Source organism: Medicago sativa, chromosome 4 (assembly GCF_051527215.1).
Source record: "Medicago sativa cultivar Bolivia chromosome 4, Bolivia_mono, whole genome shotgun sequence".
Classification (NCBI taxonomy): domain Eukaryota; kingdom Viridiplantae; phylum Streptophyta; class Magnoliopsida; order Fabales; family Fabaceae; genus Medicago; species Medicago sativa.
This window is the reverse complement of record NC_140752.1, coordinates 19,478,958-19,590,737: the sequence shown is the minus strand read 5'-3', so window position 1 is coordinate 19,590,737 and position 111,780 is coordinate 19,478,958. Positions and strand designations below refer to the sequence as shown.

Here is a 111,780-nt window from a genome sequence, read left to right as displayed (position 1 = left end):
ATACATGCTACACAAATATAAAGTTGAACAAATCGAAAGAGTTGAATTGAGTCATACGATTACGCACAGATCAATATAATGATTTAAACGGAGCATCCACGAGTAACACGAACCATCATAGGAAGAATAATAAAACAAATAGTCATCAAAGGAATTAAGAACGAACACTACAAAAGAACACAAATTTATCGTGAAAATAAACAAAGGCCCTTCACTACTTATAAGTTACAATCCTCATGATGAATAAAGACTCCCCCCTTACATTAATTCAGTAGTTTTCTATCATCTAATCATCAATTCTCACTCAAACCCTAATTTCTCATAATCTCAAAACTCATCCTAAAACATGTTAGATGCAATCTAATGATCTACAGACTTAATATTAGTGAAAGATAATCCCACCCTTACCTTAGATTGTTTTTCTGAAATCAAAAGCAGCGTTCTTCGTTCCTAGGGTTCTCTCTCTCTGAGTTCTCCTCTTTCTCCTCTTTTTCCAAAAAGCGGTTTAACGTCCAAAACTCTTTCTAACCTAAGCTTTCTTATTTATAATATTAATCACTCTTCCTAAATCTATTTAGGCCCAATAACTTATTTTTCTTTCTATTCTAACTTCCAATTCTACTTACACTAATAATTCTTATATTCTAATAAATAATAAAATAATGCCACATAATAAAATACTAACACCTCATATAAATAATTAAATCATATAAATAAATTCTAACTTAATAAAAATAATTAAATAAAAGGAGGGCGTTACAAGAATAAATTAGATAATTCGGTAACAATCATATGAGTCGATTCAATAGTTGAGACTAAGTTATTAGCTTTTCATGGTCATCTAGCGAAATTCATCCCTAGCATCTTTTCTCCCATTAATCTTGAATCATTTTACTTTGCTTAATTTTCAATATTGCATAAAACAAACCAACTTCGTAACCTTTTGTTCAATTGAGTTCTAAATACAATTCAACCGTATAACGCGATCCTCGAGTTCGACACTCGGTCTTACCGATTTAAATTTACTACTTGAACGATTTCGTACACTTGCGAAATACGCCATCAATAGCTTATAAAGAGGAGGCACTCCTCACCTTACAAACCGATTTTCTGATGATGAGTTAGGCCCCAACTTTTAACATGGTATCAGAGCTTGTCGAATTCAATCAATCAAGGGACACCTACCTATTCACGCACCAAGCCCAAAGAGTACTGGGCGTGGGCGTGAGGGGGGTGTATTGGGAAACCCAAGTCCCACATCGGATAGATGAGACTCTTGATGATAGCTTATAAAGAGGATTCACTCCTCACCTTACATGATGATAGCTTATAAAGAGGATTCACTCCTCACCTTACAAGCCGGTTTTGTGATGATGAGTTAGGCCCCATCTTTAAACAAATTTTATAGAAGACTTGTGTCAAACCAATAAGGCAGTCGTATGCGTGTCAAACCAATAAGGCAGTCGTACCTCCTATAACAAAGTCTTTTTAGTATTTCCCTTTTCAACAAAACCTTCTAAACAAAAGAGGATTCACTCCTCACCTTACAAGCCGGTTTTGTGATGATGAGTTAGGCCCCATGTCAAACCAATAAGGCAGTCGTATGCGTGTCAAACCAATAAGGCAGTCGTACCTCCTCTTCTATAACAAAGTCTTTTTAGTATTTCCCTTTTCAACAAAACCTTCTAAACAAAAGAGGATTCACTCCTCACCTTACAAGCCGGTTTTGTGATGATGAGTTAGGCCCCATCTTTCAACAAATTTTATAGAAGACTTGTGTCAAACCAATAAGGCAGTCATATGCGTGTCAAACCAATAAGGCAGTCGTACCTCCTCTTCTATATTACAAAGTCTTTTTAGTATTTCCCTTTGCAACAAAACCTTCTAAACATCTTTTTTGATCTGTTTCTATAAACATGAATACATTGCAAAATCAAACTTGCAGAAACTTTACTCAATCACAATAAATCTCTTGTACATGCAAATTCAAATTCTTTTGCAAAATTCTTCATCAAAAATGAAAAATAACCAAGTTGCATGTGGAAAATAACCTTAAAGTTGAATTGAGCTAAACAATATTTTCATGTGGAAAGTCCAGGGAGGAACATATGGCCCCTTTCCATGCCAACCATCATCACCAAGTTTCAAAAAACTATGCTACAAAGTTCATAAACAAATATGTTGAGTAAAATACCTATCAAAAGAGATTAACAATGGAAATGAATCGAAATGCATAAAGCTCGAAATAACACAAATCAGTATCATCCTCCAACAAGCATGGATTTTGCAACTTAATGTCAATCTCACGAAAAAACTAAGATTATACTATCTCAACATTTCACAATTCTCAGAAAAATCAATCCAACGAAAAAAACTAAGATTATACGATCTCAACATTTCTGCGTTTAAATATCAACACAAAAATCAAAGATAGAATTGGATTTAGCGAAAACAGATCCAGTAAAGGGGACAAGACTCAACTAGAAGTTTTTTCAAAAAAAAAAATCAATCTAGCACGTAACTTGTCTTAAATCAATTCAACGAGAAAACAGAATCGAGGAATCTCCATTCCTGTTTAGCATAATCAATTGTTCACCAAAAATCAGACCTCACTAAAGATTCTAGTAATAGTCCATGATAAGAAACACTAATTGAGTGAATTGTGAATTTTCTACCTCTGCAGTTTGCTTTTTTAAATCCTCCTCACACAACACAAATACATCATAATGCCAAAAATATCATGATGAATACAAAATACATGATATGTATGTATGCTTAGATAAATTGCTTGTAGACATGGTAAAACACGTTTGATGAGAGCTTGCTTGAAGAAACAGAGTATAAAGAGTACATTCTCTCATTGCACACTTATGTGGACAATAGACATAAATATTACCGATCAATCCCACCAATTGTGGTCTGCATCATAGATTCTCTTGCACCGTTTAACCTATATGTTATTTCGGCATCATAGTCTTATTCATCAGCTACTTTTTCTGTTTTATTGCCAATTGACTCCTAAGTCGTTGACCCTTTTGTGAGATTCATCTGCTTTACTTAAAATTTTTATTTTATTTTATTTACTGTGAAACCTTAATATAACTCGCTGAATTAAGGTTTAGATATAATTCAGCGAGTTATATTAAGGTTTCAGAAATCTTTATGCCGGTTAATACCATATTTAAATACGATTCGTGAGGCTTGGAGGTCGGATTGTTCTTCTTAACTCGGTGTTGAGTTCTTTCCCCATTTTTTATCTTTCTTTTTTGAAAATGCCGACGAAGGTGGTGTGAAGATCATCACCCGTATGGCTGTATCCAAAGTGGGTTTCTCTTTGGGGAGGGGTGGGTGGTGGTGGGAAGATTTTTTAAGTTAACTGGAGAAAAGTGTGTCAACATAAAAATAAGGGAGGTTTGGATGTTAAGGATGTGAGAATGGATAACGTTAGCCTTCTAGCTAAATGGAGATTGCGCCTTCTCAACGAGGATCAGTCACTTTGGTGAAGAGTGGTAGAAGTCAAGTAGGTAGGTTGGTGAAAAGAGAGTGGAGTTTGTTTTTAGTTGTATGTGCCGCTACAGGTTTGGAATAAGGAGTTAAGCCACTTGGTGGCTGTTTGTTATTACCATTACGTGCCTAATGTGCATCTTGCGCAGGAAGGTAGTTGATAATATATGGATTTTTGGTTTTAATCAAATATTAATTTGAAACTTTCTATTTAAACAATGGAATGCTGAAATCCAAGGTTCGATTCATGACTGGAGCGTATAGAAAAACATATTAGGAGGGGTCAGCTCCTTGACTGATTATGGTCTCTTCTAGCTTAATTGGATATTTGGGTTCAAATCCAATTATGGAGATGCATCAACGTTATAACTATTGAGAGAGACCTTTTATGTTCAATGTGATCTTATTATGTTTGAGTGATTAGTCGTTGCAATTGTACGTAAAGGGTATCGTGTTTACACCACAAAATTCTACTACATGTTTTAAATATGTTTCTTTTTGTTTCTCATAGGTTCCATCCACTAGAGGCAATCTTATTATGAAACATATTTTTTGTCTGAGGCACTGTTTTGCATATAGGAGATCTTTTCGAAATTTAGAGTCAAAACATAGATTAATGCAATATTTGTTATTTGGCTTTCGTGCTTCAGTTGCATTCTCTCCAAAATATATTTGCATCATAGTATAATTTGGGGGTACAGAAACTCAGTTTTTGTATATACAACCGGAATTGATATGACCGATCATAACCAAAACAGTGTTTCCTCGGTAATCCCTAGGAAAACAGTGTTTTCCTACGAAATAGGCTTGTTTTCCGAGGAATTTTTCCCTAGGAAATCAAGTGTTTTCTTGTAGTGAAAACCGTATTGATGACCAAAATGATATGCTACTAATTTGTTTATGGAAATGTTCATGAATCTGATCCCGAAGTTAATGAGAAGGAACACATCTAACAACTCTGACCGAACCATATAACGTGGATTTAAGCCAAGAAAGTAGCTACTGATCTTGCATAATGCAGGGACAATATGCAGATTTTTAATCCCTGTAGTTTTATCAATCGATATATATTGAACTGGAACATCAAGAAAATGAAGGATTAAAGATTGTGAGAATTGATCATAGGCTCGACTTGTTGATGTCAGACAAGAAAATTCTTCTCATGCAATTTCTCTAAGATTTTTAGTTGAAATGTCACTTTTGGTAGATCTGTTGCATAAGAAAACAACATTGAATTCAAGGGATCCACACTCACTAGTGAAGGTAGTGTGTAGGAGGAGCAGTTCTGAATGTCATGGATTTTCAGGCTCTACGATACCATGTTAAAGGAGAGAAAAATGAGAGAAAATGTATTTCATAGATTTGTTACAAAATTAATTGTTACAATACAGATTCATCTGAATCTGAGTAATTGTAGTTTGTCTAATCCCGCAGACTAACATCTAAACCTACGTCAGTCATAACTAACTCAAAGTTAATTATGCATATAGAAAATGGACGAGCAGTGCTATTTAAAGGGAAATAAATTGTTCCGAACTTGTCAAGAATAAAGTATTGACCAATTAATATACTTGCTTTTGCACAATACACGGAGGAGAGAGAAATGCCAACATGATAGATAAATTGAAAATGCACGTTCGGGACAAATTCGCGATCCTGCTTCTCGCGAGATCCAGCATTACGCAATATGGACACTTAATACAATAGAACGGCAGCAAGAAGGTACTATCCTTTCAACATATACACATTTCTCACCTTTGAATAAACTACAATAGCTTATTTCCATTGCACCTTGAATAACAGCATGTGGAACCTTCCTATATTTTTCCAAATCAATTTCATATTCCTTATCCTCTTCAAATTGGAACCTATTTACACATAAATTCAATGGTATATTCTTTGCATAAATCTTTGATCAACTAGACATATATCAAAGGCATTCTAACAAAAAGTTCAAGTGCGCCATCACGGTCATTTATAACATTATGATTATAGAACAGCTGCATCCCCTTTTATTTTTTTATTTTTTTTTAAGATCAAAGGAGCATCCCCTTTTGTTAATAGCATCCGGCTACCAGAAGCAAACCAATCACGTTCTCCAGCCAACAAGTTATATTTTTCTACGTTAATATCATCCGAAACCATAAGAACTCTTATGCTGCCAAGTCCAGGTCTTCCACAATTTTCTCTATGAGCTCACATATACCTGCACTGATGCTAGATAATAATACTACTCTACCTATTTATATATGTTTGTTTCATCGTGGTTTTCATAAAAGTTAAAAAAGAAAAGAAATACATCATTAAAAGCTTGCACTGATGGTAGATAATAATTAAGAGAATTTGGACAATAACAAAGACCTAACGATAACAAATAAAGAAAATCTGCCAAAATTTTCCAATCCTTATCAACATATATATCTATAATCTCAAATATGAAATATAAAAATACACAAGCATGTCACTAGTGATAGATAGTCATTGGGTTTTCCAACTAAACAAATTGACTATGATGTGCATCATCCCATTAGCCCTTCCTTCTTTGGACTACTGTAATAGCCACAAACCAGTTGTATGTGTGCTGAAACAAGAGAAGCATGCTGCTATCTAGGACTCACGAACCTGTTGAATGATTCTCATTAGCTATGAAACATTGGTGCTTCTATAATTTAATAATATGATGACAAAGACAACAAAAAACTAAAATTGGAAGCTATTCGAATACATCCCATTTCACCATTTACAAACAACGGATAAATAATTTATCATACAAAAGATAATATGAAAAGAAAGAACTACCATGCTGAATTTCACATTTAATCAAACAAAGGATAATCAAGTTTATAATTGTTGCATTGTCTTCATTGAAATTTGTTTTTAATAATCCATTCTCTTAAAAAAAATTAAAAAATCATGTTTAGATTTGCATATGTATTATACACATAATGAGCACAATCAGATAATGAACCTTTTAAACTCCGTTTCTTCAAGAAATCTCTCATCAAACAATTGTTTTGTCTTGTTTTCATTGTGCAAGTCACAATTTCTATAAAAAAATATGTACGCGAAGCTATGCTATAAGCTTTTATTCTAGCTCTAAAAGAATGCCTTCTGTAGTAGTGTTTCTTACTGATATACACTCTGCAAACTTAGGTAAAAAAGGACATGTAGATGTGTTACACTTGAACAAAACAAAAAAAATCTATATATCTTGTTTTTGTTAGATTTATTAACTTTACTCATAGAATGAAATGTTAAGACCTCAAGTTGTGTTATATTTAAACATGCAGAATTTTTCCAAAAGATTAAAGTGTTAAGACATTAAGTTATAATTTCATGTATAGCTCATCAATTTGAAATTAGTTTTGTCCTGGTTTGAAACAGAGAAACGGCTAGGGAAAAAGTTGAAATTAGAGAGCAAAACCTTTCTCCTTCAACATCCATCAACTAATTAGATTATTTTACCATACAAAACAATTTCAAGCAGTAACAACCATAGCAAATCACACAAAGTTGTCAATATTTCCGAAAAGCATATTACAAATAGTTTCCAAATAAACATTTCATGACATATCAGTTAAGCTAATGTAGCATTCTAGCACTTGTAATGATGTAACAAATGCAGTCGAAAACATATTACCCTACAAATGTAGCAGCCGAAGAGTTCATAACAAAATACACCCTCCGGTCAATATCATAAAAGCAAAAACTAAATTTTTGAGTTCATCAAATAACAGATGTATCCGGTCAATATTATAGATTAGATAAAAATGGTTATTCAATGCAATTAAAAATGGTTTTTTACTTATAAAAGTGACCGTAACGTGTATTATATTAGGTATCAAGAAAATGGTGAATGATGATATTTCAGTACCTCATTCTTCTTGTTTTTGTCATCTTTTTAAACTTACTCATTGTCCCCAGGGAGTGAAAGCAGAGACTCCGTATACATGACAACTTTGGATGGACTGTTACAGAATGATTGATGCTCTAACAGCTGCCCTTTACTATTGTACTTCACCAATATAGTACCATCAGTTGTTACAATAATAATTTCACCATTTTTTGTGGAGTACATAGGGGAAACGTATAAGTTAACTGGAATGAAATCAACAGAAAGAACAAGAGTTTTATTCCAAGAAGAATGCACTTTGTATTCTTTCAACACCCATATTTCAATTCTTTCACCATCAGAAGTTAATATCCATATGCTTAGAGATTCGCCAAATACCCACAAACCGGAATCAGCATCTAAAGTAAGTCCGCCAAAATCATTTTGAAGAGGTATTTCAATCAGTTTCCTTTTAATTAAATCAAAGACAATAATAACATCCATTCCTGAATCACGACGACAAGCCAACCAATGAATAGCTCCATTAAAGAGCAACCCATTTATGTGATCACAAAAATAAGGGGATTTTTTTTGTTTTTTTGAAAGATAAGGGAATAGAATACCATCAATTTCTTTCCACATATTATCTCTAAATGAGAAAACCTCCAAATGTGATGAAACATGGGAAAATACAACCACCACGTAATCATCTCTTGACTGGTCATAACCAAAACCATACAGATTATCATATAGTTTGTTGGAATCAAAAGAAGACACGGGTATTTGTTTCTTAAATCCAGTAGATGGATTCCATAAGCAGATGTCTGGAAGACGGTATAAAAATAAAAACCCTCGACACGACCCTTTGATTTCAAAAGGAAAATATGAATTAGGAAGCAAGAAATTAAGGTTCGGTGAAGGAAGATCATCGTTAAGCCATGCATCAACATCTATAGATCGAATTTCATGAGATAAAGCTGATAAGCCTATAATTCTACGAGTATGTGTTGCGGCGGTGAATTGAAATTGTGAATTTGCAAAGGTGGGATCAGAGATAATAGAAAACCATGATTTACAAACACACTTGAAACGTATAAGATACTTCACTGGCAACCTCAACAAGATTGGGATTATCAAATCATGAGGAAGATACACCAATGTCTTCTTCTTTTCCATGCCCTCTTCTTCACTCTGCTAGCCTGCTTAGAGTAACCCTAATTTTACAACTCAACTCCAGCGGCTGTGTTTCTCACTTGATACGATGCAAGTTAGATATAGATTTTTAGGGTTGTGACAGCGTGCTTGGGCTTATATATAAATAAGAAACCTATTTTCCCTATGTGATGTTGTTTTAAGTTTATTAAATTTATGCATATTTTATATAAAAAGAATATATATTTATTAAACTTTTTTTTTAAAAGAATTTATTAAACTTTTCTTAGAAAGGGTATTTATTAAACTTGTAACAAACATAGGGCCTGTTTGGATTAGCTTAATTTAGAGCTTATATAAAACAGTTTATGCAAATAAATAAGTTTTTATGAATTATTTATAAGTTTTTAAAGTAGTTTATGAAAAAACAATTTATAAAGATACAATTTTCGTTAGTACTTAAAATAAAAGTTGTTTTATTTACATAAGCTATTTTTCATAAGCTTAAAATAAGCTCAAACCAAACGGGGCCATAGTAATATATATATATATATTTTTTTTTTGAATAAAGAGACAATTTTATTAATTCAATAAATTGAGAAAATACACCCTATGAATGGATACTGGCACCTCTTCCATCCAGACCACATTTGGTTCTGAATGGGCTAGTTGGGCCAAAGAGTGGGCTACTCTATTCCCATCTCTAAAGATAAAACTGAATTGACATTTGTGAAAATAAAATTGGAGCCTATGGATTTCCTGAACTACGAGACCAAGATAAGTTCTGTCCTTTGTTATTCCTTCCTCGATTCTCTTAATTAAAACTTCACTATCTCCTTCAAAGATGACTTTACGAAACCCACATTCATGAGCAAACTTCATTGATTCCATCATGGCGTATGCCTCTGCTACATTAGCGTTATCAAAACCAGCCTTTTCCCAAGTAGCTGAAGCCATTACCAGACCATCATCATTCCTTATAATCGAGCCCAGTCCCCATTTTCCACTTCTCTGCAGATTGGCGTCGCTGTTGATTTTCACAAAATCAGCTTCAGGTTTTCGCCATTTGACCGACGTTTGGGCAGGAGGGTTGAGATGTATGTGAGCATCTGAGGAATACAAAGAGAAGCTAGGATGAGGACTGCTGTTGGATCGAGTCTTCATCTGGAGCTTGGAGTTTAGAGGGTTGGCCAAAAGATAGTCTTGGATGTTGCGCTGAGCTCGATCCAATATCTCTACTTCAGGTATAAATTTATTTTCATAAACGCATAAGTTTCTGGCATGCCAAATGTTATAAATTATAGTAGCTATAGAAATAATGACATGTTCTTCATGTTGAAGGATCATGTTACTGAGCCAATCAGTAAAGTTTAGGTTAGGAATGTCCAGAATCCAGATTACTAAACACGACCCAAACCATGTTCTTGTTGTGAATGGGCATGTCATAAAAACATGGGTCACTATTTCCATTTTGGACAAGCATCTAGGACATAAAATGGAACATGAAATCCCTCTTTTATTGAGTTCACTATTTACCGGTATGGAGTGATTTAAAATCCTCCAAAGAATAGTTTTGTGCCTAGGCACAGTGTGAAGAGCCCAAATTTTCTTCCAAACTTTACTATGAGTGCTACTTGAGGATGGAAGCTGACTTTCCTCGTGCTGCCACTCCTTAATTGCATTATATTCGCTCTTAACAGTATATACCCCATTAGGTGTCTTCATCCACATCAATTCATCCTTATTATTCTTATTAATAAGGGGAATTTGTTCTATGCACTCTGTATCAATAGGTAGAAGCAATGAATTTAGAGCTGTAGTATCCCAGCAATTTGTGTTCCTATTAATCAGTTCTTTGACATGGGTGATATTGCTGTTGGAGATTTCAGGGGATATAACCTTATAGTTATTATGCTGAGGGATCCATCTATCACTCCAAATCTTGACTGAATTTCCATTACCAATGGTCCAACAGCTTCCTCTTTGAATAACCCAGGTAGAATTCTGAATACTTCTCCAGGCATAGCTGGGGTTGCTGCCAATAGGGGCTTCTAGAATATCACAGTGAGGATAGTACTTAGATTTAAAACACCTAGAGATTAGAGAATCAGGTGCAGTGTGAAAGTGCCAAGCTTGCTTGGCTAACATAGCCAAGTTAAAGTCTCTATGAGTCTTGAAGCCAATACCACCATCATGTTTGACCTAAAAAGGTTTGTTGGAACAAAATGTGTTTAACAATGAACCTTAAAGAGTTTTGATGATAACAAGGTATTAAAAATTGTAAATTGGACTAGCTAATATTTGTTCAAGTGTACAGGACCATAATTAAAAAATTACATCATTTATTGGTTCTGAATGAGCAAATAAAGAGCAAAGGAAACAACAAAATTGAAGCTTGGACGCTCCTGAAGGCAACGTGCTACTGAAGAGAAAAAGCGCTTCTGAAGTAAGAATAGTGCTCCTAAAGAATAGTGCTCCTGAAGACAAGAGTTCCAGAAGCCACATCATCAGAAGCTGGGTCATCAGAAGATGTATCATCAGAAGCTGCATTATCAGAAGCTGTCTCATCAGAAGTCATTTCACCAGAAGCTGAAGATCAACTGTATTTGCAAAGATTCAAGGATTGAAGAATCATCACTGCAAAAGTTGTCTATTGGATTCGAAAACACAACAAAAGATTAGTGGAATTTTGCAACGGTCATTTCAAAGGTGTTTGAAGGCATGTGCTTGCAATTTTGGATGAAAGCGTTGACATTGTACTTTGTACGAACTGTACAACCACCTTCTCCACTACTCTGTTTTGTGTCCACGCTACAAGACAAGAAAACAGCTCCAGAATACGGTTTTGCCTGCATATATGTTCCTTTGGATAAGGAATGGATTTCAAATTGGTTCTTCATAGGACAACAACCAAATCAGGCAAAAGATCAAAGGTGAAAGATCAAGCTTCAACAACGACTCTTTGATGTGCTGGCAATTTCACAACGTCTCTTTCACACCTCTATATAAAGGAGTGAAGACCTAGAGATTTGGTAATGCAAGAACGCTAATGCTGAACAACAGACTCTCAACATTTTTACAAGTGCCAAACCTCTGCTGAAATTGTTCTGCATTCACTTAGAATTTCTGTGTCTCAAAGTCATATCCTAGAAATTCTTAAGTCATTGAGTTTGTATCTGATTTGTATTGTGAGCACCTCTGATTGTATATCAAGTGTTCAACCTTAAACAATTTTCTGTGTAATTTTGTTTAGTTAGAAGTCTCTTGCAGTTGTGCTTGAGCAGGAAGTCTCTTGATTGTGTTCTTGAGCATAAGAAGTCTCTTGCTTGTGTGCTTGAGCAAAGGAAGTCTCTTGCTTGTGTGCTTGAGCAATTGTAATCAGATATTACTCTTAGTGAAATCTCCTTGGAAGTGCAAGGGGGACTGGACTACTTCCGGATTGTGGAAGGAAGCAGTATAATTGCTTTGTGTCGTTCTTCTTCTCTCTCTGTTTTATTCCGCTGCATTTAGATTCTGATTATCACTTCAGAAGCTGTCTCACTTAGCTTCTGACCAGTGTGCTCAGTTTTTAGGAGAAACGAAGAATCTTCCAAAACACAATTCAACCCCCTTTCTTGTGTTTTTCTCACCTTCAATTGGTATCAGAGCCTTGGTCTGTTGTGTAACACATAACCGTGCAACAGTCAAAGATCTGAGAAAAACATGTCTGGTCTTATTCCTACACCTCCTCCTGGTCAAACCAGCTATAATCATACCTCACATGATTATAGTGATAGTAAAAGATCCAGTGTTGGAAAAGTTCCAAAGTTCAATGGAGATGCTGAAGAATTTTCTTGGTGGAAAACCTACTTCTATAGTGATATCATGAGCTTAGACGAAGAACTATGGGATATACTAGAAGATGGTGTTGGTGACTTAGTCCTTGATGAAGAAGGAGCTGCTGTGGATAGAAAGAAACATACTCCTGAGCTGAAGAAACTTTACAGGAAGCATCATATTATCAGAGGAGCTCTTGTCACTGCCATTCCTAAAGCAGAGTACATGAAGATGAGTGACAAATTCACTGCTAAAGCTATGTTTGCTTCTCTCTGTTCAAATTATGAAGGCAACAAGAAGGTCAAAGAAGCAAAAGCTCTCATGCTTGTACATCAGTATGAGTTATTCAAGATGAAGGATGATGAAACCATTGAGGAGATGTACTCAAGGTTTCAAACCTTAGTCTCTGGGCTACAAATCCTGAAGAAGAGTTATGTTGCTTCTGACCATGTGAGCAAGATACTCAGAAGCTTGCCTGCCAGATGGAGACCAAAGGTGACTGCCATTGAGGAAGCTAAAGATTTAAACACTTTAAGTGTCGAAGATCTTGTTAGTTCTCTCAAAGTTCATGAGTTAAGTCTTAATGAACATGAGTCTACTAAGAAGAGTAAATCAATAGCTCTTCCATCCAAAGGCAAGTCATCAAAAGCTCTCAAAGTGGTTGAATCTGAAGAAGAAGAACAATCAAGTTCAGATTCTGAACCAGATCCTGCTGAGATGGCTATGCTCTCAAGCAGACTTCAGTATCTGGCCAAGAAGAACAGAAAGTTTCAAGCCAGAAGGAGTAACTCCAGAAGCTCAAGAAAAGAAGATCAGAAGGGATGCTTCAACTGTAAGAAGCCTGGACACTTCATTGCTGAATGTCCTGATCTTCAGAAGGAGAAATCTAAGGACAAGTCAAAGAAATCAACTTTCAAACCAAGCAAATACAAGAAGCAGATTAAGCAGAGTTTAATGGCAACCTGGGATGATTTGGAAAGTGAATCTGGATCTGATAAAGAGGAAGCTGATGAAGATGCAAAGGTAGCTGTTGGGTTGGTAGCAACAGCAACTTCAGAAGCTGGATCAGATTTAGACTCAGAAGATGAAAACGAGGTATATTCCAAAATTCCCAGAGATGAACTTGTTGAGTCACTTAAAGAACTTCTTACACATTTTGAAGTAAGAACCAATGAGTTGAAGGATTTAAAAGAAAAATATGCTGATTTGATACAACAGCAAAAATCAACTCTATTGGATCTGAAAGCTTCTGAACAAGGACTTAGGGGCTTTGACTTCATGTGTAAAACGTATGAAGATCAGCTCAGGTTCTTATGTCAGAAGCTACAAGAAAAGTGTAATGAAAAACCTTTAAGTAACCATGAAATTGCTCTTGAAGATTTTATTATATCTGGCATTGACAGAAGCAGAGTGGCTTCTATGATTTATAGCATTTACAAGAACAATGGCAGAGGAATTGGTTTTCCAGAAGTGAAACTTGAGAAAACCAATCTAAAATCTTGTTGTAAATGCATCAAGGAAGGTCTGAAAACCTTCTTTGTACCAGAAGGTGCTGAGATGGAAACTGTTGTTCAATCAGAACCTGAAGCTTCTAGTTCTAAGGCTAAGATTACTTCAAATCCAAAGAACTCTATGTCAAAGGCTATGATTAAATCTGATTCCAAGACTTCAAAGGTTAGGATCCTGAAAAGATTAGAACCTATTCCTCAGAGTCTGGTGAAACCAAAATCTGAGGTTCTGAAGTCTAAGTTTCAGAAGAAGACAGTTACTGCTTCTGAAGTACCAAAACCTAAGGTGATGGTTAATTAGAAGCAACCCAACTCACATCACAAGGTACAAGAAGTGAAGAGTAAAGCCTTAAGCACTAACCTTCCAGGACCCATAGGATAATGGATACCTAAATCTAAAAATGTCAATCATGCAAGTATGTCTAAGAGCAGTGCCAAAGCAAAGATCATGGTACCTAGACAGCGGTTGCTCAAGACACATGATAGGAGAGAAGTCCAGTTTCCTCAGCCTAACAATGAAAGAGGGAGGAAGTGTGAAGTTTGGAGGCAACCAGTCAGGCAAGATCATAGGTACAGGAACTATTGGTAATTCCTCTACCTCAATTAATAATGTATGGTTGGTAGATGGTCTTGAACATAACCTTTTGAGCATTAGTCAATTTTGTGATAATGGTTATGATGTGCTTTTTGAGAAAACCAACTGTACAGTAATCAACAAGGAAGACAAATCCATTGTGTTCAAGGGAAAGAGAGTTGACAATGTCTACAAAATCAATTTTTCTGAACTGGCTGATCAGAAGGTGATTTGCCTTCTATCAGTGAATGATAAGAAGTGGATGTGGCACAGAAGGGTGGGACATGCTAACTGGAGATTAATTTCTAAGCTTAGTAAGTTACAACTTGTCAAAGGCCTACCAGACATTGACTATCATTCAGATACACTCTGTGGTGCATGTCAGAGAGGGAAAATTGTGAAATCATCTTTTAAAACCAAAGACATTGTTTCAACCTCCAGACCCTTAGAACTACTCCATATTGATTTGTTTGGAGCAGTTAGTACTGCATCCTTATATGGAAGTAAATATGGATTAGTCATCGTTCATGATTACAGCAGATGGACTTGGGTGAAATTCATAAAGAGTAAAGATGTTGCTTGTGATGTATTCAGTAGTTTCTGCACTCAAATTCAATCTGAAAAAGAATCAAAAATTTTGAAAGTCAGAAGTGATCATGGTGGAGAATTTGAAAATGAGCCATTTGAAGCTTTTTGTGAAAAACATGGAATTGTCCATGAATTCTCTTCTCCTAGAACTCCACAACAAAATGGGGTTGTAGAGAGAAAGAATAGAACTTTACAAGAAATGGCCAGAACCATGATTCATGAAAACAATTTACCAAAACATTTTTGGGCAGAAGCAGTGAATACAGCATGTTACGTTCAAAACAGGATCTATATTAGACCTATTTTGGAGAAAACAGCATATGAACTCTTTAAAGGAAGAAAACCCAATATCTCTTACTTTCATCAATTTGGATGTACATGTTACATTTTGAATAACAAGCTCTACCTAAAGAAATTTGATGCCAAGGCCCAAAGAGGAATCTTTGTAGGTTACTCTGAAAGGTCAAAGGCATACAGAGTGTACAATTCAGAAACACTCTGTGTTGAAGAATCTATGCACGTTAAATTTGATGACAAAGAGCTTGAAGATAAAACTTCAAAGCAAGGTGAAAGTTTTGCAGAGATACAGGTTCCTGAAGAAACTCCAGAACCTGATCAGATAGTTGAATCTGAAGAAAGTCCAGAAGCTGAACCCACATCAGAAGCGCAAGATGAAGTTGCTTCTGATGAAGCACAAGATGGCTCACATCAAGCAGATCCTCCTAGAAACACATTCAAGCACAAGTCTTCACATCCTGAGGAGCTAATCATTGGAAACAAAGATAGTCCAAGAAGAACAAGATCATACTTCAGACAAGAAGAATCAATGATTGGACTGATCTCAATGATTGAACCTACAACAGTCGATGAAGCACTTTCAGATGATGGATGGATCTTAGCTATGCAAGAAGAGTTGAATCAATTTCAAAGAAATGATGTGTGGGATCTGGTACCCAAACCTCAACACAAGAACATTATTGGAACAAAATGGGTATTCAGAAACAAGTTGAATGAGCAAGGAGAAGTAACGAGAAACAAAGCCAGACTTGTTGCACAAGGGTATAGTCAACAAGAAGGCATTGATTACACTGAAACATTTGCTCCAGTTTCAAGACTGGAAGCAATCAGGTTACTTCTGTCTTATGCAGTTAATCATGGCATAATATTATATCAGATGGATGTCAAGAGTGCTTTTCTTAATGGTGTCATTGAAGAAGAAGTGTATGTTAAGCAACCTCCTGGATTTGAGGATATTAAATATCCTGACCATGTTTTTAAACTGAAGAAATCACTATATGGCTTGAAACAAGCTCCCAGAGCTTGGTATGATAGACTAAGTAATTTCTTAATCAAAAATGATTTTTAAAGAGGACAGGTTGATACAACACTCTTCAGAAGGATCCTTGGGAAAGATATTCTTGTTGTGCAAATATATGTTGATGATATAATATTTGGTTCTACTAATGCATCTCTTTGTAAGGAATTCTCTAAGTTGATGCAGGATGAATTTGAAATGAGCATGATGGGAGAGCTGAAGTTCTTCCTTGACATTCAAATCAACCAATGCAAAGATGGAGTCTATGTTCATCAATCAAAGTATACAAAGGAGCTTCTGAAGAAGTTCAAGCTTGAAGATTGTAAAGTGATGAACACTCCAATGCACCCTACGTGCACCTTAAGCAAAGAAGATGAAGGAGCTAAAGTAGACCAGAAGCTGTACAGATGTATGATTGGTTCTTTGTTATACCTCACTGCATCTAGGCCAGATATTTTATTCAGTGTATGCTTGTGTGCAAGATTCCAATCAGATCCTAGAGAATCTCATCTGACTGCTGTCAAGAGAATCTTCAGGTGTTTGAAGGGAACAACTAATCTTGGACTCCTCTATAGGAAGTCCTTAGATTATAAGCTAATTGGATTCTGTGATGCTGATTATGCTGGTGATAGGATTGAAAGAAAGTCAACCAGTGGCAATTGTCAATTTCTGGGTGATAATCTTATATCATGGGCTAGCAAAAGACAAACAACTATTGCTATGTCTACAGCAGAAGCAGAATACATTTCAGCTGCAAGTTATTGTACACAACTACTTTGGATGAAACATCAGTTGGAAGACTATCAGATAATTGCTAACAGTATTCCCATTTATTGTGATAATACTACTGCTATTTGTTTGTCTAAAAATCCAATTTTGCATTCAAGAGCTAAGCACATTGAAATCAAACACCATTTTATCAGAGACTATGTTCAAAAAGGAATTTTAGATATACAATTCATTGATACTGAAAATCAATGGGCTGATATATTTACTAAGCCTTTAACTGTTGAAAGGTTTGATTTTATAAAGAAAAATTTGAACATGCACTACGTGTCTGATTAAATGTTTGCTCCTGAATAGGATTTTAGGTTCTGAAGTCAGTTCAGAAGCAGTAGTCCATCAGAAGCTCTTTATTGAGGTTCTGAGGAAAACTCGCTTATGATGATGACGTCAGCATCTGAAGTCCAGAAGCTGGATTTTATGCTTCTGAATAGTGGAGTTAGTGGAAACGGTGGGAGTTACTTTTTATGGTAACTTCTGGCCCACTAACTTGGTAGTTACTCTGAGAGTTTCTGACGTGGCCTGTCTGTATTGGTGTATAACTTAAAAGGGCAATGATGATTCACTAGCTTTGAAAGTACTTTCACGCGCCCCCAATTAGTCATTAATGTTATGTTTGTTTGTCTCTTTTGAATTGCAATCGTTTTACTCTTAACACTTTGTCAATTCACACACTACTCACTCACAACAAACACATTTGCTCTCAAACCTGTTATTGCAAAGTAAGCGCATTCTCTCAACCCTAGAACCCTAAAATCTTCATCTTCTTCAAATCTTCGTCAATCATCATCTATGGCATCATCAAGCTCGCAACGAGAAGTTTCAGAATCTACTACACGTATGGTCCCTGAATATGACTACAGAGGAAGAAGCATGAAATTGGAAGAATGGGATTTACAGGTTCAGATAGAGAATCCAGTCGATTTTGAATCACTGGCTTTTCATAAGTGTTGGATCAGAAGCTACTATGAAGAGCAAGGACTTCTGAATTACTTCAAGATGTTGAATGGTCCAACATACGAAGCATTGGTTAGGCACTTCTGGGTAAGAGCAAAAGTTTATAACAAAGCAGCATCCCTAGCCGAAGAAAATCAAATGGTCTTGATTTATCCAGAACTGAAGGGGAAGTCAAGAGAAGAAATGGGACTTGAGCCATTTACTGAAGATGAAATCAGGTCTAGCATCTGTGGTATTCCAGTGAGAATTACACAATGGCACATAGAAGCTGTACTTGGTCTAAAAGCTTCTGGATATTACTCTGGAATTGATCTTTCAAATGCTGCTGAAGAACGCATTTGGAAAGAAATAGCTAATTTGGTTATATACAATTCCAAGAAGGAAGGGAAATATGCTGAATTGGGCATGGTAACTAAGATGCTTCTGAAGATTCAGAATGAGAACTTACTACCATGTGGTGGATGTGAAAAACCCAACTTGGCACAGAAAGTCTTTCTCCAGCACTTCATCAAGAAGGAAAAGGTGAACGTGCCAAAATATATGTTCAAATACTTGATAGAGTGTCTGAAACAGAGTCAGCTGCAGGATAAACCAAGGCCCTGGGTTCCTTATGGAAGACTCTTATCAGAGATATTCTATCAAGGTGGTATCTTGGACAGCCTAAGCAGTGTTCAAGCCTTCACTGATAAGATGATTAACACTAAGACTGGGAAATTCATCAATGCTCATACACTCTTGAATATGAAGCTGATCAATGAGATCACCAAGCTTCAAACTGACTTGAGCGAATCTCATGTCTTGTCTGATCTTATGAGAGATTTCCCACCTATCTGCAAGCAGGATCCTCTTGATGTGCAGATGTACTACATCAAGGATTACTATGAGGCAACCAACAAGGTCATCAGATTGGATGAGGTTCCTGAGGAAATGTATGGTGGTGCTGTGCCTCTAGCAAAAGGCAGAAAATCAAAAAGGAAGATGACTAGAGAAGGGTATCGGGAGGTCGAAGAATCTGCTAAGAAGGCAAAACCTGCTTCTGACAAGCTTAAAATTGGTGGTTCTGGAGTGCCATCAATTAAAGAAGCAGCTGCAAACTTCAATCCAAGTGAGATCCTGAGTTTTGGTATTGCTCCTGAACAGCCTGCTATACCAAATGGGAAAAGGAAACCAGCCTTGAGGAGGACCAAGGACTTTCCTCATATTACTATGAAAGCTGAAGCTGCTTCTGATTTGGCTTTAAAGGATTTACAAGGGAAGAAGGCAGAAGCTGAAAAAGTCTTGGAAATTGCATCTGAGCTACAAGAGTCTGTAGTTTCAGAAGCTAAGCAACTGATGCTGGTGGCAAGTGAGTCTGCTAAGAGGAATTCTGGTTCTGAACCAGAAGAGGTAGTCAATATATCGTCAGATTCCGCATCCCCATCATCTTCTGATTCTGATGATGATGTACCTATCGCACAACTTCTTCGAAAGCCAGTAAAAAAGCCATTCAACATCAACTAAATCCAACAAAAAGCCCTCACAACCAAGCTCGTATGAACCAGTTGGTCATATAATCAATCAGAAGTTGGCTGAAATGGCTGAGCAGAGAGACATAGTCCTTGATACTATCTTCCGCCATAACCCTCAACCTCTTAACATTCAACCGCTCAACATGATTCCTCCAGAGAAAGTTGAGTCCACCTCAGAAAAAGCCTCTAAGACAACTCCAGAAGCAGCTGCTTTTGATAAAGTTGTTTCAGAAAGCCCCCATCATCAAACACCTGAACCACACAAACCCACATCACCCCCACAATCACCAGTAGCTACCATTGACCCCCAACTCAACACTCAAACATCAACTTCACCACAACAACCACCAACTGAAACTGAAACTGACTTTCAACTTAACCAACAACCAGAACATTCACCAAAACCAACTCCCATGGATATTGACAATTCTCAAGTCAATGTCCAAGCCTCAACCTCTATCGCACACATTGCTTCTGACCAGCCATCATCCTCAACTCCATCTCATCACATCATCATCCCAGTTTCTAGCCCTGTTCAAGAACCTGTACTTAGTGATTCTGACCTAGAGGCTCTTGACCAACCACCCCCTAACACCCTGGAATCTGGATATATTAACGCTGAGCTACTCACAATCCTCTCTAATATGCATAATCTGGTGGATCAAAGAAGGACAATTGATCTCACCAATGCATATGAAGAAGCCTGGGCATCACTTCAAGAGAGAGCTAATGAGGTGATAACAGCTGTGAAGGATAAGTGCATCAGAATCAAGCAAGCTTCAGTTAGAAGGCTTATGGAAAATCTGAAGCAAAGTCTCAGAGTTAGAAGTCCTACACTGCTTCTGGCAAACAAGCCATTCTTCCTAGAAATGGACTACTTGACCAGAGACGCAAGGATGTTTAAACTTCTGAGGCAACAGATGGCACAACAGCAGCAAGAAGCTAGAGCAAGGGAACATGCTCTTCTCCAGAAGCAACAATATCTTGAAGAACTGTTGCAGAAGAAAACAGAAGAAATGGAGAAGATGAAGAAACAACAACAAACCAACCCTTAGTTGCACACCTTAGTGTTATCTTTTGTTTGTTGTTTGTTTTAGCTCTTTAGTTCTTGCTTTTGAAACTGTCTTGTTTTATTTCTTAATGCTTCTGATTGCTTAATGGTTCTGACTGCTTAGCTGGTTCTGATTCATATATGCCTGGATATTCTTGTTCATATACATATACATTGCCTTGATTTACTTAATTATTCATGCTCTATATTATTGATAAGTCTATATGCTCTGAGTTTACTTATTATACTCTCTTCATGGTTGAGTTTTTCTCAAATCTTTTTGTCTTTTATGTTTATTTTTTTTGATAATGACAAAAGGGGGAGTATATGTGAAAGTATTTAAAGGCTCTGAGCCCCATTAATGATATTTGAAAATTATTTTGAAAAACTTCTATCATTTTTTTACCTTAAGGGTATAAGCTATGAACGAAAGAAGGAGTATCAAATTTCAAATAAAATTAATTGAACCATTCTTCTTATCTATAAGTTAATTCTTTCAATTTTGCTCTGATATTTTTGTTATGCGCTAAAATGAATTTAATTAACCTGGATAGAACTTAGGGGGAGCTTACAAACCTCACCTTAAAGACTATCAGACTCAGGGGGAGTTTGAGCTTACAAACCTCAGATTCTGAGCTTACAAACCTCAGAACCCCAAGGTCAACTTGTTAATTAGATTAACAACAATTGATCAATTTTAAATACTATTGTTTGTCATCATCAAAAAGGGGGAGATTGTTGGAACAAAATGTATTTAACAATGAACCTTAAAGAGTTTTGATGATAACAAGGTATTAAAAATTGTAAATTGGACTAGCTAATATTTGTTCAAGTGTACAGGACCATAATTAAAAAATTACATCATTTATTGGTTCTGAATGAGCAAATAAAGAGCAAAGGAAACAACAAAATTGAAGCTTGGACGCTCCTGAAGGCAACGTGCTACTGAAGAGAAAAAGCGCTTCTGAAGTAAGAATAGTGCTCCTAAAGAATAGCGCTCCTGAAGACAAGAGTTCCAGAAGCCACATCATCAGAAGCTGGGTCATCAGAAGATGTATCATCAGAAGCTGCATTATCAGAAGCTGTCTCATCAGAAGTCATTTCACCAGAAGCTGAAGATATATTGTATTTGCAAAGATTCAAGGATTGAAGAATCATCACTGCAAAAGCTGTCTATTGGATTCGAAAACACAACAAAAGATTAGTGGAATTTTGCAACGGTCATTTCAAAGGTGTTTGAAGGCATGTGCTTGCAATTTTGGATGAAAGCGTTGACATTGTACTTTGTACGAACTGTACAACCACCTTCTCCACTACTCTGTTTTGTGTCCACGCTACAAGACAAGAAAACAGCTCCAGAATACGGTTTCGCCTGCATATATGTTCCTTTGGATAAGGAATGGATTTCAAATTGGTTCTTCATAGGACAACAACCAAATCAGGCAAAAGATCAAAGGTGAAAGATCAAGCTTCAACAACGACTCTTTGATGTGCTGGCAATTTCACAACGTCTCTTTCACACCTCTATATAAAGGAGTGAAGACCTAGAGATTTGGTAATGCAAGAACGCTAATGCTAAACAACAGACTCTTAACATTTTTACAAGTGCCAAACCTCTGCTGAAATTGTTCTGCATTCACTTAGAATTTCTATGTCTCAAAGTCATATCCTAGAAATTCTTAAGTCATTTAGTCTGTATCTGATTTGTAATGTGAGCACCTCTGATTGTATATCAAGTGTTCAACCTTAAACAATTTTCTGTGTAATTTTGTTTAGTTAGAAGTCTCTTGCAGTTGTGCTTGAGCAGGAAGTCTCTTGATTGTGTTCTTGAGCATAGGAAGTCTCTTGCTTGTGTGCTTGAGCAAAGGAAGTCTCTTGCTTGTGTGCTTGAGCAATTGTAATCAGATATTACTCTTAGTGAAAGCTCCTTGGAAGTGCAAGGGGGACTGGACTACTTCCGGATTGTGGAAGAAACCAGTATAATTGCTTTGTGTCGTTCTTCTTCTCTCTCTCTGTTTTATTCCGCTGCATTTAGATTCTGATTATCACTTCAGAAGCTGTCTCACTTAGCTTCTGACCAGTGTGTTCAGTTTTTAGGAGAAACGAAGAATTTTCCAGAACACAATTCAACCCCCCCTTCTTGTGTTTTTCTCACCTTCAAGGTTGTCTTTTTTGGTCCAATGAATCTTATTTTTGGAACCATTTGAACCCCACCAGAAAGCACAGACAACTCTTTCAATTTTTAAACAAAGACCTTTTGGGAGTAAGAAACAACTCATATAATAAGTAGGAATGGCCTGAGCTACTGCTCTAATGAGAACTCCTCTTCCCTCAAAACATAGACATTTTTCCTTCCAGCCTTTCAACTTCTTCCAGATTCTATCCATAATGAAATTTAAATCCTGCTCTTTGGACCTACCAAAATGTGTAGGCATGCCTAGGTATTTACGAATATTGTCACTTTTCCTGACTGGTAGATTCTCCTAGAATTGATTTTTAAGATCTTGAGAGATGTTAGGGCTGAAGATCATCTCTGATTTGTCTAGATTAATCCTTTGACCTGAAGCTTCTTGGTATTGAGCTAGGATATTCATGATGATTTTTGCCTCTGTTGGTCTGGCTCTACATAACAGAATACTATCATCAGCATATAATAAATGTGATATTGCAGGGGCATTAGTTGTTATAGACACACCCTGAATTTGGTTTTCCTTCCACTACACCATTTATTGTCTCTGGCAACACTTTTTTAGGGGTCGTGTAAAAATTGTCCCCTAAAAGTCTCTAAGGCAACGATTTATGACTACAGTCAAAAATATATTTGCAACCCCTGATAAACGTTCCCTAAAATACTTTTGGGGATGATTTTGGAACGTTACACTATTATTACTATGGTGTCAACCATTAATTCTCCCCTTAGATACTTTTGGGAACAATTTTAGATTGTCGCTTAAAAATTTCACCAACATCAAATGTTTGGTGGCAATCTTCCCTCCAAGCTTGTTTACCAAAAAAAAAAAAAATTTCCCTCCAATCTGGCCTGTCAACACAGCTTTGACTCTGTTTCTAATTTTTATTCAAAAAAAATTGAAAATTGGCACAGCTGGGACGTCCCCTAAAATACTTTTTGGGACGATTTTGGAACGTTACACTATTATTACTATGGTGTCAACCATTAATTGTCCCCTTAGATACTTTTGGGGACAATTTTAGATTGTCGCTTAAAAATTTCACCAACATCAAATTTTTGGTCGCAATCTTCCTTCCAAGCTTGTTTACCAAAAAAACAAATTTTCCCTCCAATCTGGCCTGGTCAACACAGCTTTGACTATGTTTCTAATTTTTATTCAAAAAAATTTGAAAATTGGCACAGCTGGGAACCGTGTTTCTAATTTTTATTCAAAAAAATTTGAAAATTGGCAAAATTTGAAAAACACAGCTTTGACTGTGTTTCTAATTTTATTCAAAAAAATTTGAAAATTGGCATAGCTGGGACTGTGTTTCTAATTTTTATTCAAAAAAATTTGAAAATTGGCAAACTTTTGAAAATTGGCACAGCTGGGAATTGAACACACGACCTATAGGATAGACAGGGCTTTAACCCACACACCACATGCCCTTTTGTGATATAATTTGCTTTTTCGCTTTTATATATAATTACTTTTTCTTTTTTATATATAGGCAACTTTCCCAATTTCATTCACTTAACGTAAACCTAATCCATTCCAAATTCATTCACTCCACTCAAGTTCATTCACTCAAACCCTTATCCATTCCAAGTTCATCCATGTGACCCTCGTACCAAAAAATCATTCACGCAAATCATCCACACAAATCATTCACTTAAGTTCTGAATCGAAAAATCATGTAACCCTTGAACCTCATATCGCTCTCGATCCGAATCCGATCCAACCTGCTCGTTGTTCTTCTTCTTTTCTTCTGCTCGTTTCCAGAACTTCAACCAAGAAGATCTTCTTGCTGCTCGTTGTAATTCTTCTTCTCTTCTTCATCCATATTTTAATTTTTTTTCTTCAGCTTTTTGGTTGATTATAGTTAATTTTTTGTTCAGCTTTTTGTTAATTTTAGTTTAATTTTTCTTCTTCATCCCTTTTGTGGGTGTTTTGTGGGTGCTGAAATTTGATTACCAACCCCAACTTATTAATTGATACCATGAATCTAATTTTGCTTCCGCCAGCACCATGAAAGAATCTAAAGAATGTAATGTATCAAGATTTCATTATGTTTTGCCTATTGAAACAAGCATCGTTTAGTTCATTAAAAGCAAACCTTGAAAAATGTTTAGCGTAAAGAAAAAAGTTAATTTATTTTGGTTATAGCTAGTAACTTCTCATATAAATATAGTCTATTAACAAATATAGAAACACAAATTATGTATGATAAAATCAATAAATTTGATTTTATTGATTGGGCTAGTTTATGAAGTAATGGATTATTTCGTGGGTTTTAGATGTAATGATTTTGGTTTCAATTAGCTTTTTGGTATAAATTAATGATTTTGGTTTTTTTTTTGGATTTGAATGACCATGTCATTGGATGTTAGTTGGTTGATACATTGTATCGAAACTCAGTCAACGAAGCACGTTTGGATTACGTGTCCGACACCGACACGTCACCGACATATATAATTACACATAATTATATGATTTTCTTAAATTATTAGCGGTGTCGGCGTGTCAGTGTCTGTGTCCATATCCGTATACTATCGATTAGCAGCACCTTTTTCACTAATAATATAGCTCAAATTTATTAGCAGCACCTGTTTGTGTGAAAGAGTTCAATTGTTCAGGATCCTTTGGACTAATGCTTGTGGTCTTCATTATCTTTGTATTAACACGTAGCAGCACCTTCTCAAATAATATAGCAAGTTTATTAATAATCATGACATAACATATAGTTGCAGCACTGTTTTTGACACATTCTGCGTTTGTGACATTTTCGCGGTTGTTGCGTTCTTGCTTCTCTGTGTTGCTGTGCTCCTGATTCTCTGCGTTGGTGTTTTCAAGTATTATTTTTCAAGTTTTTTAACTTCTTTGCTGCTATATATGTTTCATTTCATACATACTTAAGATATTGTTTTACTAAAAATGAAAATGTTTGCTTCGGTTTGATTTTTCCTCAACTTATATTTTAGTTAAAAATTGAAAGGGTATTATTCCTACTATATAGTAGTTTTATTTTTTAATAGTTTGGTTTCAATTGAATTTATCCTTTTAATTGTCAATTTAAAAAACTCTAAAATGTATATAATATATAATCTTATGTTTAGTTAAAATACTTTTATGATGCATTTATTAGGTTATAATGCCTTATTGTAGTTATTCCCTTATAGGCTTACGGTAATAATAGGCTTATAGTAAGCTTTTATTTCATTTTAGTAAACCAAACATGATAAAGAAGGATTGGGTGGCGTTGCCTCCACAAGGATGGTGTTAATTACTTTTTGGATATTGCATTCACCAAAGGAATGGTTGAAGAAGAAGAGATTTTGTGCCCCTGTGCTGTATGTTGCAATGATAGTTGGGAAACCAGAGATGTAGTGTACGATCATTTATGTAGCAAAAGATTTGTAAAGGGATACATGGAATGGATTTATCACGGTGAAGATGAAAGTCTTATGTATCTTGATGGTGATAGTCATGACGAAACATCATCTCATGATGATATTAATGGCTTACTTTTTGAGACGTTTAAAGATGTTGCTGAAGGAGGTAGAGTACATGAAGGGCTAAATGAAGATGCAAAGAAATTTTATAAACTAGTTGATGATGCAAATCAAGAGTTGTATCCTGGATGTGAAAGTTTTTCCTCGTTATCATTCACTATTTGAATCTACTTGTTGAAATGCTTCCATGGATGGAGCAATGCGTCGTTCACTGCTCTCTTAGAATTGTATGTTGTTCTGGAAAGAGCACGAGAAAGTTGACTCATGTCATATTTGTGGAGCATCAAGGTGCATAGAATATCCTAAAGTTGATAATGAGCCTGACGAATCTAAAAAAGCTCACAAGGTTCCCGTCAAAGTTCTAAGACATTTTACTTTGATTCCAAGATTGAAAAGACTTTATGTGTTCAAAGACAGCCGACACATTAAGGTGGCACTCAAATAAGAGTTCAAGGGATGGGAAGTTAAGGCATCCGGCCGATGCCAAAGCATGGAAAGACTTTGATGCAAAACATTCAGATTTTGCTCGTGAAACCCGTAACATCAGGCTTGGGTTGGCAAGTAATGGGTTTAATCCATTTAGGACTATGAGTCTTTCACATAGTACTTGGCCTGTTGTATTAACAATATATAATTATCCGCCAAATTTGTGCTTAAAGGCTAAAAATTGTTTAATGTCGTTAATTATTCTTGGACCGAAGTCATCCGAAAATGCAATTGATATGTATTTACAACCACTTATTGAGGAGCTGAAGATATTGTGGAATGTCGGTGTAGAAACGTATGATATTTCCAAAAATGAAACATTTCAAATGCATGCAACTCTTATGTGGACTGTGAATGACTACCCTGCATATGTTATGCTATCTGGTTGAAGTACTAAAGGGAAGTTGGCTTGCCCCGCTTGTAATCATAAAACTTCTTCAAGATACTTAAAACATAGTTGAGAGATGTGTTATATGGGTCATCGAGTCTTTTTGGATTCAAATCATGTTTGGAGATCAAATTCAACATCTTTTGATGGAAAGCCAGAATATAGGTCTGCACCTTCTTTGTTAGATTCAAAAAAGATTTTAAAAGACTTAAAAAAGATCCCTGACATGTTGGGGAAGAAAAAAAAAGAAAAAAAGGCTTGGTCCATTAGGGAAGAAAAAAAAAACAAAAGGCTTGGTCCATGGAAGAAAAAGTCTATCTTTTGGCAATTACCATATTGGAAGGACAATTCTTTGTGCCATAATTTAGATGTTATGCATATAGAAAATAACATTTGTGATAATATAATCGGGACTCTCTTGGAGATTGAAGGGAAGAAAAAGGACCATGTAAAAGCTCGTTTGGACTTGCAACACATGGGGATTAGAAAAAAGCTCCACCTTAAAGCAACGAGTGATGGTAAGAAAACTCAAATCCCTAAAGCATGTTTCTCCCTAACAAAGCATGAGAAATTTGTCTTTTGTGGTGTTTTAAAGACAGTAAAACTTCCTGATGGCCTTGCTTCTAATATTTCACGATGTGTTGAAGTTAATGAAGGAAAAGTTTCTGGGTACAAGAGTCATGATGCTCATATTATATTGCATTACTTGTTGCAAGTAGCAATAAGAGGGATAGGCCCTAATCAAGTTGTTATTCCTTTGCTTCAGCTTTGTTCATTTTTTCGTTGTTTATGCCAAAAGGTTATAGATGTGAAAACTTTGGATCGCTTGGAAGTAGAAATTGCCGAAACACTTTGTCAATTCGAGCGTATTTTCCCTCCAAGTTTCTTTGACATAATGGTTCACTTACCAATTAACCTTGCAAATGAGGTCAGATTGGGTGGGCCTGTTCAGTTTCGATGGATGCATTACATGGAGATATATTTGGGTGATTCAAAATCTTTTGTTCGGAATAGGAGGTATCCGGAGGGTTCTATCGCTGAAGCATACGTGGCTAAAGAAGGTCTAACATTTTGTTCAAGATATTTGTCTAGTTCTGTAGACACAGGGATGAATAGAATGACAAGAAATAGCGATGATACTCCAAGCATAGGTCATCCAATTGGGGGAAAGAAACTTGTTTTTTTTTATCATAAGGATCTAAACCAGGCCCATGGCTACATTTTATTCAATTGTGATGAAGTGCAGGAATATATTAGGTACAATCATCTACTTCCTACATCATTTCATTGTCGCAATAAGTTTTCTTTTTCTGTTGTATTGAAAATTAGTTATTTATTTTGTAGAGAGCATGAGGTTAATGTTCATAATCCTACAAAAAAAAAAAAAGTCCAGCAAAGCTATCAATCAAAGAGAAGATTTTATTCAATGGTTTGAAACACATGTCATGGATGAGGAAGTAACCGAATGGTTGAAGGTGTTGTCTAGGGGGCCAAATGAGGTTGTTAAAAGGTATTCTGGTTATGTTATTAATGGATACAGATTTCATACAACACAACGTGAAGCGAGGCTTAAAACACAAAATAGTGGTGTGACATTAGAAGCGGTGACTCAAGTTCTTAGAAATGCAAAGGATGAAAATCCCAAAAATATTTTTGTGACTTACTATGGACCAATAAAAGATATCATAGAGTTAGATTATTATGATCATGAAAAATATGTGTTGTTCAAATGTGATTGGTTTGTGGCTGAAAAGGATAAATATGGATCCCCATGTGTTTACTTTAACAAAAAATGCTACAAAAATGACCCATTTGTGTTGGCATCTCAAGTTCAGCAGTGCTTCTATATTGAAGATCCTTTTAACAAGAACAAACACTATGTTTTTACCGCACTTCCAAGGGAATCATTTGACATGGGAGAATGTTTGAGTTCAGATGGCCAAGAATATGATATTCCAACAAATTTTGATATTCTAAAGGATGATTGTGAAATGGATTTGGTTAGGAAAGATGTATCAGATGATATCTTTGAAATGCCTTTGTCAGAACTCCACAAGCAAAAAGCAATTGAAAGTGATCACAGTGACACAAGTCTTGAAAGTGACAATGAAACCACTGATGATTCTAGTACTGATTAGGCAGTGTTTACAGTGTCTTCTAAGTGGTAGCTGGACTGATTTTTGGGAGCTTTTTTTTGGACATTTAAACTGGGTTGTTGTGGTCTTGGTGTTGTTTGGTTTAGTTGGCCTAACATCATTGTTCCTCTTGTGTTTAATTTGTTTCCTAGTGGCTTCTGCTTATATGTAGCCCAAGCCATTGTAATTTTGTTTTGTTTCAAGCAGCGCAACTGTTACGTCTTGTGCGGATTGTTTTGCCTAATAAATTTGACAACTAAAAAAAAAACAAAAAGATTCCTCTTTGAACATTGATTGTATTTTATAATTATGTAATTTTTTCCCCTTTGTAGTTTGTCATACCCCAAATTTTGACCACCTTTCTTGTTTTTACCCTTTTTTTTGTGTACTTTTAACGACAAGTAATTTCATCGCTTCAGTCGAAATTTCGGCAGAGGTATTTTAAAATACCTCATTTACCGAAAGGGACAAATTTTAGTTTTATTACTATTTTTATTATTATTACATTGTCCTTTTATTTTTAATATTATTATTATTTTGTTTTATTTAATTTTCTTTCTTTCCTTTTTTAAAAAAGAAGTCACGTGAGTGACTCAATTTTTTTTACATACCTTTTTATTTTATTATTTTCATTTTCATTTAGTTTTTATTTTGTTAGTCCATTAGGGTCCATTTATCAGTCCAGCTGTCAGTCTTTAATTGGTCACAATAGAAACTTGGTCCCCAATCTTCTTTGTTGTGCTGGCACTTTTCACCAGACCCCAATTTGAGGGTATTTCTGACATTTGGCTCTCATCAGCCCCAACCCTAATTTCTGTAAGTATAAATAGTGCATTTATGACACTGGCTAAAGGGGGACCAATCTCTGTAGCGGCAGAGTCTATAGTCAGGGTTTTTTTATTCCCATTTATTACAAACACAAACAATTCTCTCTCTCTTTTGAAAACGGATTAAATACCAAAAAAAATATGAACGGGATGAACATTCATCAAAGTTCATCATTCGCCTTCATCCTTGATTTCCAACAAACCTAAGTTTAACCTTCAATTTTGCTTGTTCAAAACTGCATGAAATCGCTTTCAACAGATTCAGAAAGCAATTCAAACCCTAATTTCTAAACAAATCCGATTCAGCAAAACAGTGACTCATCAGATCGTGATCTTCACCGATCTTACTAAACAACCACATCAACATGTTAGATTGCAGTTTCGTCCAATTCAAACACTAAAACAACAGAAAGCGATAAAATACGAAGAGGAGGGATCGTCGTTTCTTATCTTTTAAGTCCGGATCAAACCAAAGGATCTTCAGCAAGCTCATATCAATGCCATACTCAAAGTTTTCCCTTCTGTTGTCTCCGATCTAAACCCAAGGTATCACCTCTTCCTCTTGTTCGTCTCGATCTGTGCATAATCTTCTTTTGATTTGTTGATTTGCATTGTGTGTTAAACTCTTCGCTTGAAATCGATCTTTCAAATCCAGATCGATTTTGTCTTCATGCTTGAGTTCGTATTTCTCTGTTTTTACGAATTGTTGGATGAAGCTTTGCGTTGTTGAATCGATCTATGTCTGGTGTCTGTTTTAAACATGCTTAAGTTCCATTCCATCAGCGCTGCTGTGTATCCCTATATGTGTTTGTTCTTCTTCATTTTTTTCTTGCAAATCGAGTTTGACTGGGGTTGTTATGTATGTGTTCATGTTGTGTGTCTGATTGTTTTGAGTTAAAAGAATACGATTGAAAGAGGAAGAGAAGAGAGAGCCTGAGCGGCTGGTTAGAAGATTAGGGTTATGTTTGAGTTTGTGTGTGTTGTTAGCTTATATACCACTGCCTGATCTTGTGTGCGCACGTCTAGCAGCTGGTGCGCCTCCCTTGCCAGCCGTTAGATCCTTGATCTAACGGCCACTGTGAATCCCTCCTTTGGCTTGTATGTTCGCCTGTCTTTATTTGTTTTGGTGTGTCTTTGCTTTTAACCGTCAGATCTACGATCTGACGGTCCCTGAGTGATCTGCTGTTCTGTATAGAGTTTCTTCCTTTTTTTTTTTACACTCTTTGATTAATCTTGTGGCTGTGATGAACCCTTTAGTGATTAAATTTGGACCCCTTGATGCATCAAGTGGTCCAGATTTAATCCTGCTGAGCCAATTTTAGTTTTATTAATTTCTTCTCCATTTTTACTATTTTCTACACCACTTTTGGCATTTTAATGCCTCTTTTTATTCCTAAAAATATATCTCCATCCTTTTAAACTTTCCATCCTTAAAATTTGTTTTAAATGCTTATTTTCATGCTTGTTTATTTTTAATTGTGGTACTCATTTTAATTTGTGCTTACTTATGCTTTAATTGTGTTTAGAATTTTTGCATGCATATTTTATATTTGTCATTCATTTTATTTTTGGCTTTTGGTTGGTTTCGTTATTGTTATTGATTTTAGTATGTATAACTAGGAAATGGATGTATATTTTTTACCATTGGTTTGTAGCTTGGCAAAGAGGTCATATAATGTATTTAGGAATTTTTTGTAATAATGTAGGTAACACAAGCACCGACACTTGCACCGACACCATATCACTTTACTTATCGCTTTTACCTCGCTTTACTTTTCGCATCGTTACGTTAGTTCACCGTTAGAAAAACCTTTTTATCTCCAAAATCAAAAAAGAAAAAGTTAAATATTTTCTTAATAAACCTTGGATCCAAATCCAAGTTGTTTTTCCTTTTTATTTTCTTAACCAAACTCCTAATGAATCTTAATTGAACTTAGACCACATTTCTTAAATAAAATGAAACAACCTCACTCTTATTTTATTCTTCTATACCTTGAGGTCTCGCAACCCTTCTTAAAACTTTTTTTTCAAAACAAATTAAAATCAACCTAACCCACCAAAAATATTTTTGAGAGTGAACTACGGTGGTTTTAATCCCTTTAAAGGGTACGTAGGCAGAGGTTTATTCCTTCCAAATCGATCAAATAAAAAAATAACAAAAACTCACTCTTCTTCTCCCTCTATTCTTTCACTTAGACTTTAAGCAATAAATTTTCAAATAAAAATAACCTAGCACAAGATAAAGTTAGAAAGAGTTCCCACGGAGTACCGTGGACGATGCGGGTGCCTAACACCTTCCCTAATCGTAACCAACCCCCGGATCCAAAAAGGGTTTTAAATTCATCTTTTCCCTTCCCACGAATAAAGATCGAAAAGTCCAAACGATTGAAGGTTCAAAACCAATTAATGGATTGACACCCGAAAATCTTGGTCTACATAGTTCATCAATTTTTTTTTAATGATTGTAGATCATCATTGTTGGATATAATGGACAATGTAAGAAGTGTGAAAGCTGGTGGTTCGCGTAGGCCTACTAGCCAAAGTCCTGCTGAAGGATTTGATTTACCTTTTCAAGCTAGATCAAGCGTTGAGTTGAAAAAGATGTTTCAACATCAAATTAAGCAAGAAAAAATTGAAAAGTTGCATGAGAGGCTGCAGGGAAACAATAGAGAAATGCCTCAAGGGATTGTAGAAGTTGTAGACGGTAAATCTTTTCTTGTCTCATGATTATGATTTTATAAAATTACATATGTAACATCTATGTTTTGGATTTCTTACATATATATTTGTTCCTAATATTTTTTTTATGAATTTTCACAAAATTTAGAAACACCAAAAAAAGGAACTCAGCAAGAACAAGTTCAAAAGGTTGACGGTAATTTGGACAAAGATGCAATGACAAAGAAATTATTATAATAATTCCGTAAAACTTAAATGTAGGCATTGACTGAAAGTAACGCTAAAAATAGAGCTCAACTGAAGTGGCTGCATCGAATGGGTCCCCAAAAATTCTCTCTGACTTGTGAAAAGTTGGTAAATTTCGCGCTCAATTAAAGTATTCCTTGGATGTTTGGTTTCTTTGAGCATTTTTTTTAATTCATGTCTAGTTTCTATGAGAGGCATTTTAATTCATGGGATGTTTTATTTTAATTTGTGCAGCGTGAAAAGGAAAAAAGAGAGCCCACTCAATCAGAAATGTTTTTTGAAACTCGAAAAGGAAGTAGAGGAAAGCAATTGGATGAAGAAACTGTAAAAGTATTTGTATGTAAAAATTCACAGTTACGTTAAATTGTGTTTACTTAATATTGTCGGCAAACATTGTTTATAATATTAATTAATGTTTTCTTGAATATATTTTTTTGCTAGTCCCAACTTCAAGAAATGGTTGAAAAGAAAGGAAGTGATATTGAAGCTTTTAAAGTTGTTATGGAAAAGGAGCGTCCCGGCAGGTTACGTTGTTATGGGAGAACAGTAACTAAAACTTCCTTAAAGCGAAAGGTTGAGATTAATGCTTTGAAACAAGCACATAGTCAAGAGGTATCTACTTTAAGGCATGAAGTTCAAGATCAGATTGATAGATTGCAAAATGCGTTTAAGACCGTCATACAACAATGCAATCCTCAATTAAATATGGAGTCAATAGAACATTTGCTAGGATTATCTCATGGAGATGCTAACAGTTCCCCAAAAGATAGTAGAGCACAAATTCATTCCTCTACTTCAATTCATACTCCATGTCCTGAAAAGGTAACCATATATATAAATATTATTGATTATGTTACTGTAATTGAGTTAAACTAGTTATATTTTGCTTGTTAATATATGCAAAAAGTTGTTAGTAGTGACATCACTTGGAATGTAGGCAAGTGCATGAAACTGTTAAGTTGCGTGTGTTGTAACACCCCGTTTTCCGAACGTAAAAAATTTCATAATTAAAAATCAGAGTATTTCACTTTAAACGGAATGCTACACTTCTTAAAAATTCATAAACTGAATGAATAACAATTTATCCTTCTAAATCATTTAACATAAGTAATTCAAAACTTCGCAGCGGAAATTAGTTCAACAATAAAAATAATCTTTGGCATGCAGGCCTTAACATAAAAATCTCATAAGTCTTGTTCAACATTTATTCATAAAAATCCATAAGTAATACGTAAGGAATAAAAATAGAAGACATAATCCCATCCCGTTACGTATCAGAGCACCTAAGACACACTTGTGAGGAGTCCACTCACGACCGCAACTAATCCTGGTTACCTGCAAGTTACCCATACGAAGAGCAACATTTCCAAGCAGAGGGGTGAGATTTCTCAAACAATAATATTAAGCATATAAATCATATAAAGTACATTCAACAACTTAAACATCTTATAATTCATTAATCATATCTAACAACTTAAACTTCCTTAACTAGTGTCATTATCTTCTTATAGTGGTCGTAAAACTATCTTAATACTAATCATAAACATCTTCATATATTATCAATTACTAATCTTAACATCATCATATAACATCAAATAATAGTCTCCAACAATCATCACATAGCATCAATTTAATCACAAACATCACCACATTTCATCAGACATTATTTATAAGCATCAACACCTAATATCAAATATAATCATAAGCATCATCATGTAATTTCACATAAGTATTATTATCAAAACATAGCATTACCGAAAACAACTTCATAATCAAATTCGTAATCAACCTCATATATCAACATAATTATAACTCACGTAACATCTTATCATAAATCATTCGTCTTCATTCATCATAGCACTTCATTAATAACTTATCAACTTGACATCTTAACAACTTGACAACTTGACATCTCAACATCTTAACAACTTCGACTCGACTATGCAACTTCTACTTCTCAAATCATCTTAAATCATCTTAGACATCTTCATTATGCATGTGGTACCACCAGGACATTAAGCCCTCTTCTCTAAGGTCATAAAGGACATGTCGGACATTAAGCCCCCATCTCTAAGGTCATAAAGGACCTGTCGGGCATTGAGCCCCCATCTCTAAGGTCATAAAGGACATGTCGGGCATTAAGCCCCCATCTCTGACTATGCAACGACACAACTCTAATGCAACGACATAACTTTCGTACAACTTAGACAACTTCATGAACATCTATGACATCCTAACATCTTGACATCTTGACAACATAACATCTTAACAACTTGATGACTTCATAACGAATCGACGACTTAACAACTCTTATCATCTTAACGTCTTAACATCTTAACATCTTAGCATCTTGACAACATATGGATCACATAAATAATTCATGTCATATCATAATATAACAATATCAAATGATAATAAACAACATCTTAAAACATCATATTCATCAATCATAAACAACTTCATATAACATCGTATTTAAACATCGACAATAATTCACTAAGTATCTTTGTAAAAACATAAATAATTATTCACAACATATTTTCATGTCAAACCAAAGCTACTGGAAAGATATCACAAATATCAACAACTTTCATGTTTACAACAAAGATCAATTCAAAATAGAAACATATGAACAAAACGCAAAAACATGAAACAGAGAATGTTGTCACCGTACAATTTCGCAAAGACTCCCTGTAGTATTTTCATCATAACTCAAAGACCAAACATCATTTTCACGTCAAACCAAAGCCACTAGAAAGCTAACAAAATTATCTAAAACTTTCATGTTTACACCTAAGACCAATTCTGTACCGATCAATACCAGTTTTCATTTTAAATTCGGAAAAGCTGTGCTGAAAGTCCATAAAAATTCACTGTGAGCTACGTGCAGTAATTTGACCATAACTCAAGTTCTATAAATCATTTTGATGTGAGACCAACGGCACTAAAAAGCTAACATCGATACCTACAACTTTCGTGTTTACACCTAAGTCCAATTCCGCACCGATCAATACCAGTTTTAATATCAATATTCGAGCAGAATGCAGATTTTCTTCAAATTTCGCCTAATCTCATGGTGCTAACCTCAAAACTACTTCCAATAATTATCCTATGGATTATCTAAGGTCTGTACATAATTTCTACATCAATTCAACAAGTTTTCATCATCTAATCATCAAATCTCTCTCAAAACCCTAATTCTCAAATTCTCACAAACTCTCCCCAACTTGTTAGATGTAATCTAATGATTTAACAACTTAATATTAATGCAAGATAGTCTCACCCTCACCTTAGATTAATTCCTGAATCAGCAGCAGCGTTCTTCTTTCCTAAGGTATTCTCCTCTTCTCTTGACTTTTCTCTTCTCTTCTCCTCTTTCTTGTTCTCCTCTTTTCCAAAAAGCGGTTTAAGGTAAACTCTTTCCAACCTAAACTTCTCTATTTATAATACTAAAATATTCTTCCCAAATCTATTTAGGCCCAACAACTTATTCTTCTTTCTATTCTAACCCCCAAATCCACTCACACTAATAATCCTCATATTCTAATAAATAATATTTCTCTACTAAATATATAATAATACACTAAATAACAAATATATATCTATAACAATTAACAAATATATTATGCTAGTATGTAACATCCCAGACTGCTTACAGGATTGCCGACTAACCCCACAAACCAACACGAGTCTTTTCAGCATGCTTTGTCCTCACTCACATGCTTACCGGGAAACTTCCCGGTAGGTCACCCATCCTAGTACTACTCCAAGCCAAGCATGCTTAACTGTGGAGTTCCTATGGATTGAGCTCCCGAAAAGAAGATGCATCTTGTTGATATGGGTAGTACCTAACAATTCTTATAAGCATTCCTTCAACCATGTAGTCCCATACCTACACGACCTCCGGATCCCTCTCATTCCGATGTGATTTGGTTCCTCCTATCAACGTGGGGTCATCCTGTAACAGCCCGGTGGTCCGACTCATCCCGCTTAAGTCCGGGGCTGGCCTGGCTCTGCCACTGTTACTGTGCCACGTTGTGGGTGTTACATGCCCACCAGCTTCCGCCTGGTTCGTCCCCGAACCACACCGTACTGGGAGAGGTCTGCTCTGATACCAAGTGTAACATCCCAGACTGCTTACAGGATTGCCGACTAACCCCACAAACCAACACGAGTCTTTTCAGCATGCTTTGTCCTCACTCACATGCTTACCGGGAAACTTCCCTGTAGGTCACCCATCCTAGTACTACTCCAAGCCAAGCACGCTTAACTGTGGAGTTCCTATGGATTGAGCTCCCGAAAAGAAGATGCATCTTGTTGATATGGGTAGTACCTAACAATTCTTATAAGCCTTCCTTCAACCATGTAGTCCCATACCTACACAGCCTCCGGATCCCTCTCATTCCGTTGTGATTCGGTTCCTCCTATCAACGTGGGGTCATCCTGTAACAGCCTGGTGGTCCGACTCATCCCGCTTAAGTCCGGGGCCGGCCTGGCTCCGCCACTGTTACTGTGCCACGTTGTGGGTGTTACATAGTAAATACCAACATATAACGTAACAAAATATCACTCAACAAAATATATTAACTAAATTATAAAAAGACATTTAATCTCAACAAATCATATATCCCTCATATACATATAAATATATAAATATATTCTAAAACTAATTAAAATAATTAAATAAAAAGGAGGGCTTTACATGTGTAGGGTCTGAATTAGAGCTGTGCGAAATTATGATTATGTGTGTGCACCTTGTGTGCGAATTTATTTTGCATCACTTGGAATGTAGGCAAGTGTCTGAAATTGACTTGCGTATGTTGGGTCTAAATTAGAGTTGTGCGAACTTATGATTATGTTGTTTGGCTGAATTGTTTAAGATGCGTGTCCAAAGTCGGATTTTGATTGTGTTCCAAAATTTTATGCATAAATTTTGTTTATGCAATTTGTGGTATTTGTGCAAACTTGTGATTTATTTTTCTGCATTTTGTGTTTGTTTCTCTGTTGCATAGCATGACATAAGTTGCAGAAACTTAAAAATGAGCTTGTAATGATATAATAAGGAAGGGAAATGTGCAAAACAAGTTTCCTATTTGCAGCTATGTTGACTGTGTTTTACTTGTTGTTTTGTTTTCTATTTGTGCGAGGTACAACACTTGTTGATGTCTTTGATTGTCCTTTGAACCAACAATATCTATGGTTGATGTATTTTGTTGTTCTTATGCAGGAAGTTATCAATGAAGATGTTGTACATGATGACATAGATGAGGAATTTCAAGAGGAAGACGTAGATGATGAATTTCTTGAGGACGAATTTCTTGAGGACAACTTAAGTGATGAATTTGAGGAGGATGATATAGATGATGAATTTCAAGAGGATGACCTAGATGATGAATTTCAAGAGGATGACCTAGAGGATGACATCGGTGATGAATTTGAAGTGGACGATTTGGGTGATGAATTACAAGATAAACTTGAATGATCGAGTTGGATGGTGTTTTATTTTGGATTGTAGTTAAACCACATTTTGGATTGTAGTTAAACCACTAAACTTGTCCGAACTATAGTTTTGTTATTTTGCTAGGCTTATACTTCGAAGCATTAAACTTATGAAGTGATGTTTGACATTTTGATTGCTAGGATTATTATATTACATCTTTTGTGGTTGTATTGCTAAATTCGATCTTGTTTGAGTTATAATTGACAATTTTAATATTGCCTTTAAGCTATAGTTACATTTCTAAAATAATTGGAAAATTCTAAAATTTTACGAGGACACTCTAAAAACGTTGCCTGTAAGCTATGGGGACGTTTTTAGGTTTTCTTAAAGATTCACATTTAAGGCAACGTTTATTAATTGAAGTAACCTATGGGAACATTTAAAAACGTCCCCTCAGAATCCCCAAAAAATCGTCCCCTATTCCTAGGGCTTAGGCGACGTTTTGAAAAAGTGTGCCCAAAGATCATGAAAAAACGTCCCCATAGACTATAGGCGACGCTCGTATAGGAGACCCCTGAAAAACATCCCCTATACCTTTAGGCAACGCTTTTCATAATTCTGGCAACATTTTTCAATTGTTGTTATAAAGGATAAATGGTGTAGTGTTCTGCACATATGATCCCCTTGCCTCAGGCCTCTATGGGGCATAAAAGAGTCAGAAGGCTGACCATTAATCAATATGGAAAAGGAGACAGTTCTAATACATTGCATGATAGTATGAATGATTTTGTTAGGAAAACCCATACTTCTAAGTGTGTTTTCAATAAAATCCCATTCAAGGCTATCATAAGCCTTAGCAATATCTAATTTAATTCCCACAAAACCATTATTTCTCCTTCTAGGTTTTTTGATGTAGTGTAAAGTTTCAAAAACAATTAGAGAGTTATCAGTGATAAGTCTACCTAGAAGGAAAGCACTTTGATATTCATTTATAATATTAGGAAGAATCTGCTTTATTCTATTGGCAAGTGTCTTAGTGACTGTTTTTAAAATAACATTGCACAAGCTAATAGGCCTAAAGTTAGAAGGTAAGTTGGGGGAATTAATTTTAGGAATAAGGCTTATGTAAGTGTGATTTATCTGAGAAATATCTCCTACATTGTTAAGAATATTTAGGGTAAAATCCATAATATCAGGGCCAAGAATGTCCCAATATTGATGATAAAAATGGGCAGTGAGGCCATCTAGTCCAGGGGCAGAATTTCCTTTAAGAGATTTGATGGCCTCAGCCACCTCTTGAGCTGTAAAATCATTATTTAAAAAATCAAAGTCAAGAGGTGCAATCCTGTCCTTTACCACCTGATAGACATCAGATCTGATATTATGAGCTTTACTAGTAAATATGTCCTTGAAATAGTCTGAGAAAGTAGAGTGAATATAGTTACTATCCTTCCAAACATTCCCCAAAGTGTCATGGATGCTATGAATGTAGTTTTTCCTCCTCCTTTGGCTTGCCCTGTAGTGGAAATACTTAGTATTGTTGTCACCCTGTTGCAGCCAATGCACTTTGGCTCTCTGGGCCCACCAAATCTCTTCTTTCTTTAGGAGATCCTCAAGAGACTGCTCTGTAGCTTTGATTTTCAGGATATCAAGCTTACTTGGAACAATACTCTTTAGGCTCTCTAGATCATCTTGTAAATTCTTAATGTTAGAGGAGAGTTCACCATATTTGGTCTTCCCCCAACTAGCTAGCTGATGAAAAATTGTTTGAAGTTTCAGCTGACTAGATCCTCTGCAGCTATCCCACAACTTTTTCACTAAAGGAAAACTCTCCTGGTCCTGAATCCATATGTGTTTTATTCTCTGAATTCTGGGTCTAATCAAATGATTTCTAGTAAAATTTTCCTCTTGAAACTCCAAGAGAATAGGATTGTGGTCAGATGTGAATCTGAGGAGGTGTTTGTTAACATATCTGGGGAAAAAATTAAGCCAGTTAGAAGAAGCAAAAAATCTGTCTAATCTTTCTTTGATGTGAGTATTATCCAGCTGGTTATTTGCCCAAGTATATTTATTGCCAACATAGCCTAGGTCATGAAGGTCACATGCATTGATGGTATCATTGAAAAGCTTAGTAAGATTGTAATCAAGCATGTTACCACCCAATTTCTATGAGTTATTGAGTATGAGGTTAAAATCCCCAAAAAGGAGCCATTTTTCAGAAATTCTAGTTTGATACAGCTTGCTAATAGCTTCACAAGTTAAATGTTTTTTAGGAGTATATGTATATCCATACATCCCTGTAGCAAACCAAGACATATTCAAATTACTAGAGGTAATGTACATGTCAATAAAAAATTTATTAGTATCAAGAAAATCAATTTTTACAGAGTCATTCCAAAGTATGGCAAGACCTCCTGACCTATGACCTTTGACTATGTTACAATCAATTATTAACAAATTTGAAAGAGGGCCACACACTAAATTACACTTATCTTTTTTATCAAGTTTTTGAAGCCTAGTTTCCATCAGGAAAACAACATCTGGACACTGATTTTTTAGGAGCTTCCTAAGAGCCCTGACTGCAGATGGGTTCCCAAGCCCTCTGCAGTTCCAGGATAAAATCTTCATGGTTGTTGGCTGGCCTTGTGAACAAGGCCTGCCATATATTTTGCCTGATTACCAACTGGGGAATCCTTGATTTCTGAAAACTCCTGCTTTCTTTTCATAGTTGTTGGAAGCTGATCTTGAACCATCTGTTGAGAGTTGTATGCATAGTCAGAATCTGATCCTTTGTGAGCCACCACTTGAGTTGTTTGTTGAGTAGAACCATAGACCCTTGTTGAGGGTTTCTGAGGGCTATGTTTACAGCTGCTCTGTCCTAAACTGTTAGCTCCTTGCTTGTGAATTTTCATTGCTGCCAATAGGGCTAAATTGCCCTCCACTCATTGACCTGATAGGATTGCTGCAAAATGTTTTTTCAGGTCTTTCAATAATCCTTCTTCCATAGTTTTTCGATCTAAGCCAGGCCCCTCTTGGGTTAGTTCCTCCTTCAAAAGGTAGATGATGATTCTTACAATTATCTATATTGTGGCCCACTAAACCACACCCAAAACAAAACATAGGCAGATTTTCAAAACGAAAATCAACCCATGTAATACCATCATTATCATTTCCAATAAACATTCCAGCCCTGATAGGATCATTAATGTTGAACTAAATTTTGACCTTGACAATTTTTGCTTTCTCTGGAAAATCATATAAGCTCACATGTAAGACTTCACCCAGCTACATCCCCATTTCTTTTCCCATGCCAATAGACTTGCAGTGAAGAGGGAGTCCCCAAAATTGGATCCATAAGGGAACATGTGTAAAATCCAAAGACTGAATCTCTACATTAAGATCCCATTTGTGCACAATCAACCAACAATTTCTAATAGTCCAAGGGTTACCTTTAAGGATTCTTTGCATGTCATCTTCCTTTTCAAGTTGAATCTGATATAATTTCCCTTCCAATTCATTGATCTTGAGGCCCAAAGGGTTACACCATATGCCATTGAGGGTATTGTAGAGGATTTGTGTAGAGATAGGTTTCTCAGACAAAATTTTACCAATTAGACTATTGTTACATTGCTGAATGCTATCTTGAACATGAGAATCTTGATAGTAAAAGAAAGGATCATTAGAAGTATCATCCATACCATTTTCTGATTGATGGAAGTCTTGATTTTGCGCAGGTTCTTGATTACCTTGAGGAGATTGGTGTGTGTTGTGGCTGGAACCAGGTTCATCAAATTGATGAAACTCTGGGTGAAATTTTGAGGAAGCAGACCCAATTTGCAGTTTTTGGATCTTGAAAGGACGCACAATGGAAGGGGTGGGGGAGGCTTGAGAATCCATGTGATTGGTGTTGGAGATAACACTATTGTCTCTGGGTTGTCTCTTGGAGATAGAAAGAAAATGGAATGGAAAGCAAAGAAGCAGAAAGGTTGCAGGAAAAGGTATAAGAAAAAAGAGGGTGGATGAAACCAAAAGGAAAACAAGGAAAGAAAAAGATTCAACCACAAAAGGTGGAAGAAAACACAAACAAGAAGGTGATAACAAGGATACAACTACCTTCTATCTGATATAAGATTGAAGGAGGAAAACAAATTGGAAGAGAGGAAGGGACAAAAGAGAAGAACCAAAACCCTAGTGATGAGTCATGCACATTCTTGAATTGTATTCTTGGAGCGATTTACGATTTCCATAGTAAAATATATATATATATACTTTGAAAGGAAATTTATTAAACTTGTAACAAACATAGTAATACATATTTCCTAAAAAAAAAACATAGTAATATTTTTTTTATCTCCCTCAACCACCCCCCCCCCCCCCCCCCCCCCCCCCCCCGCCCCCGCCCCCCCAAAAAAAAAAATTAATAATATTTTTATCAATTTATTTACAAGAATGTACAAAAAAAATTTGAAAAGAAGAAGAAAAGAATGTACACACCCTTCTTTTTTTTTAGTAGAATGACAAAAGAAAAGAAAATAAAACCCTAAAAATATGGCTCAGTCATGGGCATCAAGCCTCAACACTAACTTCAATTCCGATGGAGGAGCCTTCCAAAAGGTCACACCTAATCTTGAAGAGCGCCCAAGCATGGCCAAGAAATCGGTGCAACGGTTGCCCTCTCGAAGCACATGTTGGAAAGAAATGTTAGGAATATGCTCCTTTAACCCAAAAATCTTCACCAACAAAGAAGCGTATACATGCATATAAGAGTAATCCGAGTCTTGAAGAAGACAAATGACGTCTAAAGAGTCTGTTTCGCAAATATATCGTTGAACAGATTTGTTGATTACCAACATCAACTCATGGGGCAGGTACAACGATGTCTTCTTCTTCTCCATACTATCTACCCTTCTTCACTCTGCTAGTCTAGAGGTTGTGCTTCTCACTTGATACGATGCAAGTTAGATATAGATTTCTAGGTTTGTAAAAGCGTGCTTGGGCTTATATAGATAAGAAATCTTTTTTCCTTATGGATGTTGTTTTAAGTTTACTAAATTTATTCATAATTTATATACAAGGAATATATATTTATTAATTTTTTTAAGGAAAATATTTAGGGTTTTTTTATTCACACCCCATGTATTTTTAGTTACACCCAAATTTACTTAAAATTTTATAATGATACCAAAACTGCCTTTTATATAAATTTTCTTAAAACCTTGATTTCATTCATTCTCACTCTAAAATTTTCATCCACAAACAATCATGAATGTTCAATCAATTACTATAAAATATTAAAGAGTGAATCGAAACATCTTTCATCCATACTCTATTCCATATAAGTATTTGATTTTCTTTTTCTTTTTCAATGATGCTAGAGTTTCTATTTTTTTTCTTGTTGTTCAATGTTTATATGTTATGCACTTTAAACATTGTTATTTAATGGTGCAGCATGAACAACGATAATTAACATTGTTGAAGTTAACTTAAATTCAGTTTAAGTAGGTACATGTAAACTTAGTTTACACAACCTACTTAACTTGAGTTTACATATACATACTTAAAATAAGATTACGTAGAATCATTAAATAAGGTTGAAGAGGTTAAAACAAAATTTATCTTTTAATATGTATACTTAAACTGGGTTTAAGTGTGCACACTTAAACTCAATTTACATTACATACTTAAACTAAGTTTACATGACCTACTTAAACACAGTTTAAGATTAAATTAAATTTTATTTAAGGATAATTTTGTTATTTTGGGGTGTAATTAGGAATACATATGGTGTAATTAGAAAAATAAAATATTTATTAAACTTGTAACAAACATAATTTGAAGCAAACACACCCTTCATTTTGAAAAGCCTCCTCATCCTCCTTTTTTTTTATATGTTTAATGTTTTACCCCATTTTGGACGAACAAAAATTTTGGTTGTGTAACATATGTTTTTAATCCCGATTAAATATAGATTTTTAAATTTAGTCATTATTTAATTTTAATAATCTTTTTAGTCCTACAAAGTTTCTCTGCATGCATTACGTTCTTTATGTTAATTTAATTAACATGTTTTTTTTTTAGAATGCTAAGTATAGCGAACCAAAATTTCACGAACAACTCATGAATTGATTCTTTTCACCCACCTCTTCATTTTTTTCTTAAACTTTTTGGTAGAAAACATGACTCCTTTCATTCACCTCTTCAAACACGATTTATCTCTTTCTCTCCCCTCTTTATTCATATCTTCTTCATTCTATGGGTTGGAGAGCATGTTTTGGGTGGGGGAATGAATCTTTGGATTCGGTGGGCAGAAAATATCCCAAGGGCACAAATTAACATTTCCCTAAAATAAATGGAGAGCAACAGATGTGAAATGAAAAGGCAAAACCATTACACACAAAAAAAAAGGTAAAACCATCAAGAAAACACGTGTTAACACACTGTTCGCTGTATATTCACGATACTTTGGTTCGCGATATATAGCATAGCTCTTTTTTTATTTTGGGGACAGTCTTAGACTGTTATAAACAATTCATTCGTAAAATATAAGCTAAATTTGATTTTACGCCCAAATTTTGTTACTTTGATATTAAATTTTATTGGCTGACTATTTGTTTGCAGGTGTAACTGGATTGAATTCTAAATGTATGTTGTTGCCACTGTTTGAAATTTTTTCATATAGACTCTCATTCTATTAACTTTGGCCCTTTCCATTTCTCTGTTTCAAACCAGGAAAAAAAAACTAATTTAAAATTGGAGGAGATTATTTGAGAAAGTTGGGAGGAAAAAAAAAACTAATTTAAAATTAAAACAGATTAATTTTCATTCCAGCTATGTTTAGGCATACACTCTCTTTGGTCTCCATGTATAAGTAAAGCTTGACGACGAGAGCTTCAGTCTTTTTGGAGAAGAGAACTTTAAATTGCCAAAGATTTTACTAACTTCCATAGATGGATCTAATGTTTGCATCAGAGTTCTAGCTAAATTGACATTTGGCCTCTAATATAGAGAGAGTTTACTAATAAATTACACGAAATGTTGCCTGAATCATAGAGGGCCTGTTTGTTTTGGATTTTTTTTGAAAAAAATCTATTTTTTTGAGTAAAAAATCACTTTTTTAGTTTTTGTTGTGTTTGTTTGAGATTTTTAAAAAATCCATTTTGCTAAAAAAATCATTTTTAGCCTCAAAATGAAAATCTATTTCAAGTAGCTTTTCCAAAATCTATTTTTTTCTTAATGCAAGGAACTCAAGTGTAAGTGTTTCAAATCTCAAAAAAAAATGATTTTTATGATAGTAGACAAACAGAAATAGCTTTAGATTTTTTTAAAAATCTCTAAAAAAAATCTCTAGATTCTTTTAACTCAAAATCTATTTTTTTTAAAGCTGAAACAAACGCACCCAGATTCTCTAGCATTCTTTAATTTTTCTGCTATTTTTGAGTTAGCTTGTATCATAATCATTTTCATAATATTCTTCATCGGCCACATTTTCTCTTATTTCTTTTTTTTCTTTGTTCAGTCTTATTGTCATTCCTTGATTATTGTATTGATTCATGTGTCTTTAACCCTTTGCAGTCGAAACTAAAGGTTTAAAAATAATTCAGCGGGCAGTATTCAGGTTTTAGAAGTCTCTGATGTGGTTAAGGCCTTATTATTCAAATGTGATTCGATACAATGTATCAAGAAGGCCATAATGGCTGATTCATGGTATACATTCTTCTGCCTTCGACTTCATGGCAGTATTGTTTAAATTGTTGACATAATGGCCATGTTGGTTGTTGGTTTTCATGACTGATTCTTTCTTTTTTGTTTGTATCTTCGGTATCATTGGTTTGAAAGGGATCAGGTCTAATTGTGAAGCTCTTTGGTCTTCACTTAGTGTTTGTAGACTTTATTGCACTAGCTTCATGTTAAGTTTAAGGGTAAATTACACTAACTTCCCTTGAGAAATGTCAAAATGTCACTCACACCCCCTTAAGTTTTCTAAGAGCACTCTCCTCCCCTCATTTTAACAATTCACATTACAAGGTAGAATGTTGAGATGCAGAAGAGATTTGTCTCCACACAGCCATCAATTATTATTATTATTATTTATTTTTTTTGCTTGTTTTCATGATTTTCGATTCAGCTGGTATGTTCAAGTTGTGTTTTTTTTAAGAGGTATAGTCAAAATATATTATATGAATAGTGTATATATTCAAATTAGAGCATTTGTTTTGGGACGAAGAGAGCATGTGTAAAGTTTGATTAGTCCGTTTAACTTTCAAGAAAAAAATCAGTTATCTTGCCCTGTCAAAAGGCAACTTGAAAAATTGATTGAAAAAGAAAATTAGTACAAACAGAAAATCTATATCCGGATGTCCCTCTGATAAAATTGGAATGAAACTGAGAAGATTAGCATGACCCTTTGCGTAAGGTTGGCAAGCATAAATCGAGAAATGGTTCAAATTTTTATATTGCGAGTGAAATTAAAAAATAAAAATCTACATCCATTATTTGGTGGAGGAGATCAATAATTCATTCTGACATAATTGTGTTCCTTTCAAGGTTGTGGTGTTTGTATGGTAAGTCCTACAAGTCGTATGTATACAACCAAAAAAAAAATTGAATGATTTGGCATGCTAGTTAGGAGTAACCAATCATTGTTGAAAAGATAAAGTTACTTTCTCAAAATTGGTTGCCATCAAACTCTGCAGGTTTAAATCATTCAATTCCACCGTTGAAATTGTAGCCTATCATGCTCACATTCAACTTCTACTAATTATGCATACTGGTTAAGCTGACTTTAAATTGGTCTTTCTGGGTTGTTTTGGTGGTACGCTGTTATTATTATATGTAAAACTATTATGCGGCGCAAGGCGACGCTGCTGTTATCCTCGTGTTTATGCAGAGCAAGGCAGCACAGCCATTATTCATTGTGTCTAAAAGTTACGTGTTATATCATCCATTCAGCATTTCTAAAGAAGAATTTCTCAAAATGCAACACACACACACACAACAAATCCACGTAGATCCACAGTATAATTTTTCACAATTTGATTATGCTATTTACAAGGAGAAATTTGTTACGTAAAGTGGATTTCCCAATATTAGAAAATGTTGGCATGTCAGCCCTTCCATACCATACCGTTATAAAGCCCTTCCATAATGATGTTAAGTGATTATCATTATGTTGCTTGTACAATTTAATGATATGATGACAAGGGAACAAAAACCCAAAATTGGAAGTTATCCATATCTTTGTCTATTCTATTTCACCATTTACAAACAATGGATTAATAATTTATCATCCAAAAGATAGTAATATGAACAGAAGAAATTAAATTACGCCTACAACAAATGATTCATATAAATTCAGGTGTAGCTCATTAATTTGAAATTAATTTTCTTTCTGGGTGTGAAACAGAAATGGCAAGGGCCGAAGTTGAAATTAGAGAACAAAACCTTGTTTTTCCTTCAACTTGCATAAACTTATCAGATTAACTTACCATTAAAATCAATTTCAAGCAATGAAAACAACATACATTTAAAACTGTAAATAACAGTGAATCACACAAACAAAGCAGTCAATATTTCCAATAAGCATATGAAAAATTGTTAACCAAAAAATACTTCATGACATATGGGTTCAGCTCATTTGCATACTAGCTCATGTTACAAATGCAGCCACCCAATAGTACATAAAACAATATAAATACAAATATCAAGAAAACAGTGAAGGAGAATATTCTTAAGCATGCCCATTGTTTTTGTTTGTGTCATCTTCTTAAGCATGCTCATTGTCACCAAGCAGTGAAAGCAGAGACTCTGTATACATGACAACTTCAGATTGACTGTTACAAATGGAGCGCTGCCCTAATAACTGTCCCTTATCATTATACTTCACTAATCTAGTACCATGATTTCTTCCAATAATATCACCATTTTTTGTAGAATATATAGGTTGAAAGTAGTGATCAGGAATGCCACGAAGAGGAAGCACAAGAGTTTTAGTCCAAGACGAATGCATTTTGTATTCTTTCATCACCCATATTACAATTGTATCATTATAATTATTCTTATACCATAGACTGAGAAATTCTCCAAATACCCAAAAATTACAAAGAAATCTATTGTTAAAATCACTTGGAACAGGCATCTCAAACATTTTCATTTCCATTAAATCAAACGCAACTATGACATCCAAATCTAAATCACGGCGATAAGCCAGCCAATGAATAACCCCATTAAATAGAAACCCTTTTCCCTGAGAAGGAACGACCACATAAGGGAAGTGAATACCATCAATTTCTTTCCACATATTATCTCTAACCGAGAAAACCTCCCAATGTGATGAAACATGGGAAAATACAACCACCAAGTAATCATCTCTTGACTGTGAAGGTGAGAAAAAAACACAAGAAGGGGGGTTGAATTGTGTTTTAGAAAAATTCTTCGTTTCTCCTAAAAACTGAACACACTGATCAGAAGCTAAGCGAGACAGCTTCTGAAGTGATAATCAGAATCTAAATGCAGCGGAATAAAACAGAGAGAGAGAAGAAGAACGACACAAAGCAATTATACTGGTTCCTTCCACAATCCGGAAGTAGTCCAGTCCCCCTTGCACTTCCAAGGAGATTTCACTATGAGTAATATCTGATTACAAATGCTCAAGCACACAAGCAAGAGACTTCCAATGCTCAAGCACACAAGCAAGAGACTTCCTTTGCTCAAGAACACAATCAAGAGACTTCCTGCTCAAGCACAACTGCAAGAGACTTCCTAACTAAACAAAATTACACAGAAAATTGTTTAAGGTTGAACACTTGATATACAATCAGAGGTGCTCACAATACAAATCAGATACAGACTCAATGGACTTAAGAATTTCTAAGATATGACTTTGAGACACAGAAATTCTAAGTGAATGCAGAACAATTTCAGCAGAGGTTTGGTACTTGTGAAAATCTTGTGAGTCTTTCGTTCAGCGTTCTTGCATTACCAATTCTCTAGGTCTTCACTCCTTTATATAGAGGTGTGAGAGAGACGTTGTGAAATTGCCAGCACACCAAAGAGTCGTTGTTGAAGCTTGATCTTTCACCAATAATCTTTTGCCTGATTTGGTTGTTGTCCTATGAAGAACAAATTTGAAATCCATTCCTTATCCAAAGGAACATCTATGCAGGCGAAACCGTATTCTGGAGCTGTTTTCTTGTCCTGTAGCGCGGACACAAAACAGAGTAGTGGAGAACGTGGTTGTACAATTCGTACAAAGTACAATGTCAACGCTTTCGTCCAAATTGCAAACACATGCCTTCAAACACCTTTGAAATGACCGTTGCAAACTCCACTAATCCTTTGTTTGTGTTTTCGAATCCAATAGACAGCTTTTGCATTGATAATTCTTCAATTCTTGATTCTTTGCAAATCCAGTTGAGATTCAGCTTCTGGTGAAATAGCTTCTGATGAGGCAGCTTCTGATGATATGACTTCTGCAGCTTCTGATGATGCAGCTTCTGATGATACAGCTTCTGATGATGCAGCTTCTGGACTTCTTGTCTTCAGGAGCACTATTCTTACTTCAGAAGCGTCTTAACGTCAGGAGCACTATTCTTACTTCAGAAGCGACTTAACTTCAGGAGCGCTTTTTCTTCTTCAGTAACAAGTTGCCTTCAGGAGCGTCCAAGCTTCAAATTTTTGTTGATTCCATTGCTCTTTATTTGCTCATTCAGAACCAATGATGATGTAACTTTGTAATTATGGTCCTGTACACTTGAACAAATATTAGCTAGTCCAATTTACAATTTTTAATACCTTGTTATCATCAAAACTCTTTAAGGTTCATTGTTAAACACATTTTGTTCCAACAATCTCCCCCTTTTTGATGATGACAAACAAAAGTATTTAAAATTGATCAATTGTTGTTAATCTAATTAACAAGTTGACTTTGGGGTTCTGAGGTTTGTAAGCTCAGAATCTGAGGTTTGTAAGCTCAAACTCCCCCTGAGTCTGATAGTCTTTAAGGTGAGGTTTGTAAGCTCCCCCTAAGTTCTATCCAGGTTAATTAAATTCATTTTTCGCGCAATAAAATTATCAGAGCTTAAAAACAAAATTGAATCATTGAAAGAATTAACTTATAGATAAGAAGAATGGTTCAATTAATTTTACTTGAATTTTGATACTCCTTCGTTCGTTCATAGCTTATACCAATAAGGTAAAAAAAATGATAGAAAGTTTTCAAAAATTTCAAATGCCATTAATGGGGCTCAGAGCCTTTAAATACTTGTCACATATACTCCCCCTTTTGTCATTATCAAAAAAAAATTTAAGCATAAAAGACAAAAAGATATGAGAAAAACTCAAACAGGAGAGAGTATAAAAAAAAGTGAACTAAATAAGTCAGAGCAAAATATATGAACATGTATATCAATTGTCAGAAGCAGCTAAACAGTCAGAATCAGTAAGCATTCAGAAGCAAGAGAAATAAGACAAGATGGTTTCAGAAGCAAGGACTAAGAAATTTTAAAACAGACAACAAACAAAGAAAAACACAAGGGTGTGCAACTAAGGGTTGGTTTGTTGTTGTTTCTTCATCTCTTCCATTTCTTCAATCTTCTTCTTCAACAGTTCTTCAAGTTGTTGTTGCCTCTGAAGAAGAGCTTGTTCCCTTTCTCTAGCTTCTTGCTGCTGCTGTGCCATCTGTTTCTTCAGAAGTTTACACAACCTGGCTTCTCTGGTCAAGTAATCCGTTTCAAAGAAGAAAGGCTGGTTTGCCAGGAGCAGTGTAGAACTTCTTACTCTAAGACTCTGATTCAGATTTTCCATTAGCCTTCTGACTGAAGCTTGCTTGACTCTGATGCATTTAGCCTTGATTTCTTCAATAACCGCAGCTGCCCGGTTTTGAAGAGATGCCCAGGAGTCTTCATATGCACCTGTGAGATCAATTGTCCTTCTTTGATCCACCAGATTATGCATCTGACTCAAGATTGTGAGAAGCTCAGAATTAATATATCCAGATTCCAGGATATTTGTGGGTGGATGATCAAGGGTTTCAAGATCAGAATCACTGATTTCTAAATCTTGAATGGGGTTAGGAATTGGAAAGGTAAGGTGTGTTTGTGTGTTTGAAGATGAAGGCTGGTCAGAATCAATGTGTGTGGTGGAGGTTGAGGCTTGAACATTGACTAGAGAGATGTCAACATCCATGGGAGTTGGTTCTGGAGAGTGTTCAGGTAAAGGTTGAAATTCAGTTTCAGTTGGTGGTTGTTGTAGTGAAGTTGTTGTTTGATTGTTGAGTTGGGGGTCAATGATGGCTATTGGTGATTGTGGGGGTGTTGTGGGTTTTTGTGGTTCAGGTGTTTGTTGATGGGGGTTTTCTGAAACAACATTTTCAGAAGCAGTTGCTTCTGGAGTTGTTTCAGAGGCCTTTTCTGAAGTAGATTCAACATTTTCTGGAGGGATCATGTTGAGAGGTTGAATGTTAAGGGGTTGAGGGTTAAGGCGAAAGATAGTCTCAATGACTTTTTCTCTCTGCACAGCCATTTCAGCCAACTTCTCATTAATTATGTGACCAACTGGCTCATAAGTAGTTGACTGAGAGGGCTTTTTGTTGGTTTTGGTTGATGTTGGCTTGCTTTTTACTGGTTTTTGAAAGAGTTGGGTTAAGGGTATATCATCATCAGAATCATCAGAATCTGATAATGGTGTGGATGCGGAATCTGATGATATATTAATTACCTTCTCTGATTCAGGATCAGAATTCTCTTTAACAGACTCACTGGTCATCAGCAACAGTTGCTTGGCTTCTGAAACTACAGACTCTTGTAGCTCAGCAGCAATCTCCATAGCTTTTCCAATAGCTTCTGACACAATAGTAGCAGCTTCAGTCTTCTTAGGAACATGAGGGAAGTTCTTGGTCCTCCTTACTGCTTGCTTCCTTTTCTTCTTTGGTATTGCAGGTTGATCAAGAGTAATGCCAACATCCATGATCATCCTGGAATCCATGTCTTCAATGGCTTCTTCAATAGAAGGTACTGATGAACTACCAATTTTGAGCTTGTCAGTAGCAACTTTTGCCTTTTTAACAGATTGTTCAACCTCTAGATATTGCTCTGCAGTCATCTTCCTTTTTGACTTTCTGCCTCTGGCTCGTGGCAGAGCACCACCATACATTTCCTCTGGAATATCTTCCAATCTGATTCTCTCATTGGTTGCCTCAAAATGTTCTTTGATATAGTACATCTGCACTTCAATGGGATCCTTCTTGCAGATGGGTGGAAAGTCCTTCATAAGATCAGACTTAACAAGTGATTCACTCAAATCTGTATGAAGCTTGGTGACAGCAGGGATCAACTTCATATTCTTGAGGGTTTGTGCATTAATGAACTTTCCAGTTTTAGTATCAAGCAGCTCATCTGTGAAGGCTTCAGCACTGCTTAGCTTGTCCAAGACTCCTCCTTGATAGAATATTTCTGACAAGAGTCTTCCATAAGGTACCCAGGTTCTATTCTGCAGCTGACTCTGTTTCAAACATTCTATCAAGTATTTGAACATATATTTTGGCACGTTCACTTTCTCCTTCTTAATGAAGTGTTGAAGAAAGACTTTTTGTGCCAAATTGGGTTTCTCACTACCACCACATGGAAGTAAGTCCTCATTCTGAATCTTCAGAAGCAGCTTCTTATCCATGCTTAGATCAGCATACTTTCCTGCTTGCGTTGAGTTGTACAGTGCCAAGTTTACTTTTTCCTTCCAGAAGCGTTCTTCAGTTGTATTTGAGAGATCAATTCCAGAGTATTTTCCAGAGGCCTCTCTACAGAGTACAGCTTCTATCTGCCATTCCGCAATTCTCACTGGAATACCACAAATACTTGACCTGATTTCAATACCTGTAAATGGCTCAAGTCCCATTTCTTCTCTGGTCTTCCCTTCCAGTTCGGGATAAATCAACACCATTTGACTTTCTTCAGTTATGGACGCAGCTTTGTCATAAACCTTAGCCCTTACCCAGAAGTGTCTTACCAATGCTTCGTATGTTGGTCCATTCAACATCTTGAAGTAATGAATAAGTTCCTGCTCTTCATAGTAGCTTCTGATCCAACACTCATGGAAAGCGAGTGATTCAAAATCCACCGGATTTTCTATTTGAACCTGTAGTTCCCATTCTTCCAATTTCATGCTTCTTCCTTTGTAGTCAAATTCAGGGACCATCCGTGAAGTAGATTCTGAAACTTTTGAGCTTGATGATGCCATTTGATGATTGACGAAGATTTGAAGAAGATGAAGATTTTAGGGTTCTAAGGTTGAGAGAATGCGCTTACTTCGCAAGAGGTTTGAGAGCAAATGTGTTTGTTGTGAGTGAGTAGTGTGTGAATTGACAAAGTGTTAGAAGTAAAACGATTGCAATTCAAAAGAGACAAACAAACATAACATTAATGACAAAATTGGGGGCGCGTGAAAAGTACTTTCAAAGCTATTAAATCATCATTGCCCTTTTAGTTATACACCAACACATACAGGCCACGTAAGAAGTTCACAGAGTAACTACCAAGTTAGTGGGCCAGAAGTTACTTTTTAAAAGGTAACTTCCAACGTTTCCACTAATTCAACTATTCAGAAGCAACAAATCCAGCTTCTGGACTTCAGATGCTGACGTCATCATCAGAAGCGAGTTTTCCTCAGAACCTCAATAAAGAGCTTCTGATGGACTACCGCTTCTGAACTAACTTCAGAACCTAAAATCCTATTCAGGAGCAAGCAAGCATTTAATCAGATACAAAGTGCATGTTCAAATTTTTCTTTATAAAATCAAATCTTTCAACAGTTAAAGGCTTAGTAAATATATCAGCCCATTGATTTTCAGTATCAATGAATTGTATATCTAAAATTCCTTTTTGAACATAATCTCTGATAAAATGGTGTTTGATTTCAATGTGCTTCGCTCTTGAATGCAAAATTGGATTTTTAGACAAACAAATAGCAGCAGTATTATCACAATAAATGGGAATACTGTTAGCAGTTATCTGATAATCTTCCAACTGATGTTTCATCCAAAGTAGTTGTGTACAACAACTTGCAGCTGAAATGTATTCTGCTTCTGCTGTAGACATAGCAATAGTTGTTTGTCTTTTGCTAGCCCAGGATATAAGATTATCACCCAGAAATTGACAATTGCCACTGGTTGACTTTCTTTCAATCCTATCACCAGCATAATCAGCATCACAGAATCCAATTAGCTTATAATCTAAGGATTTCCTATAAAGGAGTCCAAGATTGGTCGTTCCTTTCAAATACCTGAAGATTCTCTTGACAGCAGTCATATGAGATTCTCTAGGATCTGATTGGAATCTTGCACACAAGCATACACTGAATAAAATATCTGGCCTAGATGCAGTGAGGTATAACAAAGAACCAATCATACCTCTATACAGCTTCTGATCTACTTTAGCTCCTTCATCTTCTTTGCTTAAGGTGCACGTAGGGTGCATTGGAGTGTTCATCACTTTACAATCTTCAAGTTTGAACTTCTTCAGAAGCTCCTTTGTGTACTTTGATTGATGAACATAGACTCCATCTTTGCATTGATTGATTTGAATGCCCAGGAAGAACTTCAGCTCTCCCATCATGCTCATTTCAAATTCATCCTGCATTAACTCAGAAAATTCCTTGCAAAGAGATGCATTAGTAGAACCAAATATTATATCATCAACATATATTTGCACAACAAGAATATCTTTCCCAAGGGTCCTTCTGAAGAGTGTAGTGTCAACCTGTCCTCTCTTAAAATTATTTTTGATTAAGAAATTACTTAGTCTATCATACCAAGCTCTGGGAGCTTGTTTCAAGCCATATAGTGATTTCTTCAATTTAAAAACATGGTCAGGATATTTAATATCCTCAAATCCAGGAGGTTGCTTAACATACACTTCTTCTTCTATGACACCATTGAGAAATGCACTCTTGACATCCATCTGATATAATATTATGCCATGATTAACTGCATAGGAAAGAAGTAACCTGATTGCTTCCAATCTTGCAACTGGAGCAAACGTTTCAGTGTAATCAATGCCTTCTTGTTGACTATACCCTTGTGCAACAAGTCTGGCTTTGTTTCTTGTTACTTCACCTTGCTCATTCAGCTTGTTTCTGAATACCCATTTTGTTCCAATAATGTTCTTGTGCTGAGGTTTGGGTACCAGATCCCACACATCATTTCTTTGAAATTGATTCAACTCTTCTTGCATAGCTAGGATCCATCCATCATCTGAAAGTGCTTCATCAACTGTTGTAGGTTCAATCATTGAGATTAGTCCAATCATTGACTCTTCTTGTCTGAAATGTGATCTTGTTCTTCTTGGACTATCTTTGTTTCCAATGATTAGCTCTTCAGGATGTGAAGACTTGTGTTTGAATGTGTTTCTGGGAGGATCTTCTTGATGTGAGTCATCTTGTGCTTCATCAGAAGCAGCTTCATCTTGCGCTTCTGATGTGGGTTCAGCTTCTGGACTATCTTCAGACTCAGCTATCTGATCAGGTTCTGGAGTAGCTTCAGGAACCTGTATCTCTGCAGAACTTTCACCTTGCTTTGAAGTTTTATCTTCAAGCTCCTTGTCATCAAATTTAACGTGCATAGATTCTTCAACACAGAGTGTTTCTGAATTATACACTCTGTATGCCTTTGACCTTTCAGAGTAACCCAAAAAGATTCCTCTTTTGGCCTTGGCATCAAATTTCTTTAGGTAGAGCTTGTTGTTCAGAATGTAACATGTACATCCAAATTGATGAAAGTAAGAGATATTGGGTTTTCTTCCTTTAAAGAGTTCATATGCTGTTTTCTCCAAAATAGGTCTAATATAGATCCTGTTTTGAACATAGCATGCTGTATTCACTGCTTCTGCCCAAAAATGTTTTGGTAAATTGTTTTCATGAATCATGGTTCTGGCCATTTCTTGTAAAGTTCTATTCTTTCTCTCTACAACCCCATTTTGTTGTGGTGTTCTAGGAGAAGAGAATTCATGGAAAATTCCATGTTTTTCACAAAAAGCTTCAAATGGCTCATTTTCAAATTCTCCACCATGATCACTTCTGATTTTCAAAATTTTTGATTCTTTTTCAGATTGAATTTGAGTGCAGAAGCTACTGAATACATCACACGCAACATCTTTACTCTTTATGAATTTCACCCAAGTCCATCTGTTGTAATCATCAACAATGACTAATCCATATCTACTTCCATATAAGGATGCAGTACTCACTGGTCCAAATAAATCAATATGGAGTAATTCTAAAGGTCTTGAGGTTGAAACAATGTCTTTGGTTTTAAAAGATGATTTCACAATTTTCCCTCTCTGACATGCACCACAGAGTGCATCTGAATGATAGTCAATGTCTGGTAGCCCTTTCACAAGTTGTAACTTACTAAGCTTAGAGATTAACCTCCAGTTAGCATGTCCCAACCTTCTGTGCCACATCCATTTCTTATCATTCACTGATAGTAGGCAAATCACCTTCTGATCAGCCAGTTCAGAAAAATTGATTTTATAGACATTGTCAACTCTCTTTCCCTTGAACACAATGGATTTGTCTTCCTTGTTGATTACTGTACAGTTGGGTTTTTCAAAAAGCACATCATAACCATTATCACAAAATTGACTAATGCTCAAAAGGTTATGTTCAAGACCATCTACCAACCATACATTATTAATTGAGGTAGAGGAATTACCAATAGTTCCTGTACCTATGATCTTGCCTGACTGGTTGCCTCCAAATTTCACATTTCCTCCCTCTTTCATTGTTAGGCTGAGGAACATGGACTTGTCTCCTGTCATGTGTCTTGAGCAACCGCTGTCTAGGTACCATGATCTTTGCTTTGGCACTGCTCTTAGACATACCTGCATCATTGACATTTTTAGATTTAGGTACCCATTGTTCTATGGGTCCTGGAAGGTTAGTACTTAAGGCTTTACTCTTCACTTCTTGTACCTTGTGCTGTGAGTTGGGTTGCTTCTGATTAACCATCACCTTAGGTTTTGGTACTTCAGAAGCAGTAACTGTCTTCTTCTGAAACTTAGACTTCAGAACCCCAGATTTTGGTTTCACCAGACTCTGAGGAATAGGTTCTGATCTTTTCAGGATCCTAACCTTTGAAGTTTTGGAATCAGATTTGATCATAGCCTTTGACTTAGAGTTCTTTGGCTTTGAAGTAATCTTAGCCTTAGAACTAGAAGCTTCAGGTTCTGATTGAACAACAGTTTCCAATTCAGCCCCTTCTGGTACAAAGAATGTTTTCAGACCTTCCTTGATGCATTCACAACAAGACTTTAGATTGGTTTTATCAAGTTTCACTTCTGGAAAACCAATTCCTCTGCCATTGTTCTTGTAAATGCTATAAATCATAGAAGCTACTCTGCTTCTGTCAATGCCAGATATAATGAAATCTTCAAGAGCAATTTCATGATTACTTAAAGGTTTTTCATTACACTTTTCTTGTAGCTTCTGACATAAGAACCTGAGCTGATCTTCATATGTTTTACACATGAAATCAAAGCCCCTAAGTCCTTGTTCAGAAGCTTTCAGATCCAATAGAGTTGATTTTTGCTGTTGTACCAAATCAGCATATTTTTCTTTTAAATCCTTCAACTCATTGGTTCTTACTTCAAAATGTGTAAGAAGTTCTTTAAGTGACTCAACAAGTTCATCTCTGGGAATTTTGGAATATACCTCGTTTTCATCTTCTGAGTCTGAATCTGATCCAGCTTCTGAAGTTGCTGTTGCTACCAACCCAACAGCTACCTTTGCATCTTCATCAGCTTCCTCTTTATCAGATCCAGATTCACTACCCAAATCATCCCAGGTTGCCATTAAACTCTGCTTAATCTGCTTCTTGAGTTTGCTTGGTTTGAATGTAGACCTCTTTGACTTGTCCTTTGACTTTTCTCTTTGAAGATCAGGGCATTCAGCAATGAAGTGTCCAGGCTTCTTACAGTTGAAGCATCCCTTCTGATCTTCTTTCTTTGAGCTTCTGGAGTTACCCCTTCTGGAGAGAAACTTTCTGTTCTTCTTGGCCAGATATTGAAGTCTGTTTGAGAGCATGGCCATTTCAGCAGCATCTGGTTCAGAATCTGAACTTGACTGTTCTTCCTCTTCAGATTCAACCACTTTGAGAGCTTTTGATGACTTGCCTTTGGATGGAAGAGCTATTGATTTACTCTTCTTAGTAGACTCATGTTCATTAAGACTTAACTCATGAACTTTGAGAGAACTAACAAGATCTTCGACACTTAAAGTGTTTAAATCTTTAGCTTCCTCAATGGCAGTCACCTTTGGTCTCCATCTAGCAGGTAAGCTTCTGAGTATCTTGCTTACATGATCAGAAGCAACATAGCTCTTCTTTAGAATCTGTAGCCCAGAAACTAAAGTTTGAAACCTTGAGTACATCTCCTCAATAGTTTCATCATCCTTCATCTTGAATAACTCATACTGATGTACAAGCAGGAGAGCCTTTGCTTCTTTAACCTTCTTGCTCCCTTCATAATTTGAACAGAGAGAAGCAAACATAGCTTTAGCAGTGGATTTGTCACTCATCTTCATGTATTCTGCTTTGGGTATGGCCGTGACAAGAGCTCCTCTGATAATATGATGCTTCTTGTAGAGTTTCCTCAGTTCTGGAGTATGTTTCTTTCTATCCACAGCAGCTCCTTCTTCATCAAGGACTAAACCACCAACGCCGTCTTCCAGAATATCCCACAATTCTTCATCTAGGCTCATGATGTAACTGTAAAAATTGGTCTTCCACCAAGAGAACTCTTCAGCATCTCCATTGAACTTTGGAACTTTTCCAACACTGGTTTTCTTACTATCACTATAATCATGTGAGACATTTTTATAGCTAGTATCACCATCAGGAGGAGGAGTAGTCATGTTTTTCTCAGATCTTTGACTGTTGCACGGTTAAGTGATACACAACAGACCAAGGCTCTAGATACCAATTGAAGGTGAGAAAAAAACACAAGAAGGGGGGTTGAATTGTGTTTTAGAAAAATTCTTCGTTTCTCCTAAAAACTGAACACACTGATCAGAAGCTAAGCGAGACAGCTTCTGAAGTGATAATCAGAATCTAAATGCAGCGGAATAAAACAGAGAGAGAGAAGAAGAACGACACAAAGCAATTATACTGGTTCCTTCCACAATCCGGAAGTAGTCCAGTCCCCCTTGCACTTCCAAGGAGATTTCACTATGAGTAATATCTGATTACAAATGCTCAAGCACACAAGCAAGAGACTTCCAATGCTCAAGCACACAAGCAAGAGACTTCCTTTGCTCAAGAACACAATCAAGAGACTTCCTGCTCAAGCACAACTGCAAGAGACTTCCTAACTAAACAAAATTACACAGAAAATTGTTTAAGGTTGAACACTTGATATACAATCAGAGGTGCTCACAATACAAATCAGATACAGACTCAATGGACTTAAGAATTTCTAAGATATGACTTTGAGACACAGAAATTCTAAGTGAATGCAGAACAATTTCAGCAGAGGTTTGGTACTTGTGAAAATCTTGTGAGTCTTTCGTTCAGCGTTCTTGCATTACCAATTCTCTAGGTCTTCACTCCTTTATATAGAGGTGTGAGAGAGACGTTGTGAAATTGCCAGCACACCAAAGAGTCGTTGTTGAAGCTTGATCTTTCACCAATAATCTTTTGCCTGATTTGGTTGTTGTCCTATGAAGAACAAATTTGAAATCCATTCCTTATCCAAAGGAACATCTATGCAGGCGAAACCGTATTCTGGAGCTGTTTTCTTGTCCTGTAGCGCGGACACAAAACAGAGTAGTGGAGAACGTGGTTGTACAATTCGTACAAAGTACAATGTCAACGCTTTCGTCCAAATTGCAAACACACGCCTTCAAACACCTTTGAAATGACCGTTGCAAACTCCACTAATCCTTTGTTTGTGTTTTCGAATCCAATAGACAGCTTTTGCATTGATAATTCTTCAATTCTTGATTCTTTGCAAATCCAGTTGAGATTCAGCTTCTGGTGAAATAGCTTCTGATGAGGCAGCTTCTGATGATATGACTTCTGCAGCTTCTGATGATGCAGCTTCTGATGATACAGCTTCTGATGATGCAGCTTCTGGACTTCTTGTCTTCAGGAGCACTATTCTTACTTCAGAAGCGTCTTAACGTCAGGAGCACTATTCTTACTTCAGAAGCGACTTAACTTCAGGAGCGCTTTTTCTTCTTCAGTAACAAGTTGCCTTCAGGAGCGTCCAAGCTTCAAATTTTTGTTGATTCCATTGCTCTTTATTTGCTCATTCAGAACCAATGATGATGTAACTTTGTAATTATGGTCCTGTACACTTGAACAAATATTAGCTAGTCCAATTTACAATTTTTAATACCTTGTTATCATCAAAACTCTTTAAGGTTCATTGTTAAACACATTTTGTTCCAACAGACTGGTCATACCCAAAACCATGTATATGAATGGGCCAACGTGCTGATAATTTGGAACGAAAAGGAGAGACAGGTATTTGTGTTTTAAATCCAGTGCATGGATTCCATATGTAGATGTTTGGATGACGGTACAAAAGTACGAACCCTCTACACGAACCTCTAATTTCAACCGGAAAATAAGATTCCGGAAGCGAAAAATTAAGGTTCACTGAAGCAGGATCATCATTAAGAAATGCTTTAAAATCTATAGATCGAACTTCATGAGGTAGAGGTGATATGCACATAATTCTATGGGTGTGAGTTGGCGCAGTAAGTTGAAAATGTGAATTTGCAAAATAGGGATCAGAGATAAAAGAAAACCATGACTTACAAACGCATTTGAAACGTATAAGAGACTTCACTGGCAACCTCATCAGAATTTGATTGATCAGTTCATGAGGCAGATACAACACTGTCTTATTCTCCATGCTCCCTCTGCTTCGTTCAAACCCTAATTTTACAACTTTCTTATTTGAGCAAACCCTACTTTAAAAAGCTTTGTTCAAACCCTAATTTTACAACTTTCTTATTTGAGCAAACCCTAATTTAAAAAACCGGTGATAATGTCATTAAACCAGAAAAGGCAGGATGGATCAAACCGGAAAAACCCATCGAACCAACTGAAAAAATTTGAGCAGAAAGAAGATTAAGAACAGAGAAGGTGAGAACGTTAAGAAGGGTAAAGAAGAATATCTACACAGCGTTGTGTTTCTCAGGGGATATTAGTAGGCTTTGGCTCTTATTGTTACAAAGGGTTAACAAAACATTTAGAAAATTGCTCTTTTCACTTTTGAAATTGCTTATTTTTCTAACCGTCATTGAGTTAGTGGTAGTTGAAGAAAAGAGCTATTTTAAAACAGAAAAGAGCAATTTTAAAACATTTATGAGTATTTTATTTCATAGTTGTAATAGTTACTTTAAAAAATATGGAGATTACCAAGATGGATTCTTGTGTTTGGTACAAATTAGAAAATTAATTCTTAGGTGTATAACATTTTAAGGAATAAGGGTTTCTCTAACATGTCAACATTGCAGATATAAAATTATTAATAGTGTTAACTTTTTCTTGGAAAACAACAATTATTTATTCAAAAGTTTTATATTTAATATTAAATGTACAAGTTCCCATATTAAAATTTCTATTTTAAACTTCTTAACATGTACAAATTTGCACATGATAGAAATACTCAAGGAAAAAAATAACTTTCATTTTCCTATACTTTATATTCCCAAAAAAAAATAGTGGGAATAAATCATTCTCATAAAGGTGGGAAGGAAATTTAAGTAATCACGTAAGATCATCTTTCGTGGTTTTCTTATTAAGATGTAGTTAAAGTAGTCTCATGTGTACACATCACTTATTCAATCAATTTTTAAAGACAGTGTATAATAAACATTCATTCACTAATATGTGGATCTCACTAATAATTAAGTGGGTGTCATTAATAATTTTACATTAGTACATTTAAAAAACTGTTAGGAATGTGATAAATATGAACCAAACACATTTTTAAAAATTACCCAGGATTAAGATCTCATTCTTATTTCCTAAGAAAGTTAATCCTGAGAATAACTTTGTCATCCATGAAACAAACCCCCCCTTAGCCCTTAGAATTTTTTTTATATGATTCACTGTTCTAACTTCTAAATATATGTTGTTGTCACTACTTGAAATTGTTTAAAATGGTAAATTAATCGGATGAGTTTATGCATGTAGAAGGAAAAATAATGTTTTTTTCTCTAAAAGCAGTTGACTATGTGCTTGTTTGGGATGGAGTTTGCAAGCAAAAAAGCAAGTTTGGGGGATTTCCAAAGCAAATTTGCCGTGATTTTTAAAAGCCAGCAATTGGAGCTTTTGAGTTAAAGTGGGTTCTGCCGTGCTTTTACAGAAAACGTGGGTAGAAAAACTCTGTACCAAACAGGCTATATGTTAACTTTGGCCCTTTCTATTTCTCTGTTTCAAACTTTGGCACATATATTCACTTTCAGAGATTTTATTTTACTGTATGGAAAGCAGAAGGGAAGTATTCAAGGCTAATGTTTTGCAATGATGCAGAGAGCTTTGACACAGTAATGTCACGAAAAAAAACTCACATAACTTTTTTCTTCTTATAATATTTTGGATACATGTTTGTTCATATATTTACATAAAAGTTTAAGTATAGTGCCTATTGAGAGACAAGGATAAGTTCCAACGTGAAAAATCATGAAATCAGTACAAGTGTAATAATTTCTAAAAAAACTAAAGATGTAAACATTTGCATTTGTTATTTCATACTCTAATCTGGTTATGATTTTCAAGTTCACAACATGTTTCTTTGTACCATCGTTATTCATTCCCTCAAGTGAGATACCTATGAACAGTTGTTTTCAAAGTCCCCTCTTGTATAGATTATTTTATAGATAGATATGAGATAGATATGAGGTCAAAGGAAGTTCTTCATTCAATTTTGAATTATGGCTATGATTGGTATGCATGTAGTACGTCGGCTGCAGAGCATGTACTGCTAAATCAATGTGATGAATAAAGGACTGTGATTGGTTAAGATAATACCAAATAAATGCATGAAAAATAAATTCATCTTATATATCTATGTGTGTCTGAATCTTGTGTCGGAATCTTACTTTCATTTTACATATAAGATGCAGTTATGTGCGTGTTCACAAATTATGATGCCCTAAAAGTTATGTGATGTCTAAAAGTTACGTGTTACATGCATCACAGCCATTATCCGTGGTGTCTAAAAGTTATCTGTCGTGGGATTGACATATCCACGCAAATTGAAAGTATAATTTTTAGTATTTAATTATCCCAATACAAGAGGACTATGAGATAACTTGAAGTCAACAATTTTTCCAGAATCCAAAAGGGCTTTGATGGGTCCTGTTGAAAATGTTGCATTCCTAACAATTAGAATTATGATATTCTTCATCTTCTTAAACTGGGGTATGATCAATCACAATCCCATTACAAAATATATACATCCAGGAAATATGTTTCAACTATACAAAGATCATCCCGCTCTTTGGAATCAGATGTTAAGGTTGTATGTGAGTATGATCCTTCAAGGAGGTTCAAAGGTAAGTATATTAACAATAAGAAACTCACGTTTAGGCTTATGTGTGACGGTAACATCAAGTTGGACATACCACATTGTCACTAACAGAACTACTTGATGGATGCAGTATTTTAACCGAGGTTACACAATTTGGGGAAACAATTTAATAATTCGTAAATTTTGGCATTCCAAATTGTCAGAGCAAATCAAAGACTCAAAATAGTGGTTTACTCTATTTTTTTATCATATAAAAAATTAATTATTACATCATTTAAGAAATTATTTAGGGCTAAAACAGCATTAGCATCTAGAGATGGTTTCTTTGTAATCCCACATTCTTCCTTTTCAAGCTCAAAACTTCGTTTCATACAAAATTCAAAAGCTTTTTAACAATTCTATTCAGACAAACTCCAAACTTTACCATCATCTTCATCAATGGTGAATCATGTCAATAATTACACAGACAACGTTTTTCTGAGTTTGAGAGGTGGAACATGCTAGTCCTTCGCCGGTCATCTCCACCATTCACTTCTCCGTCTGGGAAATCGGAGTTTTAGAAAATTCAAATGTTTCAATTGAATTTGCTTCTATTCTAATTTTGTTTAATTATATAGAGTACTGAACTTTGTTGGACTCTTTTTTTTTAAAAAAAATCTTATAAGTTTTGGGATGACAATATAAATAAAAAGAGATCTAAAATGAACATTTTAAAATATTTGGAAAAAATTTAAATTTTTTAAATAGGGACCATCTTGCACATTTTTAAAATTTCACGCACCAATTTTCAATTGTTTTGAATAATTTTTGGTACCAATTTTAAATTTTTAAAGAATTGAAGGATCAATTTGCAAAATTTGAAAAACAAAAGGGATTAATTTGTTATCTTTTTTAAACAAGCCAAAAAAACATAATAAATAACAATTATTCAAAGCACAATGTGTGTGTGGTATCCTTACAATTATTCAAAGCACAATGTGTGTGTGGTATCCTTAGAGGATAATCAGTTGTTTAAAAACACATAATAAATAACAATTATCCACGGAGAAATAAATTATCCTTAGAGGATAATCAGTTGTTTAATAAAAACAAATAAAGAAACAGGATTTAAAATAGAAGCTTGGAACGAAGGTAAAACCGCGCAATTAACTAACGCTTTTGTTTATGAACCTCAAAGGAGGGAACCTTTAAGAAACTTATTGGCTAAGAATTGAGAGTCTTTGAGTGACATTCAAAGGGCTAGAAAGATGTGAATCCTGGAGAACTAAAAGAGAGGACACTTGGGATCGTGTTAATGCTTTTTGGGGAGAGATTCATGGAATGAGAAACACATGGGAAACACTTGAGTGTGAGATATTTGTAAGCAACTTGAGTGAATCTTAAGTGGTCAAAAGAGGATATCCTTAGAAAATCAAAGACTAAGTTGATTCCTTTTTGGATGGACTGTAGAGTTGAGAAAACACCTTAGGTAGTGAAATTATTAAGTCTCTCGATCACGAGAAGAGATTTTGAAAAAAGGTAGAAAGTATAGGTTTGTTCTTTGAGAGTATGTATTGTTAAAGCTAATTTCTTGTAGCTTTTTGTATCTCTTTATATGAAACTTTTTTTATTGTGGATTTTGAGATGCTCTCTCCCTTATATCGTGTTTTTGTTCTTCTACTCTTTACTCTTTATCTTGTTGTTCTTTGGTTTAATTGTGGTTTTGCTTTACACTTTTGTTGAGCGAAATGTTTTTGTTATTGATTGTCATGGATACCTTACACCATACATCTAAGTTTGTTGGTATGATTTTGATCGACAAATTCACAACAATTCCTTTAATGTGAAATAAACAGCAAATAGTATAATTACTTTAAAGTGTTGGAAATACGGAAGATTATGAAGATCTAAGTTCACTATTCATTTACTCATGTTCCTAATTTTAAATAAAGTCTCTTTGTTTATTCCAGTAGAAAAGTTGTGCGCAATAATTACTGATATTAAATCCATCTTATACAAGAGAGTGCACATAACATAACATTTATATTAAATAAGTGAGGCATCAAAATTTGTGCTTCATCTTATCTGCTAAGCTGTACTAGTACGTTTAACTTTCAATTTTGCTGCTATACGTACTCACCTGATAGGTTTGGAATATGATAACTCACCTGCAACAAGAAATCAAGAAAAAAACAGTTTTCTTGCCCTGTCAAAAGACACAACTTGGAAAAAAAATGATTGAAATAGAAAATTAGTACAAACAGAAAATCTATTTTCATTATTCTTCGATGTTTAAAGCATAGTCACATAATTCGTGTAATCAAGGGAGAATTGCGAATTGGTACGTGAGTACCGAATTCGGGTACTTCGGCGTATTGGTACTCACAAACCAGCGAACCAAGAGTACCAAAGCATGGTTACCGCTGATTGGTTGAAAAAAAGGTTTAGACTACAAAATAAATATAAAATGAATCACCATGAGTTGAGGACTGAGTGAGAAGAACAGGAACAAAGAGTGGAGAGTGAGAAACTTGGTAGAAGAAATTAGGTCTGGAACAGTGGTGGCGGCTGTTGTTTGAGGAGCAGATGAGGAAGATGATAAAATTTGGGTTATTTTGGAAATTGGGCTTTTCTCTTGTTGGACCATTTTTTTATATTGGACTTTGCTGCATTTGGCCCAAAGAATTTTGAATTGCTAACTCTGCAGAAAATAATAATATAAGTGTATGACCTAATGATTTATTTAAGAAGTAAACTCTTTTCTTTTTTAACTAAACTACTTTTTTTTAGAAAATCTATAAATATATTTTTTGTAATTAAAAGTTTTAGTAAAAAAAATACTTTTTTTTTATAGCTCACTATATTTATTTAGGTATTATTAGTACTATGAACCGGAGCGTACCGAAGCTGTATACCCCTATACGTACCGAATTCTTCTCCTGTCGCGTACCGCGAACCCGTACCCGTACCACGTACCGGAACGAACCGCGAATTATGTGACTATGGTTTAAAGTAACAGTAATATTTTAAGATATGATGACCTTATCTGTGTCTATTCCATTTCATCACTTGCAAACAATGGATGAATAATTTATCATCCAAAAAATAATATGAACAGAAGAAATTAAATTAGGCCTACAACAACTGATTCATATAAATTAAGGTGTAGCTCATTCATTTGAAATTAGTTTTCTTTCTTGGTGTGAAACAGAAATGGCAAGGGCAAAAGTTGAAATTAGAACACAAAACCTTGTTTTTCCTTCAACTTCCATAAACTTATCAGATTAACTTACCATATAAATAAATTTCAATCAATGAAAACAGCATACATTTAGAACTCAATCCAGTTACACAAGCATCAATAACTGAGTCACACAGACAAAGCGGTCAATTATTCCAATAAGAATATGACAAATAGTTAACCAATAAATACTTCACGACAAATTCATGTTACAAATGCAGCCACCAAGAGTTCATAAAATAATATAACTAAAAATATATATAAAGAAAACATTGAAGAAGAATATTTCACAACCTCATTGTTCTTGTTTGCGTCATCTTTTTAATCATGCTCATTGTCACCAAGGAGTGAAAGCAGAGACTCTGTATATATGACAACTGTATACATGCCAATTTCATATGGACTCTTACAGAAGGAGCGCTGCCATAATAGTTGTCCTTTATCATTATACTTCACCAATCTAGTACCATGATTTCTTCCAATAATATCACCATTTTTTGTAGAATATATAGGTTGAAAGAAGTGATTAGGAATGGCATCAACAGAAAGGACAAGAGTTTTAGTCCATGACGAATGCATTTTGTATTCTTTCATCACCCATATTACAGTTGTATCATTAACATTATCCATAGCCCATAGACTTAGAAATTCTCCAAATACCCACAAACCATCATATACAAATGGTTTCTTGTCAAAATCATTTGGAACTGGCATCTCAAATAATTTCCTTTCCACTAAATCAAAGGCAACAATGACATCTAAATGTAAATCATGGCGTAAAGCCAACCAATGAACAGCCCCCCAAAGGGAACCCCTTCTCCATCTTTGTATTCGTCAATATAAGAGACGTGAGTGCCCTCTATTTCTTTCCACATATTATCTCTAAACGAGAAAAACTCCAAAAGTGATGGAACAACACCAACTAATCGATTAGATTTATGAGACAACACAATCACCACGTAATCATCTCTTGACCGGTCATAACCAAAACCAAACAGATTAATATATCCTAATGAATTAAAAGGAGACAAGCATATTTGTTTTTTAAATCCAGTTGATGGATTCAAAATACAAATGATCGGATCATGGTATACCCCTATCAATCCTCTGCACGACCCTTTAATTTCAAATGGAACAAAAGATGGAGGAAGCAAACAATTAATATTGTTGGGTAAGGCAGGATCATTGTTACGAAATGCATCGAAATCGATGGATCGAATTCTATAAGATGACGTGCAAAAAATTCTACGAGTTTGAGCTGCTGAAGTAAGTTGAAAATGTGAATTTGCAAAGTGAGGATTAGAGATAAGAGAAAACCATAACTTACAAACACATTTGAAATGTACAAGAGACTTCACTGGCAACCTCATCAAAATTAGGATAATCAATTCGTAAGGTAGATACAACAGTGTCTTTTTTTCCATACTGACTCTTCTTTGATCAAACCCTAATTTTACAATCTTCTTCGAACAAAACCTAATTTAAAAAACGGTGATACAGTCATTAAATCAGAAAAACCGAATGGATCAAACCGGCAAACCCATCGAACCAGCTGAAAAAAAATGGAGCAGAAAGAAGATTGAGAGAGTGAAAACTATGAAAAGGGTAAAGAAGAATAAGCTACAGCGTTATTATTATTTATTTTTTTTTTAGGGAAATAAGCTACAGCGTTATTTTTCTCAAAGTTATATATATTTCATAATTTTACTATTTTTTTTTTTGTAATGAAGTTTCAATAAATACCTAAAATAAGAAATTGTTTTGAGTAATTTCTTATATAAATAATTTTTTAGAGTTACCTTGTCAAAAGTCTAAAAAATCTTGAAAAAGTTATAGTGGGAAAAATTACCTAAGAACTTTCGAAAATGTTTGGGAATGGTGCATATTAGAGCTGTCAAAATGGTATGATTCATATAGGCTAGTCCGCCAACTCAGATAAAATTTAGGGTTTGGGTGTTTCGGTGCAAAAAATTTCAAGGCCTTTTAGCCCACTGCCTATTTGGGCTAGCCCATATGGACCACGGGTAGTCTGTTTGGTTCGCATACCTACGTGTCTGCTTGACAAGACACATAAATTAGTTTATAAAATCGTAATATATTCTAGTTAGTTTGTTTACTCATTTGGCGGTACGCGTCGGCGCCGTAATTTTATGCAGCTCGTTTGGCTTTGCTATGTGTGGGTTCTATGGCACGAAAGAAATAGTAGAATCTTCAAGAATTGCGACATTCACCATTTGTTAGAAAAAATAAAAATCTATTCTTTTAGGTGGATGAAGATCGATAATATTAATGTTATCTTGAATTTTCATACGTGGTGGTCGAACTTGTTTGTTTGTCTGGGAGTCGGCTAATCACTTTGTGTTTCGGCTCCCTTGTGACTAGATACCTTGTACACTTTTGACGTTCTTATTGGCACACCTTGTGTTGATGTATTCCATTTTGGATTGTTCAAAATATAATAATAATAATAATAATAATAATAATAATAATAATAATAATAATAATAATAATAATAATAATAATAATAATAATAATAATAGTTTATAAGCTTGTGTGACAAAAGAATATGTTCGGTGATTGTCGTTTCAACATAAGCTTTTTTTTTTTTTTTGAAAGAGCATAAGCTTATTTTTTCTTCCAAGTTTATAAGCTCGTATGACAAAAAAAATATGTTCGGCGATTGTCTTTTCAACATAAGCTTTTTTTTTTTTTTTTTGAAAGACCATAAGCTTATTTTTTTCTTCCACTTTTACCTTATTATTTTATTCAAAATTCATTTTTACCGTTTATAATTTAAAATAAAAAAATATATCTATTAAAATACAAAGTATACGAAAGATCACAGTATCTATTTCGTGCTATAGAAATTTTATCTTCAACTTCAGGCGTAATATATATTTGGTGATGCATGTGGTTATCGAGTTAATTTGAAGATATTATTGCATGGTGAAGAGATTAGTGATAATAAAGCTTAGTCATAGAGATAACTTGCTCTCCAAGTTATCTAGTTACACTTACATAACTGTATTAGTGTGAATGTTAGAATACAGTTAGTATATGATAGTTGTAGTAGTCTTTCAGCTCTCCTATGCTTCATTCATATTCAAGGAGAATAATTCATTCATTTCTTTCCTTCATAATAGATATTGATCCCCTTGTGAGGCGCTGGTTGTTTATTCATGTTCGGCCACCTAAATTTGGTCGTTTTCCTTTGCATTGTGTTGTTTTTTTTTGAGGGATTTGCATTGTGTTGTTGTTTTGTTCTTTGTCTACAGACTACAATAGTTTCACAGGTAGAGGATTATCATGAATTGCATTCAGGCAACATGACTGCATTCTCATTCTCATTCTCACGTGTTGCATAGAAAACCACAGCTGCACAAAGCTAAAAAACACAAACAGTGTAGTTCCTCCAGGGTCTCTCCAAACATCTCCCCAAGTGTAGCTGTCTCACCAACATTTTTTAAACCTTCACGCATCATTTTTCGTTTGTGCTTCTTTTTGATAAAAATAAATATCCTTAAATTAATTTAGAATTTAAGATTTCTATTACATATTTTCTTCTCATTTTCAACAACCATATATACAACAGCTGTTTTGTCTATGTAACCAAGCGAAGCATTCAAGCTACGGGAAATGTTGCTGGCTATATGTAGGGGACGGTTCGGTTTGGATTGGTTTTCAGTCAAAAAAATGTCCGAACCGATGAAACCTTCATCGGTTTGGATTGGTTCGGTTTTCATTGTTTTTTAAAAAAGAAACCGAACCAAACAAATCGGTTTGGTTCAGTTTGGATTGGTTCGGTTGATCGGTTTATTTAAAAATACAATTAAAAAAATTTATATTCTCAGAAAATATTTCATAGAACTTTGTATAATTGTATTTCATATTTTGTTTTTTCATGTTCTCTATTTTCTAAATAACTTTTTATAACTAACCTTACTCAATATTTCATACATATGATCCAAGATTCATTCATCCATCATTCTTCAAAAACAACTTTATCAAACTCAAATATTTCAATCTTTCATGATCCATACATGCATCATTCATCAACAATGAAATATAACGTAACGTGTATAAATCAATGGCATAGAAAATGAACATGGAAAACAATGAAATATAATGAGTATAAATCAATGGCATAAATATAATAAAACTAATCAAGAGATGAATGATCTCTGCGGTGACCGGTGACGATGAACAATGGGTTTGGTGTGGTTGACGGCTTAGGTTTCTTTTTTAGTAGAAATGAAAGAGTCTGACTGATGAGATGAGATGAAGATGAGAGAAAGTGAATGGATTAAAAAGTATTTTATGTTTAATTTTGGGTCTAACCATAAGTTTGTGTGAGGTAGGATAATATTAGTAAAATAAGGAGTGTGGTTATCATCGGTTTGGTTCATCGGTTTCACGGATCTCGAAATGAAAAACCATGAACCAAACCAAACTAGATCGGTTTCGATTGGTTCGGATCGGTTTCGAACCGAACCAAACAAGGTCGGATATTTTTTCGGTTTGGTTCGGTTTGGACTGTCGGTTTTGTTGGTTTTGTCCGAACCACTTACACCCCTAGCTATATGGCAATCAGGGTTTATTTTCTTTTCTTCTACCACTTTCTCCTGTAAGGTGATTTGCATATGATGGAATGCTTTCAATTTCCTCTGTTTATTTTTTTTCCTAATTTTATTGTAACATTAAAATGAGCAAAAGTTATTCTAGGATTATATTACATCCTACTTATTAAAAGATAATGATTGGAGTGCAAAGGATTTAGCATTTTTTTCTTTGTAGTAGTTTAATTTCATATGGCCCATTTGATGTTTAGAGGAGTAAACATACCATTATGCAAACATACCACTTTCAATAACCATATATACAACATAATCTTTTTCTATACTTTCCAATTAAAATTCGACTTTTATCGATTGCAAATTCTCCATAAATATGGTTAAAAGAGTCTACTTGCTGGTACACATTTAAGGATTCTACAACAGTCAAATTGTTTTTTTTTTTTTTAAGGAAACAGTCAAATTGTTATACAATGAACTAAAGATACCTATTTCGCCTTTAAACAAAAATGAACTAGGTAGTTTCTGCTTTCTCCTCTTGCTTTTCAATCATGTCGTCCAATGGCTTCAGGAATTTGAAGTTATCGGAAACATTCCATGTTGACCAGAATCAAGTACCTCTTTTCACTTCTTGTACATCAACCAAAGGACTTTTGTCCCAAGATTCTGGATTATTAAATTCTTGGAGCTTGAGGATTCTCCTTCCCTGTTTCACACAAAGCAGTGAAGTAGGAGGAAACATATCAAAATAATATTAGCAACAGAATCATTATTCTTACAAGGGTTCATTATAGAAAGTATACAATACTACCAACACACTTTATATTATTGGATGAAATTCACGTGGATCGAACTAAATCAAAATCATATCGATATTGTTGCCTATTTAGTGGGACACGTTACCACATAAATTTTACCCGATAATAATAAGTGTTATGATAGCACTTGAACTCGGCAGAATATGATAAAATCATGATTTCCAAGGAGAAATATATTATTCACAATCTAAATTCAAAGTTATTGTTTAGACTAGAGTGAACTAACACATATATAAAAATGTCTAGGACAAATTAAATGGATGGTGACCTTTTAATAGTGATAGCTTCATGGGAAAGCTTAAATGGATGACAAACAAGAAGTAATGTTTTTTAATGTCTTCAAATACTTTTTACTTATGACGGACTTTTAAAAATGTTTTACAAAAGAAATAAAGACATGATTGTACCTTAGAATAGGCTGCATTTTCTTTGTTTGTTAGAATGGCTGCGAGACAACCAAACCATAATACCACCAAACAAAACAAGAAAGGCCGTGAAAACAAGACAGCTCGAACAAGGGAAAGAAGAGTGAAGAAGAGTCTACCAAATATCTAAACCCATAAACATAATGAAAGGAGTGATAAGTGAACTGTATAAAGTAACATCATAAAATTACAAGATCAAAAAGATTCCAAGTATTAATATATCTTTATAAAGTAAATCAATAATTGATTAGGATTGATAAGAAAAACATTTGTGAAGTTTTTGTTTCCTCATGAGCAATCATTCATGTTTGACATTACCGATTCACATTCCAATTCATATATCTTGTATTTATCATAACAACAACATGAAAAGAAAGGAAAGAAAATATCAACATAGGGAGTGTATAAATTTAGACTACTATTACTTACATTTTCATCACCTCTAGAAACAATGCCATTCTCATCTAGCTCATGGCAGTGATTCCTCTTTTCCTCAATCGGTTTATCATAGACAAGATAAATTGTTGTTTTCTTCACAACGAATTCATTTGTAAAAACAACAACCACCTTAATTTCGTCTCCAGCTTCTATATTAGATATTACTCTCTGCCACTCCTCCTCGTCAAAAGGTGCTAATAATGCGCCTTTCTTGTAGACTTGAATGGTGTTCTTTGTGCAATTTATGACCAACACAACTTTAAAGCCTTCTGTTGTTGTATCTTCTGTTGTATTGTCTGTGGAATTAGAATAGGCAATGCACATGATTGTCTTCAAAGAATGCCCGTCCACTTGAGGTACTTCGAAAAATACAGAAGAACTGTTGCTATTGAAGGTTAGCCAATCGGGATAGTTGTCACCAGGGAGCAAATCGGACCCAATGGGAGGCATTTTCTGTTCAATTTACATATGTGAACAAACAATTATTTGACAATTATGTAATCTATAAACAAGGTCAAGAGTCAAGAGTCAAGACTCTTAATAAAAAAATCTTTAAAGGGAATGGGAGATTTTGGGCTAATTTTTTTTCATTATTCCAATTATACCCTTGAACAAATTTGTCTATAGAATGCTCTATTGTTCCTCAAAAAATAAAAAATAAAAAGCTATATACTTGGTGTCATTAAAAAAGATAAAAATTTATGTTATATTTGCTATATTGTTGGTGTTGGTGAAACCGATAACTGATAAGAATGGTTTACTACAATTTGAAAGTCACAAACAACTATACTTATAATTTTAATCAAAATCAAAATAACAATTTCATAAAAAACAATGTTTATAATTTACACAAGCGTGAATCTATGGTCTTAACTATCCCTTTTTCAGGAAGAGAGGTTAAGAGAACCTGAAGTTCGACTAGGAGGTATATATATACTATTGAGGTGCATACCTACAATTCATTTAAATTTTGTTGTGAGGTAAATATATGGTAACTTTGACATGTGCATCGAACTTTGAGTGTGTTTGTGAAGGTGTTTGTGATCTATAAAACATATAGAGATAGGGTTGTGTTTGTGTGTGGGTAAGTGACTGTGTGTGAGTATAAAAATTATTGTGACTCTTTGGTGTCAACCGTCTGTTTTCCAGGGCAAACAAGCTCTCGTGATTCGGAGTCTGTCCGGAGGAAATATATACTATTAAGGTACATACCAACAAAATATTTAAGTTTTATATACATGATTCAATATATGCTAATTTTGACAAGTTCATCGAACTTTGACTTTGTTTGTGTTGTATAAAACAGATATAGAGAGGGTTGTGTAACTTGTGTTTGTGTGTGGGTAACTAAAGAAGGAGAAAGAGAGAGCGAACCTGCGAAATATTTTGTCTAAGGATGTTGGTGACATCGCAGCTCACTCCCATTTCAATAAAAAAGGAAGTTAATAAATTTTTTGAGCTTGAAATACAAGCTTGATTGCGACAATCAGTTGATGTGGAAGTCTCGATGTTTGAGAATCCCTCACAATTTTGACTGTTAAAGCTATACAAAATACTTGCTACAGTTTGATTTAGTTGAGCTTCTGAATCGCATTTCAACCAAAGACGTTGAATATTTTGAAGATCTTCTAAAATGGATGATAGACAATAGAAACTATTATTTTGTTCATCTGTGAAATCAAGACATGGAGTTCCTGCAAATGATTGAACTCGGGATAGAATATTATTTGTAGGAGACAACCAAGACTGAATAATGGAAGGAAACACTCTACGTGCGAATCCTTCATAGCCACAAAGAGAAATATATGCAATGCTTTTTGATCTTACTACTGCAAAGGGAACTCTTGTGATAGCAGTGTTATCCGCAACCAAGGTTGTTAAAGATCTCATTTGTTCTATATCCTCTTCCAACTTGTCAATTTTTGTACATCCAGACAGAATGAGTGTTTTAAGCGAGTCTAACTTATATATGCTCCTTGGAAGTTCTCGAAGGCCTGTACAATCTTTCAAATTTATTAAAAGAATCTTTTTGAGATGTCCTATATTAGAAGAAACCGAGGACAAACTGGGACAATCCTTAAGTATTAACTTTTCAAGATTTGGCAATTTTGAAAAGTCAGGGGTATGTCTCAAGTTGTGAGAATGACTCAGATTAAGAATTTTCAGCTTCACCAGAAACTGCAACAAATGAAAATTTGAAGACATATATTAGAGACAAAATATACTAGAAAATAAATACAAGCAACTATAAATATTGAGAAGAATTATTAAAACACAACTATTAGTCATCCTCCCTAAACAATTTAAAATATTTAGAGGATTGCTTTAGCATATTGAAGTCCACATCATTTCTTTAATTTTATTGATGTAGCATTCTTTGATGATTCTCGAATTTTCACCTTAAAGGGTGAAGTACTCCACCCATCTACAATTTTGCCTACTGCTTAACTCAGTCCTCCAACCTCTAGCCCTCAAGATGATAGTGCTTGTCCTTTGAACACCTATCATCACTGTCCATTGGGATCTGCCCATTGGTTTCATTGCCCGTTTCAGCATCTCAACCTTCTCTGAAGCCATCTTCATCTACTTCAGTTCTCTGCACTTGTAATCCTCACCCAATATATAGTTTTGGAAGTTATCGTCATCAATCTTCTACTAAATAAGCTGTTAGTCTTTCGTTGTAGTATGTTTCTATTACTATAAATTTTTAGGAAGCTCTTTCCCATATAAGATGGCAGTAGGAAATGATTAAGGAAGTGCGAATTTTGGAATCAACCACACTTGATCTCAAGTTCCTTTATCACCAAATAAAAATGTTGTGGGATGTCATTGGGTATTTGCTGTCAAAGTAGGACTTAAGGGTTCAGTGGATTTTGGTCTTACTACTAAAGGTTTCATTCAAATTTTTGTCCTGGATCATGGAGGTGTTTTATCTCTTGTTACAAAACACTGTCTTCACCCCAAGCTCTTCCATGTTCTACAAATGGATGCCATAAAAAATATTTTCTTGCATGGAGACTTAATAGATGAGATATATATGGAGCAAACTCTTGGATTTGTTGCCTAGGAGGTGTTAGGATTGATTTGTACACTTAAAAATCATTGTAGAGTTGATTTAAGCGATTCAACTTTATCAAAAAGAAATTTGGAACGATTTGTAATGATGAGGATACGTAGTAAAGTATTCATCTAGTTTGTGTCTGTGATAAGGTTTATGTAGATTATATTGTCATAACATCAAGTCATCATATTGAAATTCAGAAATATAAAAACACATAATACACCATTTTGAAACAAAATACTTGGGTCAATTAAGATATTTTCTTAGAATTGAATGGAATGCTGAATAAAAAATATTTTAGTAGATGATTCTTGAAGAAAGAGAGGCATGCTTTTATAAATAAATTCAAGTGTGTCAGTAGATGATTCTTGAATAAAAAAATATATCTACTAAAAAAAATATTTTAGTAGATATATTCTTGAAGAAAATGGAAGGCTGAATTATAACCAGTAGATGATTCCATTCAGAGACTATTCTGAAAGATGAATTATCTGACTGTAAACTTCTCAAATATTTATTTTGCTATTGTTGAGAGTTAGTACTGAAATGGTAGAGTGTAACCAGATCGGATGTTATTATGTTTACTACATTGTTCTTGGTCATGGATTTCCTCAATAATAACCATTTTAGTCTATTATTATGCAGTGCTATAATTCCTCTGGTAAAGATGACTTAAATACTAATAAAAAACACAAAATAAGCACTGTGAGATGTTAAATTAACTAGGTCACAAGAGCAAAACAAATTGAATTTATACCTGAGACTTTCTCCACACTCGTTCCAGATTGGAATATTTCAAGACAACAGCAACTAGAGTATCTTGATGAAAGTCTGCAGGTATATATCTTAGAGGGAATCCATGCCAACTAAGCCACCTAAGATGTCTTGAAAGATATTTGTAATCTCCATTAAGTTGTACGCCAGCAAGTTGAAGCAATCTCAGCTTGTCCATCTTCTCAAATGCTTTGGTTTCCAAATAAATTGTTGAGTCCATTCTTGATATCTTTAAACTCAGTCCCTTAACAGCTAAAGTAATCTGTGAAGCAAAATAAAATGTAAAATAAAACACATAGCTTAGGTAAGTATAAGTGGTAGTTAAAAATCTTTTAGTATATAGCTATATATAATAGTAAGGTTTGAAGCCAATGGTCGGTTACAAGGAAAGAAGTAGCATTAAATGATTCACAACGAATCAAATTTTAATAACGAGAAAAATAAGCCAGCAAATGAATGGTAACAGCTAATAACAGATTTATCGATATTCACTTTTCATCCATCCATATTAGAGATCATATATTTTTGTTAGAGATATAATATAAAATCATTCATATAATTTTTGCTTGAAAGCTTAAGGTACAGAGACATTTCTGTCTTTGCGGTGTCTGATACAGTGCACAGAGGCAAAACACAACACAAGCAATTGAAAAAATAAAAGCATACATGAAGATCTTACAGTATCTTTTGACAACTCATGCACGTCCTCATAACGCCATAATCTACTAGGCTCCTTGCCCGCATCTTTTGATATCTTGCGCACGATCTCTCTGCCCATGTCTCGTAACAAATCATGCATTCCAATCTTGTTTTTTCTATCAACAGTTACAAGACTTTGTTGTACAAGGATACTTATCCCAATTACTGAAAAATGCCCACAGTCTTGTAGTATCTTAGTTACGTCCTCTCGGTCCATACCAATAAAGAAAAAAGCAATATCAAGGAATATATCTTTCACATCATCATCACTTAAACCATCAAAACTTATTCTTAGTTTCTCTGTCACTTTATCATTGGGAATCAGTTTGAGTTTTTCAATGACTTGAAGAGCTAGGGGCAGTCCTCCAGAGTACTTAACCACATCCATAGAAAGGTTAGTAAAACCATCAATAGAACTTGGTTGCTTGAATGCATGCCAATTAAAAAGCTTCAGAGATTCGCCATCATCCATTTCCTTCATTCTATATACATCGTCAACTTCAAGCCTACTAAGTAAATCCTCATCTCTTGTTGTGATGATTATTCTACTTCCCTCACCAAACCATTTTCGATCTCCACACAAGGCATTCAATTGATCCAATTGATTCACATCATCAATCACAAGAAATATCTTTTTTTGATAAAGTCTTTCCTCTAATATTTTTTTTCCTGATTCAACTGTTTTTATTTCTATCTTTGTAGTTTTGTAAATGTCAGAAAGAAGTCGTTGCTGTAAAGAAACTTTGTCCTCATCTAGTTTCCAAACTTCCCTGACATTGAACAGGAAGCTCTTTGCATCAAAATCATGACGAAGTTCATTATAAACGGCTTTAGCGATGGTTGTTTTTCCGATCCCTCCCATGCCCCATATCCCTAGTAGTACAGGATCTTTTGATTTTTGTATGTTCAGTAGTTGAATAACATCTTGTACACGTGATTCTACTCCTACTGGATAGTCAGCAACAAACAACTCTGTCTTGTCTAGCAAATGAGTAACAAGATCAACTATTTTCTTGATATCCTCGCTTTCATCGCTATAAAATATGATCACAAGAGTAAGCGAATAAAAAAACAGTTTTACAAGCATTGCACAACATGTACATTTTCCTTTTGTCTTGTGTGATCACTTTCAGTCAAATTATAATTTTTCAATCTCAGTCAAGATAATAGCATATGGAATCCATTGAAAGCTAAATTTTTATCACAAATGCTTTTGAAATATATCAATATAAGACTGAATGAAACTATGTAATTGGCTTTTATCAGGTACAGGTGTGTTACTTTTTTGAGCAGTTGAGTATGAAACAATCTAAAGTGAGAGAGTGCGTTTTAGAGAATACAGTGTAACAACAACTGATGATTGATTAAAAAATGAATGGTTGAAATTTAAGAAAGCAATGACCAATAATGGAACTTTAAAACATTGTTTGTTTGAGGTGAAAGTGAAAGGACAGAAACTTGAAGACAGGAAAGCATGAGTCTCAATACAACTGCCAAGTATAATACTACATATCGAATAATGGAGTCGATTAAAATTATATTTTTAACATATCACATAGTTTAAAAAAAATATTATTTGGAATAACTTAATCTTAATGTAGAATTATACTACCATTTCAAAAAAATATGTAGAATTAGACAATCAGATAAATCAAATAGATGGGGAACACCTATTCGGTAAAGAACTTATATTCAAGGACTACAAGTACAGAAATAATTAAAAGGATTCTCCAAACTTACATGTTCGATAATATAACAAATTAAGTAATAATTAAATTACCTGGATTTTAAGATGACAACCCCTGCTATGCCACCAACTTCATGGAGTGCTGTTTTCCAATTTCTCTTTGTGTATTCATCCACTGATTTTGTTGATAGAAGATATTCAAAAGCTTTTCCAAACTCTCCTGTTTGATTACGTACTTCCGAGGGATCTACCTCATAGAACACTGGTACAACCACCATACACTTGGTTCTACTGATTTCCACAATTCTCTCCAACTCTACCATACACCATTTTGAGTTAGCAAAGTTTCTAGACAGAACAACAACAGAAATTTTAGACTGTCCGACTGCTTCCATTAGTGCGACTGAGATCTTATCTCCTCGTTGAATCCCATCATCGTCTTTGAAAACATAAAGCCCGGAATTTTGAAGAGAGGAATAGAGATGTGAAATGAATTTTGCGCGACAGTCTTCTCCTCTGAAACTCAAGAACACGTCGTACATCTTTGTCTGAAACAAAAAACTAAATTACCAAATCTTAAATATACGGTAGCTATAAACTTTGGATGCGATTCAAATAAAATATGAGTTGAGACCTGAACTTTGATACCACTTTTTGACTCACAAGTCACAACCTAACAAACTTCAAAAGTTCTTTTCATAAATTATGAAACTAAATGTTAAAAACTAATTCATGGTCACTTGGCTTCAATCCTTAAGCATTATTTTAATTTAGAAACAATATGAAAATTAATGATAAATCAAGTAGAATAGAGCATATATCTACTCACTGCAGCCATATCCATTAACTTCATTCTGTATACATGGTCGACTTCAAGCCTACTGAGTAAATCAGCATCCCTTGTTGTGATGAGTATTCTACTTCCCTTACCAAACCATTTTCGATCTCCACACAAAGCATTCAATTGATCCAATTTATTCACATCATCGATTACAAGAAATATCTTTTTCGAACAAAGTCTTTCCTGTAATATCTTTTTTCCTGATTCAACTGAGTCTATCTTTATCTGTGTAGTTTTAAAGATGTCAAAAAGAAGTCGTTGCTGTAAAGAAACTTTGTCATCGTCTACTTTCCAAACATCTCTGACATTGAACAGGAAGCTCTTTGCATCAAAATCATGACGGATTTTATTGTAAACGGCTTTAGCAAGGGTTGTTTTCCCAATCCCTCCCATGCCCCATATCCCTAGTAGTAGAGGATCTTTGGATTTTCGTCTGCTCAGTAGTTGAATAACATCTTGTACTCCTGATTCTAGTCCCACTAGATGGTCAGCAACAAATAATTCTGTCTTGTCTAGCAAATGAGTAACAAGATCAACTATTTTCTTGATATCCTCGCTTTCGTCGCTGTAAAATATGATCCCAATAGTAAGCTAATAAAAAAACAGTTATACAAGCATTGCAGAACATATACATTTTCCTGTTGTCTTGTGTGATCACTTTCAGTCGTATAATAGCATATGCAATCCATTGAAAGCTAAATTTTTATCACAGATGGTTTGAAATATATCATCAATTTAAAAGTGAATAAAACAATGTAATTGGCTTTTATCAGGTACAGGTGCGTTGCATTTTTGAGCAGTTGAAACAGTGAGAGTGCATTTTAGAGAATCCAGTGTAATAACAACTGATGATTGATTAAAAAATTAATGGTTGAAATTGTGGACCAAGTATAATTAAATTGAGGCACTACGTTTTCAGTTGACTTCAAATTTTCAAATGAAGGTTTACTAAAATCTGAGAAAGCAATGCATAATAATGGGACCATAAAACATTGTTTGTTTGAGGTGAAAGTGAAAGGGAAAAAAATTGTATTTTTACCATATTACACAGTTTAAAAAAATATTGTTTTGAATAACTTAATGTAGTATTAAACTTTTGGAAAAATCAAATGGATTAGGAACACCTATTTGGTAAAGAACTTATATTCAAGGACTACAAGTACAGAAACAATTAAAAGGATTCTCCAAACTTACCTGTTTGATAAAATAATAAATTAATTAGTTAATAATTAAATTACCTGGATTTTAAGATGACAAACCCTGCTATGCCACCAACTTCATGGAGTGCTGTTTTCCAATTTCTCTTTGTGTATTCATCCACTGATTTTGTTGATAGAAGATATTCAAAAGCTTTTCCAAACTCTCCTGTCTGATGACGTACTTCCGAGGGATCTACCTCATAGAACACTGGCACAACCACCATACCCTTGGTTCTAGTGATTTCCACAATTCTCTCCAACTCTATCATACACCATTTTGAATTAGCAAAGTTTCTAGACAGAACAACAATAGAAATTTTAGATTGTCCGACTGCTTCCATTAGTGCGACTGAGATCTTATCTCCTCGTTGAATTCCATCATCGTCTTTGAAAACATAAAGCCCAGAATTTTGAAGAGAGGAATAGAGATGTGCAATGAATTTTGCGCGACAGTCTTCTCCTCTGAAACTCAAGAACACGTCATACATCTTTGTCTGAAACAAAAAACCAAATTACCAAAGCTTAAATATACGGTAACTATAAACTTTGGATGCAATTCAAATTAACTATTAGTTGAGACCTGAACTTTGATACTACTTCTTGCCTCACAAGTCACAACCTAACAAACTTCTAAGTTCTTTCAATAAATTATGAAACTAAATGTTAAAAGCAAATTCATGGTCATTCGGCTTCATTCCTTTAGCATTACTTTAATTTAGGATCAAAGTATGAAAATTAACGATAAATCAAGTGGAGCAGAGCATATATCTACTTACTGCAGCCATCCCCATACCCTCTTTCCTTATGATTTCTCTTCCCATTGCTCGCACCAAAGTATGCATTCCAATCCTGTTGTTGCTATCTATAGTTACAAGGCTTTTGTCTTTAAGGACTGATATTGCAATTTCCGAGAAATTCCCAGAGTAATTTAATGTCTGAATGACATCATCCTTTTGCATCCCAATAAATAAAGTAGCTATTTTAAGGAATACATCTATGTGTTGATGGTCTAAGTCATCAAGATTTGTACTCAATTTATTTAATATGCCATCGTGGGGAATGGTTTTGAGTTTCTCCAGTACATTCTTCCACATTTCTACAGATTTTAGAAACAAATAAGACCCAATGACTTTAAGAGCTAGCGGCAATCCCCCACAGTACTCAACAACATCTCTACAAAGGTCAGTGTAACTTTCTATAGGACTTGGATTCTTGAATGCATGCCAACTAAAAAGCTCAAGAGATTCAGTATTGTCCATATAATTCATTCTATACACATGATCAACTTGAAGGCAATGCAAAAGATTCTCTGACCTCCGTGATCGTTGACGAAAACAACATATCCAGCTTGTGTGAGAGCGGAATAGAGATCCAATGCAAAAGATTTACCAATGTCTTTGTCATGGTAACTCAAAAACACATCGTACGTCGAACCTTGATAAAGAGATTTAGAAGAGGAGCTTGAGGAAGAAGACATGGTTGAATGAGTGAAGTGAGTAATATGAAAGAGTATGTCAAAGACGAGGATGAGAAGACTAACGGACTCTTTTTGTTTATTTATCATAGTAAGTCAAAGTCGTCTCCAATTATTTTTCCAAATACCTTTGCTTTTCTTTCGTGGCCTCACCTCTTCCACAACATCTCTTTTTGCGTATTAACAATGTGTATTTTTTTATTTATTTTTTTAGGTAAAATAGAAAATATATTAAATAAAAAAGAAAGAGATATAAAGATCCGGGGACATCAGACCTGACTCAAAAAAAAAAAAAAAAACTATTTTTGAAAGGTGTATCAACCCTAATTTATTCTAACAAAAATAATAAGAGGTGAACATTTGCAGAGAAAAATCTATTGATAATATTTTTCATTTTTGAAAAATATAAAAAACACATTCTCTAACATGTTTATTACTTCTACATCTATCATAAGAAAAATAATATCGACCATTTTGTCTAAAATATCAACGTTATACTCTTAATCTCCTTAATTTAGTGGGTTTCATCGTCATTTTTCATTTAAATAATAAGAAGAAAAACAAATATTATAACATAGGCAAAATTACACTAATAGTCCCTTAACTTAATTTTATGTAATGTTTTGGTCCTTTATCTTTCTTTTTTTTTCCATTTCAATCCTTTATCTTTTTAAATGTTTACACTATTATCCTTTTTTTTTTTTTTTAAAGTCAGCAAATTCATAACAAAAATAGGTTATTCATCAATAAACTCATATCTTCATCAACAAAAACCCAGATATTGATAAAAAAAAAATCCAAAAAAAAGGGACCTCGCCATTGACTACTGCCTCACCTCAGAGAGAAATTTGATGAGAGAGAGATGGAGATCCCAGTTTGTATAGAAATAAAGGGAGTTTTTTTTTTATTGCTTCTGTTGATTAATTGATCCGAAACCAAATTTTGTAAAATTATGAGAGGCGTCTGAAAAATTGTAAAACTCATATCGCCAAGACATCGACATGGATCATGTTCCATTGTTTCAGGGCGTTTAAATTTTGTTCCTGACTTTTAGCGGTGAATGTCGTCTCTCTCATGGCTTCACCATTGTGTTTTTTTAGGGTGTGTTTGGTAGGAGAGAGTTGGAGACGAGAGTTAGGGAGGAGAGAGTTATAAGAGAGATTGTTAACTCATCATGTTTGGTTAGGAGAGAAAGAGGGAAGAGACACCCAAAATGTATGGACCCCACCCACTTTTTGTTTCTTCCCTAAACTGCCGAGAAAGAGAGAAATGGCTTAGTTTATCTTTTTTCCAGCAATACCCTTGTGTACCTTGTGAACTTCTGTTTTTCTTTTTTTATAAGTTGTGGATTTTAATTTATTTTTTACACATTGTGGTTGGTTGTTATTCCAGCATTGCGAATGAACCTGTCATAGTTTGCAAGATTTTTTTTTTAATTTCCCATCTCATAAGATATATATTTGGATAAAAAAAAGATATATTACATTATAGTATTTCACTTTAGTTGTTGTTGTTGTTATTATTATTATTATTATTATTATTATTATTATTATTACTACTACTACTACTACTACTTTGCAATTGTTAATTGACGTAAAATTATTTTCTTTTTTATTGTGGAATGTGAATTTTTATTTTTTGTTGATCAGTGGAAAGTTAATTTATTTGGCCTTAGTTTAACTAAAATAAATAAAATGACACATATATTTGTATATATAGTATAAGGATATTTTTGTCATTTCAAAAATCAGACACACTTCTTTCTCTTCTTTTTCTCTCTTCTTTCTCTTGTACCAAACAATACATCAAATCTACTCTATTTCTCACATATTTCTCTCTTCCCACACTCTCTCTCACCTATTTCTCTCTTCTTACTTTCTTCTCACTACCAAACACACTCTTACACTTTGTTTGGTTGAGTATAAATAGGAAAGAGAGAATTAGGTGAGAGAGAAATTGAAGAGAGAGTGATAACTTCTCTTGTTTGGTTATGAAAGAAGTTGAGAAGAGAGACTAAAAAATAGTGGATCCCACAGCTTTTATACTTCTCCCTACTTGTGCCGAGAAAGTGAGAAGAAATGGAGAATTGACTATATTGGCCATTAGTTTCTAAAGTTTATTTATATTTTTTTTTCTCAACAGTTTTTTAGATTTCATTTTTTTGTTCTACTTCAAATTTCATTTTACTGGATACGGGAGCCGTTATACTCTAATAAAGAAAAATATAGAATATACTGTTTTTATACGGTTGTTTGTTCAAAATTGAAATTAAAAAAAATAAATCATTTCCTCAAAAATAAAATTAAATCATATCAAACTAATAATTAATTTAATTAATAAATTATATGTTGTTTTCATATTTAATTGTGTTTGAAAAAACTATTTTAATTTCTTAATGAAGTAAAATTAAAATTAAAATGCATTAACTTCATTCCAAAATTAAACTCAATTATGATAAAGTTGTATAATAACTTTCTTAGTGTAAGGATATTTTGGTCTTTTCAAAAATTAAACACACTTATCTCTTCTCTATTTCTCTCCTTCCTCTCTTGTAACAAACAACCTATTAAATCTACTCTATTTCTCACCTTTTTCTCTCTTCTCATACTCTCTCTTACCTATTTCTCTCTTCACAACTTCTCTTCTATACCAAACATAGTGTTAATGAAAAAATGAATGAAAAATAGTATCTCACATTAAATGATGAAAACTATAGACACGAGAATAAATTAAAAATATATATAAATAGGTCCTTATATTTTATTTTTTTGTTAAGTAGCCTAGTGACTATAAGACCCTTTGTATATATGGCAATCTTATTCCTTTAATTGGTATGAATGCTATTAAGACTACAAAGATCTTTCTTCAGAGCATGTACTGCTAAATCAATGTGATGAATAAGGACCGAGAAAGGTTAAGATAATACCAAATCAATGCATGAAAAATTCAATGCATGAAAAATCAAAATAATTCAGGAATCATTATAATGATAATTGAATAATAATAATTTGGAATAATTTGCCATGTTAGTTAGAGTGAAAACGATATTTTACAATGAGGGTAAAAATCATTTCAAATTTTGTGGGAGTAATCCATTTAGTGAGGGTTATTAGAGAATGATAAGGATGAGAATAAGAATGATAGCCCAATAACTTGCGCTGCAAGTAATATCAGTTAGCTTAATGAATAATTGTGATTAGCTTGTAATTAGGAGCAATGTATCTCTATATATACTCCTTGTATCAACTGATTCATTCAAGAGAAATGAAATTACACTTTTCACAATTTCCATAACATGGTATCTAGAGCCTTTCTTTCTCTCTCCAAAGTTTGTTACAAAGTTAGTTACAACAAATTTTCTTCATCATCTTCTTCGATCCGCCATGGATTCTCTGTGAAACTCCATTGATTTCTTCGAGTTTCTTCTTGATTTCTTGTTGATTCATCTTTGAATCATCTCGTTTTCTTCATCTTTTTCTCGTCTCGTCTCGTTGCTCTGTTTTTCGCCATGCCTCGCAACAACAATACTCAACCTGATACTGAATCCGTTTTCTACGTACATCCAAGCGAAGGTCCTAACTCCGTTATTGTTACACCGCTCTTGGATGGATCCAATTACCTCGCATGGAGTCGCTCCATGATTCGAGCTTTTGGCGCGAAAAACAAATTGAAATTTGTTGACGGTTCAATGGAAATTCCTGATGAGGATGATTTGAATCGTAGTGCTTGGGAACGATGTAATCATCTCGTTCAATCATGGATTATCAACTTTGTTTCACCGCAAATTGCACAAACACTGGTTTTCCATGAATCCGCCATTGATGCTTGGCTTGACCTTAAGGAACGTTTTGCTAAAGCTGATAGAATTCGCATAGCTACTTTGCGTTCCACAATTAACAACTTGAAACAAGGTTCTAAAACTGTTCTAGAGTACTTCACTGAGATGCGTACTCTATGGGAGGAATTGAACTCTCATAGACCTATGCCACATTGCACTTGTCCAAATCCTTGTCGTTGTGCTGCTATGAGAGAAGCACGCAATTTTAGACTTGAAGATCAAGTCATTCAGTTTCTTACAGGACTGAATGATCAATTTGTTGTGGTGAAAACTCAGGTTCTAATGATGGATCCTCTTCCATCAATCAACAAGGTTTACTCTTTGGTAATTCAGGAAGAAAGCAACAATTCATCTATAGCTTCTTCATTACCTGAATCAGTTTCTTTAGTTAATGCTTTTGATTCACGAAACAAGTCTCAAGGGAGGGGTAAAGGCATTTCTCCTGGTTCAAAACCTCCCAGACATTGCAGTTTTTGTGGCAGATCTAATCATACAGTTGATTATTGCTATGCCAAGCATGGTTATCCTCCCAACTTTCAGAAGCAAGCACCTTCTGTTAATGCTTCAAGTAGCAATGAAAATATTGAAGCACCACCAGGCAATAGCAATGATGCAGCCTCTTCCAATGCTAGTATTTCACAAGAACAATATGATCAGCTTCTAAACTTGCTTCAACAAGTGAACTTGCTTCCTTCATCATCAGTTTCTTCTTCTGGTGCCAGTGCCAATAATGTCATTTCTAACCCTTTGTCAGGTATATCTTCCATATTCTCTTGTTCCATAGCTTCAAAATCTGACATATGGCTCTTAGATTCAGGAGCCAATGAACACATTGTCTCTTCCACACACTGGTTCACTTCTTATCATAAAATTTTGCCTAAACCTGTTAATTTTCCAAATGGTACTTCTGTCTTAGTTGAACATGCTGGTACCATTCATTTTTCACCTAAATTCTATCTTGACAATGTCCTATTTTCTCCTCATTTTAATTTCAATCTGATATCTATATCTAAAGTTTGTGAGTCTCTGAATTGTCATGCCAATTTTCATAACAAGAAATGTTTCTTACAGGATCTTCACTCCCAGAAGATGATTGGTTTGGGTAATCAAATTGAAGGTCTCTATAGATTAGATTTAGGTTTCTTTCAATCTTCTTTGCCTAATAAAACCTTTGTCAATAATGCTACTACAAATTTTACTCTTCCTGCTTCTGCTTTATGGCATTTCAGACTAGGGCATGTTTCTAATAAGAGACTCTCTCACATGTCTCAGTTGTATCCTAGTCTTAATTTTGATTCTCATGCTACTTGTGATATATGTCATTTTGCTAAACAAAGAAAATTGCCTTTTCCCACTAGTTTGTCTGTTGCTACTAGCAAATTTCAGCTTTTGCACTTTGATATTTGGGGCCCTTTGTCCACCACATCTGTTCATAATCATAGGTATTTTCTTACCATTCTAGATGATTATAGCAGGTTTGTTTGGATTGTCCTGTTAAAATCCAAATCTGAAGTCTCTCAACATGTCAAAAACTTCATTTGTCTCATTGAAAACCAATTTCACATCACTCCTAAAACCATAAGAACAGATAATGGACCTGAATTCTTGCTTAACTCCTTTTATGCATCCAAAGGCATTTTGCATCATAGGTCATGTGTTGAAACACCTCAACAAAATGGTAGAGTAGAAAGAAAACACCAACATATTCTCAATGTAGGAAGAGCTCTCTTATATCAATCCAAACTTCCATCTTGTTATTGGACATATGCTCTTCTTCATGCTACTTTCATTATCAATAGGGTCACTGCTCCTAATCTTCACAATAAATCTCCCTATCAATTACTTCACAATAAATTGCCTGACCTTGAATCCTTTAAAGTTTTTGGTTCATTGTGTTTCTCCTCAACTCTTCAATCTCACAGAACCAAGTTATCTCCAAGAGCAAGAAAATCAGTTTTCTTGGGTTACTCTGTAGGATTCAAAGGTTCTGTCCTTTTAGATTTACATTCTAGAGAGATTTACATTTCTAGAAATGTTATATACCATGAACATATATTGCCATATCATTCAAATCCATCCTCAATTACAACTTCATGGGACTATTTTTCATTTGTACCTTGTAATGCAAGCAACTCACCTATTACCACTTCACCTTCCATTCATACACCTATTATTGATCCTGACCCTCCTAATAATGAACCATCATCACCTACACCACCTCCACCACCTGTTATTAGGCAATCATCTAGAATATCACATCCTCCATCTCATTTGCAAGACTATGTCTGCAGTCATGTTTCATCTGATTTGTCTGTCAAGTACCCAATTTCTGACTCTGTGTCATATAGTGCTTTGTCTCCTTCCCATTGTGTGTTCACTCTGTCTATTGACTCTCAATCTGAACCAAACACATATGATGAAGCAAGCAAACACACTTGTTGGCAGCAAGCTATGCAAGCTGAGCTTAATGCTCTTGCAAATACTGGCACTTGGAAACTGGTGGATTTGCCACCTGACATCAAACCTATAGGATGCAGGTGGATTTACAAAATCAAACATCATGCAGATGGTACCATAGAGAGATATAAGGCAAGATTGGTTGCTAAGGGTTACAATCAGATTGAAGGACTTGACTACTTTGACACCTATTCACCTGTTGCCAAGCTTACCACAGTGAGAACAGTTATTGCTCTTGCCTCCATCAATAATTGGCACATTCACCAATTAGATGTAAACAATGCTTTTTTGCATGGTGACTTACAAGAAGATGTTTACATGATTGTGCCACCAGGTGTTGTTACTGATAAGCCAAATCAAGTCTGCAAGCTCATGAAATCTCTTTATGGTCTTAAACAAGCAAGTAGAAAGTGGTATGAGAAACTCACTTCTCTCCTTATTCATCATCACTATACACAGTCCAACTCTGATCACTCATTGTTTATTAAGCAAACTGCTACTTCTTTCACTATTTTGTTGGTTTATGTTGATGATGTTATAATTGCTGGTACTTCTCTGCATGAATTTCAATGCATCAAAGACATTTTGCATTCAGCCTTCAAGATAAAAGATTTGGGTCAACTGAAATACTTCCTTGGTTTAGAAGTGGCTCATTCTTCTCTTGGTATTTCATTATGCCAGAGAAAATATTGTCTGGATCTTCTCTCAGATTCAGGTCATTTGGGTTCTAAACCAGTTTCAACTCCCTCTGACCCATCATGCAAACTGCATCAAGATCCCAGTTCTCCATATCATGACATTCCTGCATATAGAAGATTAATTGGTAGGTTGATATATCTAACCAACACTAGACCAGACATAACTTTTGCCACTCAGCAGCTCAGCCAGTTTCTCTCTTCTCCCACTGAGAAACACTTTCAAGCTGCCACAAGGGTTTTGAGATACTTGAAGAAATGTCCAGGCCAGGGTCTTTTCTTCCCAAGAGATTCTTCTCTGATGCTTTCAGGTTTCTCAGATGCTGATTGGGCAGGGTGCCTTGATTCTAGGAGGTCCATATCTGGTCAATGCTTCTATCTTGGCAAATCTTTGATTTCATGGAGAACTAAGAAACAATTAACAGTTTCTAGATCCTCTTCTGAAGCAGAGTATAGAGCATTGGGAGCTGCCACTTGTGAGCTTCAATGGATCCTATATTTACTGAAGGATTTGCATGTGTCTCTCTTAAAGCCTCCTGTTCTTTATTGTGATAATCAGAGTGCCATTCACATAGCTGCAAACCCTGTGTTTCATGAAAGGACGAAGCATTTAGAAATTGATTGCCACCTGGTCAGAGAAAAGGTGCAAGCAGGGATCATGAAACTTCTGCCAGTCTCTTCCAAGGAACAGCTAGCAGATTTCTTCACCAAGCCTCTCCTTCCCCAACCATTTCACATACTTTTGTCCAAGCTGGGAATGCTAGACATATACCATGTCCCAGCTTGTGGGGGACTATTAGAGAATGATAAGGATGAGAATAAGAATGATAGCCCAATAACTTGCGCTGCAAGTAATATCAGTTAGCTTAATGAATAATTGTGATTAGCTTGTAATTAGGAGCAATGTATCTCTATATATACTCCTTGTATCAACTGATTCATTCAAGAGAAATGAAATTACACTTTTCACAATTTCCATAACAAGGGTTGTGGACAAACAGTTTTTAACTATTCTGAAAGCAAGAAATTAAAGAGTTCTACCAGCAAAATCCATTGTGGAACATATAAAATTAATGTTTTTGGAGTTGTCCTTATTACGAGTTAAAAGTTTGGAAGCTTTGGTAGTGGGATTGACATGCATCGCAGCCATTATCCGTGGTGTCTAAAAGTTACTTGTTACATGCATTTCTATAGAAGAATCTATCTCTTTCTCTATATATCTATAAAGATGAACATATACACACAAATTGAAAGTATAATTTTCAGAACCTATCTTTTTTAAGTGGAGTGTATTTCCCAATATAAGAGGACTATGAAGTCAACAATTTTCTCAGGATCAGAAAGGACTTTGATGGGTCCTGTTGAAAATGTTGCATTCCTAACAATTTTGAGATTCTTCATCTGCACAAGGTTTTAGCATCCTTTCAAACAGGAGCAATTGAACAAACATCCAGAAAATATGCCTAACAGATTCCTATGATTATGCTAAACTGGGTTTTCCAACTATGCAAATTGATTCTATACACTAATAATCTTCGGGAACATGATATGATGTGCATCATCTCATAGCAGCAAATCAGTTATATGTGTGCTGACATTGAACATAAATAAATAATGAGAATGCTGACATTGAACAAAGCCTAAAACATAATGAACATAAATAAATAAGAATAATGACGAAAATATGATTTTTTATATACAGGCTAGAGCAATATAAAGCATAAAAAATCATTCCTGTCAATTCCATATAACCACAATATATTATGGAGACTATAGGTCATAGGGTTACCCTGTTGAGTGATTCTCATTAGATATAAAACATCGATTGCTTGTCTATTCCATTTCACCATTTACAAACAATGAATGAATATCTTTCACCATTTACAAGCAATGATTGAATAATTTATCATCCAACAGATAGTCTATTCCATTTCACCATTTACAAACAATGAATGAATATCATTTCACCATTTACAAGCAATGATTGAATAATTTATCATCCAACAGATAATATGACAAGAAGAAATGAAATCAGGACTCCATCCAATTCATAACCAGTTTTCTCAAATTTTATCTGCCTTATAAAATTTCTCATTTAATAAAGAAAAGAAAAGCTTTTAGAGGAATGCTTGCATATATACTCTACATGTAAGGTGCACAATGAGATAATGAACCTTTTTATACTACTTTTCGTCAAGCTACTTCTTTATTCTAGCTTTAAAAGAATGTTTCCTCTAGTCCTCTAGTAGTATTTCCTACTGATATATGACTTTGCAAACTTAAGAAGAGAAAAGGACATCTAGATGTATGTGTTACATTTTAACAAAAAAATCTATCTTATTTTTGTTAAATTTAAACATGCATTGCAGATGTGTAAAAAAATCTGCTCAGTAAATATTTGCATTATACATTAAATGAAGCGTTAAGACATTAACTTGTAATTGCAACACTATTTATGATCATGGGGTGATTTAAATGTTTCTTATAATCTAAATGTCTTATGAATTCATGTGCAGTAGCTCATTAATTTGAAATTAGTTTTCTTAATCTTTCCTAGTTGAAAACAGAGAAATGGAAGGAGCTAAAGTTGAAAATTAAAGAGCGAAACCTTCTTTATCCTTCAACATGCAAAAACTCATCCAAACATTTACAATGCAATCCAGTTATACATACATAAATAACATTGAAGCATAAAAAGAAAGAAAGTTGTTAATATTTCCGACAAGAATATGACAAATAGTAAACTAATAAACATTTCATGACATAGCGGCTCAGCATATGTTACAAATGCAGCCACTCGAGTTCATAATACAATATAAATAAAACAATGAAGGAGAATATTTCAGAACCTCATTGTTCTTGTTTGTGTCATCTTCTTAAACAAGCTCATTGTCACCAGAGAGTGAAAGTAGCGACTCTGTATACACGACAACTTCGGATGGACTGTTGCTGAAGGAGTGATGCCCTAAAAACTGTCCTTTGTCATTATACTTCACCAATCTAATACCACCATATTTTCCAATAATATCACCATTTTCTGTAGAATACATAGGGTGAAAGTAGTCCGCAAATCTGGAATAGTACAGAGGGTTAAAGTAGTGACCAGGAATGACTTGCTGAGGAAGAACAAGAGTCTTAGTCCAAGACGAATGCACTTTGTATTCTTTCATCACCCATATTTCAATTGTATCATTATCAATATCCTTAACCCATATACTCAGAAATTCTCCAGATACCCACAAACCAGAATGTACTAATGCTCTATGATCAACATCATTTGGAAGAGGCATCTCAAACAATTTCCTTTCTATTAAATCAAAGCCAACGATGACATCCAAAACTAAATCACGACGCGAAGACAACCAATGAATAGCCCCATTAAAAACCACCCCTTCTCCTTCTCTATAATCGTCGCCATAAGGTAAGTGATTACCCTCGATTTCTTTCCAAGTATTGTCTCTAAACGAGAAAAACTCCAAATGTGATTGAGGAACACCAACTAAGAATGGATTAACTTTATTGGACAATAAAACCACCACATAATCATCTCTAGACTGATCATAACCAAAACCATATAGATTAATATACGCTTTCGAATTAAAATGAGACATAAGTATTTGTCTTTTCGATCCGGTGGATGGATTCCAAATGTATATGTTCCGATGACAGTACAAGAATATAAACCCTCTACATGACCCTTTAATTTCAAGGGGAAAATAAGAGTCTGGAAGGAAACAGTTAAAGTTGGGTGAAGCAGGAGCATCGTTAAGAAATGCATCGAAATCGATAGATCGAATTTCAGGAGATAGAGCTGATATGCATAAAAATCTACGAGTGTGTTTTGCAAAGTTAAGTTGGAAATGTGAATTTGCAAAGTGAGGATCAGAGATAATAGAAAACCATAACTTACAAATGCATTTGAAAAATATAAGAGACTTCACCGGTAACCTCAACAGAAATTGAATGATCAGTTCCTGAGGGAGATCCATGCTCTTCAACGTTACTCTTCACACTCTGCTTTGATCAAGCCTTAATTTTTCAAACGGTGCTGAAGACAAAATGAAAGCAAAAGACACGCAGTGGTAAAGAAAATATATCTACACGTAATGGTAGGAGAGAGAGAGAGAGAGAGAGTAGTGGGCTTGGGATCACATCGTTACAAAGGGTTAACTTACAAAACATTTAGAAATTTGCTATTTAAACGCCATTAATTGCTCACAGGCAACTCAAAATGTTAAATACGACAATCAAATCATTATCCTCGACCGCTCCCATTCACAAGTTACAACCCGTTATGCTCGTTTACAGGCTTCGTTTCCTGTGGGCGAAATGCTAATTGTAAACCTCCAACACTAAATTGTTTTCTTTTATGCTAAACTAGTAGAGCATTTACCGACGTTATTCGGGTTAGACATATAATTAAGGATGACCAAAATTCTGTATGCAAGATATCCTTACCACGAACCGATACAAGATGAATATCTTAATAGATACACATGAATAAAAAAAAACTTATTTCGTTACACATGAATAAACATTTCAAAACATAGCACCTCAGCACATGTTACAAATGCAGCCAATCAAGAGTTCATAATACAACATAAATAAAACAATGAAGGAGAATATTTCACAACCTCATTGTTCTTGTTTGTGCCATCTTCCTAAACATGCTCATTGTCACCAGAGAGTGAAAGTAGAGACTCGGTATACACGACAACTTCGGATGGACTGTTGCAGAAGGAGTGATGCCCTAAAAACCGTCCTTTGTCATTATACTTCACCAATTTAGTACCACCATATTTTCCAATAATATCACCATTTTCTGTAGAATACATGGGGTGAAAGTAGTCCGCAAATCTGGAATAGTACAGAGGGTTAAAGTAGTGACCAGGAATGACATGATGAGGAAGAACAAGAGTCTTAGTCCAAGACAAATGCATTTTGTATACTTTCATCACTCATATTTCAATTGTATCATTAGCAGTATCCTTAACCCATATACTGAGAAATTCTCCAGATACCCACAAACCAGAATGTACTAATTCGCTGTGATCAACATCATTTGGAAGAGGCATCTCAAACAATTTCCTTTCCGTTAAATCAAAGCCAACAATGACATACAAAGTTATATCATGACGCGAAGACAACCAATGAATAGCTCCATTAAAAAGCACCCCTTCTCCTTCTCTATAATCGTCGCCATAAGGTAAGTGAGTACCCTCGATTTCTTTCCATGTATTGTCTCTAAACGAGAAAAACTCCAAATGTGATTGAGGAACACCAACTAAGAGTGGATTAACTTTATTGGACAATAAAACCACCACATAATCATCTCTAGACTGATCATAACCAAAACCATATAGATTAATATACGCTTTGGTATTAAAAGCAGACATAAGTATTTGTCTTTTCGATCCGGTAGATGGATTTCAAATGTATATGTTCGGATGACGGTACAAGAATATAAACCCTCTACGAGTGTGTTTTGCAAGGTTAAGTTGGAAATGTGAATTTGCAAAGTGAGGATCAGGGATAATAGAAAACCATAACTTACAAATGCATTTGAAAAATATAAGTGACGTCACCGGTAACCTCGACAGAAATTGAATGATCAGTTCTTGAGGAAGATCCATGCTTTGAGCAACATTACTCTTCACTGTGCTTTGATTAAACCCTAAATTTTCAAACGGTGAAGAAGACAAAATGAAAATGAAAGACACGCAATGGTAAAGAAAGTATCTACGCGAAATTGTAAGAGAGAGTAGTGGGTTTGGGCTCATATCATTATAAAGAGTTAACAAAACATTTAGAAAATTGCTATTTAAACGCCTTTAATTGCTCAAAATGTTAAAAATAACTCTATCGAATTATTTATCCTCGACCGCTCCCATTCACGAGTTACAACCTGACATGCTCGTTTACATACATGAACATAAACAATTTTTTTTGTCAAAAAAAAAATAATGTTTTTTTTTGGTCAAATAGTCTAGTGACTGTAACTCCCATATTTTTAATAAATTAAATCCCATAGTAATTTTTTTAAAAAAAAAAAAAAACTTAAGTATTTTTTTGTGTTACTCTTTCGGTTCTCAGGAAAAGAGCCCTAAGAGAATTTTGGTTGTGTTGTAAGTAAATTCTTACCAAGAATTGTTTTACCTAAAAATCGAACTCGAGATCTTCAGAACAATTTATTCATTACCAAAGCTCATTAATCACTTAAACTCAATAAATTTATTCAAAAATAAGAGTTTCTAACTGGTATGAAACTTGGACAACATGATGTGACTTAACTTGACACATCAATACATAACAGAGCTACTTGACGGAGAGATAAAAAAAAAATTGCCAAATAGCTTAATAGACAATTTCATCTCTTACGATAAATAAAATATAAGATTTGAACTTCAACCCGTACACATTGCAATGTTTCTATCAATTAGACTATGCAAAGAGGTACTATGGAGAGAGTATTTTAACTTACCTTACAAAATTTAGGGAGCATCATTTACATTTTCAAAACAAAAAAACAAAATGCAGTTTACGGGGTGTATTGGATTAGCATTTTAAAAGACAATTTTTGCATGAAAAAGTCAGTGGATTTTAAAAGACTATGCAAGCCTTCAATGACTTTTAAGATTTTAAAAAATTCTCAAGATTTTAAATTTGGATTTCTATGGATTTATATACTAAGATTTTAAGAGACTACCAAAATTTCAAAGGATTTATGAAGATATTAATTGTGTTTTTCCTGAATGCTTATATGATGTTTACCTTTTCTCCAGCATCGGGTATTACTTTTAACAGACTTTGAAGCCAAGTATTACATATATTAAAAATGGTTCTATAGTACGTAGAGTCGTCTTAAAAGAAATAGTTTGGAGTAGAAGTAATAAATTGAACAGGGAGTTAAAATCTTCCGACAAGAAATTATAGAAGCCTCTACACTCATAACAAAGTAACAAAGGACCTTCCTGACTCTGTGCACATGAAAACTAATGAAAAAATGGAATTTTGTTGGACAACACGGAAAAGAAAATTGTGAGTCTCACAAAGTCTCACAAATTTTTGTGAGATTGTTGACTGAGTATTGTGTTCATATTTCTAACTAAAAAAATCTCATAAAACCCATTCTATAAAAGAGTGCATCAAAATCTTAGATTTTTGAATACCAACGGATATTTTATAAGTTGTGAGAAATCCTAATTGAATATCAACAGATTTTGTTGCATTGAAAAAAAAAAAGTCATGATTATCTTGATTGAATACCACACGATTTATTTATATTTTATAAAAGTCTTGATTGAATATCACAAAACTTTTTTATAATTAAAAAGTCTTTTAAATATCTCAATCTAATACTACACCCTCCTACTATTACTCTAGTTTTTTATCATATAAAAAATTAATGATCACAACATTTAAGAAATGAGTGAATAGTCACTTTAGTCCCTGACTCTGCAACTCATTGTCACATGAGTCCCTGACTCAAGATTAAATACAAAGAAGCCCCAGACTCTGCACTTCCATTATCACTTTAGTCCCTGACGTGAAATAATTCTGTTAATTGTGTCACAGGGACTAAAGTAAAAGTAGAAAATGGTCACTTTAGTCCCTGAACCAAAAAACAATATCCCCAACTTAAATTGAAAATCTCAAATCCCTAATTTATTATCTTATTTGACAATATTAATATAACATTTTTGTTTTGTTTTTGTTCAAAATATAGCATTCTTTTATTTAAAATTAAAAAATAGATAAAAAATTAAAAAATAGAGATTAATAATATCAGCATAATTTTTTTTTACACAATTGGTTTTTTTATTTTTTGTGGTGGCTGGGGTTTGAACCCCGGACCTTGCATATTTTTATGCATTGTCCATACCAACTGAGTTAAGCTCACGAGAACAATTGGTTGTTTAATAATTTCGACAAAGTTTTACCGTTAAGCATAAAAAAAATACATAAAATTTTCAATACAATTTATAGAGCATACAATATTCAGTATATCTGAAGAAGAAAAAAAGTCTACAACGTTTAAAAAGAGTCACATTTTTTTAACAAGAGAAAAAAGTCACATATTAGTGTATATTTTGTTTAGAGATTTAGGGATAACATTTAGGGATTTGAGATTTAAGTTGATGATATTGATTATTTTTCTAAAGTAGGATAGTACACCAATAATGGAGTGGTAAAAGCTAAGAAGCTCAGACTTCGACACGGACACCTGACACAACACATCGACACGCTAATGTAAAAACCACAGGATACCGACACCGCTACATATATATTAATTTATTTATACAATATCTAAATTGAGAATCAAAATACATACATATGCATCTAACTTGAGGAATTTATAACAAGATACACTAGTATTTTGTTGTTATTTATCCATATACTATCGAAAATTTAAAAACCTTGTAATCAACTTTAATGTCTATAACCCCTTATTGTTCAACATTTATCGCACATCTTTAACTCTTGAATCTACTGTGTGTGGAAGCCCAGATATTTGTCTTAGTTGTCCGACATGCCTCATATAAGTGTTGTATAGGTGTTAGACACCAGTTCAAGGAATGTCAAAGTAAAGATAAAAACAACTTATTTAGGACACTTGTGCGACATGTGTCGTACGAGTGTCATAGGAGTGTCAGACACCACTATACAACCAATCCTAGAGGTGTCCGTGCTTCATAGGGTTAAAGTATTTGAGCTTATGGTGTTCAGTGGCAGATTTTACTTCAGTGGCAGAAAAGACTATATATGAGGCATATCAAGATTCAAAATTAAATAATAATGACACTGAGTTAATGAATGGCGAAATTAATAAAGTTGTGGTGTTTGTATGGTAGGTCTTACAAGATCGTATACCTTTAAATGATAACTTTTTAAGTTGAGGAATCGTTGATAGTAAAAGTCATTTAATTTTACACACAGCACAAAATTTGGTATGATTTGCCATGTTGATAGAGTGAAAACAATATTTTACAATGAGGGTGAAAATCATTTCAAATTTTGTGGCGCTAATTAATCCATTGAGTAAGGGTTGTGGACAAACCGTTTTTAACTATTCTGAAAGCAATAAATTAAAGAGTTTTACAAGTAAATCCATAGTGGAACAGATAAAATTACTTTTTTTTCCCCTTCAAGAAATGGCATTTAGCCTATCCTGCTCACATTTCAACTATATTGAGTTGAAGTTCAAAGTTTGGAAGCTATGGTGGTGGGATTGACAGGGCAAAGGCATCGCAGCCGATATCCGTGGTTTGATTATGCTAGAACATATGAACGCAAATTGAAAGTATAAATTTCAGTATTTGATTATGCTCGTTACAAGGACAAATTTTTTAAGTGGAGTCGATTTCCCAATATAAGAGGATCTTCAAATGTTTTAGACATACCAACATCCTTTATTTTCTCAACATATTTCTGAATCATTGGCCTAATAACATGCTCCGGCTTTTTACCTTGATCAACCTTGTCAATAACATTCTTGGAGTGCAACCAACGACATTTACATACACTGTGGCTAATGATGTTACAATGCGAAACGAAAAATAGTAACCATTTGTAGACCACCTCCAAGTTGAAGGTAAAACCATATCTTTCTACCATAACTTCATTAAAAATGTGTCATAATAAACCAATATCCACTAAAATATGGGAATAGTGGCTGAAAACCTATTTTGCGTGGCAGCGTCTAATGTGAGAGGCGTAGCGATTGCACTTGCAATTTTAAATAAGGTGTATCCTGCCTATTCTCTTCTCTCAAGAAGGCTCCATGAACCGTATCCATAATTGAGCAGAGTTTGACGTTGTGTATAGGTGTTGAAGTCTTTCGTCCATTGAGAGAGACGAAGGACTCCCAACTTGAGGTTAATGGTGCTCATCGTCCAAGCTGAGTGCAAATCTTCATGTGAAGCAAAGGTGAATTCAATAAAATTAAAAAAAAACCTCTTAGCTTGTGTGCTTTGTTGATTTCTTTTTGTGGTATATTTAGGGATGACAATAAACCGAACCAACTCGAAAATAGTTCGAGACTCGATTCGGTAATTAATTCGTTGAACTTGGTTCATCAACCAAATGAGCCGAACTTGAGTTGAAAATAAAGTTCGTTAAATAAATAGTTGAACCTGAACTATGTATAACTCGGCTCGTTTGGTTCATGAACCAATATATATATATATATATATATATATATATATATATATATATATATATATATATATATATATATATATATATAAGAGTTCACAGAAAAGAGTTCCTAATGATATATCCCGTGAAGCCCCGATACTTCAAAATGGATGACGTATCGTATCCCCTGCGTATCCTGCACCGATACCTGCCCGATACTTCCCGATACGTATCAGGAGAGTATCCGAAGATTAAATTTTATTTTTTTAAAAAATAATTATCCAATACTTCCCGATATGTATCAGGAGATATCCAATAATTATCTTGCACCAATGATGTGTTCTTTTTTGGATATAGTGCTTCTTTTTTGGATCGATATAGTATGACACTAACAATGTTTCATTTGGATATAGTATAACACTGATGGTGCTCTTTTTGGGATATATACATTGTGTATGTAATTGACTAATTATTACTCTCTTAATCGTCATTATTATTTATATATATGTTGATGTGCTACGAGCCTATGACTGATTTTTTTTGTTTCTTAATATATTTATGTTGACTATGCCTAATTTTGTTACCACTTAGGGTCTATAATTATATTGTACATTTAATTATATAATTTTTTTTATTAACGTATCCCAGTTGTATCGTATCTTGATTTTTGAAATTTTTCCGTATCGGCGTATCGGTGCAGTATCGTATCCGTATCGTATTTCGTATCTGGGCTTCATAGGATATATCCTATTTATCCATACCACATTTGCACGAGTGAATTCACAAAAATAAAAAGAAAAAACTGCATGAGTGAGCGTAGGCTGCGTAGCTAACGAAGAAAAAAAAATCTAGCATGAACATACTTAACACATTAGTCCCACATCGGCCATTTTGTTGAACAACAAAGAGCAAGATGGCTATAAAAGAGCAGCTAGAAACATGTTTAACAAGTGGAAATTGATCAATAGTGTATTGATTAGTTCATAATGCTGCAATTCTTTTTTTGGTTACATTCATAGTGCTGCAATTCCTTTCCATGACAAAATTTCCTTTTATTCCTTTCCATGACAAAATTTCCTTTTATAATTTCTGGTTAACATTTCCCTTTAAATTTAAATGGTCTTAAAAACCCGTTTGAATTTTTTTTTTTTGTTTCATTTGAGTTTTTTTTTTCTCTTTTCTTTTATTTGATTCGAGTCAAACCGAGCTTTTTTCGAGTTTGAATCAAGTCGAGTTCAAGCTAGAAAAAAAATTCATGACAAACTCGAGTTGAATTTCGAGCCAATTTAATTTTAATCGAGTCAAGTTCAAATATGTTTGACTCGGTTCGACTCATTTTCAGCCTTAGCTATATTACTGTATTCAACTTTTGAGTTCGATTTTTTGTGTTGGGTAGAACCTTTTTTATGGTTAATACATTTCATTTTAACTTGTTAAAATAGGCATTAAACATATAATAATAGATAGTGAAAGTAGATGTATATTAGTACTATGTAAACATTATAAATGACGTTTAAACATCACTTGAGGCTCGTTTGGAATGACTTATTTTTGAACTAATGGAAAATAGCTTATGCAAACAAATAAGTTTTTATGTTAAATGATAAGTTTCCACCAAGGAAAATTGTATCTTCATAATACATAAAGTATTTTGAGAAACTTATGAATGATACATAAAAAATTATTTATTTGCATAAGCTATTTTATATAAACTAAAAAATAAGTCATACCAAACAGGCACTTAATGTGTCCTTGTAAAAACAAAAAGGTTAAATATGTTTTTTGTCCTTATAAGATTTTCAAATTTCAAGTTGTAAAAACAAAAAGTTTAAATATGTTTTTTGTCCTTATAAAATTTTCAAATTTCAAGTTTTAGTCTATAAAATTTTCCATCAATTTTCGGTCCCTATAAAAACTTCTACCGCCACTTATGGTTCTTGTTTTGATATCAAATTATGTGTATACTTCACAATTTTTAATGAATTTTTATCGCCATGTTTATAATAAAATATTATAACAATATCTTCTACTTAAAAAGTAATTTGTTTTAACAAGATATGAATTAAATCTGAATTTTTAGGCATCAAAAAATTAAAAATTCATATTTAATTCCTCACTTGTTAAAAAAAATAAAACTTTCGCAAAAAAATATTTCTATAACATACTAAACACGGCCAAATAAAACAAAATTTCAAAGAATACACATGATTTTTCTTAAATGCAGTGATCAAAAGTTGGGATGGAAAATTTGTGATGGACTATAAATTGATGAAAAATTTTATATGGATTAAAACTTGATATTTGAAAATTTTAAAGGGAACAAAAACATTGTAAAACAATATAAAAAAAAACACAATGTGTCCTTTTTTCTCCTTGGCTTTTTAATTCTGCACAAATCTTATCTTTCAACCGGCTCGATCCGGTTTTTTCCTGGTTTAATGACATCATCGTTGGTGTTTAAAACTCGGCTTATTAAAACACTGATAGAGTAAAATTAGGGTTTTTCATATCACGGTGAAGAAGAAGGCGATAGTAGAGAGCATGGAGAAGAAAAAGAACACGCTGTATCTTCCTCACGAATTGATCATTCAAATCTTGATGTGGTTGCCGGTGAAGTCTCTTATACGTTTCAAATGCGTTTGTAAGTCTTGGTTTTCTCTTATATCTGACCCTCACTTTGCAAATTCACATTTTCAACTTACCGCCGCAACTCACACTCCTAGAGTTATGTGCATATCATATCTATCTCATGAAATTCAATCTATAGATTTTGAAGCATTTCTTAATGATCATCCTGCTTCCCAGAACCTTAATTTTTCGCTTCCAGAATCTTATTTTCCGGTTGAAATTAGAGGTTCGTGTAGAGGGTTTATACTTTTGTATCGACTACCAAACATCTACTTATGGAATCCATCCACGGGATTTAAAAAACAAATGCCCGTGTCTCCTTTTGACTCCAAATTAGCAGCACATTGTCATCGTATTGGTTATGACCAGTCTTATCGCCTTCATATACTTGGTTTTGGTTATGACCAGTCAAGAGATGATTATTTGGTGGTTTCATTGTCCTATGATCCAATGGTAGAAGATGCTGTTTCAACACATGTGGGGTTTTTCTCATTTAGAGATAATAAATGGAAAGAAATTGAGGGTACTCACTTCCGTTACGATGTCAATCATAGTCGCAGAAAAGGGTCCCTATTTAATGGGGCTATTCATTGGATGGCTTTGAGTCATGATTTAGGTTGGAGTGTCATTGTTGCCTTTGATTTAACGGAACGAAAATTGTTTGAGATGCCTCTTCCAAGTGAGTTTGACTATGTAGTTAATTCTAGTTTGTGGGTATATGGAGAATTTCTCAGTCGATGGGCTATGGATTATGCTAATGATACAGTTGAAATATGGGTGATGAAAGAATACAAAGTGCATTCGTCTTGGACTAAAACTCTTGTTCTTCCTCTTCATGCAATTCCTGATCGATACTTTCACCCAATGTACTCTACAAAAAATGGTGATATTATCGGAGGAAATCTTGGTACTAGATTGGTGAAGTATAATGATGAAGGACAGCTATTAAGGCATCGCTCCTTCTGCACTAGTCCATCCGAACTTGTCATGTATTTAGTTGTCATGTATACGGAGTCTCTGCTTTCGCTCCCTGGTGGCATCGAGCAAGTGTAAGGAAGATCGCACAAACAAGATGACCGAGGTCGTGGAATAGTCTTAACCATTTTCTTCATAATTATAATTATATTGTATTATGAGCTGCATTTGTAGGGTAATATGTGTTTGATTGTATTGGTAACTGCATTTGTAATTGTAACATGAGCTAGTATGTAAATGAGCTCAACTGATATATCGTAGAATGTTAATTGGTTAACTATTTGTTATGCTTATTGGAAATATTGAAAAACTTTGTTTGTGATGTGTGACTTGCTGCTATTTATGCAGGTGTAACTGGATTGAATTCTAAATGTATGTTATTGATACCGCTTGAAAATGTTTTATATGGTAAATTAATCTGATAGGTTTATGTACGTTGAAGGAAAAAGTAATGTTTTGTTCTCTAATATCAATTGACTCTATCATTCTACTAACTTCGGCCCTGGCAATTTCTCTGTTTAAAACTAGGAAAAAAACTATTTAAAATTGGGAGGAGAGATTATTTGAGAAAGTTGGGAGGGCTGACTTAAAATTAAAACAAATCAAACTTGATGATGAGAGCTTCAGTCTTCTTGGAGAAGAGAGCTTTAAATTGCCAAAGATTTCACTATCTTCCACATATGGATCCCTAAACGAGATGTGGATGGAGATGGGAACAATATTATAATGACATAGAGAGACATTGTTGATTTGGTTTTAACTTAAATTTTGATATGTTTGTTGCTGGCTAAATTTTGATTTAGTTTGTTGTAGTCATGGATGATTTCAAGTTACAATTGTATTGTGTTGTCTAATACTGTCTTTCACGGTATGTTGTTCTATTTAGGTTGTTGATTATTTGCAAGGAAACACTCCTCAAATTGTTCTGACGACTCTGAGTACAAAGGAAGATTGTTTTTTGCAACGGATGACTTTTGGCTTGACCATTTGAAATTCATGCGATGTCGGGGTTTCTTAATGTATTTCCTCATGACCTGAAAAGCTTTCCCTTCTTATCCTTGTTTTGAATTTGTGTTTCTGAATTTATCTCTTTCCCTTCACTCTTTTGCATTGTTACAACACAATAATATTGTTTGAATCTAAGTTCTAGCTAAATTGACATGTGGCCTGAATCATAGATTTTCTTGCAGGTTTTAATTTTTCTGCTATTTTTGTGTTAGCTTGTATCATATTCATTATCATAATATTCTTCATCAGCCACAATTTCTCTTAATTCTTTTTGCTTTGTTCAGTCTTATTGTTATTCCTTGATTATTGATTCATGTGTGTTTGACCCTTTTCAACTGTAATAAAAGTGATTCAGATTCCAAGCCTTTTGTGGTTGAGTTCTGTTTTGCATTGAGGAGCTTGCAGTCGAAACGAAAGGTTTAAAGCCTTATTATTCAAATGTGATTCTATAGAATACATGGTGAAGTATTAAAAATAACAAAGTGCATGGATGCTCTTGAAACTCTTTGCAAATTACAGTCTGTGAACTTATTTAAGTACCATTGGTGATGCCTTTTAATTTTATATAACAAAAAAAGTGCTTTTATAAAAACATAGCACAATGCATCTTGGTAAATGTCTGATTGGTTTTAGGTGTTAACAAGTCTCTGTCAAAAAAAGCCACAGTGGACAAAATTTGAGTGAAAGTGGGGGATTAATAGATTATTAACAGTGTTAAGTTGTAAGGAAAGTGTGTCAATTTAAAAGAAAAATAAGCGAGATTAGTTTTGACCTAAAAACTAGAGGGGGTGTTTGCGATTTTGATTCAAGAATATTAACATCTGAATGCATAAGCAGTATTTCCAATAGACACTTTAATTGCTTTTCAATCAGCCAAATGATTCTTCATCCAAGATTTAGTCATCATGAAAACCATACTTTAAATAACCTAGTGTACATTTAGACAATAACCTTATAACTACCATGTTTATTTTTCTTCTTTTATTCTACTGTTGCTTCGGATAACTAATTCATACAGAAGGAGGGACAGACCATATTAGAAGGCAGATCAGGGTAAAAAATAGTATAATCACCAGTAACACCAACACCACCCGGTCCAAATAATTTTTGTAAAGCGTTTGTCGGTGACAAAATCCATAGTGTCATAAGCCAATCAAAAACATGTAGAAAAAAAAGAAAACTTGGTGGTATCAACTCTGCTGGTGAGAAACATCACTGAACCTTCTCCCTAATGTGATCAAATGGGATAAAATCGACATATCGCATGAAAGAAGTTAGCTTTGCTTCTTCTCATGCTACAGATATTGGAATGAACATCGTATGTATTTTTCATTTCATTTGGGTTTGAAAGTGTCTAAAAGGGTTCTTTCTTGGACCATTTCTGACCATATTTGGTTACACTGTATGCATCTATGCTACCATGAACATCCTTCATCTTCAAATTATATAGATGAAGCCCTTTTGCTCCGAAGATGCTAATTATATAGATTACTAAACTTTGTTGGACTCTTTTTTATAAATCTTATAAGATTTGGGATGACAATATAAATAAAATGTGATCTAAAATGAAAATTTTAAAAGATATGGAACAAATTAAAAAAATTTAAAAAGGGACCATTTTGCACATTTTTAAAATTTCGCGCACCAACTTGCAATTGTTTTGAATAATTTTATTTACCAATTTTTTAAAGAATTGGAGGATCAATTTGAAAAATTTTAAAAACAAAAGGGATTAATTTGTTAACTTTTTTTAAACAAGCCAAAAAAACATAATAAATAACAATTATTCAAAGCACAAGGTGTGTGTGGTTTCCTTAGAGGATAATCAGTTTTTTTTTTTGTTTAAAAACACATAATAAATAACAATTATCCACGACGAAATAAATTATCCTTAGAGGATAATCAGTTGTTTAAAAAAAAAAAAAGAAACCCTCACTGAAATTATAGGATTTAAAATAGAAGCTTGCAACGAAGGTAAAACCGTGCAATTAACTATCACCTCATGAAACAACTCGTAAACTTGCTTAATTGAACAGTCACCTCCATGATGCTTGTTTCAAGACCACTAATCATCAACATTAACCTCCAAAGAAATGTTAGACAACAAAGACCTACACTCCTCCACAAACTCTTCCTGCTTTGAAAAATGACCCCTCCGCCGCCTCAATCCCCCACATGTCAACACCCTCCCTATCCAAGCTATTTAACATAATAGCAACAACACATATTTGTTAGTAGATAAACTAAACAACCTACTAAACCTCTTATTCAACACCCCTCTCGTCAATCATGGATCACTTCAAAACAATGTTTCAAGTGTGGCACACACTCGTACCTGCTTGAGGCGCATGATACCGGGTCTTGACCTCTATTTAAGTTTTTTATCACTCTTTTGTTGATGAACCTCAAAGGAGGGAACCTTTAAGAAACTTATAGGCTAAGAATTGAGAGTGTGAATCTTGGAGAACTAAAAGAGAGGACACATGGAATCGTGTTAATGCCTTTTGGGGAGAGAGTCATGGAAAGAGAAACACATGGGAAACACTTGAGTGTGAGATGTTTGTAAGCAACTTGGGTAAATCTTAAGTGGTCAAAAGAGGACATCCTTAGAAAATCAAAGACTAAGTTAATTCCTTTTGGATGGATTGTAATGTTGGGAAAACACCTTAGGTGAAGAAATTATTGAGTATCTTGATCGCAAGAAGAGATTTTGAAAAATGGTAGAAATTAGGGTTGTTCTTCGAGAGTTTGTGTTGTTGAAGCTAATTTCTTGTAGCTTTTCGTATCTCTTTATATGAAACTTTTTATTGTGGTTTTAGAGAAGCTCTTTCCATCATATCGTGACGTTCTTCTACTCTTTACTCTTTATCTTGTTGTTCTTTGATAAAATTGTGGTTTTGCTTTACACTTTTGTTGAGTGAAATGTTTTTGTTATTGATTGTCATTGATACCTTACTCCATACATCTAAGTTTGTTGGTATTATTTTGATCGACAAATTCACAGCAATTCCATTAATGTTAAATAAACAGCAAATAGTATAATTACTTGAGCAAATTGGATTCACTTGAAAGTGTTGGAAGCACGGAAGATTATGAAGATCTAAGTTCACTATTCATTTACTCGTGTTCCTAATTTTAAATAAAGAGTCTCTTTATTTTTTCCACTGGTAAAGTTGTGCGCAATAATTACTGATATTAAATCAATCTTATAAAGAGAGTGCACATAACAATCCATTTATATTAAATAAGTGAGGTATCATAATTTGTGCTTTCAATTGTGCTGCTATACTCTTTAAGTATATAGGTTTTGGAATATGATAACTCACCTGATGCAACAAGAAATCAAGAAAAAAAAACAGTTTTCTTGCCCTGTCAAAAGACACAACTTGAAAAAATTGATTGAAATAGAAAATTAGTACAAACAGAAAATCTATATTCATTATTCTTCGATGTTTAAAGAAAATAATAACTTGGTGGAGGAGGTCAATAATTCATTCTGGAATAAATTTGTTCCTTTCAAGGTTTTGGAGTTTGTACGGTAGGTCTTACAAGTTCCTTTCACCAAGGTATTTCACAAGCAAAATCTATTGTAGTACCAATTATTGTGGAATAGATAAAAGTTACTTTTTTAAAATTGGTTGCGATCAAAGTTTGCAGGTTTCAACCATTCAATTCCTTCATTGAAATTGTAGCCTATCATGCTCACATTTAACTTCTACTGATTAAGCTGACTATAAATTGGTCTTTATGGGTTGTTTTGGTGGTACACTATTATAGGTAAAACTGTTATGCAGTGCAAGGCGGCGCGGCCATTATTCATCGTGTCTAAAAGTTACGTGTTATATGCATTTCTAAAGACAAATTATGCATACTGATTAAGGTGACTTTAAAATGGTATTTTTGACATGCATTCTGTAATGACTCAAAGAGTTGAAAGGGCAATATGGGAATTAGGAAGATGGACCCTTATAAATAAGAGAAAAGCCAAGGAAATAAGCAGGAAATATGTGTGATGAAATTCTTTTTCACTCCCTAATTCTCTAGTTCCTCTCTTATTCCTTTTGTTACCTTTTATCTTCTCTACAATTTCTGTTCTTGTGGCAGCAGAAGTTGATCTATTCAAAGCTTATCAATAAAACAATATTATTCTCCTTTATAACTTCTAGTATCATTACACATTCCATCTTAATTATGCAGAGCAAGGCGGAGCCGCCATTATTCATTGTGTTTAAAGTTACGTGTTATACGCATTTATAAACACGAGTTTCTCAACATGCAACACACACACAGAGAACAATTCACAGCATAATTTTTCACAATTTGATCATGCTATTTACAAGGAGAAATTTGTTACGTAAAGTGGATTTCCCAATATTAGAGGACTATGAGAAAATGTTGGATTCCTACCAATGAGAATTTTGGGAAAAAGAGTCTATAAAATGCTTCTCCAATAACTAAAACATAATGATGATAACCAAATAAGAATAATGAAGAAGATGAGTTTTATATGCATGTCAGCCCTTCCATACCATTATATATGGAACCCTTCCATATCATTAGGTTGCTTGTACAATTTAATGATATGTTGACATGACAACAAAAAGCTAAAATTGGAAGCTATCCTTATCTGTGTTTATTCCATTTCACCATTTACACACAATGGATGGATAATTAATCATCCAAACGATAATATGAACAGAAGAAATAAAATTAGGCCTGGCTCAGGGACAAAAGGAAAAGTAGAGAAAATAGAGAAACTCTCTAATATTCTCAAAGAAAGGTTTATAATGTTGAAATGTTTCTATGCTTGATGATCTGAATGTATGCCTAAACACTTGGTGGTGAGCCTTATTTATACTACTCTAGGAGGACTCTCCATTACAAACTAGAAATATCTAGAAATAAAGAAAAGTCTAGAGATATGGATGTTCTAGTTCATATGACTAGAAGGATCTAGAAACATCAATATTTTCCTAGTGCTTAATTCTATTTTATTTAGTAGAGTATCTAGTAGCTTCCTTATTATTCTTTAGTATTCTAGAGACTTCCCTATTATTCTTTGGTATTCTAGAGACTTTTACATTATTCTTTATTATTTTAGAGACTTCCATATTATTCTTCATCATTCTCTATCATTCTCCCCGGGTTGGAAGAGACTCATCCTCGAGTCAAGATTTCCTTCTTCGTCCTCGAGTCAAGATTTCTTTCTTCGTTTACCATATATGATGAAATGAACCATTTTCTAAAAATTTGTCTTCGACCGTTGCCGAGTCCAAAGTATTCCAAGGAGAAAATCAGCACCAACATTTTCCCTAGGTGACTTAGGAACTGGACGAAGCAGACATAACTTTGTTTTATCCTTGAACAGTTCCTTTGAGAGTGAAAGTCCAAGTGGTTTGAACTCATCTTTTCCATCATTGATCTCATTGAGTGGTAGAGGTGCAACCTTCATTTCAATCACATCTTCATTATCTTTGTTGAGACATTGTAGATTGCACGGATGAGCGTGCTCCTTTGTCGACAACTTTAATTTTCCTACCATATAGTTTGATACAACATTTTCACAACTTCTACTATCAATAATTATATCATAAACCTTACCTTGTGAGGTGTTGGAAGTGTGGAAGACATTGTGTTTCAAACATGATTCTTCTTTAGTTGTTGTTGTTTCCAAGCTTCTTTTAACCTCCAAAGATTCACCATATTCAGCGTGAAGATATTCTTCATCATATATTGGTTCATCCTTATCCTCCTTCTCAAAGCATCATGAATGTCATCGGAACCATATCCATTATCATATATTGGATCTATGTTTCCCTCTTCTTCAAACACTTCAAAAAAGTCAACACCATCATATTCTTCATCAAATATTGGTTCTCCCATTATCTCTTCTTCAACTGATTCAGGAATGTCTTCCTTTTCTTCTTCAAAAATTTCATCTATCTCAATTTCATGCAAAGATCTTTCATTTTGTTTCGTAGGTGACATTTTGATAATGGTGGTTAATGATCTTTTTTGCTGAAGATCGTGGTGGTGAGTGGTGGTTTTGGTCGTTAACCAAGGGTTTTCTTCACTTCCCAAACAAAATGACGGTGTAAGTTTCGCGAACAAAATGGCCGCAAAGTGAAGTTTCACAAAGGCAACTCCTTGCTCACTTGAAAACTCACTTTCCGTTGATTTTTTTGGCTCAAACTAAACTCTGAGGTAGATTTGCGAACAAATGGCCGCAAAGTGAAGTTTTAAGAAAGCAAATCCTTGCTCACTTGAAAACTCACTTTCCGTTGATTTCTTCGCTCAAACTCAACTCCGAGGTATCGTAACCAGCTCTGATACCAAATTTGGCTCAGAGACAAAAGGAAAGGTAGTGAAAATAGAGAAACTCTCTAATATTCTCAAAGAAAGGTTTATAATGTTGAAATGTTTCTATGCTTGATGATCTGAATGCATGCCTAAACACTTGGTGGTGAGCCTTATTTATACTACTCTAGGAAGACTCTCCATTACAAACTAGAAATATGTAGAAATAAAGAAAAGTCTAGAGATATGGATGTTCTAGTTCATATGACTAGAAGGATCTAGAAACATCAATATTTTCCTAGTGCTTAATTCTATTTTATTTAGTAGAGTATCTAGTAGCTTCCTTATTATTCTTTAGTATTCTAGAGACTTCCCTATTATTCTTTGGTATTCTAGAGACTTCTACATTATTCTTTATTATTTTAGAGACTTCCATATTATTCTTCATCATTCTCTATCAAGGCCTGCAACAAATGATTCATATAAATTCAGGTGTAGCTAAGTAATTTGAAAGTAGGCTTTCTTTGAACAGAAATG

At 34.5% G+C, this 111,780-nt stretch overlaps 9 protein-coding genes, 1 non-coding gene and 3 pseudogenes across 13 annotated transcripts in view; 5 read left to right on the top strand and 8 right to left on the bottom strand.

The window, feature by feature from the left end:
- Positions 1–7,343: 7,343 nt before the first annotated feature.
- LOC146927024 (F-box protein CPR1-like) lies at positions 7,344–8,527 on the bottom strand. Its single transcript, XM_085708117.1, has one exon. The coding sequence runs from the start codon at positions 8,510–8,512 to the stop codon at positions 7,412–7,414; it is 1,101 nt and encodes a 366-aa protein (XP_085564243.1). The 5' UTR covers positions 8,513–8,527; the 3' UTR covers positions 7,344–7,411.
- Positions 8,528–25,994: 17,467 nt separating this feature from the next.
- Positions 25,995–28,352, top strand: LOC146927023 (uncharacterized; annotated as a pseudogene).
- LOC146927022 (uncharacterized) lies at positions 27,459–29,554 on the top strand. The gene is made up of 2 exons (XM_085700434.1): positions 27,459–28,402; positions 28,490–29,554. Exons 1-2 carry the CDS (start codon positions 28,357–28,359, stop codon positions 29,281–29,283), a joined length of 840 nt encoding a protein of 279 aa, XP_085556560.1. The 5' UTR covers positions 27,459–28,356; the 3' UTR covers positions 29,284–29,554.
- Positions 29,555–29,946: 392 nt separating this feature from the next.
- Positions 29,947–38,757, top strand: LOC146927021 (uncharacterized). Of its 4 annotated transcripts, none has more exons than XM_085700438.1 (6): positions 29,947–30,653; positions 32,576–32,811; positions 33,048–33,140; positions 33,267–33,368; positions 33,474–33,854; positions 38,260–38,757. In XM_085700438.1, exons 3-6 carry the CDS (start codon positions 33,102–33,104, stop codon positions 38,512–38,514), a joined length of 777 nt encoding a protein of 258 aa, XP_085556564.1. In that variant the 5' UTR covers positions 29,947–30,653; positions 32,576–32,811; positions 33,048–33,101; the 3' UTR covers positions 38,515–38,757. The 4 variants fall into 4 exon arrangements, with proteins under 4 accessions (XP_085556564.1, XP_085556562.1, XP_085556563.1 ...); XM_085700436.1 differs by having other exon boundaries at positions 32,935–33,140; XM_085700437.1 differs by having other exon boundaries at positions 29,947–32,811.
- A 4,268-nt stretch (positions 38,758–43,025) lies between these two features.
- Positions 43,026–43,367, bottom strand: LOC146927020 (uncharacterized). Its single transcript, XM_085707004.1, has one exon. The coding sequence runs from the start codon at positions 43,365–43,367 to the stop codon at positions 43,026–43,028; it is 342 nt and encodes a 113-aa protein (XP_085563130.1).
- A 3,457-nt stretch (positions 43,368–46,824) lies between these two features.
- LOC146927019 (U6 spliceosomal RNA) lies at positions 46,825–46,922 on the top strand. Its single transcript, XR_015009302.1, has one exon. It is a non-coding gene; the product is annotated as a U6 spliceosomal RNA (small nuclear RNA).
- A 1,112-nt stretch (positions 46,923–48,034) lies between these two features.
- Positions 48,035–61,376, bottom strand: LOC146927018 (F-box/kelch-repeat protein At3g06240-like). Its single transcript, XM_085700433.1, has 2 exons — positions 60,906–61,376; positions 48,035–48,844 (listed from the first exon to the last, which is right to left on the bottom strand). Exons 1-2 carry the CDS (start codon positions 61,371–61,373, stop codon positions 48,236–48,238), a joined length of 1,077 nt encoding a protein of 358 aa, XP_085556559.1. The 5' UTR covers positions 61,374–61,376; the 3' UTR covers positions 48,035–48,235.
- A 5,909-nt stretch (positions 61,377–67,285) lies between these two features.
- LOC146927017 (F-box/kelch-repeat protein At3g06240-like) lies at positions 67,286–68,669 on the bottom strand (annotated as a pseudogene).
- A 3,309-nt stretch (positions 68,670–71,978) lies between these two features.
- LOC146927016 (disease resistance protein RPP2A-like) lies at positions 71,979–83,022 on the bottom strand. Its single transcript, XM_085707003.1, has 10 exons — positions 82,511–83,022; positions 81,774–82,228; positions 80,524–81,100; positions 79,788–80,242; positions 77,988–79,041; positions 77,292–77,570; positions 74,848–75,651; positions 73,465–73,926; positions 73,018–73,161; positions 71,979–72,498 (listed from the first exon to the last, which is right to left on the bottom strand). The coding sequence occupies exons 1-10, from the start codon at positions 83,000–83,002 to the stop codon at positions 72,403–72,405; spliced, it is 4,818 nt and encodes a 1,605-aa protein (XP_085563129.1). The 5' UTR covers positions 83,003–83,022; the 3' UTR covers positions 71,979–72,402.
- Positions 83,023–92,785: 9,763 nt separating this feature from the next.
- LOC146927015 (F-box/kelch-repeat protein At3g06240-like) lies at positions 92,786–94,231 on the bottom strand. The gene has a single exon (XM_085700430.1). It carries the CDS (start codon positions 94,185–94,187, stop codon positions 93,075–93,077), a length of 1,113 nt encoding a protein of 370 aa, XP_085556556.1. The 5' UTR covers positions 94,188–94,231; the 3' UTR covers positions 92,786–93,074.
- Positions 94,232–94,760: 529 nt separating this feature from the next.
- On the bottom strand, positions 94,761–95,831 carry LOC146927014 (F-box protein CPR1-like; annotated as a pseudogene).
- A 7,039-nt stretch (positions 95,832–102,870) lies between these two features.
- Positions 102,871–104,335, top strand: LOC146927013 (F-box/kelch-repeat protein At3g06240-like). The gene has a single exon (XM_085700420.1). The coding sequence runs from the start codon at positions 102,877–102,879 to the stop codon at positions 104,014–104,016; it is 1,140 nt and encodes a 379-aa protein (XP_085556546.1). The 5' UTR covers positions 102,871–102,876; the 3' UTR covers positions 104,017–104,335.
- Positions 104,336–110,188: 5,853 nt separating this feature from the next.
- The window catches only part of LOC146927012 (F-box/kelch-repeat protein At3g06240-like), a 3,015-nt gene continuing 1,423 nt past the window's right edge, over positions 110,189–111,780 (bottom strand). The window contains exon 2 of the mRNA XM_085707002.1: positions 110,189–110,698. Within this exon, the coding sequence (XP_085563128.1) occupies positions 110,189–110,698 (510 nt within the window). The remainder of the gene's footprint in view (positions 110,699–111,780) is intronic.

Bases quoted from the DNA above. Each gene is read 5' to 3' on its own strand.
- LOC146927024 (XM_085708117.1), bottom strand. From the start codon at position 8,512: ATGGAAAAGAAGAAGACATTGGTGTATCTTCCTCATGATTTGATAATC.
- LOC146927022 (XM_085700434.1), top strand. From the start codon at position 28,357: ATGGCTACATTTTATTCAATTGTGATGAAGTGCAGGAATATATTAG. The intron at 28,403-28,489 runs GTACAATCATCT...TTTATTTTGTAG, and splicing joins GAAGTGCAGGAATATATTAG to AGAGCATGAGGTTAATGTTC.
- LOC146927021 (XM_085700438.1), top strand. From the start codon at position 33,102: ATGGGTCCCCAAAAATTCTCTCTGACTTGTGAAAAGTTG. The intron at 33,369-33,473 runs GTATGTAAAAAT...TTTTTTTGCTAG, and splicing joins AAGAAACTGTAAAAGTATTT to TCCCAACTTCAAGAAATGGT. The intron at 33,855-38,259 runs GTAACCATATAT...GTTCTTATGCAG, and splicing joins ATACTCCATGTCCTGAAAAG to GAAGTTATCAATGAAGATGT.
- LOC146927020 (XM_085707004.1), bottom strand. From the start codon at position 43,367: ATGGAGAAGAAGAAGACATCGTTGTACCTGCCCCATGAGTTGATGTTG.
- LOC146927018 (XM_085700433.1), bottom strand. From the start codon at position 61,373: ATGGAGAATAAGACAGTGTTGTATCTGCCTCATGAACTGATCAATCAA. The intron at 48,845-60,905 runs GTTGGAACAAAA...TCACCTTCACAG, and splicing joins GTTTTGGGTATGACCAGTCT to TCAAGAGATGATTACTTGGT.
- LOC146927016 (XM_085707003.1), bottom strand. From the start codon at position 83,002: ATGAATTATATGGACAATACTGAATCTCTTGAGCTTTTTAGTTGGCAT. The intron at 81,101-81,773 runs GTAATTTAATTA...CATATTTTACAG, and splicing joins TTTGTCATCTTAAAATCCAG to CGACGAAAGCGAGGATATCA. The intron at 79,042-79,787 runs GTAATTTAATTA...CATATTTTATAG, and splicing joins GTTGTCATCTTAAAATCCAG to CGATGAAAGCGAGGATATCA.
- LOC146927015 (XM_085700430.1), bottom strand. From the start codon at position 94,187: ATGGATCTCCCTCAGGAACTGATCATTCAATTTCTGTTGAGGTTACCG.
- LOC146927013 (XM_085700420.1), top strand. From the start codon at position 102,877: ATGGAGAAGAAAAAGAACACGCTGTATCTTCCTCACGAATTGATCATT.